Source organism: Budorcas taxicolor, chromosome 4 (assembly GCF_023091745.1).
Source record: "Budorcas taxicolor isolate Tak-1 chromosome 4, Takin1.1, whole genome shotgun sequence".
NCBI classification, from domain to species: Eukaryota; Metazoa; Chordata; class Mammalia; order Artiodactyla; family Bovidae; genus Budorcas; species Budorcas taxicolor.
In genome coordinates this window covers 85,535,488-85,679,666 of record NC_068913.1, presented here as the reverse complement: position 1 = coordinate 85,679,666, position 144,179 = coordinate 85,535,488, and positions in this window count along the sequence as shown.

Below are 144,179 nucleotides of genomic sequence, written 5' to 3'. Positions count from 1 at the left end.
AGTAACAGAAGAGTTGTGGTCTGAGTGGAGACACTGTTTCTGTATCTGCTTTTTACCATGAAAGGAATGTGTGTCTCTGTATATGATATCAGAGCTGGGAGGCTGGCTGCAGTGGATGGGAGTGGAGATGGGGTAAATCTAATTTAAGAGGCTGATACAGATGAGATAGAAAGGGATAGCATAAACCATTCTCTGTATGAAGTACCATTACCGATAACATTCTTTGGATAAACCGAGATCCAACACGAAAAGTGCCAAATAAACATAAATTGAATTAATAATCTCTCACAGAGGTTTTATTTTAATCATCCATGAATATTTATGTTGGTTTAAGGCAGGGACTTTGTACGTGTTTCTGGGAATTTTGAATTATACATATTACTAACAATGAAAGTGCCTAATTTTAACACAGCATCTTACTTTTGTAATTTATAACAAGTCAGTTACCTCATAATAATTTTTTTTTTCATATTTAAAGTGAGGATAGCGATTTCTCAGTTCAGTTCAGTTCAGTCATCAGTCGTGCCTGAATCTGCAACCCCATGGACTGCAGCAGACAAGGCTTCCCTGTCCATCACCAACTCCTGGAGCTTGCTCAAACTCACATCCATTGAGTCAGTGATGCCTGCCATCCAACCTTCTCATCCTCTGTCATTCCCTTCCTCCCTTTGCCTTAAATTTTTCTGAGTATCAGGGTCTTTTCCAATGATTTTATCCACATCAGATAGCCAAAGTTTTGGAGCTTCAGCTTCAGCATCAGTCCTTCCAAAGAAGGACTTTCTAAACCCTCAATTAAAGGAATTTACTGGTTTGAGCTTGCAGTCCAAGGGATTTGCAAGAATCATTTCCAACACCAGAGTTCAGAGGCATCAAATTTTTGGCACACAGCTTTCTTTATAGTCCAACTCTCATATCCATATGTGACTACTGGAGAAACCATAACTTTGACTAGATGGACCTTTGTCGACAAAGTAATGTCTCTGCTTTTTAATATGCTGTCTAGGTTGGTCATAGCTTTTCTTCCAAGGAGCAAGTGCATTTTAATTTCATGGCTGCATCACCATCTGCAGTGATTTTGGAGCCCAAGAAAATAAAATCTGTCACTCTTTCCCATTGTTTCCCCATTCATTTGCCATGAAGTGATGGGGCCAGATGCCATGATCTTCATTTTCTGAATGTTGAGTTTTAAGCCAAGTTTTTCACTCTCCTCTTTCACTTTCATCAAGAGGCTCTTTAGTTCCTCTTTGCTTTCTGCCATAAGTATGTTGTCATCTGCATATCTGAGGTTATTGATAGTTCTCCCTGCAATCTTGATTCCAGCTTGTGCTTCATTCAGCCGGACATTTTGAATGATGCATATAAGTTAAATAAGCAAGGTGACAATATACAGCCATGATGTACTGCTTTCCCAATTTGAAACCAATCAATTGTTCCATGTCCAGTTCTAACTGTTGCTTCTTGAACTGCATTCAGATTTCTCAGGAGGCAGGTAAGGTAGTCTGGAATTCTCATCTCTAAAGAATTTTCCACAGTTTCTTGTGATCTACAGAAAGGCTTTGGCATAATCAATAAAGCAAGTAGATGTTTTCTTCGAACTCTCTTGCTTTTTCTATGATCTAATGGATGTTTACAATTTGATCTCTGGTTCCTCTGCCTTTTCTAAAACCAGCTTGAACTTCTGGAAATTCTTGGTTCACTTACTGTTGAAGCCTGGCGTGGAGAATTTTGAGTATTGCATTGTTACTGTGGGAGACAAGTGCAATTGTGGGGTAATTTCAGCATTCTTTGGCATTGCCTTTCTTTGGAATTTGAATGAAAACTGACTTTTTCTAGTCCTATGACCACTGCTGAGTTTTCCAAATTTGCTGGCATATAAAGTGCTGCATTTAAACAGCATCATCTTTTAGAATTTGAAATAACTCAACTGGAATTCCCTCACCTCCACTAGCTTTGTTTGTAGTGATGCTTCCTAAGGTCCACTTGACCTCACATTTCAGGACGTCTTCTGGCTCTAGGTGAGTGATCACACCATCGTGGTTATCTGAGCCATGAATATCTTTTTTGTATAGTTCTTCTGTGTATTCTTGCCATCTCTTCTTAATATTAAAAGATGATGCTGTGAAAGTGCTGCACTCAATATGTCAGCAAATTTGGAAAATTCATTAGTAGCCACAGGACTGGAAAAGGTCAGTTTTGATTCCAATCCCAAAGAAAGGCAATGCCAAAGAATGTTCAAACTACTGCACAATTGCACTCATCTCACATGCTAGTAAAGTAATGCTCAAAATTCTCCAAGCCAGGCTTCAGCAATACATGAACCGTTAACTTCCAGATGTTCAAGCTGGTTTTAGAAAGGCAGAGGAACCAGAGTTCAAATTGCCAACATCTGCTGGATCATTGAAAAAAACAAGAGAGTTCATTGAACAAGTTCATTGAAAAAAACAGAAAAACATCTATTTCTGCATTATTGACTATGACAAAGCCTTTGACTGTGTGGATCACAATAAACTGTGGAAAATTCTGAAAGAGATGGGAATACCAGACCACTTAACCTGCCTCTTGAGAAACCTGTATGCAGGTCAGGAAGCAACAGTTAGAACTGGATATGGAACAATAGACTGGCTCCAAATAAGAAAAGGAGTATGTCAAGGCTGTATATTGTCACCCTGCTTATTTAACTTATATGCAGAGTACATCATGAGAAATGCTGGGCTGGAGAAAGCACAAGCTGGATTTAAGATTGCCAGGAGAAATATCAATAACCTTAGATATGCAGATGACACCACCCTTATGGCAGAAAGTGAAGAAGAACTAAAGAGCCTCTTGATAAAAAAAGTGGAATAGGAAAGTGAAAAAGTTGGCTTGAAGCTCAATATTCAGAAAACTAAGACCATGGCATCTGGTCCCATCACTTCATGGCAAATAGATGGGGAAACAGTTGAAACAGTGAGAGCCTTTATTTTGAGGTGCTCCAAAATAACTGCAGATGGTGACTGCATCCATGAGAAGGAAAGTTTTGACCAACCTAGACAGCATATTGAAAAGCAGAGACATTACTTTGCCAACAAGGGTCCATCTAGTCAAGGCTATGGTTTTTCCAGTAGTCATGTATGGATGTGAGAGTTGGACTGTAAAGAAACCTGTGCATGGAAGAATTAATGCTTTTGAACAGTGGTGTTGGAGAAGACCCTTGAGAGTCCCTTGGACTGCAGGGAGATCCAACCAGTCCATCCTAAAGAGATCAGTCCTGGTGTTCATTGGAAGGACTGATGTTGAAGCTTCAACTCCAATACTTTGGTCACCTAATGCAAAGATCTGACTTATTTGAAGAGACCCTGATGTTGGAAAAGATTGAAGGCAAGAGGAGAAGGGGATGACAGAGGATGAGATGGTTAGATGGCATCACTGACTCAATGGAGATGAGTTTGGATAAACTCCGGGATTTGGTGATGGACAGGGCGGCCTGGCATGGTGCAGTGCATGCAGTCACAAAGAGTCGGGCACGACTGATTGACTGAACTGAACTGAACTTCTTAGTATGTTTTGCTTCTGTTAGGTCCATAATGTTTTTATCCTTTAATGTGCTCCTTCATTAAAAAAAAATATTATTAACTTCTTTATTTTAATTGGAGGCTAATAACTTTAGAATATTGTGGTGTGTTTTTTTGTCATACATCAACATGAATCAGCCACAGTTATACCTATGTCACCCCATCCTGAACCCCTCTCCCACTGCCCTCCTCACCCCATCCTTCTGGGGTGTCCCAGAGCACTGGCTTGAGTGCCCTGATTCATGCATCTAACTTGCACTGTTCATCTTTTCACATATGGTAATATACATGTTTCAATGTTATTCTCTCAAATCATCCCACCCAAGCCTTCTCCCAAAAGTCTGTTCTTTACATCTGTGTCTCTTTTGCTGTCTTGCATATTGGGTCACCATTACCATCTTTCTAAACTCCATATATATGCATTAATATACTGTATTGGTGTTTCTCCCTTTGACTTACCTAATTTTGTATAATAGGCTCCAGTTTCATCCATCTCATTAGAACTAACTCAAATGCATTCTTTTTTATAGCTGAACAATAGTTCATTTTGTATATGTGCTACAACTTCCTTATCCATTTGTCTGCCGATGGACCCCTAGATTGCTTCCATGTCCTAGCTATTGTAAACAATCCTGCAGTGAACACTGGGGTAAAAATGTCTCTTTCAATTCTGGTGTCCTCAGTGTGTATGCCCAGCAGTGGGATTGCTGGGTCATATAGCAGTTCTATTTCCAGTTTTTTTTAAGGAATATCCACAGTGTTCCCCATAGTGTATTGTGCCCATCTTTGCATGAAATGTTACCTTGCTATCTCTAATTTTCTTGAAGAGATCTCTAGTCTTTCCCATTCTATTATTTTCTTATATTTCTTTGCATTGATTGCTATTGAAAGTAGCAATTTCTACTTTCTCAGATTTTCTAAAGATTAAATGAAATACTTTTATGTGACATCATCTCACAGTGTGTAACATGCATGAAAGTATATAGTGTCTGCATAAAAAATCATAAAACTTCCTTGTTGTGAAACCAAGGCATATCTAAGTTGGTCTCTCCTGTCTTTGTAGAGATAACCTCTTCCCAGACCATTTCTTTAGCTCAGTGTTTCTGAGTCTTGACAAATATTTCAGATTATATTTACACATAGGCATATGACTTTGATGATATTTTAAGTACTTCACTAGACAGTACATTTGAATTATGACACCATTATAAGCATAATATTTAATCCAGTCCAAATTAATGAAGTGATTCATTTTTATGCCATCATGTTTTTATGCTACCATAACAAATGACATACACCTGTTATTTGTAACATTATAGTTAACATAATATACCTTATAATCGATCTTTTAAAATATGTTTTCCTGTAGGCTATATCATAGATATATAGTAGATTTTATCATCTTACAAGGCAGTTCCAAACAACTGGTAAGGACTGTCTTGATTTTAGTACGAATGAGGAATGGGAGGTGGCATATTAGCTCATTCAGAAATAGGATTCTAATTGACTACAAATATCCACCGCAGAACAAGAGGGATTGCTGGTAGTTTACACATCAGGTTTTTTTTTTTACCATTTCTAGATTATTTTGTTTAACTTTATAACATTTTATTGAAATAGGACATTTTATCATACTAATCAGTGTTTATAATCTGTAAAAATACTATCTACTTTTTAGTACATTGCCATATCCAATACATTTCAAAACCTAATGTGCAATAAAATTAACAAATTTTAACTTTTTAAACTAAAAGTAGTCTAAAATTTACTCTAGGAAGCCATATTTCAAACAGAGGGACCTAAGCAGTAAGCAAGCTTTTCACTACAATGAGCATAAGAAAACCCCTGCCCTGATAAGACATGCAATAGACATTAATTTGCAGTACTTGCAGCACAGAAAGAACTTGATTAATGCATCCATAAATGACATGGAGAGAACCTATATTATCTATACATGTGCATGAATAAAACAGTTTTAATTTGAATAAAAAACAATATTTATGATTGAGGCTATTTATCTTCTTAAGGGATAGAGTCAAGAAAATTAATTATGTCCTCACAATGACTAAAAATAGAATTTCACCTAAATGACCTCCTTTGCTTACCTTGACAGAAGGATGATCATATATTTGAATAGTTTATTGTATCCATTCTTCACTACTTGTATATCACACAGTAAAGTCTATTATTTCCTAACAAATACATGATATGTAAAGAAATGAAACAAATACCTGCTTTGTTCAATAAAGCATAAAAAAATCAATGCTTTGTAGGTGTGTGGAACATTAAAGGAAGCATTATATAAGAGAATTCAATATTTAAATATAAATTTAAAATAGCTCTTTAAATAATTATTATTTAATTATGTATGCATGGGCATATTTCTTGGTTCTTCATACCATTTCATTGGCCTAAGCCAGTACTATACTGTTTTAATTACAATATAGTTTTGTAGTATAATTTGAAATCAAGAAGCATGATGCCTCCAGCTTCATTCTTTCTCAAGATTGCTTTGGCTATTTGGAGTTTTTGTGCTTCCATACAGGGCTTCCCTGGTAGCTCAGGTTGTAAAGAATATCCTTGTAATGCAGGAGACCTGAGTTTGATCCCTGGGTCAGGAAGATTCCCTAGGGAAGGGAATGACTACCAACTCCAGTACTTTTGCATGGAGAATTCCATGGACAAGGCGTGCTTTCATAGAAATTTAGAAATTTTTACTATTTCTGTAAAAAATAACATTGGAGTTGTGATAACAATTATTTTTATTCTATAGATGGCATTGAGTGGTACTGTCCACCATTTTAACAATAATAATTCTCCCTGTTATCATGGAATACATTCCCATTTGTTTGTGTGTGTTCATTTTTTTTTTTTCTTTTTCTTCAAGGTATTGCAGTTCTCACTGTACAAATTTTCGCTTCCTTGGTTATATTAATTTGTAAGTATTTTATTGCTATTGTGAATGCAGTGCTTTTTTTTTTTCAGATGTCATTGGTAGAGCATAAAAATGCAACTGATTTCTTTATGTTGCTTTTAAATTCTGAAAATTTACTGAATTTGCTAGCTAGCTACAAAATCATTTTGTTTAGTCTTAGAACTGTCTATACATAAGATCATATAATCTGCAAATAATTAAAGATTTACTCCTTAATTTCCAGTTTAGATCCCTTTTATTTCTTTATCCTGCTTGATAGCTCTTGCTAGAATTTTCAGTACTATATTGAATAAATTTGGTTGGAGTGAGCACTTTTGTCTTGCCCCTGAACTTAGAGGAAAGAAAGGCTTCCAGTCTTCCACTGTTGAGTATGCAGTTAGCTGTAAGCCTGTCATACATGTATGACCTTTATTATTTTGGGGTATTCTGTTGAGGTTTTTTTTCTTTTTTTTTAATGAAAGGGTGCTGTATTTTGTCATATGCCTTTTCTATCTCTATTGAGATGATAATATGAAGTTTTTAATTGACATATAATATTGTATATTGCTGTATAATATTGTATGTTTCAAGTGTATGATATAGTGATTAACACCTGAAAGTTTATGCTCCATTTATAGTTATTATAGAAGATTGGCTATATTTTAAAAGGTAATACTCCATTTATGCTATTGGTTTTCCCTGTATCTCAAACGGTAAACTGCCTGCAATACAGGAAACTCAAGTTCGATCCCTGGGTCAGGAAGATCCTCTGGAGAAGGGAATGGCAATCCATTCCAGTATTCTTGCCTGGAGAGTCCCAAGGATAGAGGATCCTACAGTCCATGGGATCTCAAAGAGTTTGACAAGACCTAGGGACTAACACTATACTCCATTTATAATTATTATAAAATATTAGCGATTCCCAGTTAGCTCAGTGGTAAAGAATCAAACTGTCAATGCAGGAGCTGCAGGAGATACAGGTTCAATCCCTGAATCAGGATGGACTCTTGGAGGAGGAAATGGAAAACCACTTCAGAATTCTTGTTGGGCTAATACCATGAACAGAGAGGCTGGGCAGGCTAAAGTTCATGGGGTTGCAAAGAATCAGATACAACTGAGCATGCACACAAAATATTGGCTATATTTCTCATGTTCTACAATATATTCTTATAGCTTGTTTTATATCTTGCATTTTATCTTTTACTCCCTTACCCTTATGTTGCCCATCACTCCTTCCCTCCCCCTGTTGGTGACCACTAGATTGTTTTGAGTCTTCTGCTTTTTTGCATTCACTAGTTTGTTATATATTTTTCATATTCTACATATAAGTAAGACAGACAAAGACCAATATGCATGATATCACTTTTATGTGGATCATATGATTTTTATCTTTCATTCTATTAATAGAGTGTATCATGTTTATGAATATATATATACAGATGACCATTACATCTACTACTGTGGGAAGGAATCCCTCAGAAGAAATGGAGTAGCCATCATGGTCAACAAAAGAGTCCGAAATGCAGTACTTGGATGCAATCTCAAAAATGGCAGAATGATCTCTGTTTGTCTCCAAGGCAAACCATTCAATATCACAGTTATCCAAGTCTATGCCCCAACCAGTAACGCTGAAGAAACTGAAGTTGAACGGTTTTATGAAGACCTACAAGATCTTTTAGAACTAACACCAAAAAAAGATGTCCTTTTCATTATAGGGGACTGGAATGCAAAAGTAGGAAGTCAAGAAACACCTGGAGTAACAGGCAAATTTGGACTTGGAATGTGGAATGAAGCAGGGTAAAGACTAATAGAGTTTTGCCAAGAAAATGAACCAGTCATAGCAAACACCCTCTTCCAACAACACAAGAGAAGACTCTACACATGGACATCACCAGATGGTCAACACAGAAATCAGATTGATTCTATTCTTTGCAGCCAAAGATGGAGAAGCTCTATACAGTCAACAAAAACAAGACCGGGAGCTGACTGTGGCTCAGATCATGAACTCCTTATTGCCAAATTCAGACTTAAATTGAAGAAAGTAGGGAAAACCGCTAGACCATTCAGCTATGACCTAAATCAAATCCCTTACGATTATACAGTGGAAGTGAGAAATAGATTTAAGGGCCTAGATCTGATAGATAGAGTGCCTGATGAACTATGGACGGAGGTTCATGACATTGTACAGGAGAAGGAATCAAGACCATCCCCATGGAAAAGAAATGCAGAAAAGCAAAATGGCTGTCTGGGGAGGCCTTACAAATAGCTGTGAAAAGAAGAGAGGCAAAAAGCAAAGGAGAAAAGGAAAGATATAAGCATCTGAATGCAGAGTTCCAAAGAATAGCAAGAAGAGATAAGAAAGCCTTCTTCAGCAATCAATGCAAAGAAATTGAGGAAAACAACAGAATGGGAAAGACTAGAGATCTCTTCAAGAAAATTAGAGATACTAAGGGAACATTTCATGCAAAGATGGGCTTGATAAAGGACAGAAATGGTCTGGACCTAACAGAAGCAGAAGATGTTAAGAAGAGGTGGAAAGAATACAAAAAAGATCTTCACGATCCAGATAATCATGATGATGTGATCACTAATCTAGAGCCAGACATCTTGGAATATGAAGTCAAGTGGGCCCTAGAAAGCATCACTACAAACAAAACTAGTGGAGGTGATGGAATTCCAGTTGAGCTGTTTCAAATCCTGAAAGATGATGCTGTGAAAGTGCTGCACTCAATATGCCAGCAAGTTTGGAAAACTCAGCAGTGGCCACAGGACTGGAAAAGGTCAGTTTTCATTCCAATTCCAAAGAAAGGCAATGCCAAAGAATGCTCAAACTACCGCACAATTGCACTCATCTCACATGCTAGTAAAGTAATGCTCAAAATTCTCCAAGCCAGGCTTCAGCAATACATGAAAGGTGAACTCTCTGATGTTAAAGCTGGTTTTAGAAAACGCAGAGGTACCAGAGATCAAATTGCCAACATCTGCTGGATCATGGAAAAAGCAAGAGAGTTCCAGAAAAAACATATATTTCTGCTTTATTGACTTTGCCAAAGCCTTTGACTGTGTGGATCGCAATAAACTGTGGAAAATTCTGAATGAGATGGGAATACCAGACCACCTGACCTGCCTCTTGAGAAATCTGTATGCAGGTCAGGAAGCAACAGTTAGAACTGGACTTGGAACAACAGACTGGTTCCAAATAAGAAAAGGAGTACGTCAAGGCTGTATATTGTCACCCTGCTTATTTAACTTCTATGCAGAGTACATCAAGAGAAACGTTGGACTGGAAGAAACACAAGCTGGAATCAACATTGGTGGGAGAAATATCAATAACCTCAGATATACAGATGACACTACCCTTATGGCAGAAAGTGAAGAGGAGCTAAAAAGGCTCTTGATGAAAGTGAAAGAGGAGAGTGAAAAACTTGGCTTATGGATGGCTAACAAACACATGAAAAGATGTTCAACCTCACTCATTATTAGAGAAATGCAAATCAAAACCACAATGAGGTACCACTTCACACCAGTCAGAAAGTCTGCAATCCAAAAATCTGCAAGCAATAAATGCTGGAGAGAGTGTGGAGAAAAGGGAACCCTCCTGCACTGTTGGTGGGAATGCAAACTAGTGCAGCCACTATGGAGAACAGTGTGGAGATTCCTCAAAAAATTGCAAATAGAATTGCCTTATGACCCAGCAATCCCATTGCTGGGCATATACACTGAGGAAACCAGAATTGAAAGAGACACATGTACCCCCATGTTCATCACAGCACTGTTTATAATAGCCAGGACATGGAAACAACCTAGATGTCCATCAGCAGATGAATGGATAAGAAAGCTGTGGTACATATACACAATTACTCAGCCATTAAAAAGAATACATTTGAATCAGTTCTGATGAGATGGATGAAACTGGAGCCGATTATACAGAGTGAAGTAAGCCAGAAAGAAAAACACCAATACAGTATACTAACACATATATATGGAATTTAGAAAGATGGCAATGACGACCCTGTATGCAAGACAGCAAAAAAGACACAGATGTGTATAGTGGACTTTTGGACTCAGAGGGAGAGGGAGAGGGTGGGATGATGTGGGAGAATGGCATTGAAACATGTATACTATCATGTAAGAATCGAATCGACAGTTTATGTCCGATGCAGGATACAGCATGCTTGGGGCTGGTGCACTGGGATGACCCAGAGAGATGTTATGGGGAGGGAGGTGGGAGGGGGATTCATGTTTGGGAACGCACATACAGCCGTGGTGCATTCATGTCAATGTATGGCAAAACCAATACAGCATTGTAAAGTAAAATAAAGTAAAAATAAAAAAATAAAATAAAATAAAATAACTAAAAAAAAGATATTTGTAAATGAAAATAAATAAATAAATAAATAAGTCATGGGATGATGGATAAAGTTAGTAATAATACTGTATTATATATTTTAAAATTACTTAGAGTATAGATCTTATTAAAAAAAAAGTTGGCTTAAAGCTCAACATTCAGAAAACGAAGATCATGGCATCTGGTCCCATCACTTCATGGCAAATAGATGGGGAAACAGTAGAAACAGTGTCAGACTCTTTTTGGGGGGGCTCCAAAATCATTGCAGATGGTGACTGCAGCCATGAAATTAAAAGACGCTTACTCCTTGGAAGAAATGTTATGACCAACCTAGATAGTATATTCAAAAGCAGAGAGAATACTTTGCTTACTAAGGTCCGTCTAGTCAAGGCTATGGATTTTCCTGTGGTCATGTATAGATGTGAGAGTTGGACTGTGAAGAAGGCTGAGCACCAAAGAATTGATGGTTTTGAACTGTGGTGTTGGAGAAGACTCTTGAGAGTCCCTTGGACTGCAAGGAGATCCAACCAGTCCATTCTGAAGGAGATCGGCCCTGGGATTTCTTTGGAAGGAATGATGCTAAAGCTGAAACTCCAGTACTTTGGCCACCTCATGCGAAGAGTTGACTCATTGGAAAAGACTCTGATGCTGGGAGGCATTGGGGGCAGGAGGAGAAGGGGACGACCGAAGATGAGATGGCTGGATGTCATCACGGACTCGATGGACGTGAGTCTGAGTGAACTCCGGGAGATGGTGATGGACAGAGAGGCCTGGCGTGCTGCGATTCATGGGGTCATAAAGAGTCAGACACGACTGAGCAACTGAACTGAATTGAACTGAACTCATATATATATATAAAATTATCCTTGGTTCTCATGGATAAGAATGTAATGTTTAAGAGAAAATGACAGAAGCAAGACCACGGTGGGGTAGTATGGGATTTGCTTAGGAGATGAGAATAATTAATTTTCTAAGTAATTTAAAGCTCTTAAGAGCCATTACATACTTCTCTTACCAAATCTTGTTTAAGGGAGATCATCTTGGTAGCTTAAAATTGAAAACGATGGGAATATTTACATCACAGAAATCATCAAATATCACACATCAGTGCTTTCCTCTCCACCCACCAAAATCAAGACTTGGTTTACCTTATACCACTGAATTAAACAGTTTGGTTTAGATTCTGTTTTCTACTACCCCTACCAACAGTGTGATCTTGGATGCTTCTTAAGCACTATGACTTTCAGTTGGTTTATAAAATGAGGATAATAGTAAAAATGTTTTTTTTTTTTTTTAGTTTTTTTTTTAATGATTATTGTATGAGATTAGCAATGTAAAGCACTTAGAAATAATATTTATCACTATTTTGCTTGAAGATTTTCAGAGACTGGCATGCTATTCTGTGAGATTAGACAGTTGGAGAACAACATGCTTTAGGAAAGTTAATTTGGCCCAGATGTCTGGAAGATTCTACAGCTTTACAACCCAGGGTTGCAAAGTTCAGCAGTCCATTTATAATACAGTAAATGACCTTTCTTAAGGGCATTCTGAGCAAGCCAAGGACAGCCATGCTTTTGCAAAAATTTCATTCTTCATTCCTCAAAAGCCAAAATGGCTGATTTAGGGGAAACATATTTAATGGCACACTGATTTAATAGTGGACACAAAGAGTAAAGATCCAAAACCTTCATACACTGTGCTCAGTCATGTGTTACTCTGTGACTCGGGTTGTAACCCACCAGGCTCCTCTGACCATGAGATTTCCAGGGCAAGAATACTGGAGTGGGTTGCCATTTCATACTCCAGGGGATCTTCAAGAATAAGAAGACTTATTTCGGAACTGCTGTGTAGTTCAGATTACTCTGTCAATTCCATTACAAGCTGAGCTTTTTAAAAATAGAACTTGAAACGTAAAATAATTATTTTCAGGCATAATCAAAAATTAAAATCACAGCAAATTAGATTTGTGTATGAGTCTGAATAATGAATCCAGTGCCATAAATGCATTCTGGTATTCATCAAAAGTTTCAGGTGACTTAAATGTGGATACAACATGGTTTCTAATATGAATGATGTTCAGTGTGTTTATGGTATGTGGATATACACACATAAATTCAAAAATAAATAAATTTAAATAAATATATTTCCTTAAGCCATGACAAAGAATTCTAAAGATTCAAAATCATAAATTCAGCTTGGGTAGTAAAGAGGTTTTCTTAGAATAGGTAAAATTTGATAAAAATTGGACAGGTAGAGAAGGGAAACATATATTGCTTAATGTGTTGGTCTTGGAATCATGAAAAGGCTGAATTTTAATAATGAAAAAGTTACAAAATATATAAGAAAAGTACTGAAAGCCATGTAAGCAGGGCTAAAAATATTTCTTAATCATAGTTATATGATTTATTATATAGCTTATTGTTCTGATAATGTAAAATTTAATAAGGAAAAATGTTTCCTTGAAATATTTCTTATAACTATGTTTATACTTGGCAATGTAGAAACATTTGATTATGGTTATTTTTACCATTATTTTTATTACTAATATATTAACTACACAGGCAGGCAGTAATACTGCTTTTGCCCAGACAGACACTTATGTGGGCAAATCTCAAGGTTGAAAGCTTATGTGTGTGTTGTCCTTATGAGCTGTTAACATTTTATGGAGCTTTTTAATAAAACTAGGATTTAATGGGTATATATTAATATGTGTGAGTTCATATATATCATACATTTAATATATATGCTTAATATATATTCATGGATATATATTCAAGTGTAATGAAGATTTTAGGCCAAAAGTAGCAATAACTACAATTTTTTACAATCCTACTATTCTGTACTAACCAAGGAATATAAGGAAAAATTTTAATGGACAAAAATCCCTTGGTGATCATTTTGTTACTCTTTTAATGTATTATTATTTTGTGGAAACCTTAAATTCATTCTTAACAACTCATTCTTTTCTAAAAATATGTTTCACCCTTAAAAACTTGATATGACAAAAACTTGATATTTGGTAAATAAGACAGTCCATTATTTTATTCATAATAAAGACCTGTGAAGATACTGCTACAGTTTTATGTAACCCCCCCAATATATTCCAGAAGTTAAATATTTAACTGTTCTGATGTTACTGTTCTTATTTGTAAAAGATATATAATTGTGAGTCTACATCTTACTCTCAGTTTTCATAGATCATTTATACTAATTTTGTTTTAGTTTTGAGACTGATTCCTACAAGTATTTTTTTTTTCAAACTCTTAGTTGAAGTATAATTGTGAATTTTCACTAATTTAACACAATTATTAATACATACCAGCATCTGGATCAATAAATAGAACACTAATAGTAGCCCAGTATTTACGCTAGCTTTATTTCTTATGACTCAATTCTTTAAATTCTTTTAAATCTCATTGTTGGCTATGGTCTCTGTCTCTGTCTCTCTTTCTGGGTAAGATCATGGTATCCAAGAAATATTCTCACAATCTCAGTAGGGGAATTCATTCTCCACTATATTTTGTTTTTTAAGTATTTTAGGTGAAAATTCAGCAAGGAACTTTATATAAGCCAGGATATTGGAGTCCAAAACCAATTGTATCATGCAGATAAAGAACATTTATTTACCACATATCCTGTTCTTTGAAAACTTTAGTTGACCTGTTTTCAGAAGGTTAAGAAAGAGGATAATAATGAATAATGTATACAGTATTCTCTGCATTTAATATATTCACTCTTAATTAATGTAAAAAATTAATATGAAGAGACTATATTTAAACTTTCATAACACAATGCTTACATTAGCAATACCACCGGAAATTGTTGCTATAAAGTATTAGTATTTTTCCCAAGCCCCTCTCAGAAAGCAGGAGTCATTAACTCAGTTGCCAAGGGATGTTTAACTGTTCACTGACATTTATTCCAAGTATTTAATATGTTTTGATTCTTTACTTCACAAAGAATATTTTTCTAGGGTTGTAATGAACAAGTAAATTCATTTATTAATTTTTTAATTTTAACTATTCAACAACTATATTCAGTATTTTTTAGTCGTGTTCATATTTTTTATCTTTCCATTTGCTAAAATTTCCTTAGGAGGATGTCAAGAAATTACAGTTTGTTTCTAAATAACAGCAATGCAAAAAGTTAAAAAAAATCAGACAACTAGCTTGACTAAAAAATTTTACTGATTATTTTCTATACTAAATTGAGCAATAATCCAGTTAAAAAGCCATTTTAATTTTGTGTATGTACATACATATAGACTTTGTAGCTCTGTGAAAATTACTTTAAGATAAGCCTCTTTAGCAATCTTTAGTTGGTATAAAAAACTGGTTTGAACTACTCAGAATGTTCAGGAACCTCAAGAATTATATAAAAAATTGTTACTAGACTGAATCAGAACACTAATTTTAGTAACTTTTCATGAAAAATTTAAAAATTTATAATTTTTTAATGGTGTGGTTTTTTTTTCACCAGATGTGTTTGCTTAAAATTTCTTAACTATAAACACTTATTCATGCAATATTTAAATGTTCAATGTAAATGCTGTAACAAAATTCTATAAATATGAATTATGTGCTTTCTATATTCAATCTTCCTTCTAAGAACTCTTCATGTCATGTATTACCTTTTACTTGTTCAATAAATGTGGAATTGTTACTATTATTGATAATAAAATGTGTGTGTGTATGAATGAAAATGTATACCTGCATTCATGTCTATATACACACATATATATATTATATATATAGACATTTTATACATATAGATAAAATACATTACATTCATAAAATAAATGGGCTATATTTGTTCTATATGATTGGTACATTTTATGAAAAATCCATTTACTTAGAGTACATTCTGTTATATGGAATTAAAATCATTTTATATAATAAGCATTAAAAATACAAGTACATTCTCAGTAGTTTTCCCCTTGTCTGAGGACCAGATCATTTTGGGCCAAAGAGAGCAGAGAATTCTACAATTTAAGATTTTCAATAAAAATAAAATCATTTCCAGGTTTCTTCAGTTAGTTTCTCATATTTGTCACTGAGAACCTCAAATACTCTTTTATTCTTTTAATTGTGTTGAAAACAATGTGAGATTTACCCTGTTAGCAAATATCTAAGTGTATAGTGCAGCGTTGTTAAATAAAGGATTAAAGTTGCATAGCAGCTTTGTGTGTCATCACAGATCCTAGGTTACTAAATAATTGAAAATGGAAAAAGTATATGATTTAAATCACACACTGCTGCTGCTGCTAAGTCGCTTCAGTCGTGTCCAACTCTGTGCAACACCATAGACGGCAGCCCACCAGGCTCCCCTGTCCCTGGGATTCTCCAGGCAAGAACACTGGAGTGGGTTGCCATTTCCTTCTCCAATGCATCAAAGTGAAAAGTGAAAGTGAAGTCACCAGTTGTGTACGACTCTTAGCGACCTCATGGACTGTGGCCCACCAAGCTCCTCCAACCATGGGATTTTCCAGGCAAGAGTACTAGAGTGGGGTGCCATTGCCTTTCTCATAAATCACACACAAACATATTCATAATAGGCTAAGACTTAAAGAATATTATGACTATTAAAGAATATTATGTACAGATTTACATTTTAGATTTACTTCCATGTTTGACTGAAAGTGCTTGTTACCACTTTCCCCAAAATTTAGATTTATAATTCCTATTTTTCACTTTGCATTTTCTGGTCCTCAGTAATTCAGACAGCTGTATTCAAAGTGATCAGTAATGTATCTCAATGTTTCAGATAATAAATTCAGATTTATGGAAAGTAATGAAGATTTAGAGGAGGTTTTAAAATTGATTAAAAAGTTTCATATTAAGAAAATAATCTTTGATGTAATGGCAAAGTTTGACAATATGCTCTTAAAGTACCACTTCAGAATAACTGTTTTTCAATCTTACACAAGTCCATTAAGTCTTAGATGCTTATGCCACCATTAAATTATTAACAGAATATGAGAAATCTTACTCATCAAAGTGAATATAAATTTTATTATATGGATGTAAAATATACATGATATGCATTATATTTTATATATATTACTAATATAGCAAATCTATTTTATGTCACATCTGTATTGATGTATTCTAAATTACATTAAAATTGAGACAATGATCTTGATAATTCTCTAATGTTTATTGTCCTATTCATCTACATCACTATAAAACATTGGAATTTGACTGAAATTTTTGTAAAAACTTAAATTCCCACTTAAATTATATCTACCACTGTACAGTGAAAGCCATGTACCTTAGTAGAAATAATTTGATAAATATTTGCTTATAAATAGTCCTTATATATTTCATAACTAAGTCAGAGAAGACATGGTCTTAATGCAAAAAGAAGTTAGCATACGTGAGTATTGTGGACGTGGGTGTTTCTTTCTGTTCAATGAACCTCTAGGAACCTAAACATTTTTTATCTTTCCTCATCTAGATACCATTTTAGTTTTGGAAGGAGAAACAAGGGAGAGAAAAGAAAAGTAAGTAAAGCTAGGTGGTAAAAGGTAAAATGTCTCCAGAGTTATTTGACTCATTCAGATTCAGGATGAGCTATAAAGCTGACATAAATATATAAGGTGTTAATTTATTTTTCCTTTCTTTAGTAAAGAACTAGTCAAATTAGAAATCAATAGTAGACAGTGGTTTGAGTCAATCCACTCTATCAATTCTTCAAGTTTTCAGATTCAATTTTTGCACTGAATGTTATTGATACTATTTCTTCTTTCCTATTTCCACATCATTTTCCTGACCAACAAATATATGTTCTTCCCAAGAAATTATCCTAGAAGCATTCTTCTTCATTGACTCCATAGATAAAATATAAATTTTATACTGATCCCTCCCAAAAGTATATTATCTTTAGCTCCTCCTGAACTCTCTTCCTATATATCTATGTTAGACTCTGATTCTTCTCCTCCAAAGGTATTCCTTAATTTTAATCACCATTCAGAAAACTAAGATCATGGCATCTGGGCCCATCACTTCATGGCAAATAGATGGGGAAACAGTGGAAACAGTATTACACTTTATTTCTTGGGACTCCAAAATCACTGCAGATGGTGACTACAGCCTTGAAATTAAAAGATGCTTGCTCCTTGGAAGAAAAGATATGACCAACCTAAACAGCTTATTTAAAAGCAGAGATATTACTTTGCCAACAAAGGTTCATCTAGTCAAAGCTATGGTTTTTCAAGTAGTCATGTATGGACATGAGAGTTGGACTATAAAGAAAGATGAGTGCTGAAGAATGGATACTTTTGAAATGTGGTGGTGGTGGAGAAGACTCTTGAGAGTCCCTTGGACTGCAAGGAGATCCATCAGTCCATCCTAAAGGAAATCAGTCCTGAATATTCATTGGAAGGACTGATGTTGAAGTCAAACTCCAATAGTTCGGCCACCTGATGCAAAGAACTGACTTATTGGAAAAGATCCTGATGCTGGGAAAGATTGAAAGCAGGAGGAGAAGGGGACAACAGAGGATGAGATGGTTGGATGGTATCACTGACTCAATGGAGATGAGTTTGAGTAAACTCTGGGAGTTGGTGATGAACAGGGAGGCCTGTGTGCTGCAGTCCATGGGGTTACAAAGAGTCAGACACGATTGAGCAACTGAACTGAAGTGAGTAAGTGGAAACCCATTTTTCCTATGATTGGACAGAAATACAGAAATCTATTGATTTATCTCATATTCTCATCCAAGTTGATTTTCAAATCTTGAATCAAATTTTAGCAACTGCCTAGAATTTGGCTACTTTCTTGCACTAACACTACTCTTATTCAAGTTGCTATCATTTCTCTCCTGCATTATTTTAATATATTTTAAACATGTATCTACAACACCAAAATGGTTACTGTACAGTGTACTCTCCACAAGCAGCCAGATTGATGCTTTAAATCATAAACCAGACCAGGAAATTCTTCTGCTTACCATGACATCTCTATTCTTTATCTACTTTATATCCAAAATGTAGTCAAATTGCCAACCAACATAGTCATAACTAAATATATCTAGAAATGAACTGAAGTTTTCTTACTAGAGTGGATGTTCCTATGGCCTCATTATAATTGTACATTATATTATCTTATTTAGAATTTATTCATTTACATAGTTCACTAACTTCCTGCTATGTCATTTTTCTTTATATAATAATATTTGATTTAAAGGAAATCTGTATTCAGTAGTATCCAGGTGCTGTTAGTGGTTTTATTTCATGGATACTAGAAGAAACTCATCTTCTGTTTGATTTCACAAATTGTGAGATCAGTTATCAATAATAGGATACTAAGGAAACAACTATTTTCCACTTTTTATTCTATTTTTGCTATTTAAAAATTGCATATATAAAAAGTCTGATGTAAAGTCTTCTTGGAAGGTCCCCCCAAAAAATGATTTCATAGTAAAAAAGAATTAAATATTTGAAGTTAAATAACTACAAATATTAAAGGATACTTTATATCAACAATGAGCTCACAGAAGAAACACAAAAGGCTAAAAACAAATGAAAGATGCTTAGCTTCAATAGAAGCCAGTCAGTTCAGTTCAGTTGCTAAGTTGTGTCCGACTCTTTGCGACCTCATGAATCACAGCACGCCAGGCCTTCCTGTCCATCACCAACTCCCGGAGTTCACTCAGACTCATGTCCATTGAGTCAGTGATGCCATCCAGCCATCTCATCCTCTGTCGTCCCCTTCTCCTCCTGCCCCCAATCCCTCCCAGCATCAGAGTCTTTTCCAATGAGTCAACTCATTGCACGAGGTGGCCAAAGTACTGGAGTTTCAGCTTTAGCATCATTCCTTCCAAAGGAATCCCAGGGCTGATCTCCTTCAGAATGGACTGGTTGGATCTCCTTGCAGTCCAAGGGACTCTCAAGAGTCTTCTCCAACACCGCAGTTCAAAAGCATCAATTCTTCGGCGCTCAGCCTTCTTCACAGTCCAACTCTCACATCCATACATGACCACAGAAAAACCATAGCCTTGACTAGACAGACCTTTGTTGGCAAAGTAATGTCTCTGCTTTTGAATATGCTATCTAGGTTGGTCATAACTTTCCTTCCACGGAGTAAGCGTCTTTTAATTTCATGGCTGCAGTCATCATCTGCAGTCATTTTGGAGCCCAGAATAATAAAGTCTGATGCTATTTCCACTGTTTCCCCATCTATTTCCCATGAAGTGATGTGACCGGATGCCATGATCTTCGTTTTCTGAATGTTGAGCTTTAAGCCAACTTTTTCACTCTCCTCTTTCACTTTCATCAAGAGGCTTTTTATTTCCTCTTCACTTTCTGCCATAAGGGTGGTGTCATCTGCATATCTGCGGTTATTGATATTTCTCCCTGCAATCTTGATTCCAGCTTGTGTTTCTTCCAGTCCAGCATTTCTCATGATGTACTCTGTGTATAAATTAAATAAGCAGGGTAGAGATTTCTTAAATTGAGAGTGTGTTAAGCCTATATATCAACTTGGGGATAGTGGCTTCCCAGATGGTTTAACTGTCTGCCAATGCAGAAGATGAAAGAAATGCTGGTTCAATCCCTGGGTAAGGGAGATCCTGTGGAGGAGGAAATGGCAACCCACTCCAGTATTCTCGCCTGGAAAATTCCATGGATAGGGGAGCCTGGTGGGCTACAGTCCGTGGGGTGCCAAAGAGTCGACATTACTGACCAACTGAGCACAGAACTTATCAATAGCAAATATTTCAATCCGTGAATATGGTATATTTTATTCTTTTGTAAGTGTTTCTAATTTCTCTTAAGAATGTTTCATAGTTTTCCTTGTTCTTGCATTATACATATATGTTTGGTTTTGATGTTAATGCAAAGGATTTTAAGTATAATTTTTCAGTTTTTTAGTGTTAGCATATATAACAAAACGTTTTTTAATATCAATCTTTTATCCTGAATCTTGTTAAATCCACTTACTAGTCTAGTAGTAGTTTTGTGAACAATTAAGTACTCGTTCTTTGTCTAGACTTAGAAAGTTTTGTTCTTTCAATTTGACACTACTATTTAGCCACAGAATCAATAGAACCCTTATGTATACTTCTGTAATTCATTTCCCCCTCTTAAGTTACTGAGACTTCTTTTCTGAGAATCTAAGAATCCAATTCTCTATTCCTTTGACTCCAGACATCTTAATATGTTTCACTCTCATTACTGTTTCCTCAACTCAGTGAGACTATTGTGTTCAGTTCAGGATATAATTCCTTAAACTTTTGTCCATAAAATATTACCAGGCAAAAAACTATGATTATGAATTATGCCTCATTTACTTACCTTCTTTCAGTGATAACAGGCTTGTACAGCCTTTAATTCAATATCCATAAACTGTTGTGGTATATAATTTTCAGTGTTTTACTTGTTTACAAGGAAAGTGGAAATCCAGTACTAATTAGTTCCTTACTGTCAGAAGCAGAGTAAAATTTGTTTCTTTAATATTCCACTTTTCTAGAAAATAAATACCATGTCCTGTAAACTGCTGGTTTTCTACTTCTTGGCATATGCTATAGTTCTTTGCTGATACCTGAAAATTTAAATAATATAATGCAGTAATTATGTAATTTTAGCCTTTTATGAGTAAAATCTATATTTGTTTGTCCAGTCTTAAAAGGGAAGTTCAACCTTCTGGAAAAATAACAAAGTGATCAAATTATCAAGGATTTAACATTATTTACATTATATATCTCAGCTAATATCCCTTTCCTAATTCCTTAATAAATATCCTATCCACCCCAAAAAATCCTTATTAATTTCAGTTGAATTAATACTATGGACATAATAAAAATAATAAACATGACAATACTGACAATAGTGACTTTATGCCACAAAGCTTATGAACTTGTTTGCCCAAGTCAATCCTACCTTGCATTAACTGTCTTTAATTAATTGTTAATGTTATCCTCCTTGACATTAAAAAACATAATTTTTTTTCATGTAAAGCAAACTATATTAAATAGTTCAACTACAGAGATACAGAGAAATACACATACCCTTGGTATCTGGTATGTGCTCATTTGTGCCGCATCATTTCACATCACCTTTTCTAAATGAATGCTTCACTAGATATCTTGACTCTACTTGCATTTTGTGAATGCTCTCAGATATAAACTTTTTCTCTGCCAAAAAGACCCACCCACCTGTATACTGGCCATTGTTTATTCACCTCTCAGACTCTGTTTCCTGTTACTGACCAATTGTCACCCAACCTAACTCATTGGGTTTCTTTTAAAACGGTCTTATAGGGAAAAAACAGAAATGAAAGAGAAAGAGACATGTGTACCCCAATTTTCATCGCAGCACTGTTTACAATAGCCAGGACATTGAAGCAACCTAGATGTCCATCAGCAGATGACTGGATAAGAAAGCTGTGGTACATATATACATATACACAATGGAATATTACTCAGCTATTAAAAAGAATGCATTTGAATCAGTTCTGATGAGGTGAATGAAACCGGAGCCTGTTATTCAGGGAGAAGTAAGTCAGAAAGGAAAATACCAACACAGTATATTAACGCATATATATGGAATTTAGAAAGATGGTAACAATGAGCCTATAGGCGAGAAAGCAAAAGAGACACAGACGTAAAGAACAGACTTTTGGACTCTGTGGGGTGTTGGGAGCCGTGTTAGGCATTACAGACAAAATGGAGGCACGGCCCCAACCCCCTCTCCTCATCTCGCAGGCACGGTCCCAGGATGAAGGGGTTAGCTCTTGTGATTCTGACTTTTTTCTTCCCTTTCTTCCGTTGAGTTGGCTGTAAAGAATGTTAAGGTGCTTATTGTTCTTGAGAGGAGCATGAGAAATCACAAAGCTTTCCGCAGTTGTGTCCAGAAAATAATCCATAAAGTTAACCACTGACATTTCTTCAAGGATCTTTACAAAGAATGTTCCAGGATGAGCACATAGGCTGCAGCTTGAGGCCATGGGAAGGATTGTTATCTGAGACCTGTTTGTGAGGGGAATGTTTATGGCAAAAGAAGTTTGCTGAGCTTAGGGTTTAGGGATAATTAAGAATAGCTAGAAGCCTTTTTAGGAGATAGTGATCTTAAGATGCTAGGAACAAACAAGATTTAGAAAGATAAGAAATAAACTGAGGAATGTAGCATGAGTTACAATGTAATCCCAAGTTAATTATAGGACACATAAGAGGAAGTAGATAATAGATAGTATATCCGATTCTGAGAGAATCTGCTGATGCAGGAGCTCTGTAGGGCAACAGTGATTTCTGGAGATAATAAATCTGGGTGGGGGAAACTAAAAATTTAAAACCTCTGACCTAATGCTTTTATGAAAGTATAAAAAAAACCCTGAAGCTTGAAATAAACATGTAGTCCCGTACTTTGAGTCAGAGGTTGCTGGAGCTGGACTCCGGCTGTGGGGGAAGGTGAGGGTGGGATGATTTGAGAGTATAGCATTGAAACAGGTATATTATCATATGTGAAATAGATTGCCAGTCCAGATTTGATGCACGAGACAGGGTGCCCAGGGCTAGTGCATTGGGATTACCCTGAGGGATGGGATGCTGAGGGAGGTTCAGGATGGAGAACACATGTACACCCATGACTTTTCGTGTGAATGTATGGCAGAAATCACCACAATATTGTAAAGCAATTAGCCTCCAATTTAAAAAAAAAAAGGTCTTGTAATTCCTGCACTTCACTTTGTATATTTTCTTTTTAATCATAAACTCAGTAAGTCGGGCAATTCTGATTACTGCAGAGTCAAGCCTTTAGTGTATTCTATTCTTAATCTAGTAGCAATGGCTTAAGATATCAACAATAAAGGGGGAAAAAAGTTTTTTTTTTAATGCAGTAAAGCATGTAATTTTCTTCTCACATATGAGTATACAATATCAACTCTGATCTGTCTATCTATACTTTTCTATCCATACTTTTCCCTATCTATCCATCTGCTGATCAGTCTATTTATCTAATCTGTTTGTGGAACTGCTTTACCTCTTCTTTTATTCAAAAAACTAATTAGCAGTTTATCCAATGTTCACTTCAGTCACTCAGTCGTTTCTGACTCATTGCAACCCCATGAATCGCAGCATGCCAGGCCTCCCTGTCCATCAACATCTCCTGGAGTTCACTCAGACTCACGTCCATCGAGTCCGTGATGCCATCAAGCCATCTCATCCTCTGTCGTCCCCTTCTCCTCCTGCCCCCAATCCCTCTCAGCATCAGAGTCTTTTCCAATGAGTCAACTCTTCGCATGAGGTGGCCAAAGTACTGGAGCTTCAGCTTTAACGTCATTCCTTCCAAAGAAATCCCAGGGTTGATCTCCTTCAGAATGGACTGGTTGGATCTCCTTGCAGTCCAAGGGACTCTCAAGAGTCTTCTCCACCACCACAGTTCAAAAGCATCAATTCTTCGGTGCTCAGCCTTCTTCACAGTCCAACTCTCACATCCATACATGACCACGGGAAAAACCAGAGCCTTGACTAGACGGACCTTAGTCGGCAAAGTAATGTCTCTGCTTTTGAATATGCTATCTAGGTTCATCATAACCTTTCTTCCAAGGAGTAAGCGTCTTTTAATTTCATGGCTGCAGTCACCATCTGCAGTGATTTTGGAGCCCACCAAAAATAAAATCTGACACTGTTTCTACTGTTTCCCCACCTATTTTCTATGAAGCAATGGGACTGGATGCCATAATCTTAGTTTTCTGAATGTTGAGCTTTGAGCCAACTTTTTCGCTCTCCTCTTTCGCTTACATCAAGAGGCTTTATAGCTCCTCTTCACTTTCTGCCATAAGGGTGGTGTCATCTTCGTATCTGAGGTTATTGATATTTCTCCTGGCAATCTTGATTCCAGTTTGCATTTCTTCCAGTCCAGTGTTTCTCATGATGTACTCTGCATATAAGTTAAATAAGCAGAGTAACAATATACAGCCTTGATGTACTCCTTTTCCTATTTGGAACCAGTCTGTTGTTCCATGTCCAGTTCTAACTGTTGCTTCCTGACCTGCATACAGATTTCTCAAGAGGCAGGTTAAGTGGTCTGGTATTCCCATCTCTCTCAGAATTTTCCACAGTTTATTGTGATCCACACAGTCAAAGGCTTTGGCATAGTCAATAAAGCAGAAATATATGTTTTTCTGGAACTCTCTTGCTTTTTCCATGATCCAGTGGATGTTGGCAATTTGATCTCTGGTTCCTCTGCCTTTTCTAAAACCAGCTTGAACATGAGGGAGTTCACGGTTCATGTATTGCTGAAGCCTGGCTTGGAGAATTTTGAGCATTACTTTACTTGCATGTGAGATGAGTGCAATTGTGCGGTAGTTTGAGCATTCTTTGGCATTGCCTTTCTTTGGAATTAGAATGAAAACTGACCTTTTCCAGTCCTGTGGCCACTGCTGAGTTTTCCAAACTTGCTGGCATATTGAGTGCAGCACTTTCACAGCATCATCTTTCAGGATTTGAAACAGCTCAACTGGAATTCCATCACCTGCACTAGCTTTGTTCATAGTGATGCTTTCTAAGGCCCACTTGACTACATATTCCAAGATGTCTGGCTCTAGATTAGTGATCACATCATCATGATTATCTGGGTCGTGAAGATCTTTTTTGTAAAGTTCTATGTATTCTTGCCACCTCTTCTTAATATCGTCTGCTTCTGTTAGGTTCATACCATTTCTGTCCTTTATCGAGCCCATCTTTGCATGGAATGTTCCCTTGGTATCTCTAATTTTCTTGAAGAGATCTCTAGTCTTTCCCATTCTGTTGTTTTCCTCGATTTCTTTGCATTGATTGTTGAAGAAGGCTTTCTTCTCTCTTCTTGCTATTCTCTGGATCTCTGCATTCAGATGCTTATATCTTTCCTTTTCTCCTTTGCTTTTTGCCTCTCTTCTTTTCACAGCCATTTGTAAGGCCTCCCCAGGCAGCCATTTTGCTTTTTTGCATTTCTTTTCCATGGGGCTGGTCTTGATCCCTGTCTCCTGTACAATGTCACAAGCCTCATCCATAGTTCATCAGGCACTCTATCTATCAGATCTAGGCCCTTAAATCTATTTCTCACTTCCACTGTATAATCGTAAGGGATTTGATTGAGGTCATACCTGAATGGTCTAGCGGTTTTCCCTACTTTCTTCAACTTGAATCTGAATTTGGTAATAAGGAGTTCATGATCTGAGCCACAGTCAGCTCCTGGTCTTGTTTTTGTTGACTGTATAGAGCTTCTCCCACTGAGGTAGTGATTAACAGTAGTCCATATATTTTAAAAAATATAAAATTAATATTCACATTTAAAAATATGAAGGTTTTATTTTCTTATAAAGCATTTATATATGATGTTATTTGTCAACACACACCAGTAGACCTGAACTGAAATTCTGGAACTATATAGAGAACCCAATAATTATGGTAGCATTTAAAATTCTTACATTGGGCTTGAGGTATAAAATTTCTGGGAAGTATAAAACTATACCTTTTTAGACAAAAGCCACCCCTTTCCTTAAGTACATGTTTTCCATAATCTTGGTTCAATTACAGTCATTTAATCAAAGAAGATAAGTTAAAAATTAATGAATCATGCTGTTAGACCTATTATGGAAAATATTACTTAAAATATCATAAGATATATTATTCATAAGTTATAGCCTATCACTACCAATAGAAATAGATTATTCACATTCAAAGTTAGAGTCTGATGAAATGGTTATTTATATTAATGTAAAGCAAAGATGTGGGGTGGGGATGCCAAAAACATTTCAGTCTTTTGAAGTTCATTTTCTCATGAATGCACAGTAGAGTTTTCCAGAAGTTACACAACAATGTGATGAGGTCACTGCAATGAAAACTATTGAAATACACACATGTATATTATTTTACTTTAAAATTTTTTTCAGTTGTTAAGTTGTGTCCTACTCTTTGTACCTCATGGACTGAAACATTTCAGGCTTTCCTCTCCTTCATTATCTCCCAGGTTTGATCAAACTCATGTCCATCAAGTCAATGATGCCATCCAACCATCTCATTGTCTTTTTGCTCCCTTTTCCTCCTGCATCAATCTTTCCAAGCATCAGGGTCTTTTCCAATGAGTTAGCTCTTCACATCAGGCAGCCAAAGCATTGGAGCTTCAGTTTTTGTATCAGTCCAATAAATATTCAGAGTTGATGTCCTTAAGGACTGACTAATTTGATCTCCTTGTATTCCAAGGGGATCTCGAGAGTCTTCACCACCACCACAATTTGAAATCCAGTTTTCAGTCCTCAGCCTTCTTTATGGTTCAGCTCTCACATCCATACATGACTACAGGAAAAACTATCGCTTTGACTATACAGATTTTTGTCAGCAAAGTAATGTCTCTGGTTTTTAATACACTGTCTAAGCTAGTCATAGCTTTTCTTCCGAGGAACGTCATTTAATTTTGTGATTACAGTCACCATTTGCAGTGACCTTGGAGTCCAAGAAATAAAGTCAATCACTCCCTCCACTCTTTTCCCATCTATTTGCCATGAAGTGATGGGAGCAGATGCCATGATCTTTAGTTTCTGAATTTGAGTTTGAAGTTGTCTTTTTCACTCTTCTCTTTCACCTTCATCAAGAGGCTCTTTAGTTCCTCTTCACTTTCTGCTATTAGAGTGGTATCACTTGCATATACGAAGTTGTTGATATTTCTCCTGGAAATCTTGATTCCAGCTTGCAACTCATCCAGCTTGGCATTTTGCATGATGTCCTCTGCATATAAGTTAAATAAACATATCAGATCAGATCAGTCGCTCAGTCGTGTCCGACTCTCTGCGACCCCATGAATCGCAGCACGCCAGGCCTCAGGGTGATAGTATACAGCCTTGTCATACTCCTTTCTCAATTTTAAATCAGTCAGTTGCTCTATATAAGGTTCTAACTTTTGCTTCTTGACCTGAATGCTGGTTTCTCAGGAGACAGGTAAGATGGTCTGGTATTCCCATCTCTTTAACAGTTTTCCACAATTTGTTATAATTCACAGAGTCAAAGGCTCTAACATAGTCAATGAAACAGAAGTAGATATTTTTCTGGAATTCCCTTGCTTTCTCTATGATTCACCAAATGGTGGCAATTTTATCTCTGGTTCCTCTGCCTTTTCTAAACCCAGCTTGGACATCTGCAAGTTCTTGATTTCAAGTGCTATTAAAGCCTAGCTTGAAGGATTTTGAGCATAACCTTGCTAGCATGGGAAATGAGTGCAACTGTACACTACCTTAACATTCTTTATTACTTATTTTCTTTGGGAATGAATTGAAAACTGACCTCTTCCAGTCCTGTGGCCACTGCTGAGTTTTCCAAATTTGCTGGCATACTGAGTGCAGCACTAGGATTTGAAATAGCTCACCTGGATTTCATCACCTCCACTAGCTTTGTTTGTAGTGATGCTTCCTAAGGTCCACTTGATTTCACATTCCAACATGTCTGGCTCTGGTGAGTGATCACACCATTGTGGATATCTGAGTCATTAAGACCTTTTTTTTTTTAAAATTGCTTCTGTGTGTTCTTGCCCCCTTTTGTTAATTTCCTCTACTTCTGTTAAGTCCTTGCTCCTTCTGTCCTTTATTCTGACGATCTTTGCATGATATGTTCCCTTGGTATCTCTAATTTCTTTGAAGAGATCTCTAGTCTTTCCCATTCAATTGTTTCCCTCTATTGCTTTACATTGTTCATGTAAAAATGCTTTTTTTATCTCTCCCTGCTATTGTCTGGAACTCTGCAATCAGTTAGGTATACCTTTCCCTTTCTCCTTTGTCTTTCTTTTCTCTTCTTTCTCAGCTATTTTTTAGGTTTCTTCAGCCAACCATTTTGCCTTCTTGCATTTCTTTTTCATTAGAATGGTTTTGGTCACTGCCTCCTGTACAATGTACTGTTCATCCATAATTCTTCAGACACCCTATCTACCAGATTTAACCTTTTGAATCTATTTGTCACTTCCACTGTATAATCATAAAGATTTGATTTAAGTCATACCTGAATGGCCTAGAGCTTTTTCTCTACTTTTTTCAATTTAAGCCTGAATTTTGTAAAAAAGAGCTCATGTTGTAAGCCACAGTCAGCTCCAGGTCTTGTTTTTGCTGACTGTATAGAACTTTTCTATCTTTGGCTTCAAAAAATATACTCAATCTGATTTCATTATTGACCATTTTGTGATGTTTGTGTGTAGAGTCATCTCTTATGTTGTTGGAAAAGAGTACTTGCTATTACTATAGTGTTCTCTTGGTAAAACACTGTTAGCCTTGGTCTTGCTTCATTTTGTACTCTAAGGCCAAACTTGCCTGTTACTCCAAGTATCTCTTGACTTTCAACTTTTGCATTGCAATCTCCAATGCTGAAAAGGATCTTTTTTTGGTGTTAGTTCTAGAAGATCTTGTAGGTCTTCCTAGAACCATTCAAATTCTTAGGCATTAATGGTTTGGGTATAGACTTGGATTACTGTGATGTTGAATGGTTTGGGCATAAACTTGGGTTACTGTGATGTTGAATGGTTTGCCTTGGAAAGGAACCAAGATCATTGTGTTGTTTCTGAGATTGCACCCAAGTACTGTACTTTGGACTCTTTATTTGACTAGGAGGGCTACTCTATTTCTTCTAAGGGATTCTTGCCACAGAGTAGATATAATGGTCATCTATATTCACCCACTAAATTCATCCATTCCTGTCCACTTTAGTTCACTGATTCCTAAAATGCTGATGTTCACTCTTAGCATGTCCTGCTTGACCATGTCCAATTTACCTTGATTCATGGACCTAACATTCCATGAAATATTGTTCTTTACAGGATTGGAGCTTTTTCACCACAAGACACACCACAACTGAGTATTGTTTCCACTTTGGCCCAAGTCTTTCTCAAACTATTTTGAAAATTCATTCTTTTATTTTCAAATATGGTAAATATTTGTAGATTTAAGACCCAGAAACTAAGCTGCATGTGGCCCACAATAACTTTTTTAGAAGGTAAAGTGATATGGAAACCAAAAAGCTTAAGAACCACTGACTTAGCTTAAGAACCACTCAAATTTATATTAAATAAAGTAAAGTTAAATTAAATAAAGTAATCTTAGTGCTCTTTCTTTAACATTGACTTGCTTCTGAAATTACTTCACCTTTATTTGGAACCATAAAATATTTTGATCATATTTAATAATAGCAAGGGCTTACCTGGTAGCTTAGTTGGTAAGGAATCTGCTTGCAATGCAGGAGACCAATGCTCAGTCCCTGAGCCAGGAAGACCCCCTGTAGAAGGAAATGGCAACCTGCTCCAGTACTTTTACCTGGAAAATCCCATAGACAGAGGAGCCTGACAGGCTAAAGTCCATAGGGTGGCATGGAGTCAGACATGACTGAAGTGACTTAGCATGCAGGCATGCAATGATAGCAAAAGTTATTAAATGATCTTATTAGCATTTCTCATAAAAATCATTAAAAAATAAAAAATATATGTATTATTTAGAAAAACATATTTTCTTACATCAAATAGGTAAATTAAATATTAAATTTAGGAAGCATTTGTTTATTTGAGACAGTTGTGAAGTTAACCAAACATGAAGAAATATAGCAACATATAATAATTTTAATAATTACATGTTAAAAGTTCAAATGTAATCCTGTGTATCATTTATTAAAGCTACAGTATTTTTGAAAAGGCTATTTTAAATCAAAATGGAATACCCAGTGAATATAATTAGAAAACAACTCAAGTTTTATTCTAAACTGTAGTAATTGATCCTACAGTGAGATTTATTCTGTAATCATGGAAGTCAGTTGCATTTACAACTAGACTAAATTAGGGCAAATGAAGAGGAAAATTGTATTGTGTGTAACATTTGGTTCATTATAGGCTTAAACAGCTATGTCAATCCATGTTCATCAATAGAAATTATGGTGCTTGCAGACATAATTGAATCAAAACATTATCTCCAAGAAACAGCTCATGGTATATACACTTAAGAAATTATTGCTGTTTTTTTAAAAATTGATTGCTTCTCAAGTCCTTACTGAGAGGATCAAAAATTGAAATAATTTGCAAAACCATTGCATACTCTCTTTTCTTCTTTTTTTATATTTTAATATAAAGAGACAACTTGAAATTGTACTCTGAATCTCCAGGGAAATTTGTTCCTTTAGGATTGCTGCTGCTGCTGCTGCTGCTGCTAAGTCACTTCAGTCGTGTCCAACTCTGTGCGACCCCATAGACGGCAGCCCACCAGGCTCTTCCGTTCCTGGGATTCTCCAGGAAAGAACACTGGAGTGGGTTGCCATTTCCTTCTCCAGCGCATGAAAGTGAAAAGTGAAAGTGAAGTCGCTCAGTCGTGTCCGACTCTTAGCGATCCCATGGATTGCAGCCTACCAGGCTCCTCCGTCCACGGGAGTTTCCAGGCAAGTGGACTGGAGTGGCTCGCCAGTGCCTTCTCCGTTAGGATTGCTGGTAGAATGTATTTTGTGCTTATCTCTATTACTTTAATTAGAATCCTCATGATTAATTTGAGAAATTGGACATATAATTCTTGAGAAAACTACCAATGAGATTTATAGAGTCTAATTCTGAATGCTAGACTACAACTTACTAATAAGTATACATTGTGATTATAGAGACTAACAATATTAATTGTAGCAATAGTCATAGTAGCATCAATAAGAGTTACAACTCTGATAAATCTCCCTTGAAGCAGAACCCCTTGTTCTGTGAGTGAATCTCTTCTTCAAGAAAAGGTAGGATGGGGTAATAAGCCAGCATCTTACTGTGCATTAGTCTATATATTGTCATTGATAGAAAAAATATATAATATTTAATATGTATTCTCTATTAGGCAGGTATAGTATAACTTAAATAGGAACTTTCTTGGCTATTCAGCAACATTCACACTTCACTTTAAGCATATAGTCTTTCTATTTTTATTTTTATTATTATACAAGTACTAATAACTCCAGAAAGAAAGAAGTAGCTAGACCAAACAGGAAATGACATTCAGTTGTGGTTGTCTTGTGGTGAAAGTAAACTTTAATGTTGTAAAGAACAATATTGCATGGGAAACTGGAATATTAGGTCTATGAATCAAGGTAAATTGGACATGGACAAGCAGGATATGGCAAAAGTGAACACTCACATTTTAGGAATCAGTGAGCTAACAAGGACAGGAATAGGCAAATTTAATTCAGATGACCATTATGTCTACTACTGTGGGCGAAAACCCCTTAGAAGAAATGGAGTAGCCTTTCTAGTCAAATAAAGAGTCTGAAATTCAATACTTGGGTGGAATCTCCAAAATAATAGAGTGATCTAGTTTGTTTCCAAGGCAAACCATTTGACATCACAGTAATCTAAATCTATGCCCCACCACTAATGCCAAAGATGCTGAAGTTGAACAGTTCTATGAAGACTTACAAGATCTTCTAGAATTAATATCAAAAAAGATGCCCTGTTCATCACAGGGGATTGGAATGTAAAAGTCGGAAGTCAGGAGATATCTGAAGTAACAGGCAAGTTTGACCTTGGAGTACCAAATGAAGCAAGGCAAAGGTTAACAGAGTTTTGTGAAGGGAATACACTGGTCATACAAACATACTTTTCCAACAACACAAGAGACAACTCTACACGTGGACATCACCAAATGGTCAATACCAAAATCAGATTAATTATATATTATATATATCAGTTCAGTTCAGTTCAGTTCAGTCGCTCAGTCGTGTCCGACTCTTTGCGACCCCATGAATCACAGCACTCCAGGCCTCCCTGTCCATCACCATCTCCCGGAGTTCACTCAGACTCATGTCCATCGAGTCAGTGATGCCATCCAGCCATCTCATCCTCAGTCGTCCCTTTCTCCTCCTGCCCACAATCCCTCCCAGCATCAGAGTCCTTTCCAATGAGTCAACTCTTCACATGAGGTGGCCAAACTACTGGAGCTTCAGCTTTAGCATCATTCCTTCCAAAGAAATCCCAGGGTTGATCTCCTTCAGAATGGACTGGTTGGATGTCCCTGCAGTCCAAGGGACTCTCAAGAGTCTTCTCCAACACCACAGTTCAAAAGCATCAATTCTTCGGTGCTCAGCCTTCTTCACAGTCCAACTCTCACATCCATACATGACCACAGGAAAAACCATAGCCTTGACTAGATGGACCTTAGTCGGCAAAGTAATGTCTCTGCTTTTGAATATACTATCTAAGTTGGTCATAACTTTTCTTCCAAGGAGTAAGCGTCTTTTAATTTCAGGGCTGAAGTCACCATCTGCAGTGATTTTGGAGCCCCCCAAAATAAAGTCTGACACTGTTTCTACCGTTTCCCCATCTATTTCCCATGTAGTGATGGGACCGGATGCCATGATCTTTGTTTTCTGAATGTTGAGCTTTAAGCCAACTTTTTCACTCTCCTCTTTCACTTACATCAAGAGGCTTTTTAGCTCCTCTTCACTTTCTGCCATAAGGGTGGTGTCATCTGCATATCTGAGGTGATTGATATTTCTCCTGCCAATCTTGATTCCAGCTTGTGTTTCTTCCAGTCCAGTGTTTCTCATGATGTACTCTGCATAGAAGTTAAATAAGCAGGGTGACAATATACAGCCTTGACGTACTCCTTTTCCTATTTGGAACCAGTCTGTTGTTCCATGTCCAGTTCTAACTGTTGCTTCCTGACCTGTATACAGATTTCTCAAGAGGCAGGTTAGGTGGTCTGGTATTCCCATCTCATTCAGAATTTTCCACAGTTGATTGTGATCCACACAGTCAAAGGCTTTGGCATAGTCAATAAAGAAGAAATAGATGTTTTTCTGGAACTCTCTTGCTTTTTCCATGATCCAGCAGATGTTGGCAATTTGATCTCTGGTTCCTCTGCCTTTTCTAAAACCAGTTTGAACATGAGGGAGTTCACGGTTCATGTATTGCTGAAGCCTGGCTTGGAGAATTTTGAGCATTACTTTACTTGCATGTGAGATGAGTGCAATTGTGCGGTAGTTTGAGCATTCTTTGGCATTGCCTTTCTTTGGAATTGGAATGAAAACTGACCTTTTCCAGTCCTGTGGCCAAGGCTGAGTTTTCCAAACTTGCTGGCATATTGAGTGCAGCATTCACAGCAGCATCTTTCAGGATTTGAAACAGCTCAACTGGAATTCCATCACCTCCACTAGCTTTGTTCGTAGTGATGCTTTCTAAGGCCCACTTGACTTCACATTCCAAGATGTCTGGCTCTAGATTAGTGATCACATCATCATGATTATCTGGGTCGTGAAGATCTTTTTTGTGTTCTTTCCACCTCTTCTTAATATCTTCTGCTTCTGTTAGGTCCAGACCATTTCTGTCCTTTATCAAGCCCATCTTTGCATGGAATGTTCCCTTGGTATCTCTAATTTTCTTGAAGAGATCTCTAGCCTTTCCCATTCTGTTGTTTTCCTCGATTTCTTTGCATTCATCACTGAAGAAGGCTTTCTTATCTCTTCTTGCTATTCTTTGGAACTCTGCATTCAGATGCTTATATCTTTCCTTTTCTCCTTTGCTTTTTGCCTCTCTTCTTTTCACAGCTATTTGTAAGGCCTCCCCAGACAGCCATTTTGCTTTTCTGCATTTCTTTTCCATGGGGATGGTCTTGATTCCTGTCTCCTGTACAATGTCACGAACCTCATTCCATAGTTCATCAGGCACTCTATCTATCAGATCTAGGCCCTTAAATCTATTTCTCACTTCCACTGTATAATCATAAGGGATTTGATTGAGGTCATACCTGAATGGTCTAGCGGTTTTCCCTACTTTCTTCAATTTGATTCTGAATTTGGCAATAAGGAGTTCATGATCTGAGCCACAGTCAGCTCCTGGTCTTTTTTTTTTTTTTTTTTTTTTTTAACTGTACAGAGCTTCTCCATCTTTGGCTGCAAAGAATATAATCAATCTGATTTCAGCGTTGACCATCTGGTGATGTCCATGTGTAGAGTCTTCTCTTGTGTTGTTGGAAGAGGGTGTTTGCTATGACCTGTGCATTTTCTTGGCAAAACTCTATTAGTCTTTGCCCTGCTTCATTCCGCATTCCAAGGCCAAATTTGCCTGTTAGTCCAGGTGTTTCTTGACTTCCTACTTTTGCATTCCAGTCCCCTATAATGAAAAGGACATCTTTTTTTGGTGTTAGTTCTAAAAGGTCTTGTAGGTCTTCACAAAACCGTTCAACTTCAATTTCTTCAGCGTTACTGGTTGGGGCATAGACTTAGATAACTGTGATTTTGAATGGTTTGCCTTGGAGATGAACAGAAATCATTCTGTCGTTTTTGTTATGTGACTTTGCTTGGTCTTAGCTGTGGCATGTGGTATGTAGGACCCACCAAAGACTGAACCTGAGTACTCTGCATTGGGAGTGTGGAGACATAGACTTTGGACCACCAGGAAGTTCCTGATTATATCCTTTGCAGCTGAAGATGAAGAAGCTCTATATAGTCAACAAAATTAAGACCTGTTGCAGAAGCTTCATATATAACAAAGACTAAATAGAGGAGGATTCCCTGTCCTGGAGCTCAAAATTCAGTTTAAGATAAACTGAACATGAAAATAGGATATATAAGCAAGTAACATTTTAATTAAATTCAAATAATAGTTAATTAAGTAAAATGTTAAATTTACAGAACAGAAAGATACTGTAGTGTGCTGTTGCAATTTTGAAAATGGTGATCAAGGAAATTAATGACATGAATAATAACATGAAGGAGAAGGAAGTCAGCTACACAGATATTTAGAAAAGTATTTCTTGTAGACAGAACTATTAATGCTAATGCTCCAAGGTAGGTGAGTGCTTTGTGCATTAAAAACAAATACGAATAAGAGCATACATATACACTTACCTAGACTAAATCAACTTCTTGAAGGGGGAAAAAAAGAAACAAAAACTGATATTTACAAGCAAAAAGGCAACCCTGTTCAACTCATTGAATCTGTTTGTACTTTTAGGAAAAACTCTTTTTACCCTATAATACAGTGATAGAGAAGTTGCTATTCTGCCCTACAATACACTCATGATATCACTGCAGAAGTTTTGGCTTGATCAGTTCCTGAGTTCTTAGATATCGACATGTAAGGACAATTGGTTTTGTCACTCCACTGTATATATGTATATATACATATATACAAGTACACATATATACAAGTATATATGAAAACATCAAGCATTTCCAAATCAAAATTTTGTTTTAAAATTCATTAAGTTAATTTGGCAACACTCTAGTTTTAGAAAATAATATTCATGTTAATTAGCCATACTTAAATTACTCATTTAGGTTAAGTTTTTGTACAATCACAGACATATATATATATATGTACATATGTATGTATATATATATACACATATTGCACTACTCATGCTGTACATTTAAAAGTAATTCACAAATGCATAATTAGGAAAGTTACTTTAAATATGAACTATTTTATATTATATTTCAATATGTGTGTATATACAATGTCAATTATAATGAGAGTTTAAGATTTCCCTATTTTTTTTTCTCTTCAGTGAAAACACAGAATGCCAAAGCAAACTATATTTCTGACAATAAGATATATTTTCTACACCTGTGTTTCCATTCCTTCCCTGAAAATAGGTTTATCAGTCTTATTTTTCTAGCTTCCATATATATGTGTTAATATACAATATTTGTTTTTCTCTTTCTGACTTACATCATTCTGTATAACAGGTTCATCCACCTCACTACCACTGACTCACGGGAAGGAATGGGGACGCAGATGTAGAGAGCGGACTTGTGAACACAATAGGGGAAGGAGTAGGTGGGACAAATGGAGAAAGTAGAATTAACATATATATACTATCATGTGTAAAGTAGATAGCTGTTGTGAAGTTTCTTCATAACACAGGGAGCTCAGTCTAATGCTCTGTGATGACCTGGGGAGAGTGGAGGGAAGCTCAAGAGAGAGGTTATATGTATAATTATGGCTAATTTGTGTTGTTCATGGCAGAAATTGACACAAAATTGTCTAACAATTTTCCTCCAATTAATAAATAAGTTAAATAAGATATAGTTTAAGGGAATTACTAAAGTAAAAGTTAGTTTTGACAGTACAAGAGTATTTTCTGAATTATAATTACTATTTCAAATATTATCTTTACTGTTGTAGCTATACTGAAAATGTGAAGAAAAGTAAACTAAGAAACAACCTTGTATAGAGAGTCATATAAATATGGTTTGAAACATTCATTTGAGGAAAGTTTCAGATTAACAACGATTTTAGTGCTCTTTGTTTGAGCACTTAACCAAATTCTACTGAATTGAATCATGTTTTGGTTCAGTTGATCAGTTATTTTGTTCTGTCTGCAAAATCTTTAGAAAAATAACAGGACTTTAAAACAACAGCCACAAAAGAAATGCACCAAAGTACATATGTGTAATCACATAAGTGAGATCATATTCAAAGAAATGAATATTATTTGGTATTATTTCATTCCCCCTTATTATTTTATCATGGAACAATAACATTCCTCAGATTATATCCATTGAAATCATGATTAGAGATATTGAATGATAGGTTCAGTTCAGTTCAGTTCAGGACTCAGTTGCGTCCGACTCTTTGTGATCCCATGAATCACAGCACGCCAGGCCTCTCTGTCCATCACCAACTCCCGGAGTTTACTCAAACTCATGTCCATCGTGTCGGTGATGCCATCCAGCCATCTCATCCTCTGTAGTCCCCTTCTCCTCCTGCCCCCAATCCTCCCCAGCATCAGGGTCTTTTCCAATGAGTCAACTCTTTGCATGAGGTGGCCAAAGTACTGGAGTTTCAGCTTTAGCCTCAGTCCTTCCAATAAACACCCAGGACTGATCTCCTTTAGATACAGTTCAGTCAAAATTGCATGCAGAGTTTACCAACAGTTTCAATATTGATCTCCAAAGACAAGGAATGATTTATAAATTTTCTTCACCAACTAAAACAGTATTTCTACTTTCTGACTTATTTTCTTGTTGACTCTGCTCCTATAAACCTGACTAGCAACAAGATTTATTTGGCATTCCCTTGTAGATCATTACTTTTTATGGTAATAAACACTTGTACTATCAAAGATTGGTGATTGGTAGTGATTTTTTTAGTAAGTAAACAACTTGGTTTTAGTATTCATTGAATGTACAGAACAGATGGGAGAAAATTAAATGTTACTATTTATAAAATTTCCACTAAGAAGAAAAAACAAAAAAACAGAGAAATAAACTACTTGATACAAATAGTTACCTATTGACAAGTAGTAACATGTTATTATGGGCTTCCTTGGTGGCTAAACATATATATGGAGCACAATTGACACTTCATATATTCTACAAGCATTTCCCTTGCTTGTATTAGTGTGAAAACAATTCAATACATTAATCTAATCTTTCAGTAATTAGTACATTTAGGTTGAATTGAAGATTATGCAGGAGCAAGCTTATCATCAGGGACCATCATCAGTATGAGCCACATCTGGTTCAAATACATGAAACTTCAAAGATAATTCATTTTTTGACAGTGCTTATGGATCTATTGTTTCCTTGAAAGAAAATTTAAAAGTTGCATTCTTAAAATATAAATTTTATATTTATTTTACTTATATATGCAAATATAAGTAAAATAATAATAACTATAAATGATCAAATAATAGAAAATGTACAAATACTAATACTTTAATATATTCCTAAAAATGAAAATATATGAAAAACTGATTAATATACTAATCATATACAGTTCATTATTTTACTAAAATATCTTGAAAGTGGCCTTTTCACAATGTTTAAATAAGACACATTAGAGTGACTAAAGGGCCTTAGTATCCCAATTTTACTCTATAAGAGCTACACATAATTAAATTTTTCTAAGATTAGAACCTAAGTTACCTCTAGAAAGATTATACAGATTGTCAAGCTGTGTCTTGAAAATGTCAAGAATCACTTTTAAACATTCTGCAAGAAGAAAGGCACTCAAATAAAAGTGTAGAGTTTTTATACTATACTCATATTCTTTTCATGTCTTTATCATCTATGACTAAATAAGGCTTCTTATAGGTTATGTGAAAAAAATATAGGCCTCCTTAAATTAACTTAGAGTTAGAGCTGGTTTGTTATGAATAAAACTTAGATGCTTCAGTTTATTTTCCTCTTTTAGATGTGTTTACTAAATAAAAGTTTTGGAGACTAGAAATTTTGAATCTGGTTACTCCTCTTCAGTATTTTTAAAAAGGAATGTTTTATATTTAGAGACATTTAGGGAAAAAAAAATTTTGGTATAAATTAAAATATATATTCCCTAATATGTTGCACAAAAGTTTGATTAATTAATATTTAAATTATAAGAGCTTTACTATTTTGCTGCTTATACACATTTTGTTCACTTTAGTGATAACCTAATATGCTAATAAATTTTTAACAATAGAATAATTTTAAAAACAAAAATATTTATGTAATATAAACTATGTATATATTTTTCTGAGAGTAGAATAATTTTAAAAACATTATTTATGACTCAAAATATGCTACTATTTAATTTTCTTTGATTCAAACACATAATTAAACAATACTGATTTAATTATAATTAGAAAAATATATCATATATATCTTATATTACTTTGGGCTTCCCTAGTATTTCAAAAGGAAAAGCATCCGTTTGCAATGCAGGAGACCCAGGTTTGATCCCTGGGTCGAGAAGATCCCCTGGAGAAGGAAACGGCAATCCACTCAGGCATCTTTGCCTGGAAAATCCCATGGACAGAGGAGCCTGGTGGGCTACAGTCCATGAGGTCACAAAGGGTTGGACGCAACTGAGTGATAAACACACACATCATATTTTTAGTTCTAATTTGTTTCACTTAATTTTCTGTGATCAAGTGAGTGTGCTTTCAATATATACGTATTCTATGAATTGGCAAATTGTGTCTTGAAATACCAAAAAGCTTTATCAAAAGTGACATGAACACTGTTATATTTTTATTATATGAGACTTCCATGGATTTCCTCCCTATGCTTCATTATTTCTATCATCCTTCATAAATTCAAATATTTCTTTAACGAATATTTAAATACTTATAATTAGGCTGTTCAGTACTATGTTCAGTACAATTAGCAGTCAGGAACCTGGTCTTTCATGAGGAATGTCTAAAGTTCCAGTAAAACAGACACATTGTAAGATACCATTAATTATAAAATGTACTATTGCAACATGACTAAAGAGAAAAATAATTCCCATATTAACTGTGATGTATTACTTCTTTATCCTGATTATAAAAGTGCATGCATGTGTACTAAGTCACTTTAGTTGTGTTCGACTCTTTGTGACCCTTTGGACAGTAGTCCACCAGGATCCTCTGTTCATCTGATTCCCCAGGCAGGAATACTGGAGTGGGTTGCCATGCCCTCCTCCAGGGGATCATCCTGGCCCAGGGATCGAAACCAGGTCTCTTATGTCTCCTGCATTAGCAGATGGCTTCTTTACCACTAGCACAACCTGGGAAGTCTGAGTTTTAAAAATATTTGTACTTATGTCATCATACAGATTATACAAAAATGTCTACATTTTAATTACCTCTGACTTTGTTTTCTTATTAGTTTATTATACTTATGAAACCCAAAACACTTTTAATTCCTTAAAGATAAATCAGAAGAAGCTCTACACAGACATTATATTAAAGAATCATACATCCTAATGAAACAGTCACTCACAACTCAGTGATTTCTCAGTTCATTTACTCTTATGATCACTTATAGTCTGAGAGGTTATCAAGAAATAGCAAACTGATATCTTCACCAGACAATGATGCTACTTCACTGTAACACACTGCAACCTCATTTTGAACCATCTCTCACGATACACAATATTATTTACTAGGTTTTATATATATATATATATGTATCACGAAACAATTTTGCACTTTGAAATAGTTTTTTATGCATAATTTTGAGGATTAATAATTGAAAATAACTAATTGCCTCTATTGCACATTTTCCCAAACTTGCACAACAAAGGAAACTATATGCAAGGTGAAAAGACACCCTTCAGAATGGGAGAAAATAATAGCAAATGAAGCAACTGACAAACAACTGATCTCAAAAATATACAAGCAACTCCTGTGGCTCAATTCCAGAAAAATAAATGACTCAATCAAAAAATGGGCCAAAGAACTAAATAGACATTTCTCCAAAGAAGACATACAGATGGCTAACAAACACATGAAAAGATGCTCAACATCACTCATTATCAGAGAAATGGAAATCAAAACCACAATGAGGTACCATTTCACACCAGTCAGAATGGCTGCGATCCAAAAGTCTACAAGCAATAAATGCTGGAGAGGGTGTGGAGAAAAGGGAACCCTCTTACACTGTTGGTGGGAATGCAAACTAGTACAGCCACTATGGAGAACAGTGTGGAGAGTCCTTAAAAAAATGATACAATAGACCAGTTAGACCTAATTGATATCTATAGGAAATTTCACCCCAAAACAATGAATTTCACCTTTTTCTTAAGTGCTCACGGAACCTTCTCCAGGATAGATCACATCCTGGGCCATAAATCTAACCTTGATAAATTCAAAAAAACTCAAATCATTCCAAGCATCTTTTCTGACCATAATGCATTAAGATTAACTCTCAATTACAGGAGAAAAACTATCAAAAATTCCAACATATGGAGGCTGAACAACACGTTGCTGAATAACCAACAAATCACAGAAGAAATCAAAAAAGAAATCAAAATATGCATAGAAATGAATGAAAATGAAAACACAACAACCCAAAACCTGTGGGACACTATAAAAGCAGTCCTAAGAGGAAAGTTCATAGCAATACAGGCATACCTCAAGAAACAAGAAAAAAGTCAAATAAATAATATAACTCTACACCTAAAGCAACTAGAAAAGGAAGAAATGGAGAACCCCAGAGTTAAAGAAAGAAATCTTAAAAATTAGGGCAGAGATAAATGCAAAAGAAACAAAAGAGACCATAGCAAAAATCAACAAAGCCAAAAGCTGGTTCTTTGAAAGGATAAATAAAATTGACAAACCATTAGCTAGACTCATCAAGAAACAAAGAGAGAAAAATCAAATCAATAAAATTAGAAATGAAAATAGAGAGATCACAACAGACAACACAGAAATACAAAGGATCATAAGAGACTACTATCAGCAATTATATGCCAATAAAATGGACAACGTGGAAGAAATGGACAAATTCTTAGAAAAGTACAACTTTCCAAAACTGAACCGGGAAGAAATAGAAAATCTTAACAGCCCCATCGCAAACATGGAGATTGAAACTGTAATCAGAAATCTTCCAGCAAACAAAAGCCCAGGTCCAGATGGCTTCACAGCTGAATTCTACCAAAAATTTTGAGAAGACCTAACACCTATCCTACTCAAACTCTTCCAGAAAATTGCAGAGGAAGGTAAACTTCCAAACTCATTCTATGAGGCCACCATCACCCTAATACCAAAACCTGAAAAGGATGCCACAAAAAAAGAAAATTACAGGCCAATATCACTGATGAACATAAATGCAAAAATCCTCAACAAAATTCCGGCAATCAGAATCCAACACACATTGAAAAGATCATACATCATGATCAAGTGGGCTTTATCCCAGGGATGCAAGGATTCTTTAATATCCACAAATTAATCAATGTAATTCACCACATTAACAAATTGAAAAATAAAAGCCATATGATTATCTCAATAGATACAGAGAAGGCCTTTGACAAAATTCAACATCCATTTATGATAAAAACTCTCCAGAAAGCAGGAATAGAAGGAACATACCTCAACATAATAAAAGCCATATATGACAAACCCACAGCAAACATTATCCTTAATGGTGAAAAATTGAAAGCATTTCCCCTAAAGCCAGGAACAAGACAAGGGTGCCCACTTTCACTGCTACTATTCAACATAGTTCTGGAAGTTTTGGCCACAGAAATCAGAGCAGAAAAAGAAATAAAAGGAACCAAATTGGAAAAGAAGAAGTAAAACTCACTGTTTGCAGATGACATGATCCTCTACAAAGAAAACCCTAAAGACTCCACCAGAAAATTACTAGAGCTAGTAAATGAATACAGTAAAGTTGCAGGATATAAAATCAACACACAGAAATCCCTTGCATTCCTATACACTAATAATGAGAAAGTAGAAAAAGAAATTCAGGAAAAATTCCATTCACCATTGCAACGAAAAGAATAAAATACTTAGGAATATACCTACCTAAAGAAACTAAAGACCTATATATAGAATATTTTAAAACACTGATGGAAGAAATCAGAAAGGGCACTAATAGATGGAGAAATATACCATGTTCATGGATCAGAAGAATCAACATAGTGAAAATGAGTATACTACCCAAAACAATCTACAGATTCAATGCAATCCCCATCAAGCTACCAGTGGTATTTTTCACAGAACTAGAGCAAATAATTTCACATTTTGTATGGAAATACGAAAAACCTTGAATAGCCAAAGCAATCTTAAGAAAGAAGAATGGAACTGGAGGAATCAACCTGCCTGACTTCAGGCTCTACTACAAAGCCACAGTCATCAAGACAGTATGGTACTGGCACAAAGACAGAAATATAATTCAATGGAACAAAATAGAAAGCCCAGAGATAAATCCACACACCTATGGACACCTTATCTTCGACAAAGGAGGCAAGAATGTACACAATGGATTAAAGACAATCTCTTTAACAAGTGGTGCTGGGAAAACTGGTCAACCACTTGTAAAAGAATGAAACTAGATCACTTTCTAACAATGCACATGAAAATAAACTCAAAATGGATTAAATATCTAAACGTAAGACCAGAAACTATAAAACTGCTAGAGGAGAACATAGGCAAAACACTCTCCGACATAAATCACAGCAGGATCCTCTATGAACCACCTCCCAGAATATAGCAAATAAAAGTAAAAATAAAAATATGGGATCTAATTAAAATTAAAAGCTTCTGCACAACAAAGGAAACTAGAAGCAAGGTGAAAAGACAGCCTTCTGAATGGGAGAAAATAATAGCAAATGAAGCAACTGACAAACAACTAATCTCAAAAATATACAAGCAACTTATGCAGCTCAAGTCCAGAAAAACAAATGACCCAATCAAAAAATGGGCCAAAGAACTAAATAGACATTTCTCCAAAGAAGACATACGGTTGGCTAACAAACACATGAAAAGATGCTCAACATCACTCATTAGCAGAGAAATGGAAATCAAAGCCACAATGAGGTACCATTTTACACCAGTCAGAATGGCAATGAATGCTGGAGAAGGTGTGGAGAAAAGGAAACCCTCCTACACTGTTGGTGGGAATGCAAACTAGTGCAGCCACTATGGAGAACAGTGTGGAGATTCCTTATAAAATTGCAAATAGAACTGCTTTATGACCCAGCAATCCCACTGCTGGGCATACACACTGAAGAAACCAGAATTGAAAGAGACACGTGTACCCCAATGTTCATCACAGCGCTGTTTATAATAGCCAAGACATGGAAACAACCTAGGATGTCCATCAGCAGATGAATGGATAAGAAAGCTGTGGTACATATATACAATGGAGTATTACTCAACCATTAAAAAGAATACATTTGAATCAGTTCTAATGAGGCGGATGAAATTGGAGCCTATTATACAGAGTGAAGTAAGCCAGAAAGAAAAACACCAATACAGTATACTAACACATATATATGGAATTTAGAAAGATGGTAATGATAACCCTCTATGAGAGACAGCAAAAGAGACACAGATGTATAGAACAGATTTTAGACTCTGTGGGAGAGTGAGAAGGTGGGATGATTTGGGAGAATGGCATTTAAACATGTATACTGTCAGGTAAGAAATGAATCGCCAGTCTATGTTCAATACAGGATACAGGATGCTTGGGGCTGGTGCACGGGGATGATCCAGAGAGATGATATGGGGTGGAAGGTGGGAGGGATGTTCAGGATTGGGAACACATGTACACCCGTGGCAGATTCATGTCAATGTATGGCAAAACCAATACAGTATCGTAAAGCAAAATAAAGTAAAAATAAAAATAAAAAATGTTCAAAACAAAACAAAACTGGAAATAGAACCACATTATGGCATCTGGTCCCATCACTTCATGGGAAATAGATGGAGAAACAGTGGAAACAGTGTCAGACTTTATTTTGGGGGGCTCCAAAATCACTGCAGATGGTGACTTCAGCCATGAAATTAAAAGACGCTTACTCCTTGGAAGAAAAGTTATGACCTACCTAGATAGTATATTCAAAAGCACAGACATTACTTTGCCAACTAAGGTCCGTCTAGTAAAGGCTATGGTTTTTCCCATGGTCATGTATGGATTTGAGAGCTGGACTGTGAAGAAGGCTGAGCGCCGAAGAATTGATGCTTTTGAACTATGGTGTTGGAGAAGAGTCTTGAGAGTCCCTTGGACTGCAAGGAGATCCAATCAGTCCATTCTAAAGGAGATCAGCCCTGGGATTTCTTTGGAAGGAATGATGCTAAAGCTGAAGCTAAAGTACTTTGGCCACCTAATGAGAAGAGTTGACTCATTGGAAAAGACTCTGATGCTGGGAGGAATTGGGGGCAGGTACAGAAAGGGATGACCGAGGATGAGATGGCTGGATGGCATCACAGATTCGATGGACGTGAGTCTGAGTGAACTCTGGGAGTTGGTGATGGACAGGGAGGCCTGGCGTGCTGCAATTAATGGGGTCACAAAGAATCGGACACAACTGAGCGACTGAACTGAACTGAACTATGACACAGCAATCCCACTCCTGGGCATACACACTAGCGGCTGGGCTGAACTGAACTGAACTATGACACAGCAATCCCAGTGCTGGGCATACACACTGAGGAAAACAGAATTGAAAGAGACACGTGTACCCCAATGTTCATCACAGCACTGTATATATTTGCCAGGACATGGAAGCAACCTAGATGTCCATCAGCAGATAAATGGATAAGAAAGCTGTGGTACATATACACAATGGAGTATTCAGTTCAGTTCAGTCGCTCAGTCGTGTCCGACTCTTTGCAACCCCATGAATCGCAGCACGCCAGGCTTCCCTGTCCATCACCAACTCCCAGAGTTCACTCAGACTCACGTCCATTGAATCTGTGATGCCATCCAGCCATCTCATCCTTTGTCATCCCCTTCTCCTCCTGCCCCCAATTCCTCCCAGCATCAGAGTCTTTTCCAATGAGTCAACTCTTCGCATGAGGTGGTCAAAGTACTGGAGTTTCAGCTTCAGCATCATTCCCTCCAAAGAAATCCCAGGGCTGATCTCCTTCAGATTGGACTGGTTGGATCTCCTGGCAATCCAAGGGACTCCCAAGAGTCCTCTCCAACACCACATTTCAAAAGCATCAATTCTTCGGCACTCCCCTTTCTTCACGTCCAACTCTCACATCCATACATGACCACTGGAAAAACCATAGCCTCAACCATTAAAAAGAATACATTTGAATCAGTTCTAATGAAGTGGATGAAACTGGAGCCTATTATACAGAGTGAAGTAAGCCAGAAAGAAAAACACCAATACAGTGTACTAACACATATATATGGAATTTAGAAAGATGGTAACGATAATTCTGTATGCAAGACAGCAAAAGAGACAGATGTATAGAACAGTCTTATGGACTCTGTGGGAGAGGGAGAGGGTGGGATAAATTGGGAGAATGGCATTGAAACATGTATAACATCATATATGAAATGAATTGCCAGTCCAGGTTCAATGCATGATACTGAATGCTTGGGGCTGGTGCACTGAGACGACCCAGAGGTATGGTACGGGGAGAAAGGAGGGAGGGGGGTTCAGGATGGGGAACACATGTATACCTGTGGTGGATTCATATTGATGTATGGCAAAACCAATACAATATTATAAAGTAATTAGCCTCCAATTAAAATAAATAAATTTATATTTAAAAAATAAAAAAATAAAAATTTTTTACTTGGAGCTTAGAAATAAAATAGACTTGTAAATACTAATCACTGGAAAGCCCTCTATAAACTATAGAGCACATAATATGTTTCTGTTATTCAGAAGAGCCTAATAGGCAATTTTATAAATGGGCTTTCTGCAGCTTAATTTACTATTTTCCCCCTCCATTCCTAGGATCATTTATTATTATAGTGAAAATAAAGTTAGTGTGATATCTGGTAAAGTGTCAAAAACTATTACAAGGCTACAGTAATTATGGGAGCGCAGCATTGGAAAGGAAGAGATAAATAAATCGTTGGACCAAAATTCATATCCCTGAAATACATGAACACAACATATAAGACACATGAAGTGAAGATTAAAAACAATGCATTTGAAGAATCTGTATTAGAAAAAAAAAAAGAGACTCTGCCTTACACTATACAAAACACAGTTATTGATCTAAATGTAAATGTCAAAACAATAAGGGTCTCAAATAGTAATATAGAGCATAATGGGAAGGGTACATTTATTTAATAAAAGAGCTCTAAAATACAGAAAAGATTAGAAAAATTTGACTCTACTAAGATTACAAATGTTATTCTTAGAAGTAACTAAGTATAAATAGAGACAACTAAAAGTAGAAGACATTCCAATTCATATAAACATTAAAGTACTTATACCCCAAATACACAAAGATATCCTACAAATTAATAGTAACAATGGGAAAAAGGCATTCAACAGGCATTTCAAAAGGTAGAAATCCAATTGTCAACAAAGTTAAAAAAAAAAAAAAAAGTAACTTCCCTAGGAATGTATAATCCACCAGTTTGACAAAATATAAAATGAATGAAAAGTTTTGTGGATCAAATATGATTCTCATATTCAGAAGTGGGGTGGGGAAGGATTTTATTTAGCAAACAAAAAACAATTCAAGTATCTAACTAAATAAGAATAGATAACATATTTGAGATATAAAATATGAAAATAATAATTCTGTTCACTTAAAATCCAAAAACAGAAAAGTGAAAATACATTGTTTAGGAAGGCATATGAAAATATAAAAGTACTTTCTAAAAAAATAAAGTATCTTGATGAGTCTGGCTAATGGTTTATCAATTTTATTTATCCTTTCATAGAACCAGCTTTTGGCTTTGTTGATTTTTGCTGTGGTCTCTTTTGTTTCTTTTGCATTTATTTCTGCCCTAATTTTTAAGATTTCTTTCCTTCTACTAACCCTGGGGTTCTTCATTTCTTCCTTTTCTAGTTGCTTTAGGTGTAGAGTTATATTATTTATTTGACTTTTTTCTTGTTTCTTGAGGTATGCCTGTATTGCTATGAACTTTCCCCTTAGCACTGCTTTTATTTGATGTATGGCAAAACCAATATAGTATTGTAAAGTAAAATAAAGCAAAATTAAAAAAAAATTTTTTCATAAAAAAATAAATAAAATAAAAAATAAAATAAAGTAAAAAAATCATTACCACAAAGTCAGAGTATGACCTACAGTGGAAGGACAGACACAGATAGAATATTTGGGATATGAAGTGCATCAGGACTGGTGCATTTTTATTTATGATCTATGCTGGGGTTAAGAGGTTTAGTTATTCAGTCAAAAATTTAATTACATAGGGATTCATCTTATATATTTCACCTGTACACACACACACACACACACACACACATATATACACACACATATATATACATATGCACATTTTTGTTTTTACAAAGTTTTCATAATTAAAATGTTTAATAGAAAGAAAAGAGAAGAGAGAGTAAGGGGTAAGGAGACAGAAGAAGATAAAATGGAGAGTATAGTTATCAATAACTTATTTGTGGACTTATTTAAAGGAAGAAAGTAAATTATGTAGGACCTAAAAGGGTAGTAGGATGAAGATTCTGCTTTTTTAGATTCGTGAGAAAGATCTGATAGCAAGGGTAAAGTATTGACAGACTGAAGTCCTTATGGCAAGAAGAAATTGCATATGGTGCCCATTTGATAAAACTATGCTATTATCATGGGCAGTTCACCTATAATACTACTAGCAAAAACAGCATATAAAGACACAAATATAGGAAAATATACAGTTCATATCTGGGAGAGAATATTAAAAGCACTCTAAGATTCCTCATTTTCCAATTTTGAACAGTTCTAGGAACCCCTTGTGGATATCAAAATCTGAATGTTCAAATCCCTTATATAAATTGGTTTACTATTTGCAATTAATCTACATAATCCTCCCATACACTTTAAACCATCTCTAGATTACTTGTATTGGAGAAAGCAATGGCAACCTACTCCAGTACTCTTCCCTGGAAACTACCATAGACGGAGGAGCCTGGTAGGTTGCAGTCCATGGGGTTGCAAAGAGTCAGACACAACTGAGAGACTTCACTTTCACTTTTCACTTTCACTTTTCACTTTCATGTGTGGAAGAAAGAAATGGCAACCATTCCAGTGTTCTTGCCTGGAGAATCTCAGGGACGGAGGAGCCTGGTGGGCTGCCATCTATGGGGTCGCACAGAGTTGGACACGACTGAAGCAACTTAGCAGCAGCAGGTTGCTTATATAATACAATGCAGATGCTGTGTAAATAGTTGCCAACATATGGCAAATTCAGACTTTGCTTTGCAGAATTTTCTGTCATTTTTTGGAATTTTTTTTTTCTATGATTAGTTGTGTCCACAGATGCAGAAACTCTAAATATGAATGGTCAATGGTATATTAAAATATATTAACTTTAAAACTGTGCAAAATGTTGATAGTTTTAAAAATTGTAGTCAAAATGAACTTGGAAGAAACTATAGGAAACCTATGAAACAAAGAACACACACTATACAAATCTTTTTATCAGATTTGTGATTTGCAACATTTTCTCCTTGTGTGTGCCATGTCTGTTCATTTTCTTTCAGTTTCTCACCAAACAGAGCAAAAGGTTTTGACTTTGATAAAGTAATTTCTCAAGCTTCGCTTCCATGGTTGGCAATTTTACTGTTGTACCTGAAAATTCATCACCATACTGAAAACCTAAGGTCAGGTAAATGAATTCATATGGGGCTTCTGGGAAATTTTATGTTTGATATTTCAGTTGAGGGTCCTTTGATTTTGCTTTGTTTATGAGAAAACAATATTTGTCCATTAATATATTGTCAAAAATTGTTGAATATACAGTGTGAATGTATAGCTGATGTATCTCTTCTGTTCCATTAATACATATGTCTATGCTTTTGCTAATACCAGTCTATTACAGGGGATTGATATTAATGCATTGAAATTGGATAACTTGAATCCTATAACTATGCTCTTCCATTTAAGAATCATTTAGGTATTCTAATCATTTTCCATTTCATATACATTTTAAAATTAACTTGCCAATTTCTACAAATAAAGCTTGCTAAAGTTTTGAAGGGTTTTGTTTCCACTGGAGAGAAGATTGAGAACCATTGACATATTGAAAATATTAAGTCTTCCAATCCATGAACAATTGTTACTTTCTCCATTCATTTAAAATTTTAATTGTTTCATCAATGTTTTGTATATAGATTCTAACATATTGGGGTTTCCCAGGTGGCACTTAGGGTAAAGATCCTACCTGCCAGTACAGGATCTGTGAAAATCATGGGTTCAGTCCTTGAGTCAGGAAGATCCTCTGTAGACAGCATGGAAATCCACTCCATTATTCTTGCCTGGAGAATCTGATGGACAGAGGAGCCTAATGGACTACAGTCTATGGGGTCTCAAAGAGACATGATTGAAGTGATTTAGCATGTATGCATTCATTTGTACATATTTTGTTAGAATTATATATAAGTACTTCATTATGTGGTAATAGTATCAATGGTATATTTACATAGATATTCCTATTCATGCTGTTTATGTATATGTATACCCATGTAAATATATATATTTTAATGTCTTTATGCAGGAAAATAATTGGCATTGGTATGTTGATATTTTATCCAGTAACCTTGCAAAATTCACTTATGTGGGAGCTTGTTTGTAGATATTAAAACTTAAAAAAAAAAAGTAATCATGCCATGGTGGCTCAGATGATAAAGATTCTGCCTGCAATGCAGAAGAACCAAGTTCAATTCCTGAATCAGGAAGATCCTCTGGAGAAGGAAATGATTAATCACTCCAGTATTCTTGCCTGGAAAATTACATGGACAGAGGAGCCTGATAGGTAACAGTCTATGAGGTCATAAGAATCGGACATGACTGAATGACAAACAGTTTCATTTTTCACTCTCATGTGAATAATTTTTTTTCTTCTTTGTCAACATGCATGTCTTCTACATACTTTTCTTCTGCTATTTATCTGGACATAAATTTCCAGGGCAATACTGAAAAGAAATTCTGAGAAAGTACATTTTGGCTTCTTCCCAATATTAAAGAGAAGGCATTTGTTCTCTCCCCATTGTATTAATTGTAGTTTTAGGTTACTAAAGTTTACTCCATAGGAAGTTTTCAGAAACTAATTTTTTCAAAATTTCCTGTATCGAGATTATCATGTTTTCTTATTTAGCATACGTATGTATCAGTTCAGTTCAGTCGCTCAGTCGTGTCTGACTCTTTGTGACCCCATGAATTGCAGCACGCCAGGCCTTCCTGTCCATCACCAACTCCTGGAGTTCACTCAGACTCACATCCATCGGGTCAGTGACACCATCCAGCCATCTCATCCTCTGTCATCCCCTACTCCTCCTACCCCGATTCCTCCCAGCATCAGAGTCTTTCCAATGAGTCAACTCTTCTCATTAGGTGGCCCAAGTACTGGAGTTTCAGCTTTAGCATCATTCCTTCCAAAGAACGCCCAGGGCTGATCTCCTTGAGAATGGACTGGTTGGATCTCCTTGCAGTCCAAGGGACTCTCAAGAGTCTTTTCCAACACCACAGTTCAAAAGCATCAATTCTTCAGTGCTCAGCCTTCTTCACAGTCCAACTCTCACATCCATACATGACCACAGGAAAAACCATAGCCTTGACTAGACGGACCTTAGTTGGCAAAGTAATGTCTCTGCTTTTGAATATGCTACCTAGATTGGTCATAACATTTCTTCCAAAGAGTATGCGTCTTTTAATTTCATGGCTGCAGCCACCATCTGCAGTGATTTTGGAGCCCCAAAAAATAAAGTCTGACACTGTTTCCACTGTTTCCCCATCTACTTCCCATGAAGTGATGGGACCAGATGCCATGATCTTCGTTTTCTGAATGTTGAGCTTTAAGCCAACTTTTTCACTCTCCTCTTTCACTTTCATCAAGAGGCTTTTTAGTTCCTCTTCACTTTCTGCCATAAAGGTGGTGTCATCTGCATATCTGAGGTGATTGATATTTCTCCTGGCAATCTTGATTCCAGCTTGTGCTTCTTCCTACCCAGCGTTTCTCATGATGTACTCTGCATGTAAGTTAAATAAGCAGGGTGACAATATACAGCCTTGACGTACTCCTTTTCCTATTTGGAACCAGTCTGTTGTTCCATGTCCAGTTCTAACTGTTGCTTCCTGACCTGCATACAGATTTCTCAAGGGGCAGGTCAGGTGGTCTGGGATTCTCATCTCTTTCAGTATTTTCCACAGTTTATTGTGATGCACACAGTCAAAGGCTTTGGCATAGTCAATAAAGCAGAAATAGATGTTTTTCTGGAACTCTCTTTCTTTTTCCATGATCCCGCAGATGTTGGCAATTTGATCTCTGGTACCTCTGCCTTTTCTAAAACCAGCCTGAATATCAGAGAGTCCATGGTTCATGTATTGCTGAAGCCTGGCTTGGAGAATTTTCAGCATTACTTTATTAGCATGTGAGATGAGAGCTATTGTGCAGTAGATTGAGCATTCTTTTTCACTGCCTTTCTTTGGAATTGGAATGAAAACTGACCTTTTCCAGTCCTGTGGCCACTGCTGAGTTTTCAAATTTTCTGGCATATTGAGTGCAGCAGTTTCACAGCATCATCTTTCAGGATTTGAAATAGCTCAACTGGAATTCCATCACCTCCACTAGCTTTGTTCGTAGCAATGCTTTTCAAGGTCCACTTGACTTCACATTCTAGGATGTCTGGCTCTAGATGAGTGATACACCACCATGACTATCTGGGTCGTGAAGATCTTTTTTTGTACAGTTCTTCTGTGTATTCTTGCCACCTCTTCTTAATATCTTCTGCTTCTGTTAGGTCCATACCATTTCTGTCCTTTATCGAGCCCATCTTTGCATGAAATTTTCCCTTGGTATCTCTAATTTTCTTGAAGAGATCTCTAGTCTTTCTCATTCTGTTCTTTTCCTGTATTTCTTTGCATTGATCACTGAAGAAGGCTTTCCTGAACTGCATTAATTTATGAATGATAAACACTAATTTCATTCTTAGGCTGATCTCCACTTGTTTGTGAACCTCATTTTAAATATTGCTGGATTTGATTTGGATGATGTCATTAGAAATTTTATATCTACATTCTTGAACACTGTTGTTTTATAGCTTTCAACTCTTGTATTTTTCTTCTGTTTTCTGGAGCATACTGATGGAATTGTCAGTATTTCTGCTTAGACACTCAGTAGACTGCATCTGTAAAGTCATCAGGGCTTACATGCACTTCCTTTTTTTACAACAGGAGGATGTAGGAGTGAGAAAGTTTTAAACTACAAATTCAATTGTCTTAAGCATTATCAGAATATTTCGGGTATCTATTTCTTCTTGAGTGATTTGGCAGTTGTGTGTTTCAAGTAATTTCTCATTTCCCTTTGGTATCAATTTTATAGACATTGCATTGTCCATATAATTTCCTTTTCCTTATTATTTTATTAAGATGCATGGGATTAGTAGTAATGCCATATATTTCACTCCTGATATTGGAGAATTTCCATATGTAAAAAATAGGCTTAGAAAAAGCAGAGGAACCAGAGATCAAATTGCCAGTATTCATTGGATCACGGAGAAACAAGGCAATTCCAGAAAAACATCTACGTCTGCTTCATGGACTGTGTGGATCACAAACCTGTGGAAAATTCTTAAAGAGTTAGGAGTATAAGACCATCTTGCCTGTCTCCTGAGAAACCTGTATGCAGGTCAAGAAGCAACAGTTAGAACTGGATATGAAACAATAGGCTGGTTCTAAATTGGAAAAGGAGTACGACAAGGCTATATATTGTCACCCTGCTTATTTAACATATATGCTGAGTATATCCTGTGAAATGCCCAGCTAGATGAAACACAAGCTGGAATCAAGGTTGCTGGAAGAAATATCAACAGATTCAGATATGCAGGTAATACCACTCTTCAGGCAGAAAGTGAAGAGGAACTAAAAAGCCTCTTGATGAGGGTGAGAGGAGAGTATAAAAGCTGGCTGGAAACCCAACATTCAAAAAACTAAGATCATGGCATCTGGTCCCATCACTTCATGGCAAATAGAAAAGAAAAAGTGGAAACGGTGAAAGATTTTCTTTTCTTGGGCTCCAAAATCACTGTGGACAGTGACTGCAGCCACAGAATTAGAAGACGCTTGCTCCTTATAAGGAAAGCTATGACAAACATAGACATCATATTAAAAAGCAGAGATGTCACTTTGCTGGCAAAAGACATATAGTCAAAACTATGGGTTTTCCAGTAGTCATGTGTGGATGTATGAGTTGGATCCAAAAAGAAGGCTGAGCATCAAAAAATTGATGCTTTTGAACTGTAGTGTTGGAGAAGACACTTGAGAGTCCTTTGGACTGCAAGGAGATCAAACCAGTCAATTCTTTAAAGAAATCAACTCTCAATATTCGTTGGAAAGACTGATGTTGAAGCTGAAGCTCCGATACTTTGGCCAGTTGATATAAAGAACTGACTCATTGGAAAAGACTATAATGCTGGGAAAGATTGAACACAAAGGGAGAAGTGGGTGGCAGAGGATGAGATGTATAAATAGGGCCTCAATGGACATAAATTTGAGCAAACTTTGGTCAATAGTGAAGGCCAGGGAAACCTGCCACAGTCTATGAGGTCCCAAAAGTCAAACAAGGCTTAGTGACTGAGCAACAGAAACATTTGGTAACATGGGTCCTTTTACTTTTTTCCCCTTATCAGACTGTCTAGAAGTTGTAAACTTTTGTTTTTTCCAAAATTTAGTCTTTGATTTCTTTGATTTTCTAATTAATTGTATTGGCTTGTATTTTTCTTTATTGTTTCCCTTCCCATTTCTTTCAGGTAAATATTCTTCTTTCTCTAGTTTATAAGAAGGAAGCAAGTTATGGCTTTAGACTTAAGTGAAAAGGAACTAAAAAGCTTCTTGATGAAAGTGAAAGAGGAGAGTGAAAACGTTGGCTTAAAGCTCAACATTCAGAAAACGAAGATCATGGCATCTGGTCCCATCCCTTCATGGCAAATAGATGGGGAAACAGTGGAAAGAGTGTCAGACTTTACTTTTTTGGGCTCCAGAATCACTGCAGATGGTGATTGCAGCCATGAAATTAAAAGATGTTTACTCTTTGGAAGAAAAGTTGTGACCAACCTAGATAGTATATTCAAAAGCAGAGACATTACTTTGCCAACTAAGGTCCATCTAGTCAAGGCTCTGGTTTTTCCTGTGGTCATGTATGAATGTGAGAGTTGGACTATGAAGAAAGCTGAGCACTGAAGAATTGATGCTTTTGAACTGTGGTGCTGGAAAAGACTCTTGAGAGTTTCTTGGACTGTAAGGAGATCCAACCAATCCATTCTGAAGGAGATCATCTCTGGGATTTCTTTGGAAGGAATGATGCTAAAGCTGAAACTCCAGTAGTTTGGCCACCTCATGTGAAGAGTTGACTCATTGGAAAAGACTCTGATGCTGGGAGGGATTGGGGGCAGGAGGAGAAGGGTACGACAGAGGATGAGATAGCTGGATGGCATCACTGACTCGATGGACGTGAATCTGAGTGAACTCCAGGAGTTGGTGATGGACAGGGAGGCCTGGTGTGCTGCGATTCATAGTGTCTCAAAGAGTTGGACATGACTGTGTGACTGAACTGAACTGATTCTACTTTTTAAATAAAAGCGTGTAGTTGTGTAAATTTCTAGATATTGCTTCAATGACAACTTTTGATATATTTTATTTTTTATTATATGTATATATATATATATATATTTTTCTAAATTTCCCTAGAGACTTCCTCTTTGATCCAAGTGCCATTTAGAAATCTTATAAAAATTTCCCAATTCTTAGGTATTTCCAAGAGATCTACTATTGCTCTCATTTAGGAACTATTAAAAGGGAACATCATTAGAAATGTGAACATATAATAAGCACTTGGATTTCACAAACAATATATATTAGAAATCTATGATTGTTCTAAGCAAGAAATAGAATTATAATGTAAGAATATACTAAAGGAATTATTTAGCTAGTGAGAGTCTAGCAGACTGTCAAACTCCACATTTTATCTTGATTTTGTTGTTTACAAGAAGTCAATATTGCATAGAAACCTGTAATATTAGGTCCATAAAACAAGGCAAATTGGAAGTGGTCAAATAGGAGATGGCAATAGTGAACATCAACATGTTAGGAATCAGTGGACTAAAATGGACTGGAATGGGTAAAGTTAACTCAGATGACCATTATATACTACTGTGGACAAGAATCGCTTAGAAAAAATGGAGTAGACCTCATAGTCAACAAAAGAGTCCAAAATGCAGTCCTTGGAGGCAATCTCAAAAATGACAGAATAATCTCTATTCATTTCCAAGGCAAACCATTCAACATTACGGTAATCCAAGACTATGCCCTGACCAGTAAAGCTGAAGAAGCTGAATGATTCTTTGAACACCTACAAGACCTTCTAGAACTAACATTCAATAAAGATGCCTTATCATTATAGGGGACCAGAATGCAAAAGTAGGAAGTCCAGAGATACCTGGAGTAACAGGCAAATTTGGCCTTGGAGTAAAAAACAAAGCAGGACAAAGGCCAATAGAGTTTTGCCAAGAGAAAGCACTGATCATAGCAAACACCCCCTTCCAACAACACAAGAAAATACTCTACACATGGACATCACCAGATGGTCAATATAAAACTCAGATGATTATATTCTTTGCAGCCAAAGATGGAGAAGCTCTATACAGTCAGCAAAAACAAGACCAGGAGCTGACTCTGGCTCAGCTCATGAAATACTTGTTGCCAAATTTAGACTTAAATTGAAGAAAGTAAGGAAAAACACTAGAACATTCAGGTATGACCTAAATCAAATCCCTTACGATTATACAGTGGAAGTGACAAAAAGACCCAAGGGATTCGATCTGATAGAGTGCCTGAAGAACTATGGAGGGAGGTAGTGATCAAGACCATCTCCAAGAAAAAGAAATGGAAAAGGCAAAATGGTTGTCTGAGGAGGTCTTGAAAGAGCTGAGAAAAGAAGAGAAGCTAAACACAAAGGACAAAAGGAAAAATATACTCATTTGAAACAGAGTTCCAAAGAATAGCATGGAAAGATAAGAAAGATTTCCTCAGTGATCAATGCAAAGAAATAGAGGAAAACAAAAGAATAGGAAACACTAGAGATCTCTTTAAGAAAATTAGAGATACCAAGGGAACATTTCACTCAAAATGGAAACATTCAAAGACAGAAATAGTATGGACCTAACAGAAGCAAAAGATATTAAGAAGATATACAAAAAAGATCCAAATGACCCACATAAACATGATGATGTCATCACTCACCTAGAGCCAAGCATCTTGGAATGCAAAGTCAAGTGGGCCTTAGGAAGTATCACTACAAACAAAGCTAGTGGAGGTGATGGAATTCCAGTTGAGCTAATTCAAATCCTAAAAGATGATGCTGTGAAAGTGCTGTACTCAATATGCCAGCAAATTTGGAAAACTCAGCAGTGGCCACAGGACTGGAAAAGGTCTGTTTTCATTCCAATCCCAAAGAAAGGCAATGCCAAAGAATGCTCAAACTACGCACAATTGTACTCATTTCACACACTAGCAAAGTAATGCTCAAAATTCTCCAAGCCAGGCTTCTACTGTACATTAACTGTGAACTTTGAGATGTTCAAGCTGGATTTAGAAAAGGCAAAGGAACCAGAGATAAAATTGTCAAAAACCACTGGATCATTGAAAAAGTAAGAGAGATCCAGAAAAACATCTACTTTTGCTCTATTGACTATGCCAAAGCCTTTGATTGTGTGAATGACAACAAACTGTGGAAAATTCTTCAAGAAATGGGAATGCCAGACCACCTGACCTGACTCCTGAGAAATCTGCATGCAGGTCAAGAAGCAACAGTTAGAACTGGACATGGAACAAAAGACTGGTTCCAAATAGGAAAAGGAGTACATCAAGGCTGTATATTGTCACCCTGCTTATTTAACTTCTATGCAGAGTACATCATTCGAGATGAAGAACAGGCTGGAATCAATATTGCCAGGAGAAATATCAATAACCTCAGATATGCAGATGACACCACCCTTATGGAAGAAAGTGAAGAGGAACTAAAGAGCCTCTTGATGAAAGTGAAAAAGGAGAGTGAAAAGCTGGCTTAAAACTCAGCATTCAGAAAACTAAGATCATGGCATCTGGTCCCATCACTTCATGGGAAATAGATGGGAAAACAGTGGAAATAGTGAGAGACTTTATTTTTGGGGCTCTAAAATCACTGCAGATGGTAAATGCAGCTGTGAAATTAAAAGACGCTTGCTCCTTGGAAGAAAAGCTATGATCAACCTAGACAGGATATTAAAAAGCAGAGACATTACTTTGCCAACAAATGTCCATCTAGTCAAGGCTATGTTTTTTCCAATTGTCATGCGTGAATGTGAGAGGTGGATTCTAAAGAAAGCTGAGTGCCAAAGAATTGACAAATGTCCATCTAGTCAAGGCTATGTTTTTTCCAATTGTCATGCGTGAATGTGAGAGGTGGATTCTAAAGAAAGCTGAGTGCCAAAGAATTGATGCTTTTGAACTGTGGTGGTGGAGAAGACTCTTGAGAGTCCCTTGGACTGCAAGGAGACCCAACCAGTCAATCCTAAAGGAAATCAGTCCTGAATATTCACTGGAAGGACTGAAGTTGAAGCTGAAATGCCAATACTTTGGCCACCTGATGCAAAGAACTTACTCTTTGGAAAAAACCCTGATTTTGGGAAAGACTGAAGGCAGGAGGAGAAGGGGATGACAGAGGATGAGATGGTTGGATGGCATGACCAACTCAATGGACACGAGCTTAAGTAAGCTCCGGGAGTTGGTGATAGACAGGGAAGCCTGGCTTGTTGCAGTCCGTGGGGTCACAAAGATTCAGACATGACTGAGTGACTGAACTGTACTGAATGGAAAAGTCGCATTTCCCACTGATATTTATAAAATTATTATTTATAAATATACTCCGAATAGCTGTCAGTGATCCTCTGTGGTGAATTCAGAATCCATATTAACTGTATAAAGTGCTTAATTAGGGAAATAATAAATTTTTGATAGTAGCAAAAAAAAAAAAAAAAAAGGAAATTACAGGGGAAAAGTAACCTATTTGGTAAGGAAGGAGGAGAATAATATATCAGAAAAAAAACTGGCATTTTATTATTGAGAAAAAGCGTATATGAAAAAGGACAGAGATAGACAATAAAAAGCAGGTTCTCAAATTGCCTATTTTTTTAATAGGGAAAGAAGTGTCAGTAAAGGAAAGACAACAGGGGCAAAAAATGTCTTATGTCTTCTTATTGTGATTAGAAGTGGAGAGAAGATCTCATAAGCATCACATAAGGCAGATAGATAAATTTGCAAAGCATTTGTCTCAGAATCACCTGAGGGCCTGCCAAAAATGCAGAGTTCTAGGTCTTGTTCCAAGCTTATTGAATCAGAACCTCTGGGACATTCAGCCTAAAATCCCCATTTTAATAAGATCCTTGTGTGTTTTATATGCACATTAACTTTGAGTAGCAGAAGTCAGGCAGAAATTTGTCAGAGAAACCATTTTTCAAGGGAAGACTGGGTTGCCTTTTGAGAGATTTTTTTGGTAAGCACCTGGCTATTAATTCAACTGGGATGAACACTTGGGGCATATTTGGAGTTATTTAAATCCTGCAAAGTAAGGAGTTTGATGTGTGCTAAAGATCGGCACATGGGTTTAATATATTTTGGATATTATCAGGAGAGAAAGAACAGAACTAATGGGAAAATTTTGGCCTTTTCTTCCAACTAGTTTAGCTGAAGTAATGTTCTTCTTTCTTTGGAATAAGATAGAGGATAAAGGATATGTTCTGTTCTGCTTAGAAACTTACTATAATAAACTAAGAATACCCATAAAAATAATACATTTCCCTGTGGGTTGGATTAAACAATATAGATAAGAAATTTTACTGAGGCAAGCAGGGTGCAATAAGATATGAAATATGGGCAAAGATAATCACTCACCAACTTTAGAAATTTCAGTTCAAAGCCCCAAAGACTCTCGGTCCAGCCTAGGGCCTCTCTTTAGTTTTTGTGTTGTTTGTTTGTTTGTTTATTTTTTCTCCACCAGCCCAAGGATGGTTTAATCCCCTAAATGAGTGCTGCCCAATTCCCCACCAGAGTCTTCTGGCAAAGTAAGATGTGGATTCACTGTACTTCCAACCCTGCCCCTTCTTGCTGAGCCTGAACAAATTCAGTCTCTTAGTTTTAGAGAGTAGTAACTGTAAAGGACCTTGAAAATTTTAATAAAAATACAAATGATTGATAGTTTAGAGAACATGAGAAAAAAATGAAGCTAATAGATTGATTCTTCCTACTTGCCACTCAAATTAAAATTAACATTTCTCTTCACATCTAAACTATATTTATGTACACGGATTTCACAAATAGTCTTTCACTGAGTATGCAGCAGAGTGATTTCTCAAGGTCTTACTAGTAATTTGTTGCTGTATGTATTTCCCTTACATTCCCTCACTTCAATCAGGTAGCCAGATTTGTATTGTCTCAATGAAAGGGAGATTCAGCTCAGTTGCTCAGTCGTGTCCGACTCTTTGCAACCCCGTGAACTGCAACACACCAGGCCTCCCTGTCCCTCACCAAGTGCCGGGGTCTACCCAAACCCATGTCCATTGAGTCAGTGATGCCATCCAACCATCTCATCCTCTGTCATCTCCTTCTCCTCCTGCCCTCAATCTTTCCCAGCATCAGTATAAACAGTATGAAAGGGAGATTAGAAACAGGAAAAATACAGGTTTCTGAAGGACAATCTCCTTCTAAGATAGCCATTATGCTCAGTTCTGAGACCCCAGGGTAGGATAATTCTAAAATAGATGTAGGTGGTGGGGAAAGAAAAGCAAACAGAAGAAAGGGAGGAGCTATCTTTATATAGGGAAGGGGAAAAATAAAAGCTTGACAGATCTTATGATTACCAGATCTACATGCTTCTTTGTATTGCATGATTTTGGTAAGGAGAAATCACAGAAGCAAACGGATAGCTCAGTGGTTTCCCTATTTCGCCTGGACCTTGGGCATCACTTTCCTACCTCAGCCATGAAGCACAGCATGGAAACCTCATGTCTTAGCATTTCAAATGTTTATGTGTCCTAATGTCATAGGATTCTGAGAGCCAAGAGATATAGGGCAAATCTAAGGGGAATCAATATTTGTTTTGCTGTGCAGATTACTGATGAACATTGAGTGAATGTAGGTAGAAAGGAAGGTGATTAAATATTTTATAAAATATTTCTAGTCAATCATTATTATGCATTTCAGAGTAAAATTAATTTACTTTATGGAAAAATGAAAAAAATGTAACATTTTTGCATACTCTAAACCATGGTTAAACTCCATACTTTGAACATCAGTTCGGTTCATTTCAGTCACTCAGTTGTGTCCGAATCTTTGCGACCTCATGGACTGCAGCAGGCCAGGCCTCCCTGTCCATCACCAACTACTGGAACTTACTCAAATTCATGTCCATTGAGTCGGTGATGCCATCCAACCATCTCATCCTCTGTCATCCCCTTCTCCTCCCACGTTCAATCTTTCCCAACATCAGGGTCTTTTCCAATGAGTCGGTTCTTCCCGTCAGGTGGCCAAAGTTTTGGAGTTTCAGCTTCAACATCAGTCCTTCCAGTGAATATTCAGGACTGATTTATTTTAGGATGGACTGGTTGGATCTCCTTGCAGTCCAAGGGACTCTCAAGAGTCTTCTCCAACACCACAGTTCAAAACAACAATTCTTTGGTGCTCAGCTTTCTTTATAGTGCAACTCTAACATCCATACATGAGTACTGGAGAAAACCATAGCTTTGACTAACTGTACTGTGTTGGCAAAGTAATGTCTCTGCTTTTTAATATGCTGACTAGGTTGGTCATAACTTTTCTTGCAAAGAGCAAGCGTCTTTTAATTTCATGGCTGCAATCACCATCTGCAGTGATTTTGGAGCCCCATCAAAACAAAGTATGTCACTCTTTCCATTGTTGCCCCATTTATTTGAACAGCACTCAAAACATTATGTAAGGTAATTCAGGGAATAAAAAATAATACTCCTATCTTCATTCTCAAAAAAATAACATAAAAATCTGAATGTTTGTTATGGCAAGATAAAAAAATATTTTTAAAAATATGAACCAAATGTTACAGGGACACAGTGAGAGAGAGAATACAGATATAGTCTAGAGAGTAAGGTCTTTGGTCTTAAGAAACAATCAAATTTGCCTTGGAAAACATTACAAATTGGTTAAATAAAGCTCACTAGATATTATAGTTTCATGACTTAAGTTGAGGTAAACATAACTTTTACTTGATCTTTCCCAATATAGAAATAGGTGAAATTCAGCCTTTTGTGGAACCTGTTATCTAATCATTTATTCAAACCATTTCTGTCAGATTTAAACACTATAACATTATAATTTTCTCTATTTCCATCCCTACCCAACCAGCATCATCAATAATAATATTCTCACAACAACTAACACCACTACCAGCACTGCCATCACTGTTACCACTCCTGTCATCACCATTGTTACCACCATCACCTCCACTACCCCACAGTCTAACAACATGATTGCAGCCTATTCTGGGGCTCTATGCATAAAATAAGACAGAAGTCAAAGGTATCACCATGGCTTTGTTTCCAGTGTACGAGAAACTTTGAAGTTTAGTCTGAAAATAGCCTTTCATTTTTGTCTCAGTATTTGTGCTATTGATTGAATTTAGCTCACATAAATGTTTCAGATGGTAAAGAATCTTCCTGCAGTGCAGGAGACCTGTGTTTGATCCCTAGATGGGGAGATTCTCTGGAGAAAGTCATGGCTACCCACTCCAGTATTCTTCCTGGAGAATTACATGGACAGAGGAGCCTGGTGGGTTACAGTCCATGATGTCAGAAAGAGTCAGACATAACTGTGCGACTAACACTTCTACTTTTTTCACTTTCAAATATTTCTATAACTAGTACAGCTGGAAGACAATTCTGCTCAGTCTTGTTCAGCATAGTTACTATTTCATTGTTCATACCTGTTTATTTGTATACTTGATATAATGTTCTACACTTTATTAGTCTACAATTTCATATGTGTAACAAGAAATTTGTGCAACTTTTACATTGGACTCTGATCAGGCTGGAATATCTTCTGCAGAAAAGCTATTGTTAAATCTGGAACACAATACAAAAGCAACTACCTGAATGTACTGAGAAGTGAACAAAAGCAACCTACCTATTGAAGAATGAGTGTATGAAGGACAGGATAGAAGGATCTATGCAAGTAACTTCTCCTTCCACAGTTTTCACCTGTAGCTAGCTTCTCATGAGGCAGACACAAAATTGGTGGAAGCACCTACAAAAAAAATGTACAATATTCCTTGAATGGGGAGAGAAAAGTTTGAATATCTTATGAACATTGAAGGGAGTAGAAGAATCCTGAAAAACAAAGGACCAGAGAAGAAAATATTCAGCTCAGTCAAAAAAATTTTCTTCTAAAACAAAGGAAAGAACACTCTTGAAGAACTACACGATACAGCATTTCCTCAGCCTCATATTCATAATGTTTGGGAAACCATCCAAAAATCCATTCTCAAGAAAAAATCACAATCTGTAAAGTGTGGCTGTGTGATGAACCAGATGTTTAAGTAAACTCACAAAATTTAAAAGAAGCTATTTTAACTATCCTCAATGTAGGAAAATAAAGCATGTTCAGTAAATTGTAACCTCAAAACAGAGTGAGTGGATTTCAGCTGATAATTGCAATTTCAAATAAGAATCTTAAAACAGAGAAATTTTTAAAAGGTAGGTGATTTTACAGTAAAAATGAAATGGCAAAATAAAGAGAAATAGATTTAGAAGATGGATTAATAGAAAGTACAGAAGTAAATACTAGACAGAAAATACAAAAATAAAGAACAGAGTCTTGGGGACTTGTCAGATGACAGCAAAAGATCACTGGATATTGTATACAAATATGGTCATTACACAGATGTGTAAAAGGAATATCACAAAGAAAAGAGAGAAACTGTGGAAAAGAATTTGAGATAAAATGCCACAAAATTCCCCAAATTTGACAAGAAATTTCCATATCCAAGATACAAAATGAACATCAATCATAATAAACAAAATGAAGCTCAAGCTTGGCAACATCACAGTCACAATGTTGAAAGTCAGAGATGAAAAGCAAACATCAGAAGTGGCAAATGAAAAATGACACATTACATACAGAAGAGAGCAATATGATTAATTGCTAACTTTTCATCAAAATGCATGAAGCATAAAACAAGTTACTGTGTTAAGAAGATGTGTGAGCACGTAATTCTTTATCCAGAAAAACTGTATTTTAAGGATGAAGGTTTATTATCCACATTTTCAGATAAAGAAAAACAAGATAATTAATTTTCAGCAGACTTGAACTAAAAGAAACAATGCAAAAGGCCTTGTATGGACAAAGGAAAAATGATGTGTTAGTTGCTCAGTTGTGTCTGACTCTGCAACCCCATGGACTGAGGTCTGGCAAGTTCCTATTGTCCATGGGATTCTGAAGGAAAGAATATGGAGTGGGTTCCTATTCCCTAATCCAGGGGATCCTCCAGACCCAGGAATTGAACCCAGGTCTGCTACTTTGCAGGAAGATTCTTTACCATCTGAGCCACCAGGGAAGAACCAGAAAAACATTGTCAGATACAAACTCTAATCTTCAGAATAAAAAATAAATTTTTGTAATGATAAATATCTGAGTACACAAAGAAAATATTTTATTTTCAGTTCATTTCAGTTCAGTCACTCAGTTGTGTTCCGCTCTGTGCTACCCCGAGAACTGAAGCACCTCAGGCTTCCCTGTCCAACAACAACTCCCGGAGCCTACAAAACTCATGTCTGTTGAGTTGGTGTTGCCATCCAACCATCTCAACTTCTGCCATTCCCTTCTCCTCCTGCCCTCAATATTTCCCAGCATCAGAGTCTTTTAAAATGAGTCAGCTTTTCACATCAGGTGGTCAAAATACTGTTTCAGCTTCAACATCAGTCCTTCCAATGAACACCCAGGACTGATCTCCTTTAGGATGGACTGGTTGGATCTCATTGCAGTCCAAGGAACTCTCAAGACTCTTCTTCAACACCACATTTCAAAACATCAATTCTTTGGTGCTCAGCTTTCGTTATAGTCCAACTCTCACATCCGTACATGACTACTGGAAAAACCATAGCCTTGACTAGACAGACCTTAGTCGGCAAAGTAATGTCTCTGCTTTTGAATATGCTGTCTAGGTTGGTCATAACTTTCCTTCCAAGAAGTAAGTGTCTTTTAATTTCATGGCTGCAATCACCATCTGAAGTGATTTTGGAGCATCCCAAAATAAAGTTTCTCACTGTTTCCGCTGTTTCTCCATCTATTTCCCGTGAAGTGATGGGACCAAATGCCATGATCTTAGTTTTCTGAATGTCAAGCTTTAAGCCAGCTTTCTCATTCTCCTCTTTCACTTTCATCAATAGGCTTTTTAGTTCTTCTTCACTTTCTCCCATAAGAGTGGTGTCATCTGCATATCTGAGGTTACTGATATTTCTCCCAGCAATCTTGACTCCAGCTTGTGCTTCCTCCAGCCCAGCATTTCTCATGACGTACTCTGCATAGAAGTTAAATAAGCAGGGTGACAATATACAGCCTTGACATACTTCTTTTCCTATTTGGATCCAGTCTGTTGTTTCATGTCCAGTTCTAACTATTGCTTCCTGACCTGCATATAGGTGTGTCAAGAGGCAGGTCAGGTGGTCTGGCATTCCTATCTCTTTATGAAGATTTTTTTGTAAAGTTCTTCTGTGTATTCTTGCCACCTCTTCTGAATAGCTTCTGCTTCTGTCAGGTCCATACATTTTCTGTCTTTTATTGAGCTTATCTTTGCATGAAATTTTCCCTTGGTATGTCTAATTTTCTTGAAGAGATCTCTAGTCTTTCCCATTCTATCGTTTTCCTCTATTTCTTTGCATTGGTCACTGAGAAAGGCTTTCTTATCTTTCCTTGCTGTTCCTTGGAACTCTGCATTCAGATGCTTATATCTTTCCTTTTCTCCTTTGCTTTTCACTTCTCCTCTTTTCTCAGCTATTAGTAAGGCCTCCCCAGAAAGCCATTTTGCTTTTCTGCATTTTTTTTCCAGGGGGATGGTCTTGATCCCTGTCTCCTGTACAATGTCACAAACCTCTGTCCATATCTCATCAGGTACTCTATCAGATCTAGTCCCGTAAATCTATTTCTCACTTCCACTGTATAATCATAAAGGATTTGATTTTGGTCATACTTGAATAGTTTAGTAGTTTTTCCCACTTTCTTCAATTTAAGTCTGAATTTGACAATAAAGAGTTCATGATCTGAGGCACGATCATGAACTCCTTATTGCCAAATTCTGAGGTTCGGGTGGCTGCACGGGCACAGGAGGGCCTAGAGGAGCTATCCCACGTTGAAGGTCAGGAAGGGTGGCAGTGAGGAGATACCCTTCATCCAATGTAAGGAGCAGTGGCCGCACTTTGCTGGAGCAGCCATGAAGAGATACCCCATACCCAAGGTAAGAGAAACCCAAGTAAGATGGTAGGTGTTGCAAGAGGGCATCAGAGAGCAGACACACTGAAACCATACTCACAGAAAACTGGTCAACCTAATCACCTTACGACCACAGATTTGTCTAGCTCAATGAAACTAAGCCATACCCACGGGGCAACCCAAGATGGGCAGGTCATGGTGGAGAGGTCTGACAGAATGTGGTCCACTGGAGAAGGGAATGGCAAACCACTTCAGTATTCTTGCCTTGAGAACCCCATGAACAGTATGAAAAGGCAAAATGATAGGATACTGAGAGAGGAACTCCCCAGGTCAGTAGGTGTGCAATATTCTACTGGAGATCAGTGGAGAAATAACTCCAGAAAGAATGAAGGGATGGAGCCAAAGCAAACATAATACCCAGCTGTGGATGTGACTGGTGATAGAAGCAAGGTCCGATGCTGTAAAGAGCAATATTGCATAGGAACTTGGAATGTCAGGTCCATGATTCAAGGCAAATTGGAAGTGGTCAAACAAGAGATGGCAAGAGTGAACGTTGACATTCTAGGAATCAGTGAACTAAAATGGACTGGAATGGGTGAATTTAACTCAGATGACCATTATATCTACTTCTGAGGGCAGGAATCCCTCAGAAGAAATGGAGTAGCCATCATGGTCAACAAAAGGGTCTGAAATGCAATACTTGGGTGCAACCTCAAAAACGACAGAATGATCTCTGTTCATCTCCAAGGCAAACCATTCAATATCACAGTTATCCAAGTCTATGCCCCAACCAGTAACGCTGAAGAAGCTGAAGTTGAACGGTTCTATATAGACCTACAAGATCTTTTAGAACTAACATGCCAAAAAGATGTCCTTTTCATTATAGGGGACTGGAATGCAAAAGTAGGACGTCAAGAAAAACCTGGAGTAACAGGCAAATTTGGCCTTGGAATGCGGAATGAAGCAGGGTAAAGACTAGTAGAGTTTTGCCAAGAAAATGCACTGGTCATAGCAAACACCCTCTTCCAACAACACAAGAGAAGACTCTACACATGGACATCACCAGATGGTCAACATTAAAATCAGATTGATTATATTCTTTGCAGCCAAAGATGGAGAAGCTCTGCACAGTCAACAAAAACAATACCAGGAGCTGACTATGGCTCAGATCATGAACTCCTTATTACCAAATTCAGACTTAAATTGAAGAAAGTAGGGAAAACTGCTAGACCATTTAGGTATGATCTGAATCAAATCCCTTATGATTATATGGTGGAAGTGAGAAATAGATTTAAGGGCCTAGATCTGATAGATGGAGTGCCTGATGAACTATGGAATGAGGTTCGTGACGTTGTACAGGAGACAGGAATCAAGACCATCCCCTTGGAAAAGAAATGCAGAAAAGCAAAATGGCTGTCTGGGGAGGCCTTACAAATAGCTGTGAAAAGAAGAGAGGCAAAAAGCAAAGGAGAAAAGGAAAGATATAAGCATCTGAATACAGAGTTCCAAAGAATAGCAAGCGATAAGAAAGCCTTCCTCAGTGATCAATGCAAAGAAATAGAGGAAAACAACAGAATGGGAAAGACTAGAGATCTCTTCAAGAAAATTAGAGATACCAAGGAAACATTTCATGCAAAGATGGGCTACATAAAGGACAGAAATGGTCTGGACCTAACAGAAGCAGAAGATATTAAGAAGAGGTGGGAAGAATACACAGAAGAACTGTACAAAAAAGATCTTCACAACCCAGATAATCATGATAGTGTGATCACTCTTCTAGAGCCAGACATCCTGGAAAGTGAAGTAGAGTGGGCCTTAGAAAGCATCACTACAAACAAAGCTAGTGGAGGTGATGGAATTCCAGTTGAGCTGTTTCAAATCCTGAAAGATGATGCTGTGAAAGTGCTGCACTCAATATGCCACCAAATTTGGAAAACTCAGCAGTGGCCACAGGACTGGAAAAGGTCAGTTTTCATTCCAATCCCAAAGAAAGGCAATGCCAAAGAATGCTCAACTGCTGCTGCTGCTACTGCTAAGTCGCTTCAGTCGTGTCCGACTCTGTGCGACCCCATAGACGGCAGCCCACCAGGCTCCCCCATCCCTGGGATTCTCCAGGCAAGAATACTGGAGTGGGTTGCCATTGCCTTCTCCAATGCGTGAAAGTGAAAAGTGAAAGTGAAGTTGCTCAGTCGTGTCCGACTCTTAGCAACCCCATGGACTGCAGCCTACCAGGCTCCTCTGTCCATGGGATTTTCCAGGCAAACTACAGCACAGTAGCGCTCATCTCACATGCTAGTAAAGTAATGGTCAAAATTCTCCAAGCCAGGCTTCAGCAATATGTGAACCGTGAACTTCCAGATGTTCAAGCTGGTTTTAGAAAAGGCAGAGGAACTAGAGATCAAATTGCCAACATCCGCTGGATCATGGGAAACGCAACAGAGTTCCAGAAAAACATCTATTTCTGCTTTACTGACTATGCCAAAGCATAGTCAGCAAAAAAGACTGGGAGCTGACGAGCCTACTCTGCCTCAGATCAGTTCAGTTCAATTCAGTTCAGTTCAGTCGCTTTTGACTGAGTGGATCACAATAAACTGTGGAAAATTCTGAAAGACATAGGAATATCAGACCACCTTACCTGCCTCTTGAGAAATCTGTATGTAGGTCAGGAAGCAACAGTTAGAACTGGACATGGAACAACAGACTGGTTCCAAATAGGAAAAGGAGTACGTCAAGGCTGTTTTTGTCACCCTGCTTATTTAACTTATATGCAGAGTACATCCTGAGAAACGCTGGGCTGGAAGAAACACAAGCTGGAATCAAGATTGCCAGGAGAAATATCAATAACCTCAGATATGCAGAGGACACCACTCTTATGGCAGAAAGTGAAGAGGAACTAAAAAGTCTCTTGATGAAAGTGAAAGAGGAGAGTGAAAAAGTTGGCTTAAAGCTCAACATTCAGAAAACGAAGATCATGGCATCTGGTCCCATCACTTCATGGGAAGTAGATGGGGAAACAGTGGAAACAGTGTCAGACTTTATTTTGGGGGGCTCCAAAATGACTGCAGATGGTGACTGCAGCCACAAAATTAAAAGACACATACTTCTTGGAAGAAAAGTTATGACCAACTTAGACAGCATATTCAAAAGCAGAGATATTACTTTGCTGACTACGGTCTATCTAGTCAAGGCTATGGTTTTTCCAGGAGTCATATATGGATGTGAGAGATGGACTATGAAGAAGGCTGAGCACCGAAGAATTGATGCTTTTGAACTGTGGTGTTGGAGAAGACTCTTGAGAGTCCCTTGGACTGCAAGGAAATCCAACCAATCCATTCTGAAGATCAGCCCTGGTATTTCTTTGGAAGGAATGATGCTAAAGCTGAAACTCCAATACTTTGGCCACCTCATGTGAAGAGTTGACTCATTGGAAAAGACTCTGATGCTGGGAGGGATTGGGGGCAGGAGGAGAAGGGGACAACAGAGGATGAGATGGCTGGATGGCATCACTGACTTGATGGACATGAGTCTGAGTGATCTCCGGATGTCGCTGATATACTGGGAGGCCTGGCATGCTGCGATTCACGGGGTCGCAAAGATTCAGACAGGACTGAGGTACTGAACTTAACTGAACTGATATGAGGCACAGTAGGCTCGTCAGCTCCCAGTCTTTTTTTGCTGATGAAAATTTGTCCCTAATAATTATTTCTTTAATAATCATCACTTCAGTTCAGTCACTTAGTCATGCTTGACTCTTTGCAACCCCATGGACTGTAGCATGCCAGGCTTCCTTGTCCATCACCAACTCCCAGAGCTTGATCAAATTTGTGTCCATCGAGTTGGTGATGCCATCCAAACATCACATCCTGTGTCTTACTCTTTTACTCCTGCCTTTAGTCTTTCCCAGCATCAGGGTCTTTTCTAATGAGTCAGTTCTTCTCATCAGGTGGCCAAAATATTGAAGTTTTCAGCTTCAGCATCAGTCCTTCCTTCCAATGAATATCCAAGACTGATTTCCTTTAGGATTAATTGGTTTGATCTCCTTGGGGTCCAAGGGACTCTCAGAGTCTTCTTCAACACCACAGTTCAAAAGCATCAATTCTTCAGTACTCAGCTTTCTTTATAGTCCAACTCTCACCTCCATATATGACTACTGGAAAAAACATAGCTTTGACTAGATAGACCTTTGTTGGCAAAGTAATGTCTCTGCTTTTTATACAGCTGCTAAAAACTATATTATTATCTTACAAAGTTTATAATTTATATAGAGGCAATATATGTAAATGTATGTTATGGTATCAAAGAAATTCATCCATAAAACAGAGTGTCTGTTTCCACATACTCTGTGAGATGACTAAGTGAAATTTGCTCAGTTTTGTCCGACTCTTTGCGACCCCATGGACTATGCAGTTAATGGTATTCTCCTGGCCAGAATACTGGAGTGGTAGCCTTTCTTTTCTCCAGGGGATCTTCCCAACCCATAGATGGAACTCAGGTCTCCCACACTGCAGGCAGATTCTTTACCAACTGAGCCACAAGGGAAGCCCAAGAATACTGGAGTGGGTAGACTATCCATTCTCCAGCAGATCTTCCTGACCCAGGAATTGAACTGGGCTCTCCTGCATTGCAAGTGGATACTGTACCAACTGAGCTATCAGGTAAGCCCACTCTGTGGGATAACTGGATGGAAATTAATAAACCTTGACTCTCCTCCACCATGCAAAAAAACTTAACTCAAATGTCACTGACCCATTTCTCCAAAGAAGATATTATCTTTTTAAAAAAATATAAATTTATTTATTTTAATTGGAGGTTAATTACTTTACAATATTGTATTGGTTTTGCCATACATCAACATGTATCTGCCACAGGTATACACGTGTTCCCCATCCTGAACCTCTCCTCCCTCCACCCTCCCCGTACTATCCAGATGTGCCTAAAGGCACATGAAATGATGCTCAACATCACTAATTATTAGAGAAATGCAAATGAAAACTACAATGAAGTACCACTTCACACTGGTCAGAATGACTATAATTTAAAAATCTAAAAATATCACATGCTGGAGAGTGTGTGAAAAAAAAAAAATCCTCTTACACTGTTGGTGGAAATGTAAACTGGCATAGCCACTATGGAAAACAGCATGGAAGTTCCTCTAAAAAATAAAAGCAATTTCAATATGATCCAGAAATCACACTTCTGGGCTTATATCCAGAATATATATATATATATATATATATATATATATATATATATATATATATAAAATTTAGAAAGATACACGTACTCCTTTGCTCATAGCAGCACTATATACAAGAGCCAAGACATAGAAACAACCTAAATATCCATTGACAGATGAATAGATAAAGACATGATACATATATAGAGTGGAATACTACTCAGCTATAAAACAAGAATTAAAGCATGACATATGCAGCAACATGAATGGAACTAGAGATCATCATCCTAAGTGAAGTAAGGCAGAAAGAGAAAGATAAATACTATATGGTATCACTTATATGTGGAATCTAAAGTATGACACAAATGACCGTATCTATGAAACAGAAAAAGACGCACAGACATAGAGAAGAGACCTATGGTTGCCAAGAGAGAGGGAGTTGAGGAAGCAATGGATTTGGAGTTTGGGGTTAGCAGATGCAAACTATTATATATAGAGTGGATAAACAACAAGGTCCCAGTGTATAGTACAAGGACTACATTCAATATCTTGTGATACAGACTTACAGAAGAGACTTATGGACCTGTTGCATGTGGGAGAAAGGAGAGAGATGTAAGGAGAGAGTAACATGGAAACATACATTAACATATGTAAAATAGATAGCCAACGGTATTTGCAGTATGACTCAGGGAACTCAAATTACTGCTCTGTAACAACCTAAAGGGGTACAATGGGGAGGAAAGTGGGAGGGAGTTTTAAGAGGGAGGAGACATATGTATACTTATCACTGATTCATATTGATGTTTGTCAGAAACCAACAGAATACTCTAAAGCCATTATTCTTCAGCTAAAAATAAATAAATTAAAAAAACCCAAAACATCCTGTGATAAATTATAATGGAAAGAATATGAAAAATAATGTGTATATATATAACAGAATCAATTTGTTGTGTAGAAGAAATGAACATAATATTATACATCAAATATATCTCAATAAAATGAATTTAAAAATTGTTACTGACCTAAACATAAAAGCTAAGACACAGATGTGTATAATGGACTTTTGGACTCTTGAGGGAGAGGGTGGGATGATTTGGGAGAATGGCATTGTAACATGTATACTATCATATAAGAATCGAATCGCCAGTCTATGTCCGACGCAGGATACAGCATGCTTGGGGCTGGTACATGGTGATGACCCAGAGAGATGTTATGGGGAGGAAGGTAGGAGGGGGGTTCATGTTTGGGAACGCATATACACCCGTGCTGGATTCATGTCAATGTATGGCAAAACCTATACAGTATTGTAAAGTAAAATAAAGTAAAAATTAAAATTTAAATTTAAAAAAAAAGCTAAAACTATTACACTTCAGGAAAAAAAGGGAAATTAATACTTGTCACATTCAATGAGGTGATTTAAAATACTTTTAAACCAGGGAACATAAACCCAATCTGTGAAGGTAAAAATAATGATAAATGGTCTTGATCAAGTTTAAAAACTTCTACTTTCTTTTTCTCCTCTCCTATTCAATAGGACTCATTTACGTTTCACTGCAAGAGGGATGTTAGGTTTGTCACCTGGTGCCTTTATGGATTCTTTTATGAGTCTTATGTGGGAAGCCATTTATTTAAATAATTATTGCAGAATCAGAGGTTCTGGCTCATAGAAAATATATAATTTACCAGTCAGTGTGTTCCCTTTAATCTGTCAGACTGTAGTAAGCAAAAATGTATCAGGGCAGTAGAATCCTATCTCATTTCATTTACTATAATAACTCAAAAGATCATAATAAGCCTGACTTTTTAAAGCACATGTACCAAGCTGTGTTACACTAATATCAGTTATGTCTAATCATCACAAAAATTGTGTGTGATAATTGCCCTTATCACATTATGAATTGAACTATGTTTCCCTAAAATTCAGATAAGCTGATATGTGTTAGTCCAGCTCTCTGTGACCCCAGGGACTGTAGCTGGCCATCCTCCTCTGTCCATGGAATTCTCCAGGAAAGAACACTGGAGTGGGTTGCCATTCTTTTCTCCAGGGGATCTTCCTGACCCAGGGATCAAACCTGAGGGTCTCCTGCACTGTAGGCAGATTTTTTACCATGTGCTGATATGAGGTGGAGGTTGATACCTGTGTGTGACTGAATGAACCAGTAAGTCTTTTAATCAGATAAGGCTCACACATTAGTGGGAAAGCCTGGATCTGAAACAAGGCCAAGCTGCAGCAGTAAGCATACACCTCAAAGTTTCCAGGATCCTCTTCCTCATTCTAGGAATCTTGCTTCATTCACTACCTTCCCTTCTCCAGGGGATCTTCCCAACCTAGGAATTGAACCCGGGTCTCCCACATTGCAGGCAGATTCTTTACCATGTGAGCCACCAGGGAAAGCGAACAATGGACTCATTGGAAAAGACCGTGATGCTGGGAAAGATTGAAGGCAGGAGGAGATGGGGACAACAGAGGATGAGATGGTGGGATGACATCACCGACTTGATGGACCTGAGTTTGAGCAAGCTCTGGAAGCGGTGATTGACAGGGAAGGCGTGCTGCAGTCCATGGGGTCACAAAGAGTTGGACACGACTGAGGGACTGAACTGAAATGAAAATTCAGATGTTAAAGCTCTAAACTCCAGCACCTCAGAATGTGACTACATTTGGAAACTCTATTCTTAGAAGAGGTAGTTAATTTAAAATAGGATGGTTAGGGTGGGTCCTAATCCATATAAGAAGAGGGAGGCCTCAGAAGAAACCTACCCTTTTGACACTTTGATCCTGGATTTGTAGCCTCTATGATTGTGAAAAATAAATGTCTGTCTTTAAACCACTTAGACCGTGGCATTTCATTGCCACCACAGCCCTAGCAAACTAGTACATTCTCATTTATAGAACAAGTATAAGAAATATAAAAGAAGGAGTAGCTTAAGATGGCAGTGTAAGAAGAGCCTGAACTTACCTTCTCCCATGGACACAACAAATATACAGCTAAATGTAGATTGATTCTCTGAAGAGAACCTGAAAACTAGCTCCACAATGGAGGATAAAAAGGACCACATGGAGACAGGTGGGAGAGGCAGAGAATTATCTTACCAAAACCCTTACCACCAGCAAGGTAGCACACAATTGGGAGAGATATCAGCTGACAGACATTTCTCTCAGAGGAATGAACTGTAGGCACCCCAGTCCCTGGGATCTATACAAAAGAGAAAAATTCTCAAAACATCTGACTTGGAAAACAAATGAAGGCAATGTCCAAAGTGCTATAGGAAACTGACACTCTCCTCTGAAAGCGTCCATGTAATCTCAGTCTCTCTCTGACACCCCATGAAATAATAGCAGTTTGAAAGGTGCCAAAACTGTACGTATTTTTATATCTAAAAGCATTGGCTGGAGGGGAAAGGGATGGTAGAAATGCTCCCCAGAGATAGTGGGACTGAGAGAAACCATTGCTGCTAGCCCAGGTGGGCAAGCTTTTACTCAGGGGCACGCAATCATGGCACTATCCCACTGCACTGCTGAAGCCAGCAAGTTCTAGTGGTTGCAGTACTCCCCTGCTCCCCTGCTGAGGTGGGCAAGCACAAATGGCCGGGGCATTCTCGTTAGATAAAGTCTGCAAGTGTGGGCAGCTGTGATGCTTCTTTACCCCCTTGCTAAGGGTATTGTCATTCTGCTCCCAGCCTAAAGCTGATGTGGGCATAGAAAAGGCACCCTCATACTGCACTGCTGAAGCCATTTTCCCTGCTGCCTTCCTAAAGCAAGAGAGCAAGCCCTATACCTTACACTCCCTAGCTACCAACCTAAAGAGAGCAAGAATGCAATCCACACAGAGGACAGTCTTTGTTCACCTGGCCTTGATGGCCAAGGGGGCTGGAATTCCTGAGTTCTTTGATACTATAACAATCAATAAAAGAAAAAAAAAGTTCTTGGCAGGCCACCATCAACAGGGCACTGCGAAAGCAGCACAGTCAAACACAATCAAGTCTTTCAGACAATAAGGTTTGTTTATTTACCCTCACGCTGAAGGGGAGTCTCCAGGCTTCCCTCACATGTAGAGGCTAAGGAGGTGCTTCCAGAGAATAAACTGAGGAAGACATCATGCTTATGCACTTCCTGGGTCTGTTACAGCTCAGAGATTGTACCTTGGCCAGAAGACTTCCTTATTTTGCAACTATTGCCCGGGTGACACCTCCATTATCTCCTGGCCTGAAGGCCAGCAGGGATTAGGATTGAAGCCTCACTGGACTGTTTTTATCTGCAAATGTTAACAGCAGTTTCCTGAAGGTCTGGCATCCAATCATCCTGAAACTAGGTATTAAATGAAACTCCTCTAGGCAAAATCCTAACAAAAGGAGCATATCAAGAATAAATCATGTGGAATTGAAAGCAACAAAGATCTGAGAGACAACCCAGAACTAAGAAAAGGTGAAACAACTAGAATTATCACCTAAACAAGGCTACTCCTTCAAGACTGAGAGAGGTAGCAGCTTTGTTTAACACTTGAAACAAATACAGAGAGCCAAAAATAATGAGGAAATAAAGATATATGTTTCAGAGGAAAAACAAGACAAAATCTCAGGAAAAAAGACCTTACTAATGTGGGCTTCCCTGATGGCTCAGACAGTAAAGAATCCGCCTGGAATGTGGAAGACCTGGATTTGATCCCTGGGTCGGGAAGGTCCCCAGGAAGAGGGCATGGCAACCCACTCTTGCTGCTGCTGCTGCTAAGTCGCTTCAGTCGTGTCTGACTCTGTGCGACCCCATAGATGGCAGCCCACCAGGCTCCACTGTCCCTGGGATTCTCCAGGTAAGAACACTGGAGTGGGTTGCCATTTCCTTCTCCAATGCATGAAAGTGAAAAGTGAAAGTGAAGTCGCTCAGTCGTGTCTGACTCTTCACAGTCCCATGGACTGCAGCCTACCAGGCTCCTTTGTCCATGGGATATTCCAGTAGAGATAAATGATCTACCTGGTAAAATATCAAAAGTGATGATGATAAAGATCATTACCTTACTGCACTCAGGAGAACAATGAATGAACACAAGGAGAACTTCAACAAAGAGATAAAATATAAAAAAAAGGACCAATCAGAGATGAAGTTTATAATAACTGAAGTGAAAAATACACTAGAGGGAATAAACAGTACATTAAATGAAACAGAAGAATGGGTCAGCAATCTAGAAGATAGGTTAGTGGATGTCATTCAATCAGAACAGAAAAAAAGGAACTTAAAGTAATATATAACATAGAGAATATAGTAAATAATATTTTAATAACTTTGTATGGTGACAGAATTGATGCTTTTGAACTGTGGTGTTGGAGAAGACTCGAGAGTCCCTTGGATTCCAATGAGATCCAACCAGTCCATCCTAAAATAAATCAGTCCTGAATGTTGATTGGAAGGACTGATGCTGAAGCTGAAGCTGAAACTCCAATACTTTGGTCACCTGATGCAAAGAGCTGACTCACTGGAAAAGACCCTGATACTGGGAAGGATTGAAGGCGAGAGGAGAAGGGAACGACAGAGGATGAGATGGGTGGATGGCATCACCGACTCAATGGACATGAATTTGAGTAATCTATGGGAGTTGGTGATGGACAGGGAGGCCTGGGGTGCTGCAGTCCATGGGGTCACAAAGAGTCAGACATGACTGAGCCACTGAACTGAACTTACTGATGGTGACAGAGGTTAACTAGCCTTATTGTGGTGACCATTCCAAAATGTTTTTAAAGATTTAATTACTGTGATGTATACCTAAAACTAATATATTTGGCAATTATATTTCAATTAAAAAATAAATACAAAGCAACTTGCCAAGAGAATGTCTTCAGAAAACATCTAAATTGGCCTTCCAGTTCCCATCTTAGATTTCAGAGTATTAATTTTAGTATGCTATCTTCCTTCAGCTCCTTCCTTCATAATAAATATCACTTAAAATTTTTATACTTCATTGTGAGTTTTTGTTTTTGTTGTTAAATGTGATGAAAAATTAAAGTCATAATGGAATAATCAAAAAAAAAATAAAGTCATAATGGAGTAATCATAGTTCCACCATACAAAACTGAGTCAGGTAGCCACTGTCTCAGACGTGTCGCTCTACCACTTGAGAACGTGAATTTTCTGTGGACTATACTAAACCCAAGAATACCAGCCATTTTTAAAGCAACCTTTGCTATCTGTAACCTTGTGGCCACAAGGTCATTCCCTCTGTGACTTTTCAGTCATTTTGGATTCCAACATTTCATTGCTTAACAAACACCCTTACTCCTTGACAGCTCCAATTATAATTCTTGAAAACAATTCATGTGACTAATTGTGGCCTTACAGATTTTGCCTATATAAACTTCCTCCATTTTGTAGTCTGGCAGAAGACAATTCAAATGCTTCTTTAATTCGTGTCTCCCGGGCTGCAGTTCTAACAAACTCCAAATGAATGCCCATTTCAACCAGGCCCCCATATGAAATTTTGGTTAACATATGAGAATGGTGTAATATATGCCTGCTCAGTCACTCACTCATGTCTGACTCTTTGTGACCCCATGAACTGTAGCCTGCCAGGCTCCTCTGTCCATGGAAATTTCCAGGCAACAATACTGGGGTGGGTTGCCATTTCTTTCTCCAGTGACTAAAATATATAGATTATGATATGTTAACATGTGGCTGTTATCACAAATTCAGAAACAGTATGTTGACCCTTCTATATATTACTTTTTTGATCATTCTGTCTTTTCAGTCCTGGTAGGTTTTCTCTGAAGCTAGAAGAGCAAACTAAATACAACTAAGTACATAAGATAAGCATGTATTTAAAAGTAGGAGATATTTCAAGTCAATTTTGACTAGAAATGGTCAATTGCCACAGACAGAGCTTGAGGAGAAATCAGAAACTCAAACACTTAATTGATTAGGGTATGAATCAGTCCATTATGTAAGTCATATAAGTTAAAAGAATGGTAGCCTAGGGCAAGGGAAATCTTGAATGCATGATGGAAGAGGGAGAAAATAAACATTTATTGAGAATTTGAGACTGACTTCAGTGAAGGGATTTCAAGTAGCCCCACTAACCTAAAGATGCATCTCCCCTTTCCAGTTTATAAAGTTTCCCTATATACCTTGCTCTATGGAACAAAAGCATCTAAAGAGTGTAATTGATGAATTATAGCAGATGCTGTATTTTGCTCCTCAGGACCCAAATATCCATAAAAGTGATTAAGGACAGTTCAGAGTATAGTCCCTGTTAGAAATTACCCTTTGCCAGTTGGAGCTGCCTCACCTATTTCTTCCCTTTTGGCTTCCCTTGTGGCTCAGCTGGTAAAGAATCTTCCTGAAATACGGGACACCTGAGTTCGATCCCTGGGTTGGGAAGATCCCCAGGAGAAGGGAAAGGCTACGTGCCCCAGTATTCTGGCCTGGAGAATTCTATGGAGTGTATAGTCCATGGGGTTGCAAAGAGTCGGACAGGCCTGAATGACTAACTTTCACCTAAGTTTACACCACATCTCTGTGTTTGAATTTGTCAGTGACTGGGCAATACTGGAAATTACGACACTTACGACAGCTCTATGACTCGCCCTGTTGACATCATCATTGTGGTCACTGTATGACCATTTTACTGATTGCTATATCACTCTGCTTCTGTCATTCCCTTATAGTAATGTTCCAAGTAATGTTACACTCATCAGTAAACTGCCTGCATGGGGATGATCATCTCAGAGATTGTTTCCAAGGAAACTTTGGCACTTTACTTGACCAAAGCATTTTATGAAAGAATATATCAGTCAGAATACCTGCTGAGCCTAAAGAATGTCAATACTCCTCAGGATGTTACTATTCAAGAAGGGCCTTTTAAGACTACAATTCCATTTTCTTATTCTCCCCAGCTCCTCCCAGAGTATCCAGCAATTGGTAAATTTTGTTATAAGGTAAAACTTTCAGATCTAAAATTATAACAAAATGAATAGAAAGTTTTTCCACCTTTTCTATTGCAAGAAACAGCTCAAAGTGCTCTAGAACAATGAATGTTAATTTATAGAAGTACACTAAAGCAGTCATATTAATTACAAACTGAGAGGATTTTAGGAACCAATGTGACTAGAGAACTTTTCACCTTTTGATCAATGAAGTCATGGCATCTCAGGTGTTCAATCTAGGCAGAGGTAACACATTTTCAGAGAAAGGAAAACAATCAAATTGTGTTTTGTTGCACTCAGCACCCAACTTTTCAGTCTTGCAGATGGCATATGGAAATTAAACAAAATAATAGTGATGTTATCCATGCAAATTATATTAGTCTCTTTGTTGAGACACCGATTGAACATTTTATTTTTTCCTGTCCAATTACTGTGAATAAAGTTACTATAAATATTTTTCAAAGTTTTTGAGCAGTGAGGAAAGACCTACTAATTTCCTAAACATATAGGCAAATTAGAGAACGGACTTTTGAAGACTGTGGAGATAAGGAATAAGTGTTAGTAGAGAGTACTATGGGAAATTAGACCCATTCAAAAATTTAAAAATGGCTTTGATTGCAAAACATTGTTCAGAAAAAAATGTTTATTTCTCCCACCTAATATCATCTTATTCATATTTGGAGACCTAAAACTACCTCACTACTTTCCGTGACGTATTTCTAAAACTTTCAGAAGCAAAAGAAAATATTTATTGCGAACCCACAAATCAAGCTGCTGTTGTTAAGTTCCTCTGAAATATGTTACATGTATTGGTATCATATTTCTGACTCTTAAATGCATACTAAAGTAAACTCTGAAATAGGTAGAAAATTCAAATTAATGACATATTAATAGAAGATTGTTCTTACTTTCTTAAACACAAACTTACACAGTCATTTTTTTAAATGGGTTTATAATATTAGAACCAGATGTAAATCATAAATTCAGAGATGAACCATACTGAAATGTTGTTCTAAAAATATGATGTCTTACTTCTCCAGTTTTCTCCTACTAAAAAGGCAATTGCTAGTTGCCTACAAGAAAATGAAGAAAAAGAATCACAATTACCTTAGTTTTAATACAAGTTCTATTGTGATGCTTGAATCAAATAGGAGATTTGGAAGCATCATTTTAAATCAAATACTCAAGCATGTCCTCAAAAATCTCCCTTATGTATGTGCTTTATGGGGAAAATATCTTTATTTTCTGTGAAAACAATTCTGTTTTATTTACCAACAGCTTTGCTCTTAATCTTTGGTACAAGAGAATATATCATAAAGAGACATTGAAGCAAAACAAGAGGCTTTTCTGTATTTACATTCTCAGAACCAAACTCCCTCTTCTTATTTGCTTGTGAACTCTGTATCAAAGGACATGAAAGTCTGGCAAAAACAATCAACCCCAAATGGATACCTATATATACGTGTGTGTGTGTGTGTGTGTGTGTGTGTGTGTGTGTGTGAGCCTTCTTCTGGGCAAAGATAAACTTAGAATAACTAATAATTTGTTTATGACATGTGTTAGTTAAAATCGCTAAATAACAGTATCAACTATTTAACCTGTTTTTATTTTATTTTTGCTTTTCCTGTAGGTCTTTCTTTTCAATGATGACCCTGTATGCGAGACAGCAAAAGAGACACAGATGTGTAGAGTGGACTTTTGGACTCTGAGGGAGAAGGAGAGGGTGGGATGATTTGGGAGAATGGCATTGAAACATGTATACTATCATGTAAGAAATGAATCGCCAGTCTATGTTCGATGCAGGATACAGGATGATTGGGGCTGGTGCATGGGGATGGTCCAGAGAGATGATATGGGGTGGGAGGTGGGAAGGGGGTTCATGTTTGGGAACTCATGTACACCCGTGGTGGATTCATATCAATGTATGGCAAAAGCAATACAGTATTGTAAAGTAAAATAAAGTAAAAATAAAAATTAAAAAAATATATTTTTCTATTTATTTATTTTTTAAATTTAAATGTATTTATTTTAATTGAAGGCTAATTACTTTACAATATTGTATTGGTTCTGCCACACATCAATATGATACATTATTCTGGTTTTATAAGGATAATACTGTAAAATTAAGAAGATAAATAATGTAGGTATATCATCAGCACGTCCTCTTTGCAATGTGTACTTTGGCTCTTTTTCTCATCATACATCATCATAAAAGGTGGATGTAGTTGGAAACTTTCTGTTGACAATCTCAGATCATTACTGAGGCAAGGATATAACCAAAGGGTTTTCCCCAGACAACCCTCAGTTCTACTATACTCTTCCTCTTCCACTTCACTGACTCTACCCAGTCTGAATGTTTTGACCTTTAAGGCACTATGCCAGCTCCATCTGTTCACCCAGGTCTTCTTGAGAATGTGAGTAAAATTTGTTTAAACATGAGCTTATCTTTTAAGGAATTATCTGTCAGTTTCTGATGATCCTTACTAGTGAATAGTATTCATCTGTGTGGGTGTTCTGAATGTGTGCATTTGGAGGTTTAAAAGATGGAAAAATAGAATACATTTTTTTTAAGGTAATATAAGTTACATTAATTAATTTGACATATGGTCTCAGAGTTCTGCCAAACCAGTGTTTCAGTGAACAATACAATTTCTCCCTAATGCCAAGGAAGGAAATGAGCAAATTCTGTCACTGAGTACCTTGAAAGTGAAGGTCGCTCAGTAGTGTCCAACTCTTTGTGACCCTGCAGACTGTACAGTCCATGGAATTCTCCAGGGTGGAATACTGGAGTGGATAGTCTTTCCCTTCTCCAGAGAATCTTCCCAACCCAGGGATCGAATCCACATCTTTCACAATGCAGCTAGATTCTTTACCAGCTGAGCCATCAGGGAAGCCCAAGAATATTAGAGTGAGTAGCCTATCCCTCCTCCAGAGGATCTTCTCTACCCAGGAATCAAACCGGGGTCTTCTGCATTTTAGGCAGATTCTTTACCAACTGAGGTATGAGGGAAGCCCACTGAGTACCTTACCAATGTTTAAAAAAAAAAAAAAAGTGTTATTGTGTCTTAGAAGTAAGCTTCAAATGTTTTATAATTTTATAGCTTTTTGAAATATAATCATATTCCTCTCATATAATATTTGACTTTATAAGTCTACAAAATCAAATAATCTTACCACTTAATAATTTTAACCATTAGTTATAATTCCTTTAACCCTTAGTCATAATTCCTGAGATAATTTCAAAGAATACACACACGTGTACACACACCACCTTTCAATTTCTTTTACAAAGTAAAAATAAAAATTTATAATATATTAAATGCATTATTAGGGAGGAAAGACAAGATTCAAATGGAAAATGCTAAAGAAAAGTTATAATTACAACAGTACCACAGCTGCATTGCTCAGGAAAAAAAAGAAACAACAACTGACAATCAGATGGCAAACTGCCAGTGCTGGTATTGACGTTAACTAGCAGCTGCCAGGAGTAGACAGGGCTGTCTGTTGTCACCCCATTTGCTTAACCTATATGCTCAGCACATCATGAGAAATGCCAGGCTGGATGAGTTACAAGCTGGAATCAAGATAAGTGGGAGAAATACCAACAACCTCAGATATGCAGACAACACCACTCTACTGGCAGAAAGTGAAGAGGAACTGAAGAGCCTCTTGATGAGAGTGAAGAAGAAGAGTGAAAGAGATGGCTTAAGACTAAATATCAAAAAAAAAAAAAAAACCCTAAGATAATGGTATCCGCCCCCATTGCTGCTGCTGCTGCTAAGTTGCTTCGGTCGTATCCGACTCTGTGCAGCCCCAGAGATGGCAGCCCAGTAGGCTCCCCCATCCCTGGGACTCTCCAGGCAAGAACACAGGAGTGGGTTGCCATTTCCTTCTCCAATGCATGAAAGTGAAAAGTGAAAGACAAGTCGCTCAGTCATGTCTGACTCCTAGCAACCCCATGGACTGCAGCCTACCAGGCTCCTCCATTCATGGGATTTGCCAGGCAAGAGTAATGGAGTGGGGTGCCATTGCCTTCTCTGATCCACCCCCATTACTGCATGGCAAATAGAAGGGGAAAAGTAGAAGCACTGTCCGATTTCCTCTTCTTGGGCTCCAAAATCACTGTGGATGGTAACTGCAGCCATGAAATGAGAAGATGATTGCTTCTTGGCAGGAAAGCAATGACAAACCTAGACAGTGTGCTGAAAAGCAGAGACATTACTCTGCCAACAAAGGTCCATATAGTCAAGGCTATGGTCTTCCCATTGGTCATGTGTGGTTGTAAGAGCTGACTGTAAAGAAGGCAAAGTACCAAAGAATTGATGCCTTTGAACTCTAGTGCTGGCTGGAGAAGACTCCTGAAAGTCCCTTGGATAGCAAGGAGATCAAACCTGTCAATCTTAAGGGAGATCAACCCTGAATACTCACTGGAAGGACTGATGCTGAAACTCCAAAATTTTGGTCATCTGACACAAACAGACGACTCATTGGAAAAGTCCCTGATGCTGGAAAAGATTGAGGGCAGAAGGAAAAGGGGGCATCAGAGGATGAGATGGCTGGATGGTATCACGGATGCAATGAAGATGAACTTGGGCAAACTCTGGGAGATGGTGAGGGACAGGGAGGCCTGGCATGAGGCAGTCCATGGCGTTGTAAAGAGTCGGACACAACTGGGCAACTGAACAACAACAACAAAAAGAAAATTCTAATTACAACAGTACCGCAGCTGTATTGCTCAGAAATAAAAACTGACAATCAAATGGCAACTGTCAGTGTTGGTATTGATGTTAAGTAGCAGCTGCCATGCTACCAACATGAGCAGGGTCACTCTAAATACTTAAATTTTAGTGATCTGTTACAGTGTATGTAATGAGAAATCCCTAAATATTAAGAACATCATGATAATTAGATGATTAGATGTCAGATACTATTATTTTCTATAGTTTTCAAGATGTGCTTAGGTTAAAAAAGAAGGAAATAAAGTCAGTCAGGCTGGCTAAGATGCAATTCTTAAATTATATGATCTAATTATTTTATAATAATACTTTCTGTTCTAATTGTTGTATTTCTAAACATAAAATTGTGCTATGTTTTTTGTTTGTTTTCTTTCTTTATTTACAGAGCTTGAATAACTGTAAAATGCCAAACCAATTAAATTCTCTCCTGAAATACTGAAAATACATGAATTTTAGAAATCTAAGTTACTTCATCAACCCTGAAATAGTTTTAACTTAAATATAATGTATATTATAAAAATCAAATATCTGTAAGGTTCATAAACATATTTACACATCTATATTTATCTAATATGTAAAGGTAGGGTATTATAATATAATTGATTTTTCCACTTAACTAACCCAATATACTTAGGTGAGCTATGGTAAGTTATTTAACATTTCATGTCTGTTCGCCTGCAAAATGGGAGGATTAGGTGAAACATGTTTTAAGCTCCTTTCAACTCAGAATTTAAATGATGTTTAACGATAGAATATGATGTTAGATATCTATTTATTTAACTCAGATATTGGAATGAGAGGATTATATTCATTCAGCCACATCAGAATCAAGTTTACCTCAGATATACTGCCTGCAGCTTCCAGATGATCTGACAGAACATAATCCTTTGTTTCAAAATGTGATGTAGCATTTCAGATGAACATTGTCAGTCACTCTTTTGTTGACTACTTTTTCCTTTACAGACATTTCCAAACTCCACAGTTTATTTTTATTATTCTTTCCTTAGCAAGGGGACAGAGTTAAAATAAAAATGGCAATAAAAGTAATTTTAAACCTGGCATTCTTCCAAAGTTAGGAGCGAAATGCAATCAACACTTTTCCATTGGAAGACAAACTTTCCTTTCCAATAAAATAAAATGTTCTTCAGATTAAACTTTTCTTACCAGTATTTAAAAATTCAGCTTTGTCATAGAGAAACTTGTCAAATTACTTTTGAATTAAAAAAAAAAATTGCTGTGAATACAAGTAACATAAACCTCCCTGACAATTGACAGTTTCATTATAAATACACAGTTTAATTATAATGGTAAGTGTATATAAGTGTATATCTCAGGTAAAATATGTGTCCCATAATTACCATTTCACTGACTCTTATTATAAAACTTAACATAACTGCTGGTGTTATATGAATATCATATTATATCATATTATTATTACATGATTATGACATGTCCAGTAGATGGAATGACATGTCAGTATTTTAACTTTCCAGAGTCATATCCAAAAATTTAAAACCACAGTCTAGTCTTGGAAAACAATTAGACATACTCAGATTGTGGGCATTCTGCAGACTTTTTGGTCAGGGTGCCTTAAGGAAGTCATAACAAAAGAAAGAAAAAGAATGAGAAGTTATAACAGACCAAAGGAGACTGGGAGCATATGACAACTAAACACATTTTACCCTGGTTTAGATTCACCAAAAGAAAAAGGACATTAACTGAACGCTGTTACAATTCAAATAAATGAAGCAGCAGTTAATAACAGTGTAGCATTATAAGTTTCTTAGTTTTGATAAATATGTCTTAGTAATGTAATTTGCTAATAATAGGGGAAACTGGATCAGAGGTATTCAGGAACTCTCTGTACTACTTTTGCAAGAGAAAGTCACTCATTCATGTCTGACTCTTTGCGACTCCATGGACTATACATTCCATGGAATTCTCCAGGCCAGAATACTGGAGTGAGTAACCTTTCCCTTCTCCAGGTCTTTACCAGCTAAGCCACCAGGGAAGACCAAGAATACTGGAGTGGGTAGCCTATCCCTTCTCCAGTGGATCTTCCGACCCAGGAATTGAACCAGGGTCTCCTGCCTTGCAGGCGAATTCTTTACCAACTGAGCTATCAGGAAAGCCTGACTATTTTTGCAAACTTTTTCTGTAAATCTCAATATATCCTAACTTTAAAAGGGCTATTTAAATCCAATATAAAAAAGTGTGCACAATTCAATAAAGATGATATACCACTTTAACAAAATGAAAGGTAAAAATCACATGATTATCTCAACACATGCAGAAAACTGTCTGACAAAATTTGACTTTCATTTATGATAAAACCTATCATCACAGGCAGTCCCAAGATGGCAGAGGAATAGGACATGAAGACTACTTTCTCCCCCCGAAAAAAATTCATCAAAAGATCATTTGAATGTTGAGTAACTTCCACAAAACAACTTCTGAACTCTGGCAGAGGACAACAGGCACACAGAAAGGCAGCCCATTCTCTTCTAAAGGAGGTAGGAAAAAATATAAAAGGCAAAAAGAGAGACAAAAGATTTAGGGATGGAGACCTGTCCTGGGGAGAGAGTCGTGAATAGGCACCTAACTTCAACTCCCAGAGGGGGAATAGCCCAGATGCTGACAACCGCCACCAGTGAATGAGAGCTGGTCAGGGAGGTGCAGACTGCATCATAGATCTTTAGGGTAAGGACTGGGTCTGAATGACCTGAGGACAATCTGAGGGAGGTAACATGAGATAGCAATCCAAATTGTGGGATTGACAGAGAGAAAGGAAAAAAGAAAAAAACAAGCAAACAATGAACTTTCCCATGAAAGGCTCTAACTCACAGCCTGGCCCACTCACAGAACAAAGAATTGAGCAAATATCAAAAGAGAGCAAGCTGGCTGCATATAGGCCCCTCTTCTGCTGGAGGCAGAGAGATGTGACAGCCAGAGTGGGAAGGCAAGGGGCTGGTGCAGTCTTGGCCCCAGGGATGGCATCTTCCACCAAACTGTGAGCAGGTTTCCAGTTTCTAACCACATCTTCCTGGGATGCTGGATGGTTGACATCAGCTCCCCAGATGAGACACACAGCATACCTGAGATGTTTCCCTCTTGGAGCACCCGGGAAACAGGGTGGCCAGGACCAGGGAGGTGATTAAGACACACGGCCCACCTGGGACAGTGCATTCGCCAAGCTTCTGGGCGTCTGAGCTGCTTGGACCTGGGAAGGGCACAAAATATACATCCAATGGGGTCTGTTCCCTTGCAGAGTACCAGAGAACCTGAGTGGCTTAGACCTGGGAAATGCAGGAAACACAGGGTCCACTTGGGACAGTGCCCTTGCAGAGCACCCTGGAGCCTGAGCAGTGGAGACCTAGGAAACGCACGCTGCCTTGGGCTGTGGCAAAACCAGTGTGGTCCATACACTGCAAGCACTCCCCACACACGACAGTGATATTTGTAGTGTCCCTCCTTCCTCACAACACTACTGAACAAGTGAGCTGAAATAAGTGACCACTTTCACCCCCTTGTATCAGGGTGGAAATTAGACACTGAAGAGACTTGCAAACAGAGGAAGCCAATAAACAAAGAGGGAACCACTCTGGAAGTGACAGGTGAAACAGATTAAAACTCTGTAGTTAACATTGACTATGCATTGGAGGGGGCCTATAGACCTCGAGAACAAGTACAAGCTGGAACAAGCAGCTATCTGAAACTGAACTGATCCCACACTGCCCATAACAGCTCCAGAGAAATTCCTAAGTATATTTTTATTATTATCATGTTTTAATATTTTTTTAAATATAAGTTCTTTATTACTCCCTTAATTTTCATTTTTATAACCCACTATTACCTTGCAATAAAATACTTTTTTTAAAAAACAAATTTCATATATATATATATATATTAATTTTTGAGATTGATTTTGTTTTGTATTTTTTATATTGTATTTTTGAGAGTCTAATTTCTATTTTAGATTTTTTAGTCTTCACTTTTTGGTATTTGTTATCAATTTTGTATCTTTAAGAATCTAATTTTCAGTATCTATTTTCACTTAGGGAGGTGATTAATGGCTTGATTGCTCTTTCCCCATTGGCTCTCCTTTTTCTCCCCCAGGTTACCTCTATCTCCTTCCTCCCTCATCTCTTCTCTACTTAAATCTGTGAATCTCTCTGAGTGTTCTGGGCTGTGAAGAACATTTAGGGAATTGGTTACTGGCTAGATTGCTCTCTCCCCTTCTGACTCCCCTTCTTCTCCTCCTGCTCACCACTATTTCCCTCCTCTCTCTTCTCTTCTTTATTTAACTCTGTGAATCTCTCTGGGTGTCCCTCTCTGTGGAGAATTGTTTCACCATCCACATAGATGTTTTAACATCTATGCTATATGGATGGAGACACCTTGAGGCTACTGTAAGAGAAGGACTGAAAGCCAGAGGCAGGAGGCTTAACTCCAAAACTTGAGAACATCAGAGAACTCCTGATTCCAGGGAACATTAATAGACAAGAGCTCATCCAAAAGTCCCCATAACTATACTGAAACCAAGCTCCACCCAAGAACGAAAAAGTTCCTGAGCAAGACATACCATGATAATTCTTCAGCAAAGCAGGAACACAACCCTGTGTATTAAAAGACAGGCTGCTCAAAGCCTTACCAAACCCATAGACACCCCAAAAGTCACTACTGGTCACTTCATTTCACTCCAGAGGGAAGAGATCTAGCTCCACCCACCAGAACATGGACAAAGCTCCCCTAACCAGGAAACCTTGACAAGCCACTATTCCAACCCCAGTCACAGGGAGCAGGTTCCAAAATAAAGAGGAACCACAAACTTCCAGCCTACCCCAAACACAGTGCACCTCAAACACAGCAATCTAAACAGAATGAAAAGGCAAAGAAGTATTCAGCAGGTAAAGGAACATAATAAATTTCCACCAAACCAAACAAAAGGAGATAGGAAGCTTATCTGAAAAAGAATTCAGAATAATGAGAGTAAAGATGATCCAAAATGTTGAAAACAAAATGGAGTTACAGATAAACAGACTAGAGACAAGAATTGAGATGAGGCAAGAAATGTCTAACAGGGACCTAGAAGAAATAAAGAAGAGTCAATCAATAGTGAATAACATAATCACTGAGGTCAAAAGCACTCTGGAGGGAACCAAAAGTAGATAACTGAGGAAGAAGAGAGGATAAGTGAGATAGAAGACAGAATGGTGGAAATTAATAAGGCAGAGAGGGAAAAAAGAGAAAAGAATTAAAATGAGGACAACATCAGAGACCTCTAGGACAAAGTTAAACACCACAACATTTGAATAATAGGGGTCCCAGAAGAAGAAGACAAAAAGAAAGGGCATGAAAAAAAATCTTGAGGAGATAATAGTTGAAAACTTCCCTACAATGGGGAAGGATATAGCCATCAAGGTCCAAGAAACCCAGAGAGTCCCAAACAAGATAAACCCAAGGCAAAACATCCCAGGACACATATTAATCAAACTGACAAAGATCCAACACAAAGAGCAAATATTAAAGGCAGCAAGCGAAAATCAACAAATAACTCACAAAGGGATCCCCATAAAGATAACAGCTGATCTTTCAATAGAAACTCTTCAGGCCAGAAGAGAATGGCAGGACACACTTAAAATGATGAAAGACAAAAACCTACAACCAATATTACTGTGCCTAGCAAGGATCTCATTCAAATATGCAGGAGAAATCAAAAGTTTTACAGACAAGCAAAAGCTGAGAGAATTCAGCACCACCAAACCAACTCTTCAACAAAAGCTAAAGGGTCTTCTCCAGACAGGAAACACAGAAAAGGCTTATAAACTTGAACCCAAAACAACAAAGTAAATGGCAATGTGATCATACTTATCAATAATTACCTTAAATGTAAATGGGTTAAATGCCCCGTCCAAAAGGCAAAGACTGGCTGAATGGATACAAAAACAAGACTCCTATATAGGCTGTCTACAGATCCACCTCAAGTCAAGAAACACATACAGACTGAAAGTGAAGGGCTAGAAAAATATATTTCATGCAAATGGAGACCAAAAGAAAGCAGGAGTGGCAATACTCATATCATATAAAATAGACTTTGAAATAAAGACCATGAAAACAGACCAAGAAGGACACTAATGATCAAATTATCAATCCAAGAAGAAGATAGAAGATATAACAATTATAAATATATATGCACCCAACATAGAAGCACCTCTGTACTTAAGGCAAATGCTAACAAGTTTCAAAGGGGAAAGTAAAGTAACAGAATAATAGTGGGAGACTTCAATATCCCACTCACACCTATGGATAGATCAACCAAATAGAAAATTAGCAAGGAAACACAAGCTTTATATGATACAATGGGCCAGTTAGACATAAGTGATATCTGACATTTCACCCCAAAACAATGAATTTCACCTTTTTCTCAAGTTCACACAAAACACTCTCTAGGACAGATCACATCCTGGGCCATAAATGTAGCCTTGGTAAATTAAAAAAAAAAAAATTGAAATAATTAATTTCAAGCATCTTTCTGATAACAATGTGGTAAGATTAGATGACAAATACGGGGAAAAAACTATTAAAATACAAACATATGGATGCTAAACAATACACTTCTAAATAAACAACAGATCATGGATAAAATAAAAAAGGAAATAAAAATTTACGTAGAAACAAATGAAAATGAAAACACAACAACCCCAAACCTATGGGATTCAGTAAAAGCAGTGCTAAGAGGAAGATTCATAGCAATGCAAGCTTACCTCAAGAAAGAAGAGAAAAATCAAATAAATTACCTAACTTTATACCCAAAGCAACTAGAAAAAGAAGAAATGAATAACCCCAAAGTTAGTAGAAGGAAAGATATCATAAAAATCAGAGCAGAAATACATGAAAAAAAAAAAAAAAAAAAAAACAACAGAGAGAGAGACTATAGCAAAAATCAACAAAACTAAAAGCTGGTTCTTTGAGAAGATACATAAAATAGACAAACCATTAGCCAGACTCATCAAGAAAAAAAGGGAGAAAAATCAAATCAACAGAATTAGAAATGAAAGTGGAGAAATTGCAACAGACAACACAGGAATACAAAGGATAATAAGAGACTACTATCAGCAATTATACACCAATAAAATGGACAACTTGGAAGAAATGGATGAATTCTTAGAAAAATATAACCTTCCAAAACTGAACCAGCAAGAAATAGACGATCTTAACAGACCCATCACAAACACAGAAATCAAGACTGTAATCAAACATCTTACAACAAACAAAAGCCAAGGACCAGATGGCTTCACAGGTGAATTCTACCAAAAATTTAGAGAAGAGCTAACACGTAACCTATGCAAACTCTTCCAGAAAATTGTGAAAGTGAAAGTGAAGTCACTCAGTTGTGTCCAACTCTTTGTGACCCCGTGGACTATAGCCCACCAGGCTCCTCCATCCATTGGATTCTCCAGGCAAGAATACTGGAGTGGGTTGCCATTTCCTTCTCCAGGGGATCTTCTGAACCCAGGAATCGAACCTGGGTCTCCCACATTGCAGGCAGATGCTTTAACCTCTGAGCTACCAGGAGAGGAAGGTAAACTCCCAAACTCATTCTATGAAGCTACCAGCTCCCTAATATCAAAAACAGACAAAGATGCCACAAAAAAAGGAAACTATAGGCCAATAACACTGATGAACATAGATGCGAAAATCCTCAACAAAATTCTAGCCAACAACATATTAAAAAGTTCATATATCATGACCAAGTGGGCTTCATCCCAGGGATGCAAGGATTCTTCAATATTTGCAAATCAATCAATGTGATACACCACATTAAAGAATTGAAAGATAAAAAGCATATGATTATTTCAATAGACATAGAGAAAAGTTTTGACAAAATTCACACCCATTTATAATAAAAATTCTCCAGAAAGCATGCATAGAAGGAACATACCTCAACATAATGAAAGCCATATATGATAAACCCACAGCAAACATTATCCTCAATGGTGAAAAATTGGATGCATTTCCCCTAAAGTCAGGAACAAGACAAGAGTGCCCACTCTCACCACTACTATTCAACATAGTTTTGGAAGTTTTAGCCACATCAATCAGAAAAGAAAAAGAAGCAAAAGGAATGCAGATTGGAAAAGAAGAAGTAAAACTCTCACTGTTTCCAGATGACAAGATCCTTTACATAGAAAACCCTAAAGACACCACCAGAAAACTACTAGTAAATTTAGTAAAGTTACTAAATTTTGTAATTTATTAAAGTTACTAGTAAGTATAGTAAAGTTGTAGGATGTAAAATTAATACACAGAAATACCTTGCATTCCTCTACACTAACAATGAAAAAACAGAAATTAAGGAAACAATCCCATACACTATTGCAATGAAAAGAATAAAATACTTAGGAGTAAATATACCTAAAGAAACAAAAGACCCATATATAGAAAACTATACCCTGATGAAAGAAATCAAAGATAACACAAATAGATGGAGAAATATACCATGTTCCTGGATCAGAAGAATCAACATAGTGAAAAATGAGAATACTACCCAAAGCAATCTACAGATTCACTGCAATTCCTATCATGTTACCAATGGTATTTTTCACAGAATTCAGTTCAGTTCAGTTCAGTCACTCAGTCGTGTCCAACTCTTTGTGACCCCATGAATCGCAGCATGCCGGGCCTCCCTGTTCATCACCATCTCCTGGAGTTCACTCAGATCCACGTCCATCAAGTCAGTGATGCGATCTAGCCATCTCATCCTTGGTCGTCCCCTTTTCCTCCTGCCCCCAATCCCTCCCAGCATCAGAGTCCTTTCCAATGAGTCAACTCTTCGCATGAGGTTGCCAAAGTACTGGAGTTTCAGCTTTAGCATCATTCCATCCAAAGAAATCCCAGGGTTGATCTCCTTCAGAATGGACTGGTTGGATCTCCTTGCAGTCCAAGGGACTCTCAAGAGTCTTCTCCAACACCACACTTCAAAAGCATTAATTCTTCAGCACTCAGCCTTCTTCACAGTCCAACTCTCACATCCATACATGACCACAGGAAAAACCATAGCCTTGACTAGACGGACCTTAGTTGGCAAAGTAATGTCTCTGCTTTTGAATATACTGTCTAGGTTGGTCATAACTTTTCTTCCAAGGAGTAAGTGTCTTTTAATTTCATGGCTGAAGTCACCATCTGTAGTGATTTTGGAGCCTAAAAAAATAAAGTCTGACACTGTTTCCACTGTTTTCCCATCTATTTGCCATGAAGTGATGGGACCGGATGCCATGATCTTCATTTTCTGAAAGTTGAGCTTTAGAACAAATAATTTCACAATTTGTATGGAAATAAAAAATCAAATACTGAAAGCAATCTTGAGAAAGAAGCATGGAACTGGAGGAATCAACCTGACTGACTTCAGACTATACTACAAAGCTACAGTCATCAAGGCAGTTTTGTACTGGCACTAAGACAGAAATATAGATCAATGGAATATAGAAAGCCCAGAGATAAATCTACACACATATGGACAACTTGTCTTTGACAAAGGAGACAAGAATATACAATGGAGAAAAAAACAATCTCTTTAACAATTGCTGCTGGGAAAACTGGTCAACCACCTGTAAAAGAATGAAACTAGAATACTTTTGAACATCATACACAAAAATAAACTCAAAATGGACTAAAGATCTAAATGTAAGACCAGAAACAATAAAACTCCCAGAGGAATACATAGACAGGACACTCACTGCCATAAATCACAGTAAGATCCTCTATGACCTACCTCCCAGAGTAATGGAAATAAAAGAAAAAATAAACAAATGGGACCTAATTCAACTTAAAAGCTTTTGCACAATGAAAGAAACTATAAGCAAGGTGAAATGACAGCCTTCAGAATGGGAGAAAATAATAGCAAATGAAACAACTGACAAAGAATTAATCTTAAAAATATTTAAGCAGCTCATGAAGCTTAATACCAGAAAAATAAACAACACAATAATAAATTGGGCCAAAGAACAAAATAGACATTTCTTCAAAGAATATACATAGAGTTGGCTAAGAAACATGTTAAAAGATGCTCAAAATCACACATATCAGAGAAATAGAAATCAAAACCAAAATAAGGTACCATCTCACACTGATCAGAATGACTGCTATCAAAAATTCAACAAACAATAAATGCTGGAGAAGGTGCAGAGCAAAGGGAATCCTCTTACACTGTTGGTGGGAATGCAAACTAATCCAGTCACTATGGAGAACAGTGTGAATATTCCTTAAAAAACTTGAAATAGCCCAGCAATCCCTTTGATACATCGAGGAAACCAGAACTGAGAGAGACATATACCCCAATGTTCATCGCAGCACTGTTTACAATAGCTAGGACATGGAAACAACCTTGTTGTCCATCAGTGAATAAATGGATAAGAAAGTTGTTGTACATAATACAATGGAATATTATTCAGCTATTCAAAAGAAAGCATTTGAGTCAGTTCTAATGAGGTGGATGAAACTGGAGCCTATTATACAGAGAGAAATAAGTCAGAAAGAAAAACACCAATACAGTATATTAACACACATATATGGAATTTAGAAAGATGGTAATGATGACCCTATATGCAAGACAGCAAAAGACACACAGATACAAAGAACAGGCTTTTGGACTCTGTGAGAGAAGATGAGGGTGGGATGATTTGAGAGAAAGGCATTGAAACATGTATATTACCATATGTGAAATAGATGAACAGTCCAAGTTTGATGTATGAAACAGGGCACTCAAAGTCTGTGCACTGGGCCAACCTAGAGGGATGGGATGGGGAGGGAGATGGGAGGCAGGTTCAGGACGGGGGGACACATGTACACCCGTGGCTGATTCTTGTCAATGTATGGCAAAAACCACCATAATATTGTAAAGTAATTAGCCTCAAATTAAAATAAGTCAATTAATTTTTTTAAAAAACTATCATCAAAGTTGCTGTAGATGGAACATATCTCAACATAATGAAGGCCATTTATGACAAACCCACAGCTAAAATCATAGTGAATAGTGAAAAGCTTTTCCCCTATAATCACAAATAGGACAAGGATGCTTGCTGTAACCACTTCTATTTAACATATTATTGGAAGACCTAGCCACAGCAATCACACAAGAAAAGGGAAAAAAAGACATTCAAAATGGAAGAGAAGCAAAGCTATCGCTATTTGCAGATGACACGGTACCATACACTGAAAATCTGAAAGTATCCACCAAAAAACTAATAGAACTAATAAATGAATTCAGTAAAAGTGCAGGTTACAAGGTTAATATTCATAAATCTGTTGTCCTCCTATACACTAATAATGATCTATTAGGAAGCAAAAGCAAGAAAGCAAAAAAGCAATCCTGTTAAAAATCACATAAAAAGGAATAAAATATGTAGGAATAAAGTTAATCAAGGAGGTGAAAGATCTATATGCTGAAAACTTTAAAACACTGAATGAAGGAAATTGAAGATGATACAAAGAAATGGGAACATATTCCATGTTCACTGATTGGAAGAATTGATAATTGATATTGCTAAAATGTCCATGCTAACCAAAGAAATCTACAGATTTAATACAATCTCTATTAAAATACACATAATATTTTTCATGTGCTTTCTTGATAGCTCAGTTGATAAAGAATCCATCTGTAAGGCAGGAGACCATGGTTTGATTCCTGGGTCAGGAAGATTTCCTGGAGAAGGGATAGGCTACCCACTCCGGTATTCTTCAGCTTCCTTTGTGCCTCAGCTGGTAAAGAATGCTCCTGCAATACAGGAGACCTGGGTTAGCTCCCTGGGTTGGGAAGAACCCTTGGAGAAGGGGAAGGCTATCCACTCCAGTATTCTGGCCTGGGGAATATTTTTCGTAGAACTAGAACAAATAATTCTAAAATCTGTACGGAATCAAAAAAAGACCCTAAATAGCCAAAGAGATCTTGAAAGAAAAGAACAAAACTGAAGGAAATCATATCCCTTGACCTCAGACTACAGTGCAAAGCTATAGTAATTAAAACTGGATGAAATTGTCAGGGAACTGCAAATCAAAACCACAATGAGATATCATCTTGCATCTGTCAGAGTGGCTATTATCAAATAGACTGCAAACAAAAGTTAGGGAGGATTTGGAGAAAACAGAAACCTTTTACACTGCTGGTGGGAAGGTAATTGAAGTAGCCATTATGTAAATCAGTAAAGAGATTCTTCAGAAAGCTATAAATAGAACTACCACATGATCCAGTAATTCTATTCCTAGGTATATAGCTAAAGAAAACAAAAATTATAATTAATTAATGTACTCCAATGTTCATAGCAGCATTATTTTATAATAGCTAAAATATGAAAGCAGCATAAGTGTCATCAACAGATGAATGGATAAAGAAAATAGAGTACATTTATGTAACTGAGTATTATTCATCATAAATATTGAATGAAATAAAGAATAAAATTTTGCCATTTGGTGATAACATGGGTGTCCTGGAGGATATTATGCTTAGTAAAATAAGTCAGTTAAAGACAAATACTGTACACTATCATCTTTATGTAGTACTTAAAAAATAAAACAGAGGAATAAATATGACAAAAAAGAAACAGACTCACCAGTATAAAGAATAAACTAGTGGTTATCAGTGGATTGCCATTTTGTAAAAAGTGTATTATACTGATGTATGCCTTTTATAATCAGAGAAGCTATATGCTAGGGTAGATGGAAATATTCTACATGGGAATATCTTCTCAATTCTTTTGTACACCTAAAGATGCTCTAAAGTTAAAGTCTGTTATAGAACAGCATAAACAAAAACTCCATTGGTAAGAAAATTATAATACAAAGGAATCGCCTCCTCCATATGCTAAGCCTTCAATTCTTTGCTTCCAAGTTTAGGCTAGTTGAGAAAGCTCAATGGTAAAATTCACCAATAATAAACAATACATGATAACAATTTTAGAAATAAAGGACTGAACTTATAAGCTCTGATGATAAATTCAAATTATTTTCAGCTTCTACCTGAAACACTACATATATATGTATCATGGGTTTCCCTTGTGGCTCAGACAGTAAAGACTCTGTATGCTATGCAGGAACCCAAGGAGACATGGGTTCGATCTCTGGGTCAGGAAAATCCCATGGAGAAGGGAATGGCAATCCCTCCAGCTAACAAAGTAATGCTTGAAACTCTCCAAGCTGGGCTTCAACAGTACATGAACCAAGAACTTCCAGATGTTCAAGCTGGATTTAGAAAAGACAGAGGAACCAGAGATCAAATTACCAACACCTTTTGGATTATAGCAAAAGCAAGAGTTCCAGAAAAATATCTAATTCTATTTCTGCTTTATTGACTATGTCAAAGCCTTTGACTGTATGGATCACAACAAACTGTGAAAAATTCTTAAACAGATGGAATACCAGAACACCTTACCTGCCTCCTGAGACATCTCTATGCAGGTCAAGTAGTAACAGTTAGAACTGGATATGGAACAACGGACTGGTTCCAAATTAGGAAGCAGTACATCAAGGCTGTATATTGTCACCTTGCTTACTTAAATTATATGCGTAGTACATCATCTGAAATGCCGGGCTGGATGAAGCGCTGATTAGAATCAAGATTGCCTGGAGAAACAGTAATAACCTCAGACATGCAGATGACACCACCTTTATAGCAGACACCACCCTTATGTCAGAAAGCAAAGAGGAACTAAAGAGCCTCTTGATGAAAGTGAAAGAAGAGAATGAAAAAGCTGGCTTAAAACTCAACACTCAAAAAAGTAAGATCACGGCATCTGGCCATCACTTTATGGCAAATATATGGGGAAACAATGGAAACAGTGAGAGACTTTTATTACTTTGGTCTCCAGAATCACTGAAACTGGTGACTGTAGCCATGAAATTAAAAGACACTTGCTCCTTGGAAAAAAAGCTATGACAAATCTAGACAGCATAATAAAAAGCAGAGACATTACTTGGCCGTCAAAGGTCAGTCTAGTCAAAGCTGGTTTTTCCAGTAGTCATATATGGATGTGGGAAATGAACTATAAAGAAAGCTGAGCACCAAGGAATTGATGCTTTTGAACTGTGGTGTTGGAGAAGACTCTTGAGAGTTCCTTGGACTGCAAGGAGATCCAACCAGTCCATCTTAAGGAGATCAGTCCTGGGTGTTCATTGGAAGGACTGATGCTGAAGCTGAATTTCCAATACTTGGTCATCTAATGTGAAGAACTGACTCATTAGAAAAGACCTTGATGCTGGGAAAGAATGAAGGTAGGAAGAGAAGGGGATGAAAGAGGATGAGATGGTTGGATGACATCACCGACTCAAGGGACATAAGTTTGAGCAATCTCCTGGAGTTGGTGATGAAAACTGAAGCCTGGGGTGCAGCAGTTCATGGGATCACAAAGAGTTGGACATGACTGAGTGACTGAAATGAACTGAACTGAACTGATTCTTGCCTGGAAAATTCCATAGATAGAAGATCCTGGCAGGCTATAGTCCATGGAGTCACTGAGTCAGACACAGCTGAGTTACTAACACTACATAGTGCCATTTTAGATTGTCTTAAATTTATATTTTGTAATTTTGAGCCCTTTATCTGTATATTTGAGCAAAAGTTAAATAATCAGCTTAACATTAATGTATGAATATTCTGCAATGATAGAGGTGGAGAAGTAGTTTAGCAAAACTGTAATACCTAAGCTCTATTAACTCCTATCTATTATCTGACTAAGTATTATTTTAAATATGACATCCAACTGCCATTAGGGTAATTAATTCATGGGGAAAAGTCACTTTCAGTTTTATTCTGAGAGAACTACTCAACACATAATATGAAACAAAAAAGAGTAGCTGGCCTCCAAAGTGAGGCAGACAAATGCCATCACATTATTTAGGTTTTGGTGTGATTTATTGCAGGAAGATTTTCATTATTCCTGTTTTTATGCATGTTATAGCATAGATTTCTTTTTCTTATCAAAAGTATATTCTTCATTCTATGGTTACTCAATATATATATTTTCTAAATTCACCACTCCTAAAATTTGAGCGATCATATACAATATGGGGAGCATAAAGTCTCTCCTTTTAGAAGATGAACAAATCTTCCAAGATGTCTTGTTGTTTAATAAAGAGAATGAAAACCATTAACAAGTTACCAATTTGTCACATAAAAATCTTGGTCAAAAACATAACTTAAATATCTATGGCTGTAGAAATGTTGGCTTGTAGAAAAAGAGAAAAAAAAATCACCTTATTTTTTCCATAATTTAAACTCTTTATTAAATAATAAGGTAATTTTACTTTCTTCATGTCAACTCTCTTCTTAATTTATTAGTTTCTCCAGTCATTTAACTTTTGAATGAACCCTCAAACCCCAGGGAAGAGTTTGCAAGCTGAATTTGCACTAATCAGGACTTTAAATGACAAAATTAATCACTGAGAATCTCTAAAAAATAACAGACTTCTTCCTCTGCTACTCTGAGACTAGTTAGAAGTTTTACATATTCACAACTTAGCCAACTCAACAAAATGACTCTCAAAATTATACAGAAAATTTTTATTTAACTTAAAATAAAGCTATAAATATATATTTTTTAAATATAGCAAACACACAGCAATAAAGAATGGTGTCATTGTGCAGGTTATATAATTGCAAATATAGACAATTTTTAAAAATCTAAGAAATAAAAAGATATCAATGAATTTAGAAAGTACACTAGATAAAAGGAAAATATGCAAAAAACAAAACAAAACAAAACAAACAATGGTATTCCTTTATACCACCCAAAATACAAATTAGACAGCATTTTAAACATCAAAAAATATCTATAAATGTATCTTTCAACAAGATGTGTAAGATCACTACCGCTGCAGAATTTTAACAAAATGATAAAAAGACAAACGGAGGAAATCAAAATGATTATGGTTTGAAGAATTCAATATGGTATACAGATAACAGACTTAATAAAATCACAGTCAAAATCACAGCCAGATAAAACCATAGATGCTGTTTCAAAGAACAAAGGATTTGCACCTCCAGATACTAAATGCAAATTCAAGGACATACTGACTAATAACCCAGAAAACAGAAACAAATGCACATATACATAATCAGCTGATTTATGACAAAGACAACACCACAATACGGTTATGGAAGGATGGGACTTTAAAGACAGGTTAGTGGTCCAACTGTATATTCATATGAAAAAGAATATGTATTTAGAGCCCTGTTTCACTACTTAAATAATGCACACAGAAAATTTAGGTGGATTGCAGATATAAACATGGAGCAAAACAATAAAAAACGCAGGAGAAAAATCTTTGCAACTTCGGAGTAGACCAAGTTTCTTAAATAGACCTTTTAAAAAAGGTCTAAAGTATTTTTATTTATTTTTAGTTGGAGGATAACTGTTTTATAATGTGGTGGTTTCTGCCATACAAAAATGTAATGAGTCATAATTACCTATATATAGATATACATCCCTTCCCATCCCACACTTCCAGGTTGTCACAAGATGCCAGGCTGTGCACCCTGTGTCATGTAGCAGCTTCTCACTAGTTATCTGTCTTACACATGACAGAGTATATATGTCAATGCTACTTTCTCAATCCGTCCTTCCCTCTTCTTCCCCCACTGTGTCCACATGTTTGTTCTCTGTGTCTGCATCTCCATTTCTTCCCTGCAAGTTTGTTCATCAGTAACATATTTTCTAGATTCCATATATATGCATTAATATACGATATTAGCTTTTCTGTTTCTTATTTACTTCACCCTGTACTTACTTCACCAGGTTTCCCTGATGGCTCAGACGGTAAAGTGTCTGCCTACAATCAGGGAGACCCAGGTTTGACCCCTGGGTCAGGTAGGTCCTCTGGAGAAAGAAATGGCAACCCACTCCAGTACTCTTGCCTGGAAAATCCCATGGACAGAGGAGCATGGTAGGCTATAGTCCATGGGCTCACAAAGAGTCGGACATGACTGAGCTACTTCATTTCACTCTGTACAGTAGGCCCTAGGCTCATTAACCTCATTAAAACTGACATCGCTCTATAGTTATTAAAAGACTGAAAAATCATCCAAAAGAGTGGAGATTGTGACCCTGTGGATTGTAGCCCACCAGGCTTCTCTGTCCATGGAATTCTCCAGGAAAGAATACTGAAGTGGGTTGCCATGTCCTCCTTCAGGAGATCTTCCCTACTCAGAGACAGAACTCACATCTCTTATGCCGCCTGCATTGGCAGGCAGGTTCTTTACCACTAGCACCACCTGGGAAGCCCCTTTGAAAGGGTGTAAATCATTGCAAATACTTTGGGAAACTCTTTGGCAGTATCTACCAAAAGCAAGTAAATCCACTGGCCCAGCAATTCCACTCTTAGGTTTACCCATCAAAATTGTGCATGTAGTCAACTAAAGATACACATTATGCTAAAAATAAATATATAAGATCTATTTTAAAAATATATACTATATTGCTTAAAGGACTTCCCTGATAGCTCAGTTGGTAAAAAATCCAACTGCAAAGCAGGAGACCCTGGTTTAATTCCTGGGTTGGGGAGATCCACTGGAGAAGGGATAGGCTACCTATACCAGTATTCTTAGGTTTCCCTTCTGGCTCAGCTGGTAGATAATCTGCCTGCAATGAGGGAGACCTGGTTTTGATCCCTGGGTTGGGAAAATCTCCTGGAGAAGGACAAGGCTATCCACTCCAGTATTCTGGCTTGGAGAATTTTGTGGACTGTATATTCCATGGGGTCACAAAGAGTCAGACACAACTGAGCATCTTTCATTCACTTTATATTGCTTAAGGAAATATGATTTTTAATGACTTCAAAATAGAAATTACCCAAACATCTATTAAATGAAGGATAATAAGTATATTGTCCTATATTCACAGAAAGGGAAACTATACAGCAAAGATAATGATTTAGACATGCAATTATACACACTGGTATGATTACATTATGATTCATTATGATTCAATGAATCCTATGATTCATTATGATTCAGTGAATCTTATGATTCATTGCCTAGTGAAAGAAGTCAAACACCAATAGCACACTACGTGAATAGTTGTATTAAGTATAAAAGAGCCAAAATAATTGATAAAGTTGGAAATTAAGACACTGTACACTTTGGGGATGGTAATGATTCAGTTCAGTTCAGTTGTTCAGTTCTCTCTAACTCTTTGTTACCCCATGGACTGCAGCACACCAGGCCTCCCTGTCTATCACCAACTTCCGGAGCTTACTCACACTCATGTCCATCGAGTCAGTGATGCCAACCAACCATCTCATCCTCTGTCATCCCCTTCTCCTCCTACCTCAATCTTTCCTGGCATCAGGGTCTTTCCCAATGAGTGAGCTCTTCGCATCAGGTGGCCAAAGTATTGGAGTTTCAACTTCAGCATCAGGCCTTCCAATGAACACCCAGGACATCTCTTTTAGGATTGACTGATTAGATCTCTTTAAGGCCCAAAGGACTCTCAAGAGTCTTCTCCAACACCACAGTTCCAAAGCATCAATTAGTCAGTGCTCAGCTTTCTTTATAGTCCAACTACCACATCTGTACATGACTACAGGAAAAACCATAGCTTTGGTTTGGTGTCATGATCTTAGTTTTCTGATGAGCTTTAAGCCAACATTTTCACTCTCTCTTTCACTTTCATCAAGAGTGTTTAGTTCTTCACTTTCTGCCTGGAAAGTAACAAAAGGGCAGGTTTTATGTGTTCTTAAATTTTTATTTATTGATCCAATTACTGATTATGAGTGCCTTCTATTTCTAAAAATCCACTGAGCTATATGAGAGGAAAAAATATAATTTTCTTAATGTATATTACACTTTGCAAACATTTACTTACAAGGAAAAAAAAATAAATTATAGGGTCATACACCATAGACCAAAATGTTGCAAAAGACTTTCAACTTATCTCCCATGCTTTACAACAGGATGTGTTCCACGTCTGTGAGAATACCCTACCATGCAATATCAGGGGAAGGGATGGGTAGGTGAAAATTATTGAAGCCATTTAAAAAATCTGCGATACCGTTGCAGATAGAACTTTAGTCTTATCATTGTCTTGTAGTATAAATAATCCTAAAGAATTCAAACAAACATTCTGACAATTCGGTCATACTAAAATACATTCTTTAACAAGTGGTCATGAGAGAAACATTGTACAATTTAAGAAGAGTGAAGATAAATTGCAGAAGGACTATCTGGGTATGCTGGTCTGGATGAAACTTACAGGAAAAGTCAGAAGATAACCTGGCATTTTCTTTCTGTCTCAAGAAGAGTTCTATCATGGAGACAAGGGCAAGATAAATCTTCAGCACATAATTCTTAATAGATATGTCCAAATGATTATTGCTGTGAAATATCTGTAAAAATATATGATGATAATCATTAGGAAAAAAAAATAATATCCATTTTTATTTTATTTTCTTATTTATATGTTTCCCTTTATATCCCATATTCCCATGCATTGAATGTCTTGGAATTCTTTAGATTCATTTTAAATAATTGAACTTCAGCTCCAACGCATTAAATAATACACAAAAATACACAAACACACACACAAACATATTTTTTACAATATAGCTTACATTTTCTTTGATATTATTAATAATACAATTAATAATATCAATCAATAACATTAATATTCTATTAGTTAAATATCAGTTTTAGTAAACAGTATTGATTGATAATAATATAATTAATAATACTACTAATAATACTATTCATATATACAATAATATATTTATATATAATTTTCACATTCCAAGTGAAAAATGTGAAATGATGAGATTCAGGAAACCAAAAGGTGAAGATATAGAGAGGAAGGAAATCAGAGAAACTGTCCATTCCAACTAACTATGGGGTCATTTAATAATAATAAGGCAGAAAGAAAGCCTAGGTACTAGTGAATGTGTGGACGGGTAGTTCTGGTTTCTAAATTATGAAACAGTGCAAACAGGAAGTCAATTCATTACCTTTGGACATAGGAGTTTGCAAAATTGGCATTATTCATTGTAAGTTTACAGGACACAACTACAACTCTTATGGGCTAAGTCCAATAATATATCCAGTAGATGCTCAGTCAGCCAGGGAATCCATTAGTAATATTTTTCAGTTAATAAATTCTCAAAAACTATAGCTGGAGTCTGACTTTTACAAAAATGTACTTAATTTAAGTTTTATTTAATGTTTTTGATAAAAATGATGTCAGACTGTTGAGATCTGAGAGTTCTAATATTTTTGCACAAAATTGTAAAATTACTTCACCCATTATTAAAAAAAAAGTAGAATTGAAATTTATAGATCTTTGCTGTATAAAAAATTATTGACAAACATTTAATGAATCAGTATGAACAAAAAACATAATTTGTTAATAATATATTTGCATTATGCTTCCTTTAAATACTTGATCATTGTAATGACATTTTATTAAAATATTTTTAGAATATTGAATTTATGATTTATTAATTATAATAACTTATCTGTTAGTTTATTTTTTAAATTTAAATTTATTTATTTTATTGGAGGCTAATTACTTTACAATATTATATTGGTTTTGCCATACATCAACATGAATCCACCACAGGTGCACATGTGTTCCCATCCTGAACCCCCTCTCCCACCTCCCTCCCCGTACCATCCCTCTGGGTCATCTCAGTGCACCAGCCCCAAGTATCCTGTATCCTGCATCACACCTAGACTGGTGATTCATTTCTTATATGATATTATACATGTTTCAATGCCATTCTCCCAAATTATCCCACCCTCTCCCTCTCCCACAGAGTCCAAAAGACTGTTCTATACATCTGTGTCTCTTTTGCTGTCTCACATACAGAGTTATCATTACCATCTTTCTAAATTCCATATATATGCATTAGTATACTGTATTGGTGTTTTTCTTTCTGGCTGACTTCACTGTATAATCAGCTCCAGTTTCATCCACCTCATTAGAACTGATTAAAATGTATTCTTTTTTAATGGCTGAGTAATACTCCATTGTATATATGCACCACTGCTTTCTTATCCATTCATCTGCTGGTGGACGTCTAGCTTGCTTCCATGTCCTGGCTATTATAAACAGTGCTGCAGTGAACACTGGGATACACGTGTCTCTTTAAATTCTGGTTTCCTCAGTGTGTATGCCCAGCGGTGGAATTGCTGGGTCATAAGGCAGTTCTATTTCTGGTTTTTTAAGGAATCTCCGCATTGTTCTCCATCAGTTCAGTTCAGTTGCTCAGTCGTGTCCTACTCTTTGTGACCCCATGAATTGCAGCACACCAGGCCTCCCTGTCCAACACTAACTCCCGGAGTTCACTCAAACTCACATCTGTCAAGTGGTGATGCCATCCAGCCATCTCATCCTCTGTTGTCCCCTTCGTCTCCTGCCCCCAATCCCTGCCAGCATCAGAGTCTTTTCCAATGAGTCGACACTTCACATGAGGTGGCCAAAGTATTGGAGTTTCAGCTTTAGCATCATTCCTTCCAAAGAACACCCAGGACTGATCTCCTTTAGGATAGACTGGTTGGGTCTCCTTGCAGTCCAAGGGACTCTCAAGAGTCTTCTTCAACACCACACTTCAAAAGCATCAATTTTTCGGCGCTCAGCTTTCTTCACAGTCCAACTCTCACATCCATACATGACTACTGGAAAAATCATAGCCTAGACCAGACGGACCTTTGTTGGCAAAATAATGTCTCTGCTTTTGAATATGCTATCTAGGTTGGTCATAACTTTTCTTCCAAGGAGTAAGCGTCTTTTAATTTCATGGCTGCAATCCCCATCTGCAGTGATTTTGGAGCCCAAAAAAATAAAGTCTGACACTGTTTCCACTGTTTCCCCATCTATTTGCCATGAAGTGATGGGACCCGATACCATGATCTTCATTTTCTGAATGTTGAGTTTTAAGCCAAATTTTTCACTCTCCTCTTTCACTTTCACCAAGATGCTTTTTAGTTCCTCTTCACTTTCTTCCATAAAGGTGGTGTCATCTGCACATCTGAGGTTATTGATATTTCTCCTGGCAATCTTGATTCCAGCTTGGCTTCTTCTAGACCAGCGTTTCTCATGATGTACTCTGCATAGAAGTTAAATAAGCAGGGTGACAATATACATCTTTGACATACTCCTTTTCTTATTTGGAACCAGTCTGTTGTTCCATGTCCAGTTCTAACTGTTGCTTCCTGACCTGCATATAGGTTTCTCAAGACGCCAGTGAGGTGGTCTGATATTCCCATCTCTTTCAGAATTTTCCACAGTTTATTGTGATCGACACAATTAAAGGCTTTGGCATAGTCAATAAAGCAGAAATAGATGTTTTTCTGGAACTCTCTTGCTTTTTCAACTGTTCTTAGTGCTTAATAAACATTCAATTCAGTTCAGTCGCTCAGTCCTGTTGACTCTTGCGACCACTTGAACTGCAGCACAGCAAGCCTTGCTGTTCATTACCAACTCCCGGAGTTTATGCAAACTCATGCCCATTGATTTGGTGATGCCATCCAACCATCTCATCCTCTGTCATCCCCTTCTCCTGCCTTCAATCTTTTCCAGCATCAGAGTCTTTTCAAATGAGTCAGCTCTTCACATCAGGTGTCCAAAGTACTGGAGTTTCAGCTTCAGTATCAGTCCTTCCAATGTATATTCAGTACTAATTGCCTTTAGTATTGACCGGTGGAATCTCCTGGCAGTGCAAGGGACTCTCAAGAATCTTCTCCAACATCAAAAAGCATCAATTCTCTTTTAACAGTTCAAAAGCATCAATTCTTTAGTGCTCAGCTTTCTTTATGCTCCAACTCTCACATCCATACATGACTACTGGAAAAACCATAGCTTTGACTAGATGGAACTTTGCTGCTAAAGTAATGTCTCTGCTTTTTAATATGTTGTATAGTTTGGTCACAGCTTTTCTTCCAAGGAGCAAAAGTCCTTTAATTTCATGGCTGCAGTCACCATCTGCAGTGATTTTGGAGCCCCCCAAAATAAATTCTCTCACTGTTTCCATTGTTTCCCCATCTGTTAATAACTCTTGAATTGTTTTGCTGATGCCAAAACCCCCAACAGGTGGAAGAAGTTAACTGCTGATCACCAGCATGTAGACCCCAGACCAGTTGGTACCAGAATGCTGGTGATGTTGATTCTCAAAATACCACCCAACTACTTCACCACCAATCAATGAAAAGAATCTGCACAAGCTGATCAGGCAACATGAAACCCTCTCCCTCATCTTGTTTTTAAAAATCATAGAGGAATCATAGAGGAATTTGGGTCTTTTGAGCATGAAATGCCCATTCGTTTGGCCCCATGTTGGGTGCCTTGCAATAAATACTGTACTTTCCTTCAACAAACTCTGTATCAATAAATTGACTTTGATGCATGCTGGGAGAGCTGACCCAAGTTTGGTTTGTAACACTTACCCAACTAAACACAGCTTTAACTCATCTCTTTAAGCATTACAATTCTCACAGTGAAAAAGAGAAACCAAACCTCTCTTTTTCTCCCTCCTGCTGCTGCTGCTGCTGCTGCTGCTGCTGCTGCTAAGTTGCTTCAGTCGTGTCTGACTGTGTGTGACCCCATAGATGGAAGCCCACCAGGCTCCCCCGTGCCTGGGATTCTCCAGGCAAGAACACTGGAGTGGGTTGCCATTTCCTTCTCTAGTGCAGGAAAGTTTCTCCCTCCTACTCCAGTTTAATATGAATGGGGAAGCTCTTAGCAAGCTCTTAGACACAGTTTACATTTACAATCATGAAATTTAAGAGGAACTTTAGTATGGTTGATCAATTATAATATAATTTTATATTATATTAACCATATTATTATACTGGAAAAACCTTTCATACCTTCTCCTTACACACCCCTCCGCCACATCAACATTACTCAAATCCTATCTCACTGGCAGAACTGAGCAGAGGATTCACAAATGTCCACCTCACAACTATTCACCTACCCATCATAGTTTACCTTCCTCCCTATTTTCATAAAAGAAACACTCATGATCTTATTCATACTTAGGAGAATCCTTCCAGAAATCATTCCTTTCTCTTCTAAAACTGGTATTTTCAATTTTCCCAGTACTTGTCAATAAAACGTGTGATTATTTTTCACATTTTAAATTTAAAATGAAAAAGTTGATGTCACTTCTGCCAATGAGACCTTAATCTCTTTGACCCCCATTTCCAGCAAAATTCCTCAAAAGAGTTTTCTATATTTAATGGCTGTAATTCTCCTCCTCTCTTTCTCTTAATCTACCCTCCAATCAGATACTTTTCCCTGTCAATCTAATTTTTCATTAGATTACTAATGATCTCCAGATTCTATAACATACGATAGGCTGAATGAGGTCTGTCAAAGATGTCCATTCACTAATCCCTTAATTCTGGAAATATTTCACCTCACATGGTAAAAGAGGCTTTGCAGATGTGATTATGTTAAGGGTCTTGAAACAGGGAAATTGTCCTAGTATATTTTTGTGGGTCAAAGCAGGGTCAAAGAAAGTAAATGGAAGGGTGTAAGCAGTGGACGGAGAGGAAATAAGATGCTATAGCACCTGATGAGAAGATAGAGGAAGAAGCAATAAGCCAAAAAAAAAAAAAAAAAAGGAAGAAAGGAAAGCTACATATTTAGAAAAGGCAAAGAATCAAAAACTCTGGATATTTGCATATATTTCATAATCCACATTTTTCCTATGTCATTTGGTATAACATGCTAAATGAATGAAGAATTTAGTCAAGATTATAGAAAGGTAGAACAGCACATTCATACTATATTAGCAAGCAATTCCATGCTCAATGCTACTACTAAGGAAGGATTAAAGGAGAATATTCTAGGTTATTTATAAAAACAACAAGTCTGTTCACCCAGGTCCAAAACTCTATAAAGCACCATCAAATTTCTAGAATTGGATGTGCTGATCTGTGGATACACATATATATGAACATATACTATGCGTAAATATTCACATATCTACTTATAAACGTGCATGTATATATATATGTATGTATATATATATGTGTGTGTGTGTGTAGTGCATATGCACATGTATGTGTGTGTGTTCAGCTAGGCAATTTATAACATAGATAAGGGAAACTACTGGATAATGTACAGGAAGGAGAAACAAATTGGGCAAGCCTGGTGCTGCTCTATTTTTTCACCTTTGACAAATATGTGACCTCTCAGACTGTAGGTTATAAATTGATCATTTTAGGTTTGGCTCATGCTTATTAAGGAGGTATGCTTAGGATCTTCTAGGATATAGCACGTACTCTAAATTCTCTAAATTAGATAGCACATACTCTAAATTTAGATAGCACATATTCTAAATTCAACTTATGGTTTTTGTTTTCTGTATTTTTTTATGTTTTAAAATACCTGTGTCTATTTAATGTGTTGCCTATAGATTTCTTTTTTTTAATACTAAGCTGGAAAAGTTGAGTAGCTACCATAAAGAACAAATGGTCATAAAATCCTAAAATATTTACTACCTAGACTATTACACAAAAGCTTCATCAACCCTGCTTTAGAGCACAGTCTTAACTCAAAGCATAGACTTTCTGTTTTCTCAAATGAATGCTGTCTTAAAGAAGTATTCATTTAGCACTCAGCCCTATAACAACTGTTATATTTTAAGCCTCATAGAATATCACTCCATCTATACACATCTCATCTTTCAGCCAAAAGTTTAAGAGGAATATTATATAGACTTTAGGCATCTCTCTCTCTCTCTGTGTGTGCAGTTCTCTCATTTCCAGTGTCAGTTCAGTTCAGTTCAGTTCAGTCGCTCAGTCGTGTCCGACTCTTTGCGACCCCATGAATTGCAGCACGCCAGGCCTCCCTGTCCATCACCAACTCCTGGAGTTCACTCAGATCCACACCATTGAGTCAGTGATGCCATCCAGCCATCTCATCCTCTGTCGTCCCCTTCCAGTGTAGTCATCTACAAATTCCAACAAATTCAGCACCCCTATTAGTGGTTAAAAAGAAAACAATAAACACAAAAATAATGCATACTAATGCAGGAGATGTAAGAGACATTGGTTTGATCCCTGGATCAGGATGATCCTCTGTAGGAGGGCATGACAACCCACTCCAGTGTTCTTGCCTGAGACTCATGGACAGAGGAGCCTGGCAGGCTAAGGTCCATAGGGTTACAAAGAGTCAGACTCTACTGAAGTGACTTAACACACACAGCATACAATTTCTATTTCTACCAACTCAGATCAGCAAGACAGCTACCTTCTACTGAGCTTCTACAGCTTCTCTGATCTCTAGGCAGAAAATGATAATGGGATGAAAACCCAGGTTCACATGTTTCTCTTCTCTTAAGAATGTGAGACTTGTGCTACCTATTGCACAATACCTGAAAAATGTCATATTTTATATTTTGTCTAGTTTCATTTAATTACACAAAAATTTGCTCAAATACAATGTTAAATTAAATATACAAAATAACATAGTACTTTAGTCATATTTCTTCTAAAATCTATGTCTTTACCATTATAAGTAGAGAGCATTATTCATAAATTAACTCAAGATGTTGAATTTTATATCTCTAATAAGATATATTTGTATTAATAGACACTTTAAATATGATGAATGTCAACCATAACCACTAATAATTACATATAAGAAAGAAACATTGTTAATTTGCTAAAAAATAATTACATGAAAAATTACAGCTAATGGAAATAGTTCAAGTTAATTTTTAGATTAAAATGACAGAATAGTTTGTATTTTTATTTAGAAAATCAAATTTTCAACAACTGAACAGACCATTCATTTTGAGATTGATATAGTTAGCCAGCATTTTCCATGCATCTCAGTTGAACACATTATGTCTGTAATTATCTTACTGAACATATCAAGGCTATATATTGTCAACCAGCTTATTTAACTTATATGCAGAGTACATCAGGAGAACTGCTGGACTGGATGAAGCACAAGCTGGAATCAAGATTGCTGGGAGAAACATCAATAACCTCAGATGGGTAGATAACACCATACTTATGGCAGAAAGTGAAGAAGAACTAAAGAGCCTCTTGATGAAAGTGAAAGAAGAGAGTGAAAAAGTTGGCTTAAAACTCAACATTCAGAAAACTAAGATCATGGCAGCCAGTCCCATCACTTCATGGCAAATAGATGGGGAAACAGTGGAAACAGTGGCTGACTTTATTTTGGGGGGCTCCAAAATCACTGCAGATGGTGATTGCAGCCATGAAATTAAAAGACACTTACTCCTTGGAAGGAAAGTGATGACCAATCTAGACAGCATATTAAAGCAGAGACATTATTTTGTCAGCGAAGGTCCATCTAGTCATGGCTATGGTTTTTTTTAGTGGTCATGTATGGATGTGAATTGGACTATAAAGAAAGCTGAGCACCGAAGAACTGATGCTTTTGAACTGTGGTTTTGGAGATGACTCTTGAGGGTCCCTTGGACTGCAAGGAGTTCCAAACAATCCATCCCAGGGGAAATCAGTCCTGAATACTCATTGGAAGGACTAATGTTGAAGCTGAAACTCCAATACTTTGGCCCCTTGATGCAAAGAGCTGACTCTTTTGAAAAGACCCTGATGTTGGGAAAGATTGAAGGCAGGAGAAGGGGATGACAGAGGGGGATGACATGGTTGGATGTCAGAGGATGAGACAGAGGATGAAATGGTTGGATGGTATCACCAACTCAATGGACATGAGTTTGGGTAAATTCCAGGAGCTGGTGATGGACAGGGAGGCCTGGCGTGCTGCAGTCTATGGGGTCGCAAAGAGTCAGATATGACTGAACAACTGAACTGAACTGAACTGATCTTACTGAATTAGTCATGATGCTGTCGTTATAATCTTCAACATGTCAAAGAACCAACTATTAATAATATCCATATATTAAGAACTACTCAAGAGTCCCTTAAGATCACAGAATTATTAGTTAAGAAGAGGTTCCAAACCACAAAAACACTAATCTGAGTGTTTGAAATTTGCTTGTATATTTCTGAACATAAGTTCTACTGAAATCACAAAACCTATAATTAGTGAATATCACCAATAGTTAGTGAATATTGCCAATAAATAGTGAGCATTATCCTAGCCAATTTTATAAGAGTTGAGAAATGGTTTCTATTTGGTTTTTCTAACATACTTCTTGGTTTAGGAACATTAGAACTAAACTCTAGATCAGAAGCCAATCATTGATTATGTTGGTAAAGGAGTTATATAAGTAACATACCAAGAAATGTCTGCTTACCATAATATAGTCTGCATTTCAGGCTTATGTTTTAGAGTTTTTCATTAATATTTATTTTTTATTCTCTGATATCTCTCAATATAGTAATAATTCATATAAATATTAATTATATTTTGTATAGGCACACAAAGCAGTATATTATTATTTAGTGCTAAGCATTTTGGAGGAAAAGTGTGGCATGGATTATGAACAAATATGAAAAGGCAGGTCACATGAGACAAATTTTTATTTATCAGCTTTATAAACAAATTATACATACAAAGTAATTTCAAAACTTAATCGATAAGCACAACTTAAAAAAGGCATTGCCAAATTTGTGTGTGTACCACCATAGAGCTGTCTGGAGTGGTGTATTTATATATATGTAAATACAAACAAAAACAATGATTTAAACACTTTAGAATGACATCTCTGACTTTAGAATCTCAATCACAAGATGTAAATAGTTTCTGTCCAAATAAAAATTATTAAAACACAATACTGGAAGAATTCTTTTTTTAAATGTGTCTTTATCTCTGGCATCCAGAATATCATAGAAATTGATTCCCATGTAGTCAGTTACAGCATGTAGCAAAAAAGTAACCATCTCCTGAGTACAAACATAGTTGACTAAACAAGTATTTTCTGTCCCAGGACATTGACTCAGTGAAATTTTCAATACAGTTATAAATTAAAACTTTATAAGAGAGTCTTACATTAAGAATAATAAAATATGTTGATTTATACTTTTAAAAACCAAAAATTGGCTCTTTCAAGTAGTTAATATAAGCAAATTATATTCACATTAACATCTGAGCTTATAAGCGACTTTGATGGTGACTCAGTTGTAAAGAATCTGCCAGCAATGAAGGAAACCCGACTTCAATCACTGGGTTCACAAGATCTGCTGGAGAAGTGAGCCATTTCCTTGAGAATTCCTTTCAGGGAAGGGCTCTCCACTCCAGGATTCTTCTCTGGAGAATTCCATGGATAGAGGAGCCTGGGAGGCTTCAGTCTATGGGGTCGCAAAGAGTTGGACACAACTGAGTGAGTAATACTTTTTGAACTTATAAAGGATACTCAGGGCGGAACCTAGATAGCATATTCAAAAACAGAGACATTACTTGGCCGGCTAAGGTCCATCTAGTCAAGGCTATGGTTTTTCCAGTGGTCATATAAGGATGTGAGATTTGGACTGTGAAGAAGGCTGAGCACCGAAGAATTTATGCTTTTGAACTGTGGTGTTGGAGAAGACTCTTGAGAGTCCCTTGGACTGCAAGGAGATCCAACCAGTCCATTCTGAAGGAGATTAGCCCTGGGATTCCTTTGTAAGGAATGATGCTAAAGCTGAAGCTCTAGTACTTTGGCCACCTTATGTGAAGTGTTGATTCATTGGAAAAGACTCTGATGCTGGGAGGGATTGAGGGCAGGAGGAGAAGGGGACGACCGAGGATGAGATGGCTGGATGGCATCATGGACTCGATGGATGTGAGTCTGAGTGAACTCCGGGAGATGGTGATGTACAGGGAGGCCTGGCGTGCTGTGATTCATGGGGTCGCAAAGAGTTGGACACGACTGAGCGGCTGAACTGAAGTGGACAGGGAGGAAAGGGACATATTAAAACTCCATAGAGGTTGTTTATAATAAAATTCATATTATAATAAAAACTTGAAGAAGAGTACAACATGAATAGTATAACTAAATAACATTCATCATGCTCTTCAAGAAATGAATCTTCTGAATTAAATTGAAGAAAAACATTATATATATATATAAGATTTGAAATATTTTATATGAGTATAAATGCAACTTTATCAGGACAACATAATTTCCATATATGAAAGACAGTAAAAGCAAAAGGCTTTGGCCAAAAGTATTTCAAAGTTAAATAAATCTATGAGAATACACTTTTAAAAAAATTAAAAAGTCATTTTTCAGTAAGGTGTCAGTGTCTTATTAACTGGGATACATCTAAAAGGATGAGAAGTTGGGATGTGGGGGTACTGGTCAATGTTTAATTTTGGCACTACTGCCTGTATGTGTATGCTGCTGCTGCTGCTAGGTCGCTTCAGTCGTGTCTGACTCTGTGTGAACTCATAGACAGCAGCCCACCAGGCTCCCCCCATCCCTGGGATTCTCCAGGCAAGAACACTGGAATGGGTTGCCATTTCTGTCTCCAATGCATGAAAGTGAAAAGTGAAAGTGAAGTTGCTCAGTCCCATACAACTCTTAGTGACCCCATGGCCTGCAGCCTACCAGGCTGCTCTGTCCATGGGATTTTCCAGGCAAGAGTACTGGAGTGGGTTGCCACTGCAGTTGATAAAAACTAATTTCATCAAAAAAGCAAAAGAGTTCCAGAAAAACATCTGTTTATGCTTTATTGATTATTCCAAAGCCTTTGACTGTGTGGATCACAATAAACTGGAAAATTCTGAAAGAGATGGGAATACCAGACTACCTGATCTGCTTCTTGAGAAACCTGTATGCAGGTCAGGAAGCAACAGTTAGAGCTGGACATGGAACAACTGACTGGTTTCAAATAGGAAAAAGAGTACGTTAAGGCTGTATATTGTCACCCTGCTTATTTAACTTATATGCAGACAACATCATGAGAAACGCTGGGCTGGAGGAACCACAAGCTGGAATCAAGATTTCCGGGAGAAATACCAATAACCTCAGATATGCAGATGACACCACCCTTATGGCAGAAAGTGAGGAAGAACTAATGAGCCTCTTGATGAAATTGAAAGTGGAGAGTGAAAAAGTTGGCTTAAAGCTCAACATACAGAAAATGAAGATCATGGCATCCCGTCCCATCTCTTCATGGCAAATAGATGGGGAAATGGTGGAGACAGTGGCTGACTTTATTTTTGGGGGCTCCAAAATCACTGCAGATGGTGATTGCAGCCATAAAATTAAAAGACATTTTCTCTTTGGAAGGAAAGTTATGACCAACCTAGATAGGATATTAAAAAACAGAGACATTACTTTGCCAACAAAGGTCCGTCTAGTCAAGGTTATGGTTTTTCCAGTGGTCATGTATGGATGTGAGAGTTGGTTATAAAGAAAGCTGAGTGCCAAAGAATTGATGATTTTGAACTGTGGTGTTGAAGGCTCTTGAGAGTCCCTTGGACTGCAAGGGGATCCAACCTGTCCATCCTAAAGGAGATCAGTCTTGGGTGTTCACTGGAGGGACTGATGTTGAAGCTGAAATTTCAATACTTTGGCCACCTGATACAAAGGGCTGACTCATTTGAAAAGACCCTGATGCTGGGAAAGATTGAAGGCAGGAGGAGAAGGGGACGACAGAGGATGAGATGGCTGGATGGCATCACTGACTCGATGGACGTGGGTTTGGGTGGACTCTGGGAGTTGGTGACGGACAGGGAGGCCTGGAGTGCTACGATTCATGGGGTTGCAAAGAGTCAGACATGCCTGAGTGACTGAACTGAACTGAAGACTTCACCAATGATGAGCTACCAATATGATACACATTTCCAGGAGCAGCATTTTCATGACTCTGGTAATTTGATTCTGTCACTAGTTTCTTGAGAAAAGTGCTGTTGTGAGTCCTAGAACTGTAGACACAGTCACCCATTTCTCATGTTGCAGACAAGAATTAGCATTGAGACAACAGTTTGGAAGTAATGATATATCATGAATTTTAAAACCAACAAACAAAAAACTCTCAACATTTCCAAGAAAGCAACCCCAAATCAGGCCATCCCATACAAAAGTAACAGGGTGTGATATTCATTCAAGAGCTTAGCAAATAAAGTGACACCTTTTTTTTTTTATTAGAAAAACTATAATTTCCTACTCAAAATAAGATTAATGAGTACAGTGACTAGAAATTCATTTGTTTTTTTTCTATACACCTGCAGCTAGTAATGACAGCTGAGATTTGCGCATCTATTTTTCCCCTTTGTTCAGAAAAAGTACATTTTTATTGCATCCCACCTGCATTCAACGTAGAATAAGTCTTCATAGTAATTATGCAGCTGTATTTAAAAGACAAAGCATGTAATTATAACTTTAAAAAAGAACTTACAGTAATAGTTACATTGAGGATTGAATTTTAACAATGCATCAAATAAAAATGGACGACAAAAACTATTTGTAGAATGCAGCTATCTAAGAGCAGGAAGAAAGATTCTTATAAAACAATGCACTCTCATGGAGGTATTTAATGGCTGATGCTACGAAAAGTAAGCATGAGAGCTTCCATCAGTCAACTCCATGCCTTGTCCTTATAGTAAAATCAATTATGAAATTTATATTTTAATTTAGGATTTGATTTTTTTTTAAGCAAGGAAAATTTTAGACACATTAAAAGGGATTTGAAGTATACAGAGTGATTTCTCTTGTTTTAATGAATGAGGAAAACTATATCAAGAAAGGTCAAAAATTTTACTAAGTTCATAATACTAATTGCTTACAGAATAAAGGATAAATCCCAATATCCTGATTCTCAATTTAAAATATCCTCCAATAAAAATAAATTTAAGAAATACATTATTAATGAGGCATAGTAAACACACACTATTATTAGTTTCAGGTGTACAACATAATGATTTGATATTTGTATATATTGTGAACTGATCACCAAAAGTCCAGTTAACATCTATCATCATACACAGTTACAGTATGTTTTTCTCATGATGAGGACTTCTAATATCTACTCTCTTAAAAAATGCATATTGATTTAAATACTGATTGTAGAGAGAAATTGCTATGCTCATGAGGGATGGAATTATCTGGTAGATCCATCTGATGAGAATATGGATTCTCGTTATCCAACCACAATTTCCTCAGAATTGACCTAAATCAACAGATCTAAGTACATTCCCTAAAGGTTTCTTCTCCCCAGAAAGCCTTTCATAGCCAGAATAAATAATCTAGGAATCAGATAAAGGTAGTCCTCAAGGTTAGAGTTCTCATATAATCCTACCCAGTTACAGATAGCTGGTTTGGTTGTAAACTTGCTTCCGTGTTGCAAATATTTTATTCATGTATTAATAACATATAAAATTAGATATTTTTTGAAATTCCTTACAGCATTGACACTTTAGGAAATCTGATAAAATTTTAGTTAATGTTACTATGTTTATAGAATTATGATATTCCTTTTATTATCTTTAGAGGTTAAAAAAAGTGACCTTTTTGAAACAGAGTAAAACTCTATTCAACATTTAAAATCCCCACCAAAGTGAACCCACGTAGTTCCCTTAGATAGAAACAATTACAATTATGTCCATCAGCAGTTTCCTCGAATCTGTCCTCACACTTCTCTGGAGGCATATAATATTTTATCCTGTACACAGTTATTTATTTTCATGACTTTATCATACTGCCTTTTAAACTCCTTGAAAGAAGACTCTATATTCCATTCCTTTATATATACCTCCAGTACCACCATGGTGTCATACACATAATAGGTATACCTTGTCAAGTTTAATGAATCAATTGCCATTAAAAAGTCTGTGCATCAAAACACAAAGAACATGATATATCAACCTATCATCTATGCATTTTATGGAAGTATTATCATTTTCTACAACATGTAAGTTGGAAGTGATGAATCATTATGTAAACTGTTATCTTTTTAAGAACATTATTTCCTGGTTCATTTATTTACTAAGCCCTGAATTTTTATAAAATTGAAATTAAACACAACGGTTAAAGTAAGCAAAAAGAAAATATGGCAATTATTTATGGTCCTATGAATATAGTCTTATTTACTAACTATATTAATGTAAAAATTTCTTAACTTTCCAATCTAAGGTAAGAAGAAAAAGTAAATTCAGTTCAGTTCAGTTGCTCAGTCGTGTCTGACTCTTTGCGACCCTATGAACTGTAGCACGCCAGGCCTCCCTGGTCATCACCAACTCCCAGAGTTTATTCAAACTCATGTCCATCAAGTTGCTGATGCCATCCAGCCATCTGATCCTCTGTTGTCCCCTTCTCCTCCTGGCCCCATTCCCTCCCAGCATCAGAGTCTTTTCCAATGAGTCAACTCATTGCATGAGGTGGCCAAAGTACTGGAGCTTCAGCTTTAGCATCATTCCTTCCAAAGAACACCCAGGACTGATCTCCTTTAGAATGGACTGGTTGGTACTCCTTGCAGTCAAAGGAATTCTCAAGAGTCTTCTCCAACACCACAGTTCAAAAGCATCAATTCTTTGGCGCTCAGCTTTCTTCACAGTCCAGCTCTCACATCCATACATGACCACAGGAAAAACCATAGCCTTGACTAGACGGACCTTTGTTGGCAAAGTAATGTCTGCTTTTGAATATGCTATCTAGGTTGGTCATAACTTTCTTTCCAAGGAGTAAGCATCTTTTAATTTCATGGCTGCAATTGCCAACCGCAGTGATTTTGGAGCTCCCCAAAATAAAGTCTGACACTATTTCAACTGTTTCCCCATCTATTTGCCGTGAAGTGATGGGACAAGATGCCATGATCTTCGTTTTCTGAATGTTGAGCTTTAAGCCAACTTTTTCGCTCTCCTCTTTCACTTTCATCAAGAGGCTTTTTAGTTCCTCTTCACTTTCTTCCATAAGGGTGGTGTCATCTGCATATCTGAGGTTATTGATATTTCTCCTGGCAATCTTGATTACAGCATGTGCTTCTTCCAGCCCAGTGTTTCTCATGATGTACTCTGCGTTTAAGTTAAATAAGCAGGGTGACAATATACAGCCTTGACATACTCCTTTTCCTATTTGGAACCAGTCTGTTGGTCCATGTCCAGTTCTAACTGTTGCTTCCTGACCTGCATATAGGTTTCTCAAGAGGCAGGTCAGGTGTTCTGGTATTCCCATATCTTTCAGAAGTTTCTACAGTTTATTGTGATCCACACAGTCAAAGGCTTTGGCATACTCAATAAAGCAGAAATAGATGTTTTTCTGGAACTGTTTTGCTTTTTCCATGATCCATCAGATGCTGGCAATTTGATCTCTTATTCCTCTGCCTTTTCTAAAACCAGCTTGAACATCTGGAAGTTCACGGTTCACGTTTTGCTGAAGACTTGCTTGGAGAATTTTGAGCATTACTTTAGTAGTGTGTGAGATGAATGCCATTGTGTGGTAGTTTAAGCATTCTTTGGCATTGCCTTTCTTTGGGATTGGAATGAAAACTGACCTTTTCCAGTCCTGTGGCCACTGCTGAGTTTTCCAAATGCACTGTCATATAGAGTGCAGCACTTTCACAGCATTATCTTTCAGGATTTGAAGTAGCTCAACTGGAATTCCATCACCTCCACTAGCTTTGTTCATAGTGATGCTTTCTAAGGCCCACTTGACTTCACATTCCAGGATGTCTGGCTCTAGGTGACTGATCACACCATCGTGATTATCTTGGTCATGAAGATCTTCTTTTGTACAGTTTTTTGTGTATTCTTACCACCTCTTCTTAATATCTTCTGCTTCTGTTAGGTCCATACCATTTCTGTCCTTTATCAAGCCCATCTTTGCATGAAATGTTCCCTTGGTATCTCTAATTTTCTTGAGGACATCTCTAGACTTTCCCATTCTGTTGTTTTCCTCTATTTCTTTGCATTGATTGCTGAGGAAGGTTTTCCTATCTCTCCTTGCTATTCTTTGGAACTCTGCATTCAGATGCTTATATCTTTCATTTTCTCCTTTGCTTTCTGCTTCTCTGTTTCAAAAAGTAAAGCTTTCACAAATTATGAATAATTAACAGTCCTTTATATTTTGACCCTTCTGAATGTCTGCCAAGGGAGACATGGGTTTGATCCCTGGGTCAGGAAGTACCCTTGTAGGAGGAAACGGAAACTCACCCCAGTATCCTTGCCTGGATAACAAACAGAGGAGTCTGGCTGGCTACAGCACATTGAATTGTACAGCCAGACACAACTGAGCATGCATGCATGCACAATGTTTTTAGGAGAGTCAGTTGGTATTTGAGTGACAATTTAAAAAGCATAAACTTTTCTGTATGACTCCCTACTATAGGTCTAGAAATATGAAAAAAATTTGTATAAAAGTTTTGATGCCTTATAAGAACAAAATTGATAACAATCCATGAACTGAGCAATGGAAATACTTTAAAAAGTATGATATACATATGAAATTCAAGCCTAAATAGTTATTTTTAAAATTTATTTATTTGTAATTGATGGATAATTGCTTTACAATATTGTGTTGGTTTCTGCCATATATCAACATGAACCAGCCATTGGTATACATATGTCCCCTCCCTGTTGAACATCCCTCCCATCAACCCCATCCCATCTCACCCTAATAAGTTGTCACAGAGCTCTAGATTTGAGCTCCCTGTGTCATACTGCAAATTTCCACTGGCTATCTAATTTTACATATGATAATGTATTATCATTACAGTGCTTACTCTCTCAAATTGTCCCACCCTCTCCTTCCCCATCCCCACCATATGCACAGGTCTGTTCTCTATGTCTGCATCTCCACTGATGTACTACAGATAGGTTCATAAGTACCATTTTATAGATTCCATATATGTTCATTAACATATGATCTTGCTTTTTCTCTTTCTGACTTATTCCTCTCTGTATAATAGGTTCTAAGTTCATCCACCTCATTGGAACTGAGTCAAATGTGTTTCTTTTTATGATTGAGTAATATCCCATTGTGTATATGTACCAGAACTTTATCCATTCATCTGTCAATGGACATCCAGGTTGCTTCCATGTTCTAGCTATTATAAGTAGTGCTGTGATGAACACTGAGGTACATGTGTATTTTTCAATTATGGTTTCCTCAGGGTAAATGCCCAGTAGTGGGATTGTTGGGCCATATGGCAGTTTTATTCCTAGTTTTTTTAAGGACTCTCCGTACTGTTCTCCATAGTGGCTGTATCAATTTACATTCCCACCAACAGTGAAAGAGGGTCACACCCTCTACAGTATTTGTTGTTTGTAGATATTTTGACAATGGTATGAGCTGATACCTCATTGTAGTTTTGATTTGCATTTCTTTAATAATGACTGATGTGGATCATCTTTTCATGTGCTTATTAGCCATCTGTATATCTTCTTTGGAGAAATGTCTGTTTAGGTCTTCTGCCCATTTTTTGATGGGATTGTTTGTTTTTCTGGTACTGAACTGAATGAGATGCTTGTATATTTTAGAAAGTAATCCTTTGTCAGTTGTTCCATTTGCTATTATTTTCTCCCACTCTGAAGGCTCTCTTTTCACCTTGTTAATACTATCCTTTGCTAAGAAGTATGAGAATAATTAATGACATATGCAGATGTTCAAAATAATATTTATAGAAAGAAAATTATAAAATAGCCTATTAAATATGACTGCATATAAATAAAACCTTGACTGCAAACAAAACACTAGCAATAGACGACTTAGGTTGAAGAAATTATGTAACATTTTCCCCATATCTATACTATGTGAAAGCTTTCCTGGTGGCTCAGTCAGTAAAGAATCCATCTGCAATGCAGGAGACCTGGTTTGATCCCTGGATCAGGAATATCCTCTGGAGAAGGAAATGGCAACCCAGTCTACTATTCTTGCTTGGGAAATCCCATGGTCAGAGGAGCCTGGTGGACTATAGTTCATGGGGTCACAAAAGAGCTGGACACAAAGTAGCAACTAAACCACCACCATACTATGTGAATGTTATGTATTTCTTATTTTTTTGGTTTTGAGAATTTTTTCTACTTGATTTGGCAACAATTTAGCAATAATACCTTTCACTTAATTCACCTTCATGTCCATTATTAACTATGCCACTTTAGTCACCAGGGTCATAGAATACTACAGTACTTCACAAAGTGTAAGTATTAAGTAGTAATATTTAGCAATTATAGTATTTAGTGAAATATTAAGTAATTATTAAGTACTAATTATTAGATGCTTGCTTGCTTGTGTGTATGCTGTCATGTCTGACTCTTTGTGACCCCAATAGACTGTAGCCTGCCAGGTACCTCTGTACATGGGATTTTCCAGGCAAGAATACTGGAGTTTGTCACTTCCTCCTCCAGGGGACCCTGCTGATCCAGGGATCAAGTTCAGTTCAGTTGCTCAGTCGTGTCCGACTCTTTGCGACCCCATGAATTGCAGCACGCCAGGCCTCCCTGTTCCTCACTATCTCCCGGAGTTCACTCAGACTCATGTCCATCGACTCCGTGATGCCATTCAGCCATCTCATCCTCAGTCGTCCCCTTCTCCTCCTGCCCCCAATCCCTCCCAGCTTCAGAGTCTTTTCCAATGAATCAACCCTTCTCATTAGGTGTCCAAAGTACTGGAGTTTCAGCTTTAGCATCATTCCTTCCAAAGAAAGCCCAGAGTTGATCTCCTTCAGAATGGACTGGTTGGATCTCCTTGCAGTCCAAGGGACTCTCAAGAGTCTTCTCCAACACCACAGTTCAAAAGGCGCTCAGCCTTCTTCACAGTCCAACTCTCACATCCATACATGACCACAGGAAAAACCATAGCCTTGACTAGACGGACCTTAGTCGGCAAAGTAACGTCTCTGCTTTTGAATATGCTATCTAGATTGGTCATAACTTTTCTTCCAAGGAGTAAGCGTCTTTTAATTTCATGGCTGCAGTCACCATCTGCAGTGATTTTGGAGCCCCAAAAAATAAAGTCTGACACTGTTTCCACTGTTTCCCTATCTATTTGCCATGAAGGGATGGGACCAGATGCCATGATCTTTGTTTTCTGAATGTTGAGTTTTAGGCCAATATTTTGCTCTCCTGTTTCACTTTCGTCAAGAGGCTTTTTAGCTCCTCTTCAATTTCTGCCTTAAGGGTGGTGTCAGCTGCATATCTGAGGTTATTGATATTTCTCCCAGCAATCTTGACTCCAGCTTGTGTTTCTTCCTACCCAGCGTTTCTCATGATGTACTCTGCATAGAAGTTAAATAAGCAGGGTGACAATATACAACCTTGACGTACTCCTTTTCCTATTTGGAACCAGTCTGTTGGTCCATGTCCAGTTCTAACTGTTGCTTCCTGACCTGCATACAGATTTCTCAAGAGGCAGGTCAGGTGTTCTGGTATTCCCGTCTCGTTCAGAATTTTCCACAGTTTATTTTGATCCAACAGTCAAAGGCTTTGGCATAGTCAATAAAGCAGAAAGAGATGTTTTTCTGGAACTCTCTTGCTTTTTCCATGATCCAGTGGATGTTGGTAATTTGATCTCTGGTTCCTCTGCCTTTTCTAAAACCAGCTTGAACATCTGGAAGTTCACAGTTCACGTTTTGCTGAAGCCTGGCTTGGAGAATTTTGAGCATTACTTTACTAGCATGTGAGATGAGTGTCATTGTGTGGTAGTTTAAGCATTCTTTGGCATTGCCTTTCTTTGGAATTGGAATGAAAACAGACATTTACCAGTCCTGTGGCCACTGCTGAGTTTTCCAAATTTGCTGGCATATTGAGTGCAGCACTTTCAAAGCATCATCTTTCAGGATTTGAAACAGTTCAATGGAATTCCATCACCTCCACTAGCTTTGTTTATAGTGATGCTTTCTAAGGCCCACTTGACTTCACATTCCAAGATGTCTGGCTCTAGATTAGTGATCACATCATCATGACTATCTGGGTCATGAAGATCTTTTTTGTACAGTTCTTCTGTGTATTCTTGCCACCTTTTCTTAATATCTTCTGCTTCTGTTAGGTCCATACCATTTCTGTCCTTTATCGAGCCCATCTTTGCATGAAATGTTCCCTTGGTATCTCTAATTTTCTTGAAGAGATCTCTTGTCTTTCCCAATCTGTTTTTTTCCCTCTATTTCTTTGCATTGATCACTGAAGAAGGCTTTCTTATCGCTTCTTGCTATTCTTTGGAACTCTGCATTTAGATGCCTATATCTTTCCTTTTCTTCTTTGCTTTTTGCCTCTCTTCTCTTCACAGCTATTTGTAAGGCCTCCCCAGACAGCCATTTTGCTTTTTTGCATTTCTTTTCCATGGGGATGGTCTTGATCCTTGTCTCCTGTACAATATCATCAACCTCCATCCATAGTTCATCAGGCACTCTATCTATCAGATCTAGGCCCTTAAATCTATTTCTCACTTCCAATGTATGATCATAAGAGATTTGATTTAGGTCATACCTGAATGGTCTAGCAGTTTTCCCTACTTTCTTCAATTTCAGTCTGAATTTGGTAATAAGGAGTTCACGATCTGAGCCACAGTCAGCTCCTGGTCTTGTTTTTGTTGACTGTATAGAGCTTCTCCATCTTTGGCTGCAAAGAATATAATCAATCTGATTTCAGTGTTGACCATCTGGTGATGTCCATGTGTAGAGTCTTCTCTTGTGTTGTTGGAAGAGGGTGTTTGCTACGACCAGTGCATTTTCTTGGCAAATCTCTATTAGTCTTTGCCCTGCTTCATTCCACATTCCCAGGCCAAATTTGCCTGTTACTCCAGGTGTTTCTTGACTTCCTACTTTTGCATTCCAGTCCCCTATTATGAAAAGGACATTGATCCAGGGATCAAACCTACGTCTTTTGTGTCTCCTTCATTGCTGAGTGGATTCTTTACCATTGTGTCACCTGGGAAGCCCCAAGTAGAGATAATTAATTTTAACTTACTCTGCTCAATCAAGCCCTGGATATAAAATTAATTATAATACTCAATCTCTTCTCTATATTTTATAAATTGTTCCTTCTTCTTCCAACAACCATTAAGATGATATAATCAGAAAAGAATTTGCTTTCTGACTAATGTCTTCTTACAGGACCATCATTCTGGGTTTCATTTTGTAACAGATTTTTATTTAGCCAGTACTATTTATTTTTAAGTACAGGCTAACTGAGATCAATAATTGTGGAAGTGTAAATAATATAAAAGCTGGTATAAGGAGGAAATTTACCAGAACATCAGCTTGAAGGAAATCTATAAGAATATAAAATCAAGTAGTCTTATGTGTGTATACATGTGTGTGAGTATGTGTAAGTGTGTGTGTGTGTGTGTGTGTGTGTGTGTGTGTGTGCTTGTGTGAGAGAGAGAGACAGAGAGAGAAATGTTGGGAAAGGGTGCTCCTTGACATATAAAACATGCTCATTTCCATTCTCACTATATCCCCCACAGGCTCCAAGTCTCCCAGATCATGAGACTCAAGTGCTCAATCATCACATTTTAGAACTTATGAAAGAGTTTTTTCATAAAATCCCTAGTTTGGCAATATTCCAAAAAAATTACACCAAGCTGGCTCTTGACATCCTCTTAATTCAGGATTGATTGCCTTGAAATCAAAAGCACACCAAAAATCAAAAGCAGAGTACATCCCCACTTCTAAGTCCAAATGTGCTGGAAAGTGAGTGGGCAAGGAACTATTATTCTTGGACTTACACTAGGACCCAAGTGACTAATATGTTCAGTGTGATAACTTGAGTTTTCTTGGACTTCCCTGGCTTATCACTTAAGCTCCAAGTCCTGGAAAACTATTCAGTACCCAATATTGATATAGTTGGATACACTTGCTATACCTGGACTTGAGAGGAAATATAATAAACAAATTATCCCATTGAGATTCAGAACCAGTATCATCCATTGAAGACTAAGGGATCTTTGAAATGAGTTTGATAGTTATTTTTCAGATTGCATAATTGTAATAGCATTGCTCAAGTCCAATGTTAATGGGCTAGTATACTGGATGGATTTGTTTATTATAAACCCCATAATGATGAAGCCCTTTAAAAGTCACTGTACTCCCAAAACTTTCTAGGATTGTGCAACTAAAACTATATATGACATGCAACCAAATCATTTTTGTCATACCAGATAATATGGGAAGAGAATTATGTTATTTTATGGTAACAGTCCTGCACAGTTGATTAAAAAAAAGCTAATGGTGCTTAATGATTCACTATACTTTATAGTGGACTAAATAAAAAATAAAACTTTATTGCCTACATAATGCCTTACATTTTAATAGTGACTCTACTATTAGTAGACTAATATTAGTGGACATCCTTGGTGGCTCAGACAGTAAAGTGTCTGCCTACAATGCAGGAGACCTGGCTTCAATCACTGGGTCAGGAAGATCTCCTGGAGAAGGAAATGGCAACCCACTCCAGTATTCTTGCCTGGAAAATCCCATGGATGGAGAAACTTGGTAAGCTACGGTCCATGGGATCGCAGAGTGGGACACTACTGAGCGAATTCACTTTCACTTTCAACTATTACTGTTGGAGATAACTCTTGAGAGTCCCTTGGATTGCAAGGAGATCAAGCCAGTCAATCTTAAAAGAAACCAACCCTGAATATTCATTGGAAAGACTGATGCTGAACCTGAAGCTCCAATACTTTGACACCTGATGGGAAGAGCTGACTCTATATTATTGAAAAGACCCTGATGCTGGCAAAGATTGAAGCGGGAGGAAAAGGGGATGACAGGGGACAAGATTGTTGGAAGGCATCACTGACTTAATAGACATGAGTTAGAGCAAGATCCGGGAGATGGTGAAGGACAGGGAAGGCTGGAGTGCTACAGTCCACGGGGTCTCAAAGAGTCGGACATGACTGAGTGACTGAAAAACAAATGCTATTAGTATTTGGTGTGCATCTTCTGACAGTGTTATAGCCTCCTTTTCCACATTCCTCCAAAAGAATGCTAAATATCAGGATATTTTCACCTAGCAGGCAATGCAATATACCTGAACCATTCTGATATGGAAACATTTCTGTTCCATAACAAGATGTTATCAGTTAGCCAAATCCTAATATAAGAGGGACTTCAAGTAAGCCCAATATGTCTTTATAGTAATGATATTCTGATAGTGGCTTGGATCAAAGAAACTGTTTTGTCTTATATGAAGTGTTATCCAATAACAGATAATTCATGAAATAGGATAAACTCTCAGGCCACAGGTGATTATCTTATTCTAAAGAAAATCCCACTTTATTGACTATTCCAAAGCCTTTGACTGTGTGGGTCACAACAAACTGGAAAATTCTTAAACAGATGGGAATACCAGGCTACCTAACCTGCCTCTTGAGAAATCTGTATGCAGGTCAAGAAGCAACAGTTAGAACTGGACATGGAACAACAGATTGGTTCCAGATCAGGAAAGGAGTATGTCAAGGCTGTATATTGTCACCCTGGTTATTCAACTTATATGCAGAGTACATCATGAGGAATGTTGGACTGGATGAAGCACAAGCTGGAATCAAGATTGCTGGGAGAAATATCAATAACCTCAGATATGCAGATGACACCACCTTTATGGATGAAAGCAAAGAAGAACTAAAGAGCTTCTTGATGAAAGTGAAAAAGGAGAGTGAAAAAGTTGGCTTAAAACTCAACATTCAGAAAACTAAGATCATGGCATCTGGTCTCATCACTTCATGGCAAATAAATGGGGAAATAATGGAAATAGTGACAGACATTTTTTTAGGCTCCCAAATCACTGCAGATGGTGACTTAAGCCATTAAATTAAAAGATGATTTCTCCTTGGAAGAAAAGTTATGACTAACCTAGACAGCATATTAAAAAGCAGAGATATTACTTTGCCAGCAAAAGTCTGTCTAGTCAAGGCTATGGTTTTTCCAGTTTGGATGTGAGAGTTGGACTGTGAAGAAAGCTGAGCGCCGAATAATTGATATTTTTGAGCTGTGGTGTTGGAGAAGACTCTGGAGAATCCCTTGGACAGCAAGGAGATCTAACCAGTCCATCCTAAAGGAAATCATTCCTGAGTGTTCATTGGAAAGACTGATGTTGAAGCTGAAATTCCAAAATTTTGGCCATCGGATGAAAAGACCTATCTCAATTCAAAAGACACTGACGCTGGGGAAAATTGAAGGTGGAAGGAGAAGGGGACAGCAGAAGATGAGATGGTTGGATGGCATCACTGACTCAATGACATGAGTTTGAGTAAGCTCTGGGAGTTGGTGATGGACAGGGAAGTTTGGCATGCTGCAGTCCATGGTGTCATAAAGAGTTGGACACAACTGAATGACTGAAATGAACTGAACTGAAAGAATATCCCATTGCCTATGATTAAAGCGTTTGCCTGCAATGTGGGAGACCTGGGTTCGATCCCTGGGTCAGGAAGATCCCCTGGAGAAGGAAATGGCAACACACTCCAGTATTCTTGCCTGGAGAATCCTATGGATGGAGGATCTTGGTGGGCTACAGTTCATGGGTCGCAAAGAGTCGGACACGACTGAGCGACTTCACTTTCACTTTCACTTTCACTTTCTATTAGAGAAATACCACTGGCCATAAGCCCATCCATTTTTAGAATGAAGAAAGCCCATCATTCACTTGTCAACCTTGGATAATGGAGAAAATAAAACCAACATCTGTTTTTTGTTAATTCTCCATGATACATCCAAGCAAATTTTAGTAGAATATTCTGCAACAAGAAGCCTCAAATTTATCCAGTAAGTGATAAAATAAGTTCTTTATTTGGGCCACACATTTCTTTCATGTTATAAATGTAAAACTGTCAGTGAATGACCAACATCATAGTTAATTAATGCATTTAGTAATGACAATTTGGTTCTATCAACTCTTATTGCATTTTTTGGCTTTAAGACTTCCAAACACTACTGAAATATATAACATTTTGGCAACAGCTTTCAACATATTTATAGCTTCTAAAGGAAGAACCTTATAAAAGGCAAGATAAAATTATTAGAAATTGCATTTCTAGTCATCAAAGATCTCCCTTGGAACAAAATCCTGTAGATTGGGACAAGCCTAAGAAAATTGCACTACTCAAATAACTGGTTTATTAATAAAGTACTAAGCCTGTTGTCACAAACTAAGAGTTGATGAAGGTGATGCCTGTAAACCTGGCAACCTGATAAGAAATCAACATTCACTAATAGAAGATTCTACCTCAAGTGGACTAGTACAGTGGAGCAACACAACAACTTCTCAGCAAATTATTCCTTGCCAACTTCATTGACTACTGGCCACAATTGCAGTTTCTCCAGTGATTCTCTTCACCAGACAGGATTCTACTTCTGCAATGACTGCGTGATGAAAGTATACATCCTCATTATCTGAATTTACGTCATTAATGAGTGAGTTTATGTAGTTACAACATTGGAAGATCCAAGACAGAATGCCTGAGCATCTGGTATCCCAGCACTAACATGGGACATCTTTCTTTTTCCTAAACATTGGTCTTCAACCAAATTGAAGTTTGCATAACTATCAACTCATTCCATCCAAAAAAGAGAAGAATTGAATAATCTTAGTCTACCACCTATGGAGAATGAGAGAAGCTCTAAGATACTAAAAACATAGTAATTTTCATCTAAGAATCCAGCCTTAGATAATTTTAATTCTCTAAAATTATAGCTGACATCTAAATATAATTTCAACAGCCTACCTCTGAAACACTCCACTGAGCCATCTAAATGTTCTCATCCAAATGTCTCTTTTATTTTAATGGACACTGACTTCATATTCATGTTGTGTAGGATATTTTTCCATAAGTTTTTTTTTTTTTCCCTGATGAATTCAAGGAAATAAATACTTTTTTTCTTAATGTATGATAAGATTGAAGTCTTGTTAAAACATGGCCTCATTATCCTCCCTGCAACTCAAAGTACATTTAACTATTGGGGCTCTCTTGATTAAAGATCTAGTCCTTACTACAAGTCTTAAAGCTTTTTTCCCCATCTGTTAAAAAAAAGCTTTTAACAGCTTTTTTCCCCATCTGTTAGCGTTTGCTAACTTCACAGTACTAAGGCTCTACTGTATTAAAACTTGATTTTGTGTCTCTGGGATAAATGATAGCCAAATAATAATATTTAGCTCTTCTCATCCTCTCCTATTTCACCTATGGCAAGGTGACTTAGTTAAAAATTATAGTCAAAACTTATATCAGTGATTGCAAACTACCCAGTTGTGTATCAACATCAGCTTGGGGATTTGATAAAAATATTGACTCTTCTCTCATTCCACATTTCAAAGATTTGAGAAGTCAAATGATAAATTCTGACCACTTGAATTTTCACCAAGATTCAGTTCAGTTTGGTTCAGTCACTCAGTCATGTCCGACTCTTTGCAACCCTGTGAACTGCAGCACGCCAGGCCTCCCTGTCCATCACCAACTCCCGGAATTTACCCAAACTCATGTCCATTGAGTTGGTGATGCCAATTAACCATCTCATTCTCTGTCGTCCTCTTCTCCTCCTGCCTTCAATCTTTCCCAGCATCGGGGTCTTTTCAAATGAGTCAGCTCTTCGCATCAGATGGTCAAAGTATTGGAGTTTCAGCTTCAACATCAGTCCTTCCAATGAACACCCAGGACTGATCTCCTTAGGTTGGATCTCCTTGCAGTCCAAGGGACTCTCAAGCGTCTTCTCCAACACCAAGATTACTAGCTGATTATGAAGCACAGCAATTCACATAAAATTCAGGAGTAACCTTGCATATTTTAACGTGTCTATGACTTGTGATTAAGATTTTATATATCAGTTCAGTTCAGTTCAGTCGCTCAGCCGTGTCCGACTCTTTGCGACCCCATGAATCTCAGCACGCCAGGCCTCCCTGTCCATCACCATCTCCCGGAGTTCACTCAGACTAACGTCCATCGAGTCAGTGATGCCATCCAGCCATCTCTTCCTCGGTCGTCCCCTTCTCCTCCTGCCCCCAATCCCTCCCAGCATCAGAGTATTTTCCAGTGAGTCAACTCTTCACATGAGGTATCCAAAAGACTGGCGCTTCAGCTTTAGCGTCATTCCTTCCAAAGAAATCCCAGGGTTGATCTCCTTCAGAATGGACTTTGTCTAAAAGTACTTTAATTGATTTTAGAGTCTTTATGGAGATTAAAAATCTGATATATCCATTTAAATTTGCATAGATTTTAGTAAAGATAGATAAACATTTAAGGCTTTAAAATAAGCTAATCATACTGTCTTAAAACTTAGAAATAATATAGGAAACATTGAATTCATCTTTCACCTGTAAGTTCTTTTCTCAAAAATTTTCCAAATAGATTTGACACACAAATTCTGGATATTTTATTTCAAGCTACAGGGTGTCTTCAGCTTGGTAAAAGAATCTGTTCTCTAACTATCTATCTATCCATTTATCAAAATGTGGGGAAATATTTAATCATTTATTTTAAAGAAATAACTGGTGTCATTGATCTGTATTCTCCTTTTTATCAACAAAAAGACACTCTATTCTACTTTCTGTGGAATCTACTTCCTATACAATCAGTCAGCATCAGGGAAACTGTTTTAAGAAACAGAAGAAATTCAGACTATAATTCTGTCCTCAAGGAAATTAAAGCAACTAGTATTTGTGTTTGCGTGTGGGAGGGCTCAGTCATGTCTAAACTCTTTGCCACATCCTGGACTGTAGCCTGCCAGGCTCCTCTGCCTATGGAACTTCCCAGGCAAGAATACTGGCATGAGTTGCCATTTCTTACCCCCAGAAGATCCCCCCAACCTTGGGATGGAACCCAGGTTTATTGCATCTCCTGCATTAACAGGCAGAATCTTTACCACTTTCAGTTCAGTTCAGTCGCTCAGTCGTGTCTGACTCTTTGTGACCCCATGAATTGCAGCATGCCAGGCCTCCCTGTCCATCACCAACTCTCGGAATTCACCCAAACTCATGTCCATCGAGTCAGTGATGCCATCCAGCCATCTCATCCTCTGTCGTTCCCTTCTCCTCCTGCCCCCGATCCCTCCCAGCATCAGTCTTTTCCAATGAGTCAACTCTTCGCATGAGGTGGCCAGAGTATTGGTGTTTCAGCTTTAGCATCAGTCCTTCCAAAGAACACCCAGGACTGATCTTTTAATTTCATGGCTGCAATCACCATCTGCAGTAACTTTACCACTTTGGGGAAGCACAAAAGTCTAGCAGGAGAGAATGTATGTGTGTGTGTTTGTATCTCTTCATTAAAAGATACAAACAAATCACTACGAGATAATTTAAAAAAATCATTTCCAAAGTGTGATAGTTTGGGAAGAAAACCTCAAAGAAGAAGATTTTATATTTAAGATGTAACTTTAAAAACATAAAAGAAATGTAGGAAACTTATATAGAAAAAGCACGAGCAAGGTTACAGAGTTAGAACAATCTAGAATGCTATAGATTCCGTGATTGTATGGTCTTCTTCACACAACTAAGAAATTACATCTGTTATGCAATTCAACTTTCATGTAATCGTTATCCAGTATTACATCTCATGCCATAACGGCTTAAATAATCATGATTTTTTATTTCTTTTTGATAAAAGTTCAATTTTATTACACCTATAATTGCATGCATTTTACAAAGTTCTAAAAATATGAATGTTTTTCCAAATTATCTTCCTTTTCTCCAATTTTACATTACATTTTCAGTTCTATTAACTCTGTTACTCAGTAGCATCCAGTTTAAATTTATTTTCTTATAAGTTTTCTCCAACAATTCTAAAATAGCAGTGAAAAACTCTTTTGATCAATTTTACCCACCTCCTTTCAAAAATATCCTTTCTTATGATCAAGAAATGCACTTGATTCTTGTCTGGACTACACTGTATTTCTCTAGTACAGTTTATATATTTTTAAATTTATATCCTCTTGAATATTTTCAAAGATTACAGAATTCGTATAACAAAGTTGTGTATTTCAGAATGTGATTCAAGTTTTATTTCTCTTTATTGTTCTTATTTATTGTAAAATTATCCAGTCTACTTAAAACAAGAAAAACAAAATTATTGAAACCATTTTATTTGTTTGTTGTTTATATAAAGCCTAATGATAATAATGATATTAATTAGGTGGCTCCAGGCTCCAAAAAATTTACATAATTTATCTTTCACTATGTCTTATCATAAACTTTCAATGGAAATGTTTCATAGTTTTAATTCTTCCACAAAGTTTCTGTGTTAGGGACTACTATTCCTAACCCCTCATTTTCAGCTCATAATAAAACCCTGAAATGTTTTCTGATATTGGTAAGATGTTTTGATTTCATGGAAGACAAATCCAATTCCTAGAGAAGAAATATATTGCAATATTTTGCATTGGCCAATGAAATGTAAAGTGAAATTTGCTTGAAAAATTTGGTAATGATTTTATTTCCTTTAGAGTTTTTTTATGGGAGAAATAATAAGACCTACTTCATTTGACGAAGATTAAATGCAAAAGACTAGAAATAAACAAGAAACAAACAAACCTGGCATCCAGTAAGTGCTAAATAGGGATTAAATGTAAATGCTACAACAACATAAATTAAAGTAACGCAAGATGATGGTTCGGAGTTCTTACACATTTAGCCATTAAACCTATGCCAGCAAAACCTGTCTGCCAGAATTATATGCACTGAGAAGACTAAGCCTTAATTATGAAGACATTATTTGCTAGTGTCTTTCACAAATAGCTAAAAGCACCGTAACCTCAAACATCTTCCCTTCTGACTTTATAGCTACCCTCCCTGTCTCCATCAGCACCTTTTGAAATTTTTCCTGGCATTAGTTCCTAAAAAGATGCCAGCTTCTGTAAGACACAGCATTCCTACTCTAGCTCCAACTCATTCACCCAGTACCCTAGAAGTAAAAAAGCCAAAGAGAGGTTGAAGGATTCCTCGAATAACAGGAAAACTCACAGAAATCTTTTACATAGTAGGAAAATTGATTAGTAATATTAAATTGAAATAGTTAAAAGATTTTGGGGGGGATAAGACTGATAAAGCAAAAACATCTCCAGCAGAATTGATTTATATAAAAGAAAGAAAGCAAGAGTAAACAAAGTGCAAATTTGAAAATGAAATTAATTTAGGTAAAATATGCCATATATGTATATAGATAGTATATATATTCAGTTCAGTACAGTTCAGTCGCTCAGTCGTGTCCGACTCTTTGCGACCCCATGAATTGCAGCACGCCACGCCTCCCTGTCCATCACCAGCTCCCGGAGTTCACTCAAACTCACGTCCATCGAGTCAGTGATGCCATCCAGCCATCTCATCCTCTGTCGTCTCCTTCTCCTCCTGCCCCCAATCCCTCCCAGCATCAGGGTCTTTTCCAATGAGTCAACTCTTCGCATGAGGTGGCCAAAGTACTGAAGTTTCAGCTTTAGCATAATTCCTTTCAAAGAACACCCAGGACTGATCTCCTTTAGAATGGACTGGTTGGATCTCATTGCAGTCCACAGAACTCTCAAGAGTCTTCTCCAACACCACAGTTCAAAAACATCAATTCTTTGGCTCTCAGCCTTCTTCACAGTCCAACTCTCACATTCATACATGACCACAGGAAAAACCATAGCCTTGACTAACAGACCTTTGTTGACAAAGTAATGTCTCTGCTTTTGAATATGCTATCTAGATTGGTCAAAACTTTCCTTCCAATGAGTAAGCGTCTTTTAATTTCATGGCTGCAATCACCATCTGTAGTGATTTTGGAGCCCAAAAAATAAAGTCTGCCACTGTTTCCATTGTTTCCCCATCTATTTCCCATGAAGTGATGGGACTGGATGCCATGATCTTCGTTTTCTGAATGTTGAGCTTTAAGCCAACTTTTTCACTCTCCTCTTTCACTTTCATCAAGAGGTTCCTTGGTTCCTCTTCACTTTCTACCATAAGGGTGGTGTCATCTGCATATCTGAGGTTATTGATATTTCTCCCGCCAATCTTGATTCCAGCTTGTGCTTCTTCCAGCCCAGCGTTTCTCATTATGTACTCTGCATATAAGTTAAATAAGCAGGGTGAAAATATGCAGCCTTGATGTACTCCTTTTCCTATTTGGAACCAGTCTGTTGTTCCATGTCCAGTTCTAGCTGTTGCTTCCTGACATGCATATAGGTTTCTCAAGAGGCAGGTCAGGTGGTCTGGTTTTCCCATCTCTCTCAGAATTTTCCACAGTTTATTGTGATCCACATAGTCAAAGGCTTTGGTATAGTCAATAAAGCAGAAATAGATGTTTTTCTGGAACTCTTTTGCTTTTTCAATGATCCAGTGGATGTTTGCAATTTGATCATGGTTCCTCTGCCTTTTCTAAAACCAGCTTGAACATCTGGAAGTTCACAGTTCATGTATTGCTGAAGCCTGGCTGGAGAATTTTGAGCATTACTTTACTAGCATGTGAGATGAGTGCAATTGTGTGGTAGTATGAGCATGTTTTTGCATTGCCTTTCTTTGAGATCGGAATGAAAACTGACCTTTTCCAGTCCAGTGGTCACTGCTGAGTTTTCCAAATTTGCTGGCATATTGAGTGCAACACTTTCACAGCATCATCTTCCAGGATTTGAAACTGCTCAAGTGGAATTTCATCACCTCCACTAGCTTTGTTCATAGTAATGCTTTCTGATGCCCACTTGACTTCACATTTCAGGATGTCTGGCTCTAGCTGAATGATCACATAATTGTGATATATATGATGTATATATAAATGAACATACATTTGTTTACACATGTGTGTGCACACACAAACAATTATAAGCCGGTGTATTTGCCAACCTGGCCAAAATGAAATGCTCTTTTGGGAAAATATAAAATATCAAAATTGAAACTGAAAGTTGCTCAGTCGTGTCCAACTCTTTGCGACCCCAAGGACTATATAGTCCATGGGATTCTCCAGGTCAGAATGCTGGAGTGGGTAGTGTTTCCCTTCTCCTGGGGATCTTCTCAACCCAGGGACCAAACCCAGGTCTCTTGCACTGCAGACAGAATTTTTACCAGCTGAGCCACAAGGGAATTGGCAAAATAGATAAAAACAACACGACTAATTGAAATGCTAATTATAGATCTTTATTGCTTCTCCACTTCCACCCCACATACAATCTTCATGATTATTCTACCAAATTATCAAGGAACTCTCCATGTTATAAAAGTTTTACTAGAAAAAAATAACTACTTATTTGTTAAATAACCTTAATCTCAAAATTAATAAAGATGATATGATAAAAGAAAACTAAATGTGTACTGGTTTTATCACAGAAATTAAAAAGTTACTTTAAGAAGAGAAACTTTTCCAAGCATCTTTCCATTAATGAAATAAGACATAAAATGTAAACTAATGTAGAAAAAGCATTTGGTAAGTTTCAGCATCTCAAAATGCTTAATAATGTCCAGAACTAGTAATAAGTAGCAATTATCTTACCTAATAGAGTTCATATACCAACAATATATAGGAAACAACATAGACAATGTACATGTAATCCCTTTAAAAATTAGAGAAATACAAGAATGCTACTGTTTTCCAAACTCAATAAGATTAACCATAATTGATGAACATATCTCAGAGGAAAAAGAGAGAAAGAAGTGAGGCATGATTTGGAGGAAACTAGAACTGCATAGAAAAATAAAGAGTACTAACAGCAAGCTATAACAAATAAGAGTGTTCAGTAAGGATGCCACATATAAGCTCAGGTAACAAAAATCAATACTATTACCATATATAAACAATAATCTTCTAGGAAATATAATAGAAAGCAAAATAATATCTAAAATGGTAATATATATTTTAGGTATTAGGTATGATTGTCTTAAAGGATATAAAGGAACACTAGGATAAATGTCAGGTTAATGCATTGAACTATCTAATAGTGCAAGGTTGCCAATTTTTCCCAAGCTACTTAAAAAACATACTGCAAGCTCAGTTACATTTGCAGAGTGACTTTTAAGGAGCCTATTCTAATATATGTTTTGGTCAGTTTCCAGAATTTATTGAATCAGAAAATTGAACATGTTTCCTCTCTCCTCTTCGAAATCACACAAAAGATATAAGGATAAGAAGAATAAAAACTCAAACACATTTCAAAATAAAATTATAATACTAATAAGGACTTTCAAAAGAAGCAACGCTTGTGCAAAGTATTCATATAAGGAAATGAAAAGAAATTTAACTTGGATTCCATGTGTTGAATTCAGCTGCAGTATATCACAGAATACACTTTTGAAGAGCAAATATAGGCTAAAGATAAAATGAATTGGATGTTGGCAGAAGCCATTCTAACCCAGCTAATTTCAGAAAAATAGACTCAGTAAAATTGCACCAAATGCACATAAACAAGACACGTTTGCAGGAAGCCATGTTTGTAGTTACTTAGAGAAGACTTATGTATTGTGAAAATAAGCTATACAGAAACATTAAAATTACCAATTTCTAACAGCAAGTAAGACCGAGTAAATAAATGGACCAGGACAAGAAACTCATTCTAAGAGACATAGAAAATGAAAGAACTAGCACAGTGTCTGTAGAAATATACTACCAAGAAAAAAATAAAATATTTAGCAAATTAATTATCTAACAAAAACTATAGGAAAGGTGTTGCTACATTTTGTAGTATGTGAGTATGCAAGTGCAATTACAGATAAAAAATAAATCCAACACATTTGTAATAAACACAGTATGTTGAGCTTTCCATGTCACCTTTTATGAATGAAGGACTTAGATTTCCCCCAGCCAGAAGATAACCCTGAGCCCTTAGTCCCTTTGGAAATTGCCTCAGTTGAAAAACAGTTGATTTTCTCAAGTCATGCCTATTTTAGAAGAAGCCTATATTCAATGACTGACCAAAGTAAGTCAACTTAGCATAACTCTGAAAGAGCTTTCTAGATAATTTGTACCTTTAATTGGGACTACTTAGTAATACTTCTGCCCAAACCTGCTCCCTCTGGCTCCCTTCCATGGTTGTCAATACTGAAAACTCTTTAATAAAATATTTAACATTAATCACTATCTACTCTTGAGACAATCAAATTTTGATAATTGTTACCAGAAGTGGAGTGGTTCAAGACAGCAAATAGTAATACTGGATTTTGTGCCTGAATCATCTTACCATTCAGCTGGCAATGATGATTCTATCACCTGAGGTAGATGGACCACAGATAGCTCCTGGCATGACAGTGAAACAGTTTTTCAAACATTTAGCAGTGTAAACTGGGATGTTAAACTCTTGGAAAATAATGGACTGGCTGGGGTAAAGAGTAAATAGAAATACAATCCAGGAAACTAGATTTCTGGACAAAGTCGTGTTATCCAAAATGAGAATTCTGTACTTTTTGAAAAACAGTTTCTGGCATATTACTGGATATTGACAGAGACAGAGTTCTTGACATGGAAATTCAAGGGATAATGTAGGAAGCATTCCTCATCATGAACTGGGTTTTCTCAAACTCACAGAGTCATAAAATTGGGGGGGCCCAATAACATTTTACCATAAAAAGGGAGTGCACATCCAGGATAGCACATGAATAGAGTAGAAGAATACATTCAAGCTGCATGAGCAGGGCACTGATACCCAGGACATTCACCAATATTGCACATGAGACCCCCCCCCCTTCATTACACACAGTTATGGCCCCTTGAGATCATCTCTTATGATCAAATAGAGAAGGAAAGAATTCCAACTTGAATCATGACTAAGTCATCACAGCTGCTCTAAACCCCCACTCAGAAGTAGCCTCTAAAGACAGTGGTAAAGAAAATACTCCCAAAGGGCAGATATTTGTGCAGTGCACTTGACTATCAATTTTGAATGGAGGGAGCAAGGTATATTAGTGAATTAATTGGCCAACTAATCAAATGCCTAGAAGGAAGAAGAATGAAAGTGAAAGGTCTAAGATAAAGGACTGGGATTGAGGCATATCACAGGCATATGGGAATGAAAGAAAGTGTGGAAATCTTTCAATTACATAATAACTAGCACCCACAAGAGTGTATTCACCATGGAACAAATACAAAGTAGCCAGGAGACAAAACACTCAGCCAATATAACTCAACCACCCCAATGCTGATATAATAGGCTCAGGAATGAAGCAGTCATGATGGCAGAGATGGTGGCTATATAAGGAACAACTTGCCATGTTTCCAAATTGTGCTTAGCTGCTCAGTTGTGTCCAGTGCTTTGTGATGCCATGGACTGCAGCCCACCAAGCTCCTCTGTCCATGGTGATTCTCCAGGCAAGAACACTGGAGTGGGTTGCCATGCCCTCCTCCAGGGGATCTTCCCAACCCAGGGATCAAATCCAGGTCTCTCGCATTGCAGGTAGATTCTTTACCATCTGAGCCACCAGGAAAGCCCTAAGTTTCCAAACTGCTACTGCCAAATATACAACTTACCAGCAACAAAAATCAAAGCTGACTCCTACTGCATGAATTCCTTGAAGGCCTGTCTGTCCAACTGGTAGAGCACTGACTGCATTGGAGCACTTCCACCATAGAAAATCATGCAAATCATACTGTTAGAAAAATATACACATTCTAGATATGGATTTTCCTTTTATACTTATAGGACCTCAGCCAGCGCTATTATCAGAGATATTAAATACCTCATGATATTGTTTCAAATTATGGCCAAAAAAGAGCAGGTGTGTTCCAATCTCCATGAGATATACTTACCATATCATATTATCATATATTTCAACAGCTGCCAGCCAGGGAAAGTTATGATACAAACTGTTGAAGGCATAGCTGTAGTGCCATCATGGAGGTGAATCTTTACAAGAATAGAATGCTATCTTCCAACACTTGATTTAAAAAATTTTATGTATAGATAAATTGGTTGTGTCTAGTAACAAAGATATGGAAAGATAAAGTGCTTTTTTTTGAGGGCACAGTCAGTATTTCCTTCATTGAGATTCGGACCCCACTTCCTTTCCTCTCACAAGGCCCCATGGCATTTCCTGTGAAGACTGCACTTTATCCCATGCTAAATTCTCTTTGGTTTGCTGAGTTCTCTGGTGCCATCAGGCCTCCGCTATGGACTTGGAGGGCCAGTGAGACCCATTCAGGTTGCGTGTGGGCACTTAGCCCACAGGACATCTGGGGAGAACCCCAGGGCTCAGTGCCTGGGATAGAAAGCTGCCATCCTTCCTCTCATATCATTTACAAACTCCCATCATGCTCACAAACAAAATTGGGGATTTTTGTGCTCACTGATGCCACAACTATAGATTACATGTGTTAAAGATTCCCCATTCAAAGGGGATATCCTCTCATCAAGGGAAACAGCACTGAGTTGTAGGCTATGACTGCCATGTGGACACTTCAGTTATTTCATGTCAAGGGACAAGCAGATAAGAAAAGAAGTCATCATCTTTGTGGCGATGACTGCCTCTAATTATCAAGAAGATTTAAGAGTTTGGGTAAATAATGGAACCTTAGAGGACTATGTCTGACATTCATGTGATATACTTGGATACAATTTTCTTGAGAAAATATTGTTTAACTGCAGCAATCTCAGTTTGACATGGACTGAAAATCTGAGTAGTGCCACAAAATAAGGCAATTAGATCAGAATTGCTAGAGAGGGTAAGGAAAAGTTAAAATATAGAGCAGTAGAAGGAGACTAAGAATCACAAGTGTGGGCCCAAGACCCATCACAGCATTGAGAGCTAAAGTTTATCCCACTAACCATTTTCCAGTCTTCACTGAGTTGGCTAAGCCCCATCTGATGGATCCTTTGAACATCATATTCTTCCTTTTGCTAATCAGGCTCCTTTCCCCTAATTTCCACAGGTATTTATTTAAGAACCTCTTTGGTAAGTATCTAGCACACTAATCTCCTCCAAATAATTTCAACCCATCTAAGACAATTGAAGATTTATAAAAAGTAACTAAAATACAGAGGAAAAAGACAAATAAATTAAAAATTTCTGAAGATTAGCAAAGATTGAATCTAGTTATTTAGAAGCATACCCATGGCCCAGAAGAAAATGACCCAGAATAATTTCCATTGAAAAATTAACTAGTAAATGTAACTGTTTTCAAAGAAAATAATAACCAAAGCTTGTCAAGATAAGCTTCAAAACACTTAACAAAAGGAAAAAAATCAGGATAGCTTAAGAAACTTCCATAGCCATATTCAATATCAGAAAACAATGAAGCAAAATCTACAGGATAACTTCAGGCATAAATGTGTGAGCATAATGACTTTTGTCTTATACTTTTGAATATGAAACAACTCAGAAAATGTTTCCACAGCACTTCATGAGGCAACCTATTTATAACTGCAGATATATGATGAAAGAATTAGCAATATGCACTACATGTGTATGAAATTAGAATTGAGGATAAAACAAACGGGGGAATTTAAAAGATGGATCTGTTCCAACAATGTGGAGATTATAGATATAATTATCAATAAGAGAAAATATATAAGAAAAAGGTAAAACAAAAACTTACTTCCTTATTTATGATAACTGCAATAAAAGGTGATCATATGAAAGCTATAAATAAAGCAATGGGACTGTATTCATAACTGTATGAAAACATTAACCATAATATATAATAACATGAATTGTTACATCTTAATTCACAAATGAAAAAAATCACACAGCTCTATAAAAATGTTCACATAAGACAAAGTTATCCACAAAGTTGAAAATAAATTAATATGCAATAATAATCATGGAAATGCAAACAATGATAAAATATTAGGGATAGATAGAAATATAAATTGTACAGCTAGTTTAGAACATTGTGAGTATTTACTAAAGCTGGGCAAGGCTTTTAGAGTTCATACTTTAAATTGCTTGTCCATGAACAGCAATTCTTCTCGGCAAGTAAGCTCACAGAATATACCAAAAGAAGTGTACCAAAAAAAAAGTTAACAGCGTTATCTGCAAAAGTCATAAACTGATTCAATTCAAATGTCTATCAGCAAGAGAATGGGCAAATTGGGGTATATCCATGCTATTGAATACACTATAGCATTGAGAAAGCAAACTACCTCTATACAAAAACGTAAAACTTTAAGTGAAAGAAATGAGATACAAGATGGGGCAAACTATACGATTCTATTTATGGATAATTCAAAAAAACAAAAGACAAAACTAGTCTTCGGTGATAGAAATAAGGATAGTGATTGCTTTCTGATGAATAATAAATAGGACGAAGGGGAACTTTTGGGGGAAGGTGACAACGTTGATTAGTGCGAAAATAACAGAGGTGTGTGTTCAATTTGCAAAAAAAAAAAAAATTGTCCAGCTGCCCTTGATCAGTTTCTAGATTCAATATCTATTAAATTATGCTTGCTTTTTCTCCTTCTCCAGAGTTATGTTCATTTTTTGCTACAATTTTGTAATAATCCATATCTGAATAAACTAATCCTTCCCTTTGTACAGGTTTTATTGAATTTACTTACCTCCTTCAGAAATGTTCTTCCACATATATATATATATATATATATATATATATTTAATTTGTTTTGTATGCTTGCATTAGATCTTTTTTGCAGCCCCACAGGCTCTTTGTTGCAGCCTAGAGGCTTCTGTACTTGTGGCATGCAAGCTTAGTTGAACATGGCATGTAGGATCTTAGTTCCCCAATCAGGAATCAAATTGGCATTTCCTGCATTAAAAGGTAGATTCTTAACACTGGACCCCAGGGAAGTCCCTATATATAACTTTTTAATTTTATTTTAAATTTCTAAAGCATTTAATATGAGTTAAATAACAAAAAAATATATAAAAAGTGTATGGTAAACTTTTTCTCCAAGCTGTGTTACTCATCAATATTGCATTATCCAAACAACATGCTGACAATCATAAACACTTTTATATCCCAAATACAGAACATCCAATACATACATAGTATCATCCTACAGGTAAATTTGTGTACCTTTTTTGTTTCTTGTAAAAATATTTATTGAAAATCTTTCCTTATTAATATATAAAGAACATCATGTTTTGTACAGATTTATAATATATCAATGCAAGCATGTTAATTCTTTTCTTTTCAATGATAGAAGCATCTTTTAAAGGACAAGTTATAGATAACTATGCCACTAACAAGTACAGGTGTTTGTATCCATCTGCTCATCTCCATGAAGACCCAGTTACATCTCAAAGTGACATCCCTGTCCAAATTCAAATAGATACAATTCAAATAGTCTATAAATAGCTGCTTATATCTACACGTAAGATCTTCATTTTAAATATTACAAATTTCAGATAAAATACTTAGCTCAAAAAATGTACTGAGGCAGGGATAGAAGTAGGTATGAAGATTGAGGAAAATCAGCAGAACATTTCACCAACATAAGAACTTCCCACAACCTGGCCACATAGGAGTAAGTCAAAATTAAAACATATGCTGAAGTCCATATGTTTTAGCAAAAAAAATTTTAAAAAAGAAATCATAAATGTTAACACCAGGCATGCTGAAATCCCATACCGATTTGGCCCTTCTGTGAAAGTATTGCATAGGAGTAATTTATGTGAAAACAATAGATGTGAGTTGATTCTCAGTCTCATTGATCATAATCTTATTTCTAGAAAAATTTCTCTTCAGCTTTTAATTCTCAAAGTGTCAGTATGGACAATGAAATATTATTCAACTTTAAAAAAAATTAATGAAATTTAACCATTAGCAACATGGATGAACAGGGAGGACATTATACTACATGAAGTCAGTCAGTCTTAGGACAAACTGTATGATTTCACTTTGTGAGGTGTTTGAAATAGTTACACTCACGGAAGCAGAGAACAAAATGGTGGTTTGCAGGGATTGGGGGAAGGAGGAAATAGATGTCGTTGTTCAGTTGGTGTTGAGCTCTAGTTACTCCAAGATGAGTAAGTTCTAGAATCTGCTGAACAGCATAGTACCTATAGTTAATGAAACACTTTGCATTTAAATGTTTATTAAGAGAGTATATTTCATGTTAGGTATTATTGCCA